At 53.3% G+C, this 142,458-nt stretch overlaps 1 protein-coding gene across 1 annotated transcript; it reads right to left on the bottom strand.

Annotated features, from left to right (window-relative positions):
- Positions 1 to 25,700: 25,700 nt before the first annotated feature.
- SEZ6L (seizure related 6 homolog like) lies at positions 25,701 to 91,084 on the bottom strand (the record flags this gene model as incomplete). Its single annotated transcript, XM_056116590.1, is given in 17 exon segments — positions 25,701 to 25,904; positions 26,177 to 26,279; positions 26,721 to 26,835; positions 28,848 to 28,880; positions 31,060 to 31,254; positions 39,715 to 39,906; positions 42,698 to 42,892; positions 51,201 to 51,397; positions 69,556 to 69,694; positions 72,641 to 72,835; positions 73,365 to 73,531; positions 76,021 to 76,186; positions 84,002 to 84,187; positions 87,266 to 87,458; positions 89,329 to 89,462; positions 90,816 to 91,065; positions 91,067 to 91,084. Coding segments are annotated over 17 exon segments (2,508 nt in total), but the record flags the coding sequence as incomplete, so codon positions are not given.
- Positions 91,085 to 142,458: the final 51,374 nt, after the last annotated feature.

A 142,458-nucleotide genomic window follows, 5' to 3' on the forward strand; every position in this document is an offset into this window, starting at 1 on the left:
TGTTAGAAAAGATGAAGTCACAAAATTTACATACAATTTGTACTGCATAAAGTATCATGCTAAGTGAAATGAGTCAGAAAGAGAGGGATAGACATAGAAAGATTGCATTCATCTGGGGAATATAAAGTCACAAATTGGGAGATTAACGTCCAAGAATAGCTGAGATAAGTACCAGGAGGTTCACTCCATGGCTTGGAGGCCAGCCGCACATGCTGGGGGAGAAGGCAGCTCAGATAGAGAGGGGAACACCAAGTCTCTAAGGGTATTGGGAGGATCCCCCCAGGATGAGAGATGCATGCTGAAAATAGACTATAGACTGAACATGATTGCCACACAATGCCTCTTTTGCAAACCACAGCACCCAAAAGGAGAGAGAGAACAAAAGGGAATGCCCTGCCACAGGGGTGGGGTGGGATGGGGGGTTGAGGGGGGTGGGAAGGATGCTGGGAGCATTGGAGGTGGGGAATGGGCACTGGTGGAGGGACGGGTACCCAGTCATTGTATAACTGAAACCCAAGCACAAAAATTTGTAAGTCTACAACTGTACCTCATGGTGTTTCACTAATAAAATTTTTTTTTTAAAAAGTACTCATTGTCACTTCTTAATCAGGGAAATGCAAATCAAAACAACCATGAGATGTCACCTCACACCAGTGAGAATGGCTGAAATCATGGGGAGTAACCAGTATAGGCAGGGATGCAGTGAAAAAGGAACCCTCAGTCCTTTTGGGAATGTTGTTTAGCCTCTGGAAAACAGTATTTTTTGAAAAATCAAAAATGGAACTCCCATATGACCCAGTGATTCCATTCCTTGGCAGTTATCCTAAGAACCAAAAAATAATAACTTCAAAAAGATGCATGCACATCTACCACTCATGCTGGTGCGAAGGTACAACAATCAAGATAGATATGGAAGCAAACCAAACTGCTCAATGACAGATGGATAAAGGTGTTTTGGTATGTGTACACAATGGAATACTATACAGCTGTAAGACACGATGAACTCTTAGGGATGAAGAGGCAGTACCTGCATTCAATTTCTTGCCTGGCATATGACTAACTCTGATTCAGTCCCTGGCAATGCATATGATCTCCTGACCACCACTTAGAGTGATCCCTAAGCACAGAGCCAGGAATAGCCCCTGGGCACTGCTGGTGGACTTGGCCCATTCTCTCCCTGCTCCCTTCTCCAAAAAGTAGCACTGTAACACTGTCCTCCCGTTGTTCATCGATTTGCTCGAGTGGGCGCAGTAACGTCTCCATTGTGAGACTTGCTGTTACTGTGTTTGGTATATCGAATACATCACGAGTAGCTTGCCAGGCTTTGCCGTGTGGGCGAGATATTCTCAGTAGCTTGCCGGGCTCTCTGAGAGGGGCAGAGGAATTGAACTCGGGTTGGCTGTGCTGTCCGCGCACAAGGCAAACGCCCTACCGCTGTGCTATCGCTCCAGCCCCCCAAAAAGTAAAAAAAAACCCTCATCTCTTTGTCTCAACATGAATGGAGCTAGTGGGGCGTCATATGAAGGGAAGTAAGTCAGAGGGAGAATAAATACCAGATGATCTCGCCCACCTGTGGTCTGTAGAGAGTCAAGACAAGGGCTGTCAGTATGGGATGATGACGAGTCTGGGGCTTGGGCACAAAACCCGGTTACGAAGTGGTGACAGGAGAATGTTGGGGCAAGAGATTAATCAGACTAAAGTGAACCGAGGACAATGGTTGAGATCTTGGGTACTTTGGTGGTGGTGGTGTACCTTTTTTTAATTTCGGGTTTTGGGTCACACCCGGTGATGCACAGGGGTTCCTCCTGGCTCTGCACTCAGGAATTACTCCTGGCGGTGCTCAGGGGACCATATGAGATGCTCGGAATTGAACCCTGGGTCGGCCTCATTTCATTTTTTTTTTTCATTTCATCATCCTGTTAATCGTCGATTGCCTCGAGCAGGCCCCAGTAACGTCTCTTTCATCCTAGCCCTGAGATTATATTCAGGGCTCTTTAGGAGAATGAGACCCATCATTGTTACTGGTATTTGGCATATTTGGTAGGCCACGGGGAGTTTGCCAGACTCTGCCCTGTGGGCAGGCTACATTCGACAGCCTGCAAGTTTGTCCAAAGTAGGAATGAGATAATAAGATGTCGCGCGGCCGCAAATGCGGCCGCGCGGTTCCAGGATCTGGATTTTATAGTCTCTGAGTCTTGGCCGCTGATGGGATTACACGGCGCCAGGGGGCCAGGTGGTGGGTGTGACCCCCGCCTACTGGAATTTGGAGGATCTGGGTGGAAGATGCTCGACTCCAATTCGAGTAGGCTTGGAGGTCTCGGCCCCGGAACCCGCGTGGCTTTGTCCCTCTGCCAGTACCTTCAGGTGTGCGGAGAGTGGTCTCAGCATGGTGGTGGCTGGTCCTGGAGGTCTCCGGCTGCCGTAGCCCTGGCCGGGGCGGGGAGGAAAGCTCAACCCGCTCCCCTCCAAGGGACTCCGGGAAGGGTCGGCCTCGTGCAAGGCAAATGCCCTACCCGCTGTGCTATCGCTCCAGCCCCCACTGTAGTACCTTTGACCAGAAAACCATTAACATTAACTCTGTTGGAACCATGTTACCTAAACTACAATGTGTTGTTTATTTTTTGTTTTTGGCTCTTTTTTTTTGGAGGGGGTCACACCTTTTGATGCTCAGGGGTTACTTCTGGCTCTGCACTCAGGAATTTCTCCTGGCTGTGCTTGGGGGAACCCTATGGGGTGTAACTGACCTGGGTTCAATCTATGTAACTGACGCACATGGCCCTGGAGCCCTCCCTGCCTGGAGTGATCCTTGAGTGCAGAGCCAGAAGTAACCTCTGAACACTGCTGGGTGGGGCCTGTGTGTGTGTGTGTGTGTGTGTGAGAGAGAGAGAGAGAGAGAGAGAGAGAGAGAGAGAGAGAGGCAGAGACAGAGACACAGAGACAGAGATCTCGTAGGTCAAGACTTGCTTCTATTTTCCGCTGTCCTCCTGAACTCAGCAGCCTGGGAGTGCAGTGCTGCCCGGGCCCTGTGGAGGTGGGGGCCACCAGGGCCACTCCCTACAGTGCTTGGGAGCTGTACAGTGCCAGGGATCTAACTTAGGTCCTCACACATGCAAGGTATGTGCTTTCAAGCTATCTCCCCAGCCCCTTGGTTTTTATTCTTTCTTTCTATCTGTCTGTCTGTCTGTCTGTCTGTCTTTTTCAGGCCACACCCAGTGGCTTACTCCTGGCTCCATGCTCAGAGATCACTCCTGGCAGGGTCGGGGGACCCTACGGAGTGCTGGGACTCGAATCTGGGTCCGCCTCCTTCGAGGCCAGCGCCTTATGTGCCCTACTATTGCTCCAGCTCCTTCCTGTCTCTATGGAGACAACATTAGTTTGCACAACTATGATGTTTAATGAGTGCGGGGTTGGGGGAAGAACCCAGGGTCTCACGCCTGGAAGCCCTGGCTGGCCTGCATGGTCTCGGTGCCGAGGGGCACCCAGAGAGACGGTAGGTACTTGGCTGTGAGAGCAAACGGGGGGGGGGGCTGGGCACACTTGCCCCCCACGTGTCCCCTCCAAAGTGTCGTGTTGGGCACTTGGAAATCTCCAGGACTCTGCTTTGCGCTTTGTCATTGCAGAGGCTGGACCTTAGAATTCGTACCTTTCACTGTCAGTGGGTGCTGCTGGTGACTGTGTGTGTGTGTGTGTGTGTGTGTGTGTGTGTGTGTGCATGCACGCGCATGTGTGCGTGTGTGCATGAGTGTGCACGTACGCATATCTGCCAGTAATCTCATCAAACAAACACATCTTTAGTTTGGGGGCCATCCCTGGCGGTGATCAGGGCTGACTCCGGGACTCAGGGTCCCTGTGTGGGGCCAAGTCGGCTGCGCGCAGGACCAACGCTCCCCCCCTGTACTGCCTCTCTGGCCCACTAGGCTCATCTTTTATTCAGATACGGACCGTTTCCCAGTCCTTCCCGCAATCACACGCCACACTCTGCCTCTTCCCTCTCCCTTGGCGGCGCCGCCCTTTCCCCAGAGCTCTTTGCTGGGAGACTAGAGCAAGAAAACTCACTCCTTGCTGTGCCCAGAGGATTCCACCACCGCTCTCTCCTGCCCCCTTCCCTCTGCTGCCCATCTGCATGACCCCCCGACCTGCACGACCCCACGGGCCCCAATTTACCCAACAGGTCCCTGATAGTTTATCCTTTCTCTAGCCACCCCCTGCTTCCAGAGACTCCCAATGCACCCGCTTTCCCTCCTTCTTTCCTTCCCCCCTTTCCTCCCTCCCTCCTTCCCTCCCTCCCCCCTCCTCCCTCCCTCCCTCCCTCCCTCCCTTCCTTCCTTCCTTCCTTCCTTCCTTCCTTCCTTCCTTCCTTCCTTCCTTCCTTCTTTCCTCCCTATATCCCTCTCTCTAACCCTCCCACCTCTCTCCCTCCAACCCTCCTTCCCTCCCTCCCTCCCTCCCTCCTACCCTCCTTCCCTCCCTTTCTCCTGTCCTCCCTCCCTCCCTCCCTCCTCCCTCTCTCCCTCCCTACTTCCTCCCTCCCTCCCTCCCTTCCTTCCTTCCTTCTTCCCTCCCTCCCTCCCTCCCTCCCTCCCTCCAACCCTCCTTCCCTCCCTTTCTCCTGTCCTCCCTTCCTCCTTCTTCCTCTTTCCCTCCCTCCCTCCTCCCTCTCTCCCTACCTACTTCCTCCCTCCCTTCCTTCCTTCCTTCCTTCCTTCTTCCCTCCCTCCCTCCCTCCCTCCCTCCTACCCTCCTTACCTCCCTTTCTCCTGTCCTCCCTTCCTCCTTCTTCCTCTTTCCTTCCCTCCCTCCTCCCTTTCTCCCTCCCTACTTCCTCCCTCCCTTCCTCCCTTCCTTCCTTCCTTCCTTCCTTCCTTCCTTCCTTCCTTCCTTCTTCCCTCTCTCCATTCCTCCCTCTCACACTTCCACCTCCCTACCTCCTTCCTTCTTTCTTTCCTCCCTCCATCTATCCCTCCACCCCTCCTTCTTCCCCCACCCCTCCTTCCCTTCCTCCTTCCTTCCTTCCTTCCTTCCTTCCTTCCTTCCTTCCTTTTTTCTTCCTTCTTCCCTCCCTCCCTTCCTCCATCTTTCTTTCCATTTCTCTCTTTCTCTCTCTCTCCTTCCTTCCTTCCTTCCTTCCTTTCCTTTCTCTCTCTCTCTCTCTCTCTCTCTCTCTCTCTCTCTCTCTCTCTCTCTCTATTTTTGGGCCACCCCTGGCAGTGCTCGGCCTCCTTTCTCCCGGCTCTGTGCTCAAAGATCACTCCTGACTGAGCTCAAGTGCAAGTCAGCCATGTGCAAGGCTAACCTCCGCCCGTCTCTCTGCCCCGCGTTAGGGGTTCATGTCTGGAGAGATCTGCAGGCCGTCCTACCCCGTAGGGTGCTCCGGGCACAGTGCTGGGGGTAAGACACAGAGAAATGTGTTCTCCAGGAGTTCTTTCTGACACAGCAGAACAGCGGAAGGTGGAGGTCGAGTAAAGCTGCTGGCTTCAGGCTTCATAATTCAGATCTCTGTGGGGTTACAGAGAAGGGTTGGGCCTGGGGGACCAGAAGGTGGGATCTGGGGACTGGGTGGCAGGAGATGATGGGGAGACTGTGGATCCAGACAGCTAGGGGAAGGGCAGAGCTGAAGAAGGGGTCAAGCCGGCACCGTCAGTTGCTCAACCATGTGGATTATCCCAGGAATGGGGAGCAGAGAGGACGGGCTGAGGGTTTCCTCTTCCTCCTGACTCCTTCCCTCCTGGGTCCTGGCCCCTCAGTGGGGAACGTCCACTCCATAGGCCAGCATGAGCCCACATCCCAGAGCCCCCTGGAGATGCTGCTGAGAGTCTGCCAGGGCAGGGGGTGTTAGGAAGTGATGCTTTTTTTTTTTCTTTTTGGGTCACACCGGCGATGCTCAGGGGTTACTCCTGGCTCTGCACTCAGGAATTACCCCTGGCGGTGCTCAGAGGACCATACAGGATGCTGGGAATTGAACCCGGGTCGTCCGCGTGCAAGGCAAATGCCCTACCCGTCGCACTATCGCTCCAGCTCCGGAAGTGATGCTTTGGCTACCCCGTGGGGCCGTGGATTGGTGTCCAGCAGAGGCTGTGCCTGACCACAGCCTTGCTCTGGGCTGGGGGAAGGGGAAGGAAGCCAGCCACGGGCCAGGTGACTTTGCCCTCCCCTTGATTTTTCAAGAGTTGATGGACCAAGTGACAAATGTCATGCACCCCTGGAGCTCCACAGAGAGACCCCTGCCTTTCCCAGGGGCCTTGCTTGCATGCTCTAACACAGACTATGATACCGGAAGTTCACTTCATCAAACACACGAAGACAAAGTTTCTGGCGGGTATGTGAGGAGGTTTTATTATCCACCGTGGGCTGAGTCCAGACAGCGGTGTCTGGGAACAGCAGCAGAGAGCATCGGGTTGATCTCCCAAGCCATTGGACAGGGCCTTTCTGCAAACTTGTCTCTGATTCACGCTCCGAGTGAATCGTTAGCAGTGCGGGGGCGCGCATCTCTCTGGCATGAAGCACATCAATGACACGGGGCCACAGAGTGGCAAGGACGTCGTAAGAGAAGGACTTACAAGTCAGGGTGACATCCAGGGAACTTGAACGAGGCCGTTTGCAGCAGGAGGATTAGGGAGTCTTGGAGTTAACAGCAGGTACCAGGGAGGTATGAGTCACACGCTACAAAGCGGGTGTACGGCCAGTAGATTGAACTGGGCCAAGTCCGGGATAGACATTGGCTGGCAGCCTCCTGCGATGGCTCCCACGGGATATCATCTTTTGGTTGGGCTTCTGAGCCACCCCCGAGTTGCTCAGGGATTCCTCCTGGCTCGGCACTCAGGACTCACTCCTGGCGGTGTGCTCAGAGGACCATCGGGGATGCAGGGGATCAAACCTGGGTGAGCCGCCGGTAAGATAAATGTCCTCCCTGATGCATTATCATCCCAGCCCTGATATCATCTTTTCCATGGTTTTGTTTGCGTTCATTTGATTGTTTGATTTGATTTCATTTGGGAGAGGTTCCTGAGCAGTGCCCAGGGGCCAGTCCTGCTGCTGCTTTGCCCAGGGCTACGGGGTTCAGTGATAGGGCTCGTGCTGTGTCTGTGTGCAGTGGTGCCGAGGGCCATTAGAGTCGCCCCTGGCGAGGCTCACGAGGCCCTGCAGCACAAGGGCTTGAACTTGGGTCCCTGTGCATTGCAGACACGTGCCCCTGACCCCTGAGTTGTCTCCCTGCCGTCGCCCCCTCCCTCGACCCCCTTAGGGAGCGTCTCAGGGTGTTGGCAGCCATGGGAAGAGGGAAAGGCTCCCATCAAGGGACCAGAGTGACGGCACAGCAGGTGTGACGTTTGCCTTGCCCCCAACCCCAAAATAAATCAATCAACAAAACAAGCCAGCCTTGAGATCTCCTCTGACGCTTGGCGTATTGGACAGTTGGTCCAGGGGACTCATTTTCTTGTATTTCCTAGCACCGCCGTGCAGATTGGATCTAGCGAGTGGAGATAATCATCCGAGGTGAGGCTCTTTTTTAGCTCCAAGAGTAGGAGGTTGATTGGCATGCGAGAGACTGGGGGTTCCCACAGCAAGGAGCCCGTGAGGAGTCATGCAAGGTTGAAGCTCGGTGAACAGCCAACGGGCTTGCTGGCCGTGACATGCCAACCCCGCGTCAGGAGCCCACGGCCCCGTGAATCTTCCTCCAGCATCTCCCTCGCGTTTATTTTCCAGGGGACACCATCCGAACCCCCAGTGCTGGGAGGTGGAGGTGGCGTCAAGCCCTCCCGACTCTCCTTTATCTGCCTGTGCTGAGTGGGGCGATTGTTTTTCTCGCCAGTGGGTCCGGGGAAGCGGGCGGCAGGGACAGCTTTGGACATCTTGCCTTGAAATTTCCAGCAGCTCCTCCAGTGAGTGCATTTGCGTTCCCATGGCAACCAGCCGTGTTGTGATGAGGCGGTGACAGGTTCTGTACACACCAGCTCCCGCGGGGAGCGCCTGTTGGTACTGCCGGGCGAAATCAAGTGCAAAATCACCACCTTCGGGGGCTTCTCTGACAAGGGCGAGGTGACCTTGGGAAGCGGCAGGAGTGTGCGGAAGAGGAAGGCGATTTCACCCTCCTCCCTCTCCCCCCTAGCCCCCATGAAGGGTTCGGGGAGGGAATCCTGGACCCCTCCACATGGCCGAGTCTTCCCCTCCCTCTGCCGATCCCCGGCAGAACAGCTGTGCCGCCTATCTGGGGGGGCTGCAATTGAGGGAGAGGTCACATGCCATCGTCATGTGAGGGGACCAGATGGCTCTGCAGAGGACACTTTCCTCACCCATTAGCTGTTATCTTCCTCCCTGTGGAATTTGTTCCCAGGAGGCCTTGCTGGTCCTTGTGTGGATATTTCAGGTCGGCTCGATTAGCTGAAGAATTCAGGCTTCTCAAAAATAAGTTTGTGGGGCTGGAGTGGTCGCACAGTCGGGAAGGCATTTGCCTTGCACGCGGCCGACCTGGGTTCGATTCCCAGCATCCCATAGGGTCCCCTGAGCTCCGCCAGGAGTAACTCCTGAGTGCAGAGCCAGGAGGAATTCCTGTGCATCGCCAGGTGTGACCCAAAAAGCAAAAAAAAATAAAATAATAAATGAGTAAAATAAAATAAAAATTAAGTTTGTGAGAGCGATAGTACAACGGGGAGGGCCTTTGCCTTGCGCGCAGCTAATCTGGGTTCAATGCCCGATGTCCCATAGGGTCCCCCGAGCACTGCCAGGAGGGATTCCTGAGTGCAGAACCAGGAGTGCCCCTGAGCATCGTCAGGTGTAGCCTAAAACCAAAACAATCACACAAACAAACAAAAATATGTATGTGAAATCTTCACTCTGTCTCCTAGCTTGACAGACAGATGGGTTCTGTACATCCCGTTTAGATGAAATAAAGTAGCATTTGACCTCCTGTGTCTGCTTCTCTCACTCAGGTCAGGAGCCAGAGGATAGTACAATGGGGAGGGCGTTTGCCTTGCATTACAGCAGATCTGGGTTCGATCCTCAGCATCCCCAGCACCCCCATCATCCCATACGGTCCCCCGAGCACTGCCAGGAGTGATTTCTGAGTGTAGAGTCAGGAGTAACTCCTGAACATCACTGGATGTGACACAAAGAGCAAAGTAATGAGAAGAATGAGAAGGAGGAGGAGGAGGAGAAGGAGGAGGAGGAGGAGGAGGAGGAGGAGGAGGAGGAGATTAAAAAATTACTAGTTCTCACTCAGGTCAGGAAGATGCTTTCATTGTTTGCTTTTGGTTGGATGTCACATCTTGTGGTGCTTGCAGACTATTTCTGGTGGTACTTGGGGGGCCGTGAAGTGCCAAGGCAGAGCCCAGGGCCCCTTGTACAAAGCATGCATTTGACCTGCTGCTCTATGACTCTGGACCCTCCAGACATGTTTTCAAGGGTCACCCATGGTGTAGTGCCCCCACATCTTTTTATACGAAGACTATGTGCCTTTCTATGGACATGCCACAATTTCCTTATTTGTCCTGGGCCAGACGTTTAGGCTGTTCCCACTACAGTGGAGGGTGCTGTTAGGAACAGCCACAGAGAGGGTTTGCCTGAGCGCCCGTGTTCAGTTCATCTGGGCTCATTTGCTGAGGAATTGTTGCATTAGTTGAGAATTCAGTGGTAAACCATTTATTTATTTATTTTTTCTTTTTGGGTCACACCTGATGATGCACAGGGGTTACTCCTGGCTTTGCACTCAGGAATTACTCCTGGTGGTGCTCGGGGGAATATATGGGATGCTGGGAATCGAACCCAGTTCAGCCACATGCAAAGCAAATGCCCTACCTGCTGTAACTATTGCTCCAGCCCCCTAGTGTTAAACCTTTTACTTTATTTATTTATTTTTGCTTTTTGGGTCACACCCGGCGATGCACAGGGGTTCCTCCTGGCTCTGCACTCAGGAGTTACTCCTGGTGGTGCTCAGGGGACCATATGGGATGCTGGGAATCGAACCCGGGTCAGCCGCGTGCAAGGCAAACGCCCTCCCCGCTGTGCTATCTCTCCAGCCCCAGACACCCCTGTTTTTAGAAACTCTCAAATGCGAGGAGAAAGAAATGTTTGACGACCCCCCTCCCCCGCCCCGATCCTCCCTGGAGAACAAACAGCCTTTGGGAAGAGCGGGATGCTGTTTCCTGGGCAGTGTGGCTTAACTCTCCACTCTCCCAGTCCTCTTTGGCCCTATCCGGTGGCCCAGAGACTGACATTGAGAGGCTGCCTGTGGGGAGGAAGTCCGGATGCTTAGGGAAGTGCCTCAATCTCTTCTTGAGCGACTGGGAATATTCTAGAGCCATTGAATCATTTTCCCTGACTACCAGGTGCTTTGGGTATCTGAGTTTGTGGGAACTGCTGAGACTCTATTCTGAGAAAGAGGGTAGGGGAGGATGCAACCCCGGTCCCAGGGGCTGGTCTGAGATGGTTATGTGGGCCCGTGTGGGTGTTCATTTCTGCAGTGATGCAGACACACTGTCCTGGATTTATCGGGTGGCTGTTGAAGTGTAACTATGGCATGCAAGGTTCAAAGAGGTGAGTGTCCCACCGTGAAATAAACAGCTCCACGACTGGTCCCCGAGAGCTGCCACAGCTGAGCCGACTTCGGTAGGTCCAGCATCTGGGACCAGAGCTCTAGAACCTTTTTGTGATGGGGGCAGGCCCAGTCCCCACCCAGTTGGTTCCACCCATACTTGACTTCCACCGCACGTAAATGACCCAGCTGGGGCGCCATGCTGCTGAATCACTCAGTAACACATTTCCAAATTTGCCGGTACTGCTGACAGCCCAGAGCACAGTAAATTAGATGAGCGTGTGTGTGTGTGTGTGGAACCCACTGAGCTCGATGAGCAAACACAGTAATGCAGAAGGCTCCACTAGCACCTAAGAACTCAGGAACCCTCCAACAGTGGCCTTAGTAAGACCATTAATGGATATTTGTTGTGACATGCCATATAGAATAAATTCTTCTGTGCCTGCCTTCGGGGCCAGCTGGGGCCAGCTGGGGGGAGGGGTGGCGGGTGGGTGGGTAACGGGGAACATTGGTGGAGGGAAGGTTACACTAGTGCTGGGGTTGGTGTTGGAACATCGACTATCTGAAATGGCTTTATTATGAACAACTTTGTAAATTACAGTGTTTCATAAAGTTTCAAAGAGCCAAAGTTGGGGGGTTGGAATGAGAGTACAGCGGGTAGGGCATTTACCTTGCATGTAGCTGACCCGAGTTCAACCCCCAGCGTTTCATATGGTCCCCCCTAGCACCGCCGGGGTAATTCCTGAGTGCAGAGTCAGGAGTAACCCCTGTGCATCTCTGGGTGTGACCCTAAAAGCCAAAATAAAGAAATAAACAAAAACCCAAAGTTGTGAATACAAACATCACAGATGAAAGAGACAAATAAGACACTGTGGTCTACATACAGTATGGAATACTATGCAGCTGTCAGAAAGGGCAAAAATTGTGCAGTTGTGCAGTGATGGATAGGAACCTAGAGGTGACTCCGTGTGGAGTGGAGTCTGTCAGAAAGAAAGGGATAGCCACAGAATGAGCTCTCTCAAGGTGGGCTTGAAGGACCAACAAGCAACCCATGGGGAAAGGCCACAGCACTGGAGAGTTGGTTGACAGAACAGAGCTGGGGGTGGGGGGGTGGGGAGGTGGGACCGAGGGGGTCTCCTTCGGGACCTTTGTGGAGGGAAGCGGGCACCAGATGGTGGGTGTGGTGTGGGAATGATGTTTGATGAAACCACCATTTACAGGATCATAAATCACAGCACATCAATAAAGATGTTTTAAAAAGCAGAACAGCAAAAGTCTCTTGAAAGTAGGAAGGACTCCTGCTTCGGGTGGGGATGAAGAGGAGAGAGCTGAAGGCCATTTCGGGGGCAGGGGTGGGGGAGGGGAACACAGAAGGCTCTAGAGGTGTCACGGGTAACATTCTTCCTCTTCTCCTCCTTCTTCTCCTCCTCTTTCTTCTTCCTCTTCCTCCTCCTCTTCCTCCTCTACCTCCTCCTTCTTCCTTCTGTTCCTCTTCTCTGCTGCTTCTGCTTCTTCTTCTGCTTCTTCTGCTCTGCTTCTTCTCCTGTTTTTGCTCCTTTTTCTCCTTCTTTGTTTATTTATTGTTTTTGGCTATGCTCACACTTGGTGATGCACAGGGTTACTCCTGGCTCTGCACTCAGGAATCACTCCTGGCAGTGCTCAGGGGACCATATGGGATGCTGGGAATCGAACCTGGGTCAGCTGCGTGCAAGGCAAACGTCCTCCCCGCTGTCCTAGCACTCCGGCCTCCTACATCTGCTGATAATTTCTCCCTATAGTCTCCCAGGTAGCCATTACCTGCTTCTCCACTGAGGTGCCTCTAAGTTCGGGCATTGAGGGATTTTGACCCGGCCTGGACTGAGAAAAAAACAAACACAAAGCTTTAAGAAACGAGATTTATTTCACCTTGGGGACCCAGACTGAGCTCCTGGGCCCCTGGTCAAGGACAAAGCAGAGATTTTATACTCTATGAGCCCTAGTTAGCGGGTGGGACGTTCCCTCTGAAATGCACGCAGACTTAAAAGCAGGAGACAAACGGTTCGGGCAGGACCAGGCTGGCGTTGAGGGACTCTGTAGGGGAATAGAGGGGAGGGGGGGAGGGACTCGGCAGCTAGGGAGGGAAACAAAGGCACGAACCGGGAGGGAATGTTCCAGAGAGCCTAGATAGGAGGTTCCCCCCAGGATGCCTCAGCAGAATGTCTGAGCCACCCAACTCCGACATCTCCAGAGAGGGTTTAAAAGCTATAATGTCTCACCTCTCATTAGCCCGGAATCCAGCGCTTGGCATTCTTGCACCTGATTGATGATAAGCCAAGGGCCTTGGGGATTTGCAGGCTCCACCAGTTCCAGGAGGAGCCTGGCTCCTGGGTAGGCAGAGAGGTGGATGTCAGAGAAGACTCGGACAAGGCCTGGAATAACGCATGCGAGCAAAGGGGAGATTAGCCGGCCAGGGAGGGCCACGGGACCATCCGGAGAAACGTGAGCTTTGCTGCTTCCGGTGGGGAGAAACTTCCATGACCAAGGTCCAAGGTGGAGGTCTCCCTGGGAGGTTCCAGGACCTCCACCCCAACAGTGCAACTCGCCCCCTACACACACACACACACACACACACACACACACACACGCATGCACATGCACACCCTAGGTCTCTAGGTTCCGGACTCAAATCAGGCTGTTTTGAAGAGGGACCAGGAGGCAGCTGTAAGCCATGCCGGGGACCCCTGTCCCTCGGAGCCTCAGTTTCCTTATCCAGACGGGCTCACCGTGGGCCAGAGCTCGGGGAGGCCGTGAGGCTTCCTCAGAGCAGGCTGCTGGAGGGGCTGTCGCCGCCCTGGGTTTTTTCCTGGCCCTTCCCAGGCTGGCCGGCTCCGTCCCGGATGTCTGGCTCGGCTGCTGTGTTCTTAACACCTCCCCAGATCTTCTCACGGCCTCCCCCTCTGCTTCCACACTCCTGTCAATCTCTTCCTCTCAGCAGCAACCGTGACAAAGGCGGGATGGGAGGCAAAAGGCTCCGCGGAAGCAGGAGCCCCCCCCTGTGCCCCCCGCAAATCACTGCAGGGCACATCTGCTTCAGAGACCCGGGGACTCCCCCGAAACGAATTGTCATCACTCACTTCTTCCATATTTATCCAAGAGCTGGGAAGGCATCACCCCAGACACCCCAACACACACACACACACACACACACACATCCCTGATCCACAGCTTTGGGCTATAAGTATCTTTCAAGAACACATACACACACACACACACACACACACACACACACATCCCTGATCCACAGCTTTGGGCTATAAGTATCTTTCAAGAACACACACACACACACACACACACACACACACATCCCTGATCCACAGCTTTGGGCTATAAGTATCTTTCAAAACACACACACATACACACACATACACACACGCACAAGCCTCAGAAGAAGGCTTTTTTTGTTGTTGTGCTCTCAGGCTGGCCTCCTGCTGCTCTGGCTGGCAGCTCAAAGGTCAGAAGAGTTTTCTTTTCTACAGAGGTGGACACGGGGAAGAATCCAGCCGCCAGGAGCAGGACGTGTGTGTCTGGCCGCCTGCCAGAACGTGAGTGGCCTGGCAATCAGCACCCTGGGCGAGGGAGCGGCTGCGGGGGTGGGGTGTGTATGGCGGCGAGGGGCGGGACGCAGGCAGAGACCCAGAGAGAAACGTGGGGCAGAGGGAACAGGGAGAGAGAAGAGAAGGGGTGCAGGGAGGCTGGGGGGCAGTGCAGGGGTTCGGGGGGGGCATTAAGTGCAGGGCTGAGGCATGCCCTGCATGCAGATGACCTGGGATGATGCCCCTTGGCGCCCCCCTTCCCCTCATTACAAGCCGGAGTCAGTCCCTAGCGCTGCAGGTTTAGATAACGCCAAGTCAGGCACACAGCGACGGAAAGACAGAGCGAGGAGAGGCAGAGATAAGGAGAAGGAGAGAGGGAGGGAGGAGGCAGAAAGGCAGAACAAACCCACAACAGGGACGGCAAGAAGGAGTTGCTCCGAGCCAGCACATCGCAGGGGCTGCACTAGCCGTTGGCTCCGGGAGAAAGACAGGAGAGTGGGAGGAACTGGAGGGCCAAGTGATGGGAGGGGAGATGCGAGGAGAGCAGAGATCTCTGTCTCGGCAGGGGGAGAAGAAGCTGCAGGCAAAGGCGGAGCAAGGACAAGGAGGGGAAGTCAAGGACGAGATGGGGCCCAGCCTGGTGCCCGGGCCCTGGACAGTCCGTCCCCCAGATGCCAGCGGGGTCCCCTGGTGACTTAGGTGAGGGGAGGGGGAGAGGCAGCAAACAGAAGGGAACCTGTCACGTTCTCTCTTTCCCCTTCGACAGCCCTGGGGCCGGCTGGGGAAACTGAGGCCTGCCAAGAGTCTGCTGTGAGCTTCGCTCTCTGCAGGGAAGGAAAAAGTCAGCCCTAGACCTCAGCCGGGCAGTTCGGGTCTTTACCTCTGCCGCGTAGAAAAGAATTTTAGGAGGAGCCGAGCGGTGAAGTAAAAACAGGCTTTCTTTGAAAGTTCCGAAGGGGTGTGTGTGTGTGTGTGTGTGTGTGTGTGTGTGTGTGTGTATGTGTGTCTGTGTGTGGCTTGTCCAGATTGGAGAGAGTCCCAGTACACATCCCAGCATTAAGTCATTGTGTGTGTGTGTGTGTGTGTGTGTGTGTGCTTTTTGGGTCACACCCGGCGATGCTCAGGGGTTCCTCCAGGCTCTGCACTCAGGAACCACCCCTGGCGGTGCTCGGGGGAACATATGGGATGCTGGGAATCGAACCCAGGTTGGCCACGTGCAAGGCAAATGCCCTCCCCGCTGTACTATCGCTCCAGCCCCAATTGTTTTTTGCTTCTTTTTTTAAGCCTTAAAATACACCTAAAATTACACTTAACATGAAATCTTGAAAATACACATCTCAAGAGGACAGATGCAGTCAGCATGTGTATGCAGGCACCACATACATGGGCTGGCGGCACACATGTGCTCTCCACTTTGTTTCACATTGGTTTTTATAAGTTTTTTTCCCAACCTGCCTGACCCCACCCCCCACCATGAGGCTTTCTACCTAGGTAAGAGTCTGTTGCTAGGGTGGTTGCCAAGTGGAAGAGTTGGGAGCAGTGGATGGTCTTCTTTTTTTTTTTTTTTTTTTTTGGGTCACACCCGGCGATGCTCAGGGGTTACTCCTGGCTCATGCACTCAGGAATTGCTCCTAGCGGTGCTCAGGGGACCATATGGGGTGCTGGGAATCGAACCTGTGTCGGTCATGTTGGCTGCGTGCAAGGCAAACGCCCTACCCGCTGTGCTATCACTCCAGCCCCTGGTCTTCTTTGACATTCTTTTCCTGGCCTTCGTTCCTGCTGGAGCTTCTCTGGAAGTGGGGTCCAGCCTTCTCCGGGTCGTGCTGGTGCCGGGTAAGGGTCTTATCGGGCCTTAGCTCCTACGCCCACCAGTTGGACCCTGGCAGCTTTAGGGCTCATTAGCTTTATGGGGTCAAGAGTTTGTTGCCATGGAGGCCTCTGTCCACATCTGCCCTCCTCACCCCACGTCTCTCCCACTGAAGGCCCATCAGTGAGTGGCCACTGGCCTGTGAGCACTCAGTCCTAGTGGCACCTTGACTGAGGCAGAGGCCGGGTCATCTTCCCCAGCAGTGTCAGCCCCCCAAGTAGACCCCTCTTCCAGGACACACCTGCACAGACCCCCAACAGCCCTGACCTGCAAGGTAGAACTGGCGCCAGTTTGGTGGGGCAAAAAGAAAATCCAGGGCTCTCGTTAAAAAATTGTTTAAGATTACCAAGGAGGGGACTGGAACTATAGCACAGGGGGGAGGGCGTTTGCCTTGCACGCGGCCGACCCGGGTTCGATTCCCAGCATCCCATATGGTCCCCCGAGCACCGCCAGGGGTGATTCCTGAGTGCAGAGCCAGGAGTGATCCCTGAGCATCGACGGGTGTGACCCAAAAAGAAAAAAAAGAAAAGATAACCAAGGAGACCTGGTGCTCTTTGACACACGGGGTACCTGTCACCCTCACCTAGACACTGTGGTGTGTGTGTGTGTGTGTGTGTGTGTGTGTGACTGTGTGTGTGGTGGGAGGGTGGGAGGGGGAGGGAGAACCCAGGTAAGGCAAGAGGCTAGAAACAATAATTCGACCTAAGTCTTTTCCCTCCCTCCCTCCCTCCCTCCCTCCCTCCCTCCCTTTCTCTCTCCTTCCCTCCTTCCTTCCCTCCTTCCTTCCTTCCCTCCTTCCTTCCTTCCTTCCTTCCTTCCTTCCTTCCTTCCTCCCTCCCTCCCTCCCTCCCTCCCTCTCTCCTCCGCATGTTTTTTTTTTTTTTTTGAGGAGAGCAAAATTTCTCCTGTTTTAGGAGCAAAGGAAATGGCGTAACAGGAGAGTCACGCTCAGCAAGGCCGTCTCAAGGGCGCGGGACCAGAGGGCACGAGAGAGGTCATCATGTTGCTTTCTCGCTCCGTGCCTTGTTGGCATCCTGACAATCAGCATCCGGCCATTTTACACGTGCGTCTTGCATTCCACACACACCAAAATGCAATGAGGGGACTCGCATGTGGGAGCCACCCCAGAATGTGAAGCTGGGCTTTCTGCTCCTTGGGCCTTCTGGGACCAAGGCGGGGCCGGCAGGCTGCGAGGTGGGGGTGTGAGGAAGCACACGTTGCTCTCACCGGAAGAAGGAGCTGGTGCTGGTGGACACAATTCGGGGTGAAATGTAAGTTCCTGGTCAAGGAGAATACGGAGCACCTAGATCCCACACGTCACACTTTCCCGTTGACTCAGTCGGGTCATGTGACTTCTGACCTGCCTGGCAGAGCCTCTGATTAGCCAGATAGTATATCCCGTGTGCCCCTGGCCTGTGCACCCTGTGTTCCGGGTGTATTTTTTTTTTTTCTTTTTTGGCAATGCACACTCGGCGATGCTCAGGGGTTGCTCCTGGCTCTGCGCTCAGGAATTACCTCTGGCGGTGCTCGGGGGACCATATGGGATGCTGGGAATCGAACCCGGGTCAGCCACATGCAAGGCAAATGCCCTACCCGCTGTGCTATTGCTCCAGCTCCCCGGGTGTATCCTTGAAGTCAGGCGCCCGTAGTCAGAATGCACAAATCTGCCAAGTCTTTTAAAATCAGATTTTCCTGTAGATGTGGGTGTCCTACCTTTCTGTTTTCTAAATGTCCGGAAGAGAAGAAAAGGAGGTGGAGCGGGGGAGGGGGTGGGAACCAGGGGCCTCAGCCTCGGTAGTGAGGGAACCCTGGCGTTTGAGCCGGGAGAGGAGTGGCCAGGACCCCGGGCGGTGAGGACACGGGCCCAGAAACGGGCACAGGGGATTTCTAAAAGTCATTACCATGTAATGAATAAACATGCTTTCACACGGACAAAATAAAAGAATGGGTCATCCCTCTGCGTCCTTTTCGTCTCCTCTCATTGCTCCTCTCATTGCTCCTCTCATTCCTCTCATGCTATAACTATATAGCATGTTTATCAGCTTTGTGTTTGATTCTATTTTATTTTGTAGGCTTTCACTTGGTGCCCCTACCCCTACCTGGCAGTGCTCAGGGCCTGCTTTGGGCTGTGAACTCAGGGACCACCCCGGGCAGGGCTGGGACTGGAGCTGACTCGGGCTGCATGCAAGGAAAGAGCCTTAATCCTGCACTGTCTCTCCTGCAGGGCTGCTGAAGTCTATTCTAAGTGCAGGCTTTGTCTGTAATTCGATGTATAAAATTCGGGAGGCAAATCATGAAATACTTTACACTAACAGGTTCCAAGGAAGTTAAAAAAAAAAAAAAAGATGACGGGCCTTGGGATTTTCCTTTTGGGCATTCCCTTTGGTTTTGTTTTTTATTTATTTGTTTTTTATTTTTGCAAGGCTGGAGCTATAACACAGCGGTAGGGCGTTTGCCTTGTATGCAGCCAATATAGCTGACCCGAGTTCGATTCCTCCGCCCCTCTCGGAGAGCCCGGCAAGCTACCGAGAGGATCTCGCCCACACGGCAGAGCCTGGCAAGCTCCCCGTGACGTATTCGATATGCCAAACACAGTAACAACAAAGTCTCCTGATGGAGACTGGGCCTGCTCGAGCAAATTGATGAACAACGGGAGGACCGTGACCGTGATCAGGGCCACACCCAGCGGTGCTCAGGGTTTCCTCCTGGCTCAGTGCTCAGGGCTCACTCCCTGATCAACCAGGGGTCACTGCGGGCAAGGCAAGTGCCTTCCCTGCTGTCCTATAGCTCCAGCCACTCATGCACTCCATTGGAGAGAATATCAGTTAGTGGAAGCGTCTTTGAAAATCTTGGGGCCCTTGGAACCACGTGCTCTGGGCACTGGGGCCTCTTCATGAGAACAACTCTCCTTTGTTCTCATGAACCTTGATGTGGCTTTCTCTTTTTCTGGCAAGCGTGAAGGGCAGCTGGCCGATCCGCTGCACTAAACTGTGTTGTATTAGAAACAATCCGTTTCATCGCTGGCTGTGTCCACAGAGCCCCACGGGGAGAGACCGAATGAGACTTGTTTTAGGAGGCCGGGACGACCCGGTAAACTGGGCCGACAGCGCCATCTGGTGGTCTGACAGGACCTAGCGGGCCAGGGACGCAGACAGGACCTGGGTGGACGTGATAGTGGGCTCACCGTTTCTCAGGGTCCTCCCGGCTGCTTGGTGTTCATGCCTTCGCCAAATTGTTGCGGGTCCTAGCAGGAGCCAGGCAACACCAGTAATAGTATCATTAATAGCCGCATTCTACAACGGGGAGTGCTGAGTTGAGTGCAACTAAAAACATGCTAGAAATTTATTTCACAAAATTCCGAAAATCATGGTGAAACTATGTTTTCTCTCTTCTGCTGTTTTGGGAAAGGATTAGTAGGTTTTGAGGTGAGGTGAAAAATGAATGATGGAGGAAGAGAGAGGGTGGAGGAAGGTGGGAGGGAGGGAGGGAGGGAAGAGAGAGAGAGAGAGAGAGAGAGAGAGAGAGAGAGAGAGAGAGAGAGAGAAATGGAAGGTGGGTGGGGCACAAGATCTGAAAAGTCTGTTGAACTTTCCAGAACATGACTTGCCTCTTTTTACTTTCTAAAAATATTTAGTATGATGATTTTGGTCTTTGGGCCACACCCAGCGATGCTCAGGGCTGCTCCTGGCTCTGCACTCAGGAATTACTCCTGGCGGTGCTCGGGGGACCGTTTGGGATGCCAAGGATCGAACCTGGGTCAGCCACACTCAAGGCAAACGCCCTCCCCGCTGTGCTATCCCTCCGGCCTCTCTCCCTTCTTTATAGATCGCACTCTGACGAGCTGTTTTCTCTGACTATTGCAGAACACGTAGAACCATCCCCTCGGGCTTGCCTGGTTTCGAGACTCCCATTGTCGGGTTCCTGTATTAGGTGGGAGTGGTCATTTCAGCAGACGCAGGGGCAGGAGCCCCAGCAGCTGAGGACCTCCGGAGCCAGCCATGACCATGCTGGGACCACTCTCCACACGTCCGGACGGGTCTCATGCATGAAAGAACTGGCAGAGGAACCCAGGCATGTGGGTCCTGGGGCTGAGCCCCCCCCCCCCAATCTTCCAGTAGGTAGGTGTCACACCCACCAGCTGCTGCCAGCACCAGGTTGGTCCCATCAACTGCCAAGACCCAAAGACTGTAAAACCCAGCTCCCGGAAGCGTGTGGCTGCATTTGCGGCCACGCGACATCTTATTTTTTTTCCTTTGGAGAACCTGGCAGGCTACCAAAAGTATCCTGCCCGCACGGCAGAGTCTGGCAAACTTCCCATGTCATACTCAATATGCCAAATACAGTAACAATGATGGGTCTCATTCTCCTAACCCTGAAAGAGCATTGAATATGGCTCTTTTAAAATCTCAGGGCTCGGAAGAAGGAGATGGTACTGGTGCCTGCTCGAGGAAATCGACGAACAACAGGATGATCGTGATCGTGATCGGTCATTTCAGCCAGAGTCTGCAGACGGCCCAGGCTATGCCCTGACCCCGCACGCTTGTGTGCCAGACAGCTGCTGTGCTCCCGCTAGGCTCAAGGTGAGGGGAGGCGGGGGCTATTGCCTGAGCGGCCACGTGTACCCCTCTAACGGGAAGGGAAGCACCTCCTCCCATCACACCGGGAAAATCTCCGCGGAGCCTCACAGACCCCACAGAGCTCAGGGGATCAAGGCTTGTGGCCAGGCCAGGGAGAAAAATGCATAACCCGGGAACCAGAATGACCTCAACCACGACCTAGTTTTGGGAAATGGGGCGAACGCTATTGCTCTGAAGGAAACTGGGGGTCTGCCAGCAAAGAGCAGGAAAACAATCCCAGAGAAACATACTTGAGCGTCACTCCCCGTCATCTACCCAGTGAGGGGATGACTCACCTCTGCTCCTCCTCCAAGAGGACAGAGAGGGCCCAGGTCAGGGGGCGGGGCACACCACCACAGCCAGCCCGGAATTCCTCTCCCCTGCCCCCGCACTGGGGCCTCGAACCTCCCCAGGCTGCTCAGCAGGGACCACAGCCTGAGCCTGGGGGCACAGCACGGGCCTTAGGTGTGTTCTGGTTTTTAGTGGGAGGCAGAGCGTGTGAGCGAGCCACAAAAATGGAGCATGGGGTGCTTCCCGGGGTGGGGGGCTCCCAGCAGCATCTCGGCCTTTCTCGGCCGCTCCTGGCTGAGTGGGGCAGAGAGATGCGTTGCCAAAGGAATTGGTCAGTTCACCATGTTGGGTTGGAACAGGGCGCTCAGGGTAGGAGGATCCCGTGACATCACTGCAAGTGTCTGCATTGGCTCTTTTTTTTTCTTTTTTGCTTTTTGGGTCAAACCTGGCGATACACAGGGGTTCCTCCTGGCTCTGTACTCAAAAGTTACTCCTGGCAGTGCTCAGGGGACCATATGGGATGCTGGGAACTGAACCCAGGTTGGCTGTGTGCAAGGCAAATGCCCTACCCACTGTGCTATTGCTCCAGCCCCCTGCATCAGCTCTTAAACCCAGGGGTTTCTTATTGCCCCCAGGGAATTTTTTTTTCACTCATGGAACTTTCTCGAAAGCCCTCCCCTGAACCTCTCACCCCCCACCCCCGACTTCCTGTCCTTCTCTGTGAACTCAATCCAAAATGCGACTTCACGCTCCTCTTCTTCAATAAACCCGTTTCGGACCGATTCTTCTCTGGGCTCTGCTTTTTTCTTTCTGAGAAACCTGAACCTTTCACGAACCTTTCAGGCAGCCCCAAGGACTCGAAGATTTGGAGACTCTCCAGTCTGTCTGTATCGTGTGGCCCGGGGCAACGGGATTTAGAGAGGACGAGGGTTAGGAGACCATCTGGGCCGGCCACTTGCCAACCTAGCGCCCTGCCCGCTCTACTGGGTCTCTGGTCTTTTTGCAAGATGAGTCTTGTTTTGCCCAGAACCAACGGTTTCCCAGAACCAAACGTTTCCCCCGGAACCATTGGTCTCATCCAGGCACACCGAGTGTCAGTGGGGCCCCCGTCCCCTTTCCCGGGTCCCCAAAACCGAGACAAGCCCATCCTGGAGAGCAGATGATGACATCAAAGAACAACCCTGCCACGCTGACTCTCTTTTTCATTTGTTTTATTAGCATCAATATATACAAAGTGGAAAATGACTTTGTTTCATCAGTTGAGCTTAGAAAGTTTGCTTTAGAGTCTGTCGGGGAACGAAAATGGATATGAAAATTTCCCAGGAGAAAGCTCACTTTTGGGGGTGCGGGACAGCTGGTGGCAGGGAGGGCGAGACCCGGAGCCTCTGAGGACGTGCCCACTGTCCCGGGGACAGAGGACGGTGGCTCTCGTGGAACTGAGGGCCCGGACGAGCGTGGCCTCAGCCTGATCCAGGATCTTACTTTAGACCCCTGTTGAGGAGGAAGCCACGCTTCACGCCCTCCCCCTCCGGGCAGTTTCCAAAGCTAACAGCACCCCAACAGTCCGGCTTCCAACATCCTACAGGGAAGCCCCTGGTGGATGAGGGCAGCCACCATGTGGCACCAGAATCCATCTGTTGGTTAAACAACCCTGCTGCCAGCCCGCTCCCTGCCAGGCCGCCACCACCACCAGAAGTACCAGCACAATGGGATGTGTCAAGCTCAGGGCAGACACCCATGGCCCGTTGGGGACTCACAGGAACCCCACAACCCCTCACAGCTTCTGGGACGGTAGAGATCTCGGTAAAAACCCCCAGTTTCCCAAACCAAGAGTTTCTTGGAGGAAAGGGACGGTCCATTTTCTGAATTTCTCGAGATCGTCTGTACACCCTTTTCAAAAACAGTGAGTCCCCATGGGCCTTTGCTAGTTCAGCATAGAAAAACAGCAGAAAGGAATGTTGGGGTTTTTTTTTTTTTGGCACTGTTATGATTCTTTCTTGACCTTTACAGATTACAAAATGCACATTCAGACATTCGAAAAGAAAAGGAAAAGAGACCCCACCCATCTTCGCCACCACACTGGACACCGTCACTCTGGAACAATCCATTTCTAGGCTAAAACAAACATGGGAAACATGGATACAGGCGCTGTGCTGCTAAGAGCCAAACTAAGACACAAGTAGCCCGGGAAAAGGAACGTGAAAAAGAAGACCTTTTCTAGCCCTACCGGAAAAGAGCCAATCAAAACGGTCTGGCCAGTCTCAGGGATTAATGGGGTTAGAAGAAAGATGTTTCTATTCGTCCGTCTTTAGACGAAAGGCAAATGTTTAGTTTTCAAACAACCACCGTCCGTCCTAAAATCAAATACCATGAATAGAATTTTTTTTTTCTCCAGATGGCTCTGGGGTTAGGGTTAGAACGAAGAATCGACTAGAAAGAAACGGAAGAGAAGTCTCTCTCCAAGCCCGTCTTCTCCCTGATCTGGCTGACTGATCTCTTCGTCTCTGTGCTCACCTGTTTCCACTCTGGAGGAGGCCCTGTTCTTCCATGATTATGGGTCTCCCCCTCTCTCTCCCCTCCCACCTTTCGAAGTCAGTTCCAATAAAATCTCCCTTGCTTCTCCCAAGAAAGAGGAAGAGACGCTCAGAGAAGCGTTAGCCTTTTTGCCAGAAAGGTGACCTAGTATTTGGGGCTCCTCTCGGAACTTGGCGACTGTGCTCACGGAGGGTCTGGGAATTTCGTCTCGCGGTCCCCAGCAGATCTGGGGCGGGAACTGGGGGGGGCAGAAGTCCCTTTAGTTATTTCTCAACTCTCAGGCCATGGGCACAGAGACAGGCTTTTCGGATGCCCAGGGTGAGCGTCAGGCTCCTGGTCTGGAGGGGAGAATGTGTGTAGGCCCCCCCTGCCCACTGCCCTGTCCTGCCCGGGAACTTCCTAGAAAAGCCCCCCCCCCCATCACCACTTGTGGCCTCTCAGCATTCGCCCCTACCCAGGGTGGGCGTGGAACAAAGGGTCTCTCCCGCTTTTCTTTGCTTCCAACCCAATGGACTGAAAAGGCAAAAATTCTAGAGAAAGCAAGAGGCTGCCAGAGGGTTTTGCAATCCACTGAGTTGAGCCTGGGGGTCTCTCTGAGCCATCGCCCCCCATCCCCACCCTGCCAGACTCCCTTCTCCCCCACTGCCCGCAGCTCCTGGCCCTCCAGACTCTTCTTTCTATCCCTATCGAGGAAAGAAAAGACTCTTCGAGAATGTCACACAGACTCCCGTCTCCTGGGGCCGGGTGAGAGAATCCTGGCAGAGTCCCGAATGACCCCGGTGACGGAGGAGGAGCCCCGAAATGGGGGCTGAGGCGGAGGCTCCTCCCTGTCTCGTCCCCGGAGTTTGGGGTCCATCCAGGAGTTGTGTTGGAGCTCCTGGGCATGGGCTGTGTCACCTTCACGCCACCACCACCACCACCTGGGCACACCCCGACCACGTTCTTCCTCCCAGGAGTTCCCTGCCGACCCAAACACTCGGTGGTCACTGGGGCTAAGAGAAAGCATGTCCTTAAATCCCCCAATTATTTTTTGCGGGGGGGGGGCAGGTTTCAGGCTTTTCAGTGCCCCAGGTAAAACACGGCTCACCCTTCTGGGTCAGACCACGGCACCTCCCTGGAACCGAGGAACACTTTCACCGCCCAAAGAGTGTGAGGGGAGGAGCACATTTTATTAGCGCGATTCCCTCCCTCCCTCCGTCCCTCCCTCCATTCTTCTCTCCCTCCCCCCCCCCCCCGTGCCCCACGCCTGCCCATGCCCCAGTTCTTCACTGCGACCCTTCCACGCAGCAAACACGCCTGTCTGCTCTGAAAGTGCTCAGGAGCTGTTGGCACCGTCCTTAGAAAGTGGGGGACTGGTTCATTCTCGCTCTGCAACTGTCAGGGGCAGGAAGGGTGCACCTTGGTGGCCCTCCCTCAGAGGCTCCCGGGTAGGTGGGTAAGGAGGAGGAGGAGGAGGAGGAGGAGGAGGAGGAGGAGGAGGAGGAGAAGGAGGAGGAGGAGGAAGAGGAGGAGGAGGAGGACGAGGAAGAGAAGGAGAAGAAGAAGAAGAAGGAGGATGAGGAGGAGGAGAAGAAGAAGAAGGAGGAGGAGGAGGATGAGGAGGAGGAGGAGAAGAAGGAGAAGGAGAAGAAGAGGAGGAGGAGGAGGAAGAGGAGGAGGAGGAGCAGAGGAGGAGGAGAAGAAGAAGAAGGAGAAGGAGAAGAAGAAGAAGAGGAGGAGGAAGAAGAAGAGAAGGAGGAGGTGGAGAAGGAGAAGAAGGAGTAGAAGAAGAAGAAGAAGAAGAAGAAGAAGAAGAAGAAGAAGAAGAAGAAGGAGAAGGAGAAGGAGAAGGAGAAGGAGAAGGAGAAGGAGGAGAAGGAGGAGAAGGAGAAGGAGAAGGAAAAGAAGAGGAGGAGGAGGAGGAAGAAGAGGAGGAGGAGGAGCGGAGGAGGAGGAGGAGGAGGAGGAGGAGGAGAAGGCGGTGCTGAGAACTCGGAGAAGCAGGGAGAGCTCAGAAGAGAGGGAGGATGCGGGCTGGTTTCGGGCGTGGGAGACCCCACTCAGTCCCCGCGCATCGCCACAACCCAAGTGAATCCGACAAGGGACGCCCCCGTGGGCAGCCTGAGCTCGGGACGCAGAGGGGCGCTGCGAGCAGCAAGGCGGGTGGGGAATCCGACACGCATGCAGAGGGCTGCAGCTGGCCATCTCCTGGTGGACGGGTCCACTCACCGCTGGTGTCCTCCCCCCCGGCTCTCGCGCATGGAGGCTGGGCCAAGCTGCACCACATCCGGCCAGACCGACGTCAATTTTTTTAAATATAATAAATACAGCAAAGAAAACAGGAAGTCATCGAGGAAGCGTGGAAGGAAAAGGCAGCTGACCCCCGGGGGCTCTCTGTCCGATGCCTGCCACGGGGTCTGTGCGTGAGGTTCTCAAGTGGTGGCCCCGGAGCTGCCCCCCCGGGAGGCCCCTTCTCCAGGGCAGTGGCCTTAGATGGAAACTTCATATTCTCTGGTTTCCTGAGAGGGGGAGAGAGAGAGAGAGAGAGAGAGAGAGAGAGAGAGAGAGAGAGAGAGAGAGAGAGAGAGAGAGAGAGAGAGAGATGCATGGGGCGGTCTGCAGGGCCGGAGGGTCTGGGTGGGGCCGAGACAGGACCCCTGCCTGGCCTTGTCTTTCTGCCGGTCACTAACACGAGCCACGGGAAAACTGGACATTCGGCCAGAAGGAGGGTGAGTTCAGAGCAGACGCAGGCGGGAGGCGCGCGGAGGGGCGGAGGGACGGACCCACTCACCCCTGTCTCGTAAATGGGGTTGTCGAACTCGGTTTCCACGGTGATCTGGCTGTAGGGGTGGGCGTACATCAGGGGCAGGCGCAGGTTGGAGTAGTAGCGACATCTGGAACAGAGGGCAGGGGGAGAGGGTCGGGACCGTTGGGAGGACTGCAGGTGCCAACTCTCGAAGACAAGGAGGAGGTGTGGGAGCTGCCCCCGAGAGCCGAGACAGCCAGGGGAGCTGCTCTGAGTCCAACCCAGGAAGCCCCAGGCTGCTGGGAGCAGCAATGGTAAGAGTGCGCATGTCTGAGCACCTACTGCATACCACATGGCCTCAACATAGTCTTCCCTGACCACCGGCTTCAAGGTAGCTCCTCTGTGCCCATGGCCAGTCCCCTTCCCCCTCATGCCCATTAGAAAGTCTCATCATTCTTTCTTCCCTGCACCCCAGGCTGGTCCGGGTCAGGTCCACTGAGCTGGTACCCCGCCTCTGCCACCCCACTGGGAGTACCGAGCCTCAAAGAGCAGAAGTTCATGGGACACAGGTGTCAGGCAGCGCCCCTACCTGGTGATGTAGATGTAGGCTCCGCCCAGCAGCAGCGACACGATGAGGACCGGGAGGAAGATGGCCAGTGCCATGTTTCCGCCTTCCAGAGACGTCTCTGCTGCCGCTTCTGCTACTGAACACACACGCCATGACGCCCTCCGTGCTCACACCTCCCCCCTCCCTGGGCCTCCCCAGCGGGGGGCGCAGAGCCAGGCCCTGGGGAGAGGAGCTGGCCTTCGTGGACACGGTGCCCACGTCCCCAAACCACCATCAGCCCCGGCCTTGGCGGGAAAGGGGCATCACCCGGGGACCCAGGAGTGCCCCTGTGCCAGCCCCCATCACGGCGTGCCCGTCTGGGGGGCGTGGGCATTGACTGCTCCGGATCCAAGGCCAGGGGAGATGGGTGCAGAGAAGAGAGAAGTGGGGTGTATAGGTGAGACCCAGCCCTGGGGGGCCGGCATGCTGCTTGAGTGCCTCCTACCGGGGGCAGATGTAAGGTTTTGTTTGGGGGCGACCTCAGGGCCTACTCCTGGCTCTGTGCTCGGGCATCACACCGGGTGGTGCTTGGGGGACCATATGAGGTGACGGGCATTGAATTTGGGTCTGCCACGTGCAAGGCAGGCGCCCTAGTCATGGTACCATCTCTCTGGCCCCCCACAGAGAATTTCCACACTGGGCGACTTCCCCGGGAAACAGTGGGGAGCTGGCGCCCCGTCCAGAGCTGGGCCATCAGGCCCTCCAGGAGAGAACCCCAGGGGTGCTGGGCCAATCCTTGAGCCGGCGCAGCCCTGGGACACCCCAAGTGCAGAGATGTTGTTTTGACTCTCACGCAGGCGCATTGCTGGGGTACTCCCCAGAGCCTCCCACTCCCCTCCCTCTGCTTGCAAACGTTGCGAGACCTGTCAGAGCTGCTCCACCCGTTTGCAGGCTCCGAGACCCCCAGGTCTTTCCTACCCTTCCTGCCTCCCGCTGGCCTCAGCATCTCCCCCGGCCACGTGGAACAGCGCTGGCCACGTGGAACAGCGCTGACGGGCACCTGCCCCTAAATCCCCGTCTCCTCCCAGTCCTCAGCAGAGGCCCACGCTCAGCAGGCAGCCCTGAGACCCCGGGCCCCCCGAGACGGTCCTGAGATGTGTCAGCAGAGACGGAGAAGGGGGGTCTCAACAGAGACAGACACCCGCCTCCCCAGTGCCCGATTCCCAGCCAGCACTGGCTCTGCTGGTGGGGCTGAATGTCCTTTGTGTCAGGGACGAGCCCAGAACAAGGGATGACTGGCCAGAGCAGAGTCTGAGCAGACAGAGTGTCTGGGAGATGCATCCGCTCGGGGACAAGAAGGAATATAGTCTGGACCAAGTGCTGAGATGAAAGCGGGGTGTTACATGTGTGTGTGAGTGTGTGTCTCTGTGTGTGTGAATGTGTGTGTATCTGCGTGTATGAGTGTGTGCCTATGTGTGTGTCTGTGTGAGTGTGTGTGTGGTTAATGTGTCTGTGTGTCTATGAGTCTGTTGAGTGTGTGAACGTGGTGTGAGTGTATGTCTGTGAGTGGTAGTGTGTATATGTGTCTGTGTGTGTCAGTGTGTGTCTGTGTTAGTGTGTATGTGTGTGTCAGTGTGTGTGTTTGTGTGTCAGTGTGAGCGTGTATGTGTATCTGTGTCTTTGTGTGTGTGAATGTGTGTGTATGTGTGAGTGTGTGAGTGTGTCTGTGTGTCTGTGTGTGTCTACACGCCTGCGAGAATCAAACAGGATGTGGGGTCTGCAGAGTGCGAATGGTTCACCAACAGGACAGGCTGGCGAACAACAAAACAAAATCCTGGAGAGCAGTAAGCATCTCTCCACTGTGATCAACCTCCCTCCGTAATTCAGAATAAAAGAACAGAGAAGGGGTTGGGTGGGGTGGGGGGGGCACAGGAGCAGGAAACAGCCCCTGTACCCCGAAGCCTGATCAGCACACGAGCCCTCGAATTCTCTCCCTCTCTGGTGTGCAGCCCCTGGCAGCTAGAGCTGGGACCCTAAGCCAATCCAATTATGTGTCTTTCCCGTGCTCTTTGGTTCATAATGACCCTGGCAGAAAGGTTTTTTTTTTTTTTTAAGCACTTGGAGATGCTCGATGTTGTGTGATGTTTTTTCATCATAGAAGGGACTCACCTTCTAAAGCGTGCTCAAAGCTGTCTTGATTCACTGGAAGAGAGATCAGGAACACGGGTCAGTGTCAAGTGAGCTCACTCGGTTGGCATGAAGTCAGAGAGAGAGAGGGAGAGAGGGAGAGAAAGAGCAGGAGAGGGAGGCAAGGCTCCAGCTATATTATATTTTATTGAATTTATTGCAGCGAGTGCTCCTTTAATCGATCCCGGGCACTTGGAGTTAGTGGAAATGTCGGCGCACAGTCCCTTCTTAAGTTCCCAGAAGAGAGACGCAGAAACGAGACAAGGGCAGCAAGACTCCGAGTGAATAACGACGGTCTCGCCTTGTGTCAGAGCCTGCTGGGAGTGGCCTGGCCACCAGCTCAACGAGTGAGGCCCTCCGTCTCACCAGCCTTGAGCATACATGTGTCGTAGTATCATGAATTGCACAGTTTCTGTTTGGGGGCTATACCCAGTGTTGTTCAGGGTTTCCTCCTGACTCTGCACTCAGGAAATCACTCCCGGTGCTGCTCAGGGGACCTTATGAGGTGTTGGACCTTATGAGGTGTTGGGGATTGAACTTGGTGTGGCCGCATGCCAGGCCAGTACCCTACCCACTGTATTATCTCCCAGATCGAACTGCACACTTGGAAGACTCAAATGAATGTATTCGAACTTAAATGTGTCCTAACTGAATTTCGATGACGTTTTTTTGTTTTTTTTTTTGGGGGGGGGAGGGTCACAGCTGGCGATGCTCAGGGGTTACTCCTGGTTCATGCATTCAGGAACTACTCCTGACTGTGCTCAGGGGACCATATGGGATGCTGGGGATCGAACCAGGGTCGGGCCGCGGGCAAGGCAAACGCTTGCTATCACTCCAGCCCCTCGATGATGTTTCTTTGACTTGCTTAATGTTCCCCTTTACCGATGGGAGCCTGTCCAGCAAATCAATGAGGTGCTATAATTTTTACCACCAGTGGGGGTGCTCGCAAGCCCGGTGGCACTGGTCCTGCCCAGCATCCGTTGTATCTGAAGAGTGGATGTGAGGATTTGGGGCGACCCCCAAAGCCAAAAGGGTGGGGTGGGAGATGGCCTGGGGGACATTCTTCACCCTTGAGAGCCCCGCGGGTGTAGGGAGGGGGGTGGGACTTGGGAAATGTCTAAGTTGTGCCGGGGCAGGAGTTTAAGCAGGAGGGCACTCCTGACTCTAAAATTTTTCAGCTTCCACATGCTCTCTGAGTCCGGGAAGGAAGGTGACCATGGCTGGCTTTGCACCATGTCCTTCCTTCTCGGCCGGCCTTGCTCCCAGAATAACGGAGGCAGCAGAGATCTCACAGAATGCAGGAGAGCGGCCCTGCAGGGGAGGCCGGAGTGCCCGCCCGTCGCCCTCCCCCCCCCCCGCCCCACGCTCATACCATTTCTTTTTTCTTTTTGGGTCACACCTGGCGATGTGCAGGGGTTACTCCTGACTCTGCACTCAGGAATTACTCCTGGCGGTACTTGGGGGACCATATGGGATGCTGGGAATCGAACCCAGGTCAGCTGCGTGCAAGGCAAACGCCCTCCCCGCTGTGCTAACACTCCTGCCCCTCTTTTTTGAATTCAAGGCTGTGACAGTAACAGAGACTGTTGATACCAATGGCCAAGCTGTGGAAGAAAAAGGGACAAATACTCTTCGATGCTGGGGCACGGGAAAGGAATCGCTGGCAAAATCTGAACTCCCCTTTCTTTCCATCATTGTTGTCTGCAAGTGGATGTCTTCTTCTGCTTCTGCTTCTGCTTCTGCTTCTTCTTCTTCTTCTTCTTCTTCTTCTTCTTCTTCTTCTTCTTCTTCTTCTTCTTCTTCTTCTTCTTCTCCTTCTCCTTCTCCTTCTCCTTCTCCTCCTCCTCCTCCTCCTCCTCCTCCTCCTCCTCCTCCTCCTCCTCCTCCTCCTCCTCCTCCTCCTCCTCCTTCTTCTCCTTCTTTATTCTCCTTCTCCTTCTCCTTCTCCTCCTCTTCCTCCTCCTCCTCCTCCTCCTCCTCCTCCTTCTTCTCTCTCTCTCTCCCTCTCCCTCTCTCTTCTCTTTTGGGCCACTCCCGGCGATGCACAGGGGTTACTCCTGGCTCTGCACTCAGGATTTACTCCTGGCGGTGCTCAGGGGACCATATGGGATACTGGGAATTGAACGCGGGTCGGCTGCATGCAAGGCAAACGCCCTCCCCGCTGGGTTATCGCTCCAGCCCCTCACTTCCGTACCTTTGCAGACGGGCAGGGGCCCGTTCCAGTGGGACGGCTGGCCCAGGATGCAGCGGATGGTCACTTCGCCCATGAGCTCGAAGCCTTCGTAGCACATGAAGGTGAGGGACTCTCCGGGCAGGTAGAGGCGCTTGTACAGGATCTGATACCCGTTCTCAGGCAGCCCCGGGTTGTCACAGGCCAGCGACTCCTCCGCTGAAGCGGGAGAGGAAAGGAAAAGGTGGCCCGATGTGGCCATATGCATTTCTGGGGGACCCCGTCCTCAGAGCCGGCCTCTCTCCCTGCTGCCCCATCTTGTGTAGGACTGTTTCCCCACCTCCCCCCACTCCCGGGGCTACCCCGGGGCCCTGTTCCTGTGAATCTGGCTCCTTCTTAGCTGTGTGACCTCCAGCTAAGACTGCACCCTCTCTGAGCCTCTGCTATTAGTTCCCCAGGAGATGGAACTAATAGTGCGAGGGGAAACTGAGGCCACGACAAGCTGTAGCTAACATGAAGTCTCAGCTAGGCCTCAGTTTCTGTTTCTCCAAAGCAAGACTTGCAGTTTCTGGTAAACTCCCACTTGAGTAATGTGCCGAGATAAGGAATTGGGCAGTTGGGTCTGGCCGGTCACGGCGGGTCACTGCACCCTCCTTAGAAACTGTTACTGACCACTGTCTAATTGCTGGCCACTGTTGTAATAGGGACAATGCTAAAGATAGACTAGTATATAAATTGCCTTTAACTCTGAACCCTACATAAACTGCTTGTGATTTGGAGTCGGGGTCCTTGTCAAGACTCTACTGCACTGGGTGAGACTTGGACCCAGAGAATAGCAACGGCTCGAGCTAGTGATGCAGTTCCTTTGCTTTTGCATTATTATCCTGTGTGGACTTGGTCTTTCCACATTTGGCTATCTAAAACCCGGGCGCAACAATCACGGTCACTGTCACTGTCCTCCCGTTGTTCATTGATTTGCTCGAGCGGGCCCAGTAACGTCTCCATTGTGAGACTTGTTACTGTGTTTGGCATATCGAATACGTCACGGGGAGCTTGCCAGGCTTTGCCGTTCGGGCGAGATACTCTCGGTAGCTTGCCAGGCTCTCCGAGAGGGGGCGGAGGAATCGAACTCGGGTCGACCATGTTGGCTGCGTGCAAGGCAAACGCCCTACCGCTGTGCTATCGCTCCAACCCCGGGCACAATAGTAGGATTATTAGTGGATGCATCAATAAGGGCGAAATGCTTAGGGCGCTCCTGGCCTGTCAGAGGAGACAGTGATGGGACGGTGATGCTCAATGACTCAATATTCTTCTGCTCTTCACTTGCCTGAACTTCACCTGCCTATCCCCAAGAAGTAGTGTGTTCCAATAGTCAGTCCTCATTTCTCCTCCCCCAGGAAGCCTTCCCTGATGCCTCCTCCTCCCCACCCCCATCTGAATCGAGGACCCTGTCTTTCCAGTTCTCCTCCCACCTAGGCGCTCCAGCCCTGCAGACCCAGGATTGCCAGTAGGAGTTATTTAGGACTAGTTTCCCTCATGGGAGAGGAGCCTTGGAAACTGAGGGCTGGGCAACGAGGAGCATCAGAAATGATCCAGCATCCCTCTGGGAAGCCCCTTCGGTTCACCGAGCCTATGAATGGAGCTTCGTCCGTGCTCCGTATGGTCACTGGCTTTGGTGGGTTAGCTCCTGCCTATAGCCCAAACCAGCTGGTCATTTCTTCTTCCTTCCTGGCTGGTCTTGGGGAGCACAGGCACCTCCAGGTCAGCCCGGCCGTCACTAATGGAAGCCGTCCGTCTTGCCCACAGCAGAGTGGGAGCCCGAGGAGGGCACAGCCCACAGCCCCTGGCCCACCCACCCATGAGCACTGAGATGAGCCCAAGGTCGGGGGTCTGCTGAATCCTGCCATTGTCATCACGGGCACAGATATTCTCCCTAACAGGTGCCCATGTTCATCGCCAAACTCCAAACCTAGGGTGATTTCTCTGGTCCTTACTTTGGGGCACAGACACCCCCTTTGGGTATCCATGCTTTGTGCCGGAGCCTTAGCACAGGGCTTAAGGCACTGACCCTGCACACAGCTGACCCAGATGCCCTGAGCCGCACCAGGAGTGATCCGTGAGCACAGAGCCAGGAGGAAGTCCTGAGCACCGCCAGGGGTGGGCCCCACACCAAAACAAAACAGCAAAAGAAAACGAAAGTCCTCTTGGATGTGAAACTGTGTTGCCCAGTTTTAATCGAACTGTCTGGTCTACTCACCTGGAAGTGACCCCTGGGTTTTGGAAGACACATCTTTTATTGGCCGTATTATTAAAAACGCTACATTGAGGGCTGGAGAGATAAGACTGTGAATAAGGTTTGCCTGATTCAACCCCTTCAAGCCTTCGCATCTCCCTTCTGGGAACCAGATCACCAGCCATGAGACCAAGCTCTGCCTGGGGCCACATAAGACATAAGAATCCTGACTCTTGACCCCATTCAACACCCTCCCCATCCCCTTCTGTTGAGATATTTAGGGAAGCAGCTCGAAACACAACTTGGTGACTCCCTTTTATCTGGGTACCCCCAAAGAGGAGAGCCCAGCAAGCGACCGAGAGTATCTCGCCCGCACGGCAAAGCCTGGCAAGCTCCCCGTGACGTATTTGATGTGCAAAAACAATAATAACAAGACTCACAATTTGTTGAGACGTTACTGGTGCCCGCTTGAGCAAATCGATGAACAACGGGAGGACAGTGACAGTGACAGTGACAATTCAACCCCAGCACCACAGATGGTGCCTGAGTCCCACCAGGAGTGATTCCTAAGCATAGCCAGGTATGTCCCTCATCCAAAAATATAAATAAAATGAAATAAATATCCAACTCTGCCTTGTCCAGCACCCGTTCCTGGGGAGTCCCTTGGGAGAGGAGATGGGTCCTGCTTTCTCTTTCCTCCAAAGGCCCCCTGGAACAGCAGAGGGGACACTGACCACTCGCCTGTGTCAGTCTCTGACTTATCACTCTCTTGGCGAGGCCATGTTCTTAGAGGACCACCCTCCCCCTGCCCAGCCTTCCTGTGAGCCCCAGCCCAGAGTCTATTTGGGGGGACACCCTTGATTTCACTGAGCACTATAACCAGTGGTGCTTGGGGCTTACCCCAGGTCCTGTGCTCAGGAATCACTCCTGGCAGGCTTGGGGGGGACCACCTGGGATGCCCCCGGCTGGCTGCATACAAAGAAAGTGCCTTAACCTTTGAGCTATCTCTCTGTTTTTGAGCTTTCTCCCTTGTTCTTCCTTTTATTTATTTATTTATTTAGTTAGTTATTTTTGGGTCACACCTGGTGATGCTCAGGGGTTACTCCTGGCTCATGCACTCAGGAATTGCTCCTGGCGGTGCTCGGGGGACCATATGGGATGCTGGGAATCGAACCCGGGTTGGCTGCGTGCAAGGCAAATGCCCTACCTGCTGTGCCATCGCTCCAGCCCCTATTCTTCCATTTTAATCATGCTATCATTTTGACTCACCCTCAATAATATTTCTGTAATCACAGTCACCTTTCATTTTCTTAGCAAAACCTCCAAAGGTTGATCTGAGACTGGAGAGCCTGCCCACCAGGCTAGAGGGTGTGATGGAAGGCAGGAGGCTTGGGTTCAATCCTCAGTATGGCATGATCCTCCCAACCACTGCTTGGAGCGACGCCCAAGTACTGCCAGGAGTGACCCACAAAGCCCCCCAACAAACATACCCACAAGGGCCTGGTCTACAGCCCCATGGGCACCACCAGCATATTTATATTACCGTGCAAAATGCAGCTCAATGCAATGAGCTTAAATAAGCTTAGAATAAAACAAAAACCAGGGGCTGGAGCGAGCGATAGCACAGCAGGTAGGGCATTTGCCTTGCACGCGGCTGACCTGGGTTCGATTCCCAGCATCCCATCTGGTCCCTGAGCACCGCCAGGAGTGATTCCTGAGTGCAGAGCCAGGAGTGACCCCTGAGCACTGCCGGATGTGACCCCCCCTCCAAAAGAGAATAAAACAAAACCCAGAGAACCTTACCCCCACCTCTTCCAAGTTCCATAGACCTCTCCCGCTTAACTCCGCCTTTTGTGCCAGGCTGGCAGCAGGGCTGGGAGAGACAGGGGAGCGAGGTTTCTTTTTCTCCAGGGTGCTCGTGGGGAGGGGGCAGCGGCCAGACCCCTGAATCCCGTGCCCTGAGCCGGGGAGAAACTGCCTCCACCCTGCCATGGGGGCTGAGGGGGGGCGGTCAGGGAAAGGTTGCAGGGAGAGCCCAGACTCCCAGTGCTCTTATGGGAGGGGATGGGTGGGGACTCGGCTTTAGGGATGCTGCTCTGATTTCAGTTGTTTTCCCTCTTCTGGAGCTGGTGCAGTGTCCTGCCAGTGTAGCAAAGTGGCCAGCAGGGGGCAGTGCTAACTCAGCTTTCCCCACCACCTTGGCGGGCAACTTCCTTCCATAAAATAACAGATGAAGGTGTACAACAAATATTTATCGAGTCCCTTTTCTGTGCCAGGTGGAGCTCTCAGCCCTGGGCATATGATGATGAAGAAGACAGATGCGGTGCCTGCGTGAACAGTCCAGCAGAGTTCCGCACACATTTCCTGGGGGTTAGCTGGAGGCCAAGGCACGGCCCTGATGCCGGAGACAGAGGTGAAAATCTTAGAGCAAAATCTAGAGGAAAATACTAAAATCACAGGAACTCATTGGGCTGGAGGGGTAGCACAGTGGGTAGGGCGTTTGCCTCACACCCAGCCGACCTGGGTTCAATCCCTGGAATCGCAGATGATCCTTCGAGTGAGTGGCACATATATGAAGCCTGGGGCTTGCTCTCTGGCCCCCCAGCCCTGAATGAATCGAGTAATTTCTAAAACAATAAAATTCAGGGGTTCTGTGTGTATGTTTTTGTTTCATTTGTTTTTCTGGTGGGAGGGGTTTTTGGGTCACGCCTGGTGATGCTCAGGGGTTACTCTCCTGGCTCTGCACTCAGGAATCACTCCTGGCGGTGCTCAGGGGACCATGTGGGATGCCGAGGATCGAACTTTGGCTGGTCACGTGCAAGGCAAACGCCCTCCCGCTGTACTATCACTCTGGCTTGTTTTGTTTTTTGATTATGATTTTTGGGTTAAACCCTGCGGTACTCAGGGCTTACTCCTGGCTCTGTGCTCGGGGATCACTCCTGCCGGTGCTTAGGGGTCTGTCTACAGTGCCAGCGATCAAACCTGATTTGTCCACGTGCAAGGCAAGTACCTTGGCCCCTGTGGTGCGTCTCTCTAGGCTACAGTTTTCAGTGTTTTCAAGGACGGTCTCACATTCAGCTTCGGGGGCGGCTGGCTCTCTGCAGCTTGAGTGATACAAGTGGCTTCTGAGCGTGTTTCTGGCCCCTTCTGGCTTCTAGAGTCCCCTGGCAGTTCTTGGAGCTCTGTTTTGTTGGGGATCAGAGCCTGGGGGCCACTTCTTTTTCTTTATTATTTTTTAATTTTTTAAATCAAAAAAATTTTTTTTGGGTCACACCTGGTGATGCTCGGGGGTTATTCCTGGCTCTGCACTCAGGAATTATTCCTGGCGGTGCCCAGGGGTTACTCCTGACTCTATACTCTGGAATGACTCCTGGCGGTACTCAGGGGACCATATGGGATGCTGGGGATCGAACCCAGGTTGGCTGTATGCAAGGCAAACACCCTCTCTGTTGTGCTATTGCTCCAGCCCCTGGGGGCCACTTCTTGACCAGCTGGGCTGTGTGGGCCAGTGCCTGAGCCCGAGGAAGTGGTGCTGCCCAGGCCTGCAGGCCAGGAGCCTCCAGGGAATGGTGCTGGGGCAGGATGGGGGTGGGGGTGGGGGGGAGAGGTGGACATGGCACCAGGGATCAAGCTTGGGCTTCACATATGCCCCTCTTGGGACTCCTTGTTTGCAGAAGCAGAAAACTCACCTCTGCCTCCTCCACCACATGACCTTCTCTGGGGCCTGCGTCTCTGGCAGTTCCCTCCTTTTTAATCCAAACAAACTCACTGCAATCAGGCCCCCTGGGTCCCTCCTGAGCTCAGTTTTATCTGCCAAGTTCCTACTTCCAAATGCAGTGCATGGTTCTGGCCAGTGGGAGGCGCTCACCAAGCAAAAACACTTCAACCCCAAACTAGAACCTACCAGAGTGACCTTGGGCCCAGGGTCTGGAGCCAGGGAGGGGGTGTGGGTTGGTGAAGGGGTCAGAGTGTGGTTCCGTGGGGGACCTGTGAGATCTGTGCGGGGCAGGGCGGGGGCAGACCAGTGGGACCCGTGCCCCAGCTCTGCCCACAAAGAAGCCTGTGGCCTCACCAGGTTTCTCTTCGGGCCCGTTTCCTTCCCACATGACAATGACTGTGGGTTGCCCCCACGTCCTGGTCCAGGCTCTGCACAGATTTGAATCAGGACATGCTGGTGTAGATCTGCACAGACCCCCTCTCCCCCCTTTCACTACTACATCACAATCGGGAGAGACTCCAAGGTCACGGGGCCGTGCCCTTGGCCAATCCCCAGGGTTGATTTTTCCTGCTCCGATTCCCGTTCCTCTTCCATTTCTCGGATTCTGACACATCCTAGAGGCAGCTGGGAAACCCAGGGCCCGTCACAAAGTCCCTCTCTTCCCGGGCGGAGGTGCTTGCTTCTTCTACTGTCCTATCTGTCTCTTCTTGTGTCTGTTGCTCTTCTCTCTCTCCTCCTGGGGCCTTCAGGGTCAAACCCGAGCAACCATGGTGGACAACAGAGCTTTCCCCTTGTCAGGATGGTTCTGATTAAATCCTTAATCTGTGGCGGATGATTCTTTTGGTTTTGTTTTATGGGCCACACCCAACAGTGCTTGGGCCTTACTCCCGGCTCTGTACCCAGCGATCACTCTTGGTGATGCTCAGGGGACCACGGGGGAGGGGGGCAGGGAATCGAACCTGGGTTGGCTGTGTACAAGGAAAGTGCCCTCCCCACTGTGCTATGACTCCAGTCTCATGGTAGCTGATTCTCGTAACTGAAGTAAGTGAAGTGTTCAAGGGAGATTCTCCACAAGAGGAAGAAAATCGGTAACAGCGGAGTGAACAGTTTTGGGCCATTAATCTCAAAAAGCTTTCATTTCCAAAAGTCACAAAAGGAATTCCTCTGTGGTAGTGGCCCCCAGTAAAAGAATCCAATTAAAGAACAAAAGAACTTGAATACCTGGTTTCTCCAAACACTTGCAAATGTGCATCTGGTACACCTAAAGGTGGGAAATGTGAGCCCCAGGCATGGGGGACCCCTCACCCCAGTAGACCAGGGCAGGCTCCCAAGTGCTGGAAGGACGCAGAGCCGCGGAAACTGTGGGCAGGACGACAGAACGGTGCAGTCGCCGTCAGGAGCCTGGCAGTGCCGTGAACAATGAAGATTCCCAACAAGCTTCCTTCTGGAGATCTACCCCAAAGCTTAGATTTTGTCTTAGTTAATTTTGCTTTGAGGGCCCACCCAGCAGTGCTAGGCTTATTTCTGGCTCTGTGCTCAGGGATCACTCTTGATGGGGGAACTTAAATAGCGCTGGGAAAAAATCGGGCTGGGTGCAAGGAAAGGGCCTTCAGTAACCCCTGTACAGTCTGGCCCTTGGAGTCCAGATTAAAAAAAAATGCTCCCAGAGAATGCTCCAGGTCCCAAACAGAGCTGAGATCACCGGGAAGTCCCAGATGGGGTAGGTGCTGCATCCCGCCTTCTCCAGGTGGAACCTTGGTGACCATGAGCCTCTACAAGTGTAGTTCGGGCATGCGGGAACCAGGACTTTTATTCCAAACTGCCGGGACTGCCCTGGCTCCCAGGTAAACTCTGATTCCAGAAGGCACGCCCACAACCCGCTCCCCAGCGCCATCTTTACAGCACACAGCAACAAAGAAGAAAATCCGCTGGGAGGCTCCACAGCTCCCGGATCTGTCCCTCACTGTCCCCATAGCACATCACTACCTGGTGTCTTGCATGAAAACCTTAGTGACCAGCTTCTAGATTTGTCATCACTGGATACTGCCCTCTTGTGCTTTGTGTTCTTCTTTTTTTGTTTCTTTGGGCCGTACTCAGCGCTTACTCTTGGTTCTGCACTCAGGAATCCCTCCTGGTCGGGATCAGGGAACCACGGGGGGTGGTCCACTTCTTTGCACATAGCTATGTGCTCATAACTCTTTGCTAAATGCAAATAAGCATCCTACCTGCTATACTCTTCCCAGCCCAGTATTTTTTATTATTTCTTTGTGCGGGGGCCACACCTGGCAACGCTCAGGGCTTTCTCCTGACTCCGCACTCAGAGATCACTCTTGGCAGGCTTGGGGGACTATATGGGGCACTAGGGATTGAACCCAGGTCAGCCTCGTGCAAGGCAAGCACCTCCCTGCTGTACTAAGACTCTGGCCTCCCAGTACCTTTTGAAAGTGGGGACTATTCTGATCTGCACCCAAGGTTGCCTGCAGGGGAGCAGGCCAGGGACGCTGGTGGATCGAGTTGTTGGGGGTAGTAAATGTCTCTCTACAGGAAATCTAAATTGTAAATTTACCGTAAATGTCCGAGTACCGCCGCCCTTACTCTGTGCTAGCTATTGTCATGAGGAATCATAGCCAACGCTCCCGTCCCCTCACTACCCACCATGCAGAAACGGATGGGGACCCCTGACCACCGTCTGGGGGCTCCCTTTGGTCCGGGATGAAACGGGACTCACAGACACAGTGAGGCAGGCGGGATGTCCAGATGGGCGTGCCCGTCTCACGGCTATAGCAGGTCAGTAGCGAGCTCCCCTCCAGCACGAAGCCGGGGTTGCAGGTGTACTGGATGGTGGTGCCCACCAGCAGAACCGGGTCCGAAATGAGGCGTGTGGAGTGGTCCACTTCTCCGGGGTCGGTGCAGTACATGACTAGGGAAGCAGAGCAAGGGGGCGTGAGGGCTCGGAGGGTCACAGGTTGGCTGGGAATGACAGAACCATCGGGGCTGGAGCGATAGCACAGCAGGTAGGACATTTGCCTTGCATGTGACTGACCTGGGTTCGATTCCCAGCATTCCATATGGTCCCCCAAGCACTGCCAGGAGTAATTCCTGAGTGCAGAGCCAGGAGGAACCCCTGTGCATTGCTGGGTGTGACCCCAAAAGCAATTAAATAAATAAATAAATAAATAAACTTCAAAACTTAAAAAAAAATGAAGTTTGACTCTCTCCGGTCTGCTCATCAGGGGAAGTTGGAGGAGAATAAGGCATGACAGAAGAGACTTGGGGGTTGGAGCAATAGCACAGCGGGTAGGGCATTTGCCTTGCACTAGGCCGACCCGAGTTCAATTCCCAGCATCCCATATGGTCCCCCAAGCACCGCCAGGAGTGATTCCTGAAGCTAGGAGTAACCCCTGAGCATCGCTGGGTGTGACCCAAAAAAGCAAAAAAAAAAAAAAAAAAAAGAAGAGACTTGGATTAACTCCCCTTGGGGGAACCAGCCCAAAGGAATGTTTTGCGTTGGGGCCAGACGGCCACGGCAGGCTGGATGCTGGGCAGAGCTAGGGCCCGTCCTGGAGCGCTGTCTCCCAGGAGCCACCAGGGCTACTTACTTCGCAGTGCTTGAACACAGTCAAACAAGCATTCGTGACTGCTTCACGAAACAAAAAATCAATATTGGGGGAAAAAAAGGAAAACAATAAACCAATTTAGAAAGAACACGGCAGATAATGTGCGTGATGAGAAAAGGGACCGTGCTTGAGGCGAATTCCAAGCTACAGCGAGGTGGTTTGCATACGCGGCTCCCCGCCAGGAGAGTGCTCTGCCTGGTGCAAGCTCTCGCTGTCTGTCTGCGTCTATCTGCGTGCACGATACAGACGCCCGCGTGTCTGCTTACACGGCTGACACCGCGCACGGCTGGCGCCGTGGAACCCTTTCCAGAGGAGTGTCACCCTCACAGACTAAGACAGTAGAGAATTCTCTCTCTACTACATGGTTTTGTTTTGTTTTTAGTTTTTATGTGTGTGTGTGTGTGTGTGTGTATGTGTGTGTGTGTGTGTGTGTGATATTTTGAGTCACACTCAGTGACACCTGGGGGTTCCTTCTGGCTCTGAGCTTGGGGATCGTTCCCAGCAGTTCTCAGGGGACCACATGATTCAGGGGGTTGAACGAAGATTGGTCCCATGCCAGGCTAATGTCTTCCTCCCCGTACTCTCTCTCTCTGATCCCTGTCATAACTGTCTGGCTGTATGGGTAGTAGAGGCGAGCCTTTGTTACCTGTGTGATTTTAAAATATTGTCATTTACTCACAATGGAGATGTTAGTGGGCCCTCTCAAGAAAATTGATGAACAACGGGAGGACAGTGACAGTGACAGTGACAGCAAGCCAGAGACACAGCATGAGGGTGAGACATCTATCTTGCACAAGACTAACCCAGGTTCAATCCTTGGCTTCCCATGTGGTTCCCTGAGCTCTGCCAGGAGTGATCCCTGAGCACAGACCCAGGGGTAATCCCTGAGCAGAGCTGAGGGTGGTCCCCCCAAGAGCCCATTTTGATTATTTTGCTGGACTATTGTATTTCACTGCGTAATTGCCGGAGATTTAAAGATAAACAAGAAGAAAAGAAAGAAAAAAAATTGTCACATATTTTATGCCTGTAGAGAAGACTCCCATAATGGTTTCACCCCCTACTTTTCTAATATATATATATATATATATATTATATAGTGGGTCAATGTCACTGTCACTGTCCTCCCGTTGTTCATCGATTTTTGCTCAAGCGGGCCCAGTAACATTGTGAGATTTGTTACTGTGTTTGGCATATCGAATATGTCATGGGTAGCTTGCCAGGCTTTGCCGTACGGGTGAGAGACTCTCAGTAGCTTGCCAGGCTCTCCGAGAGGGGCAGAGGAATCGAACTCGGGTTGGCCATGTTGGCTGTGTGCAAGGCAAACGCCCTACCCGCTGTGCTATTGCTTCAGCCCAGTATATAACATATTATTATGTGTCTAGCAGAAAAAGTAGGGTAGACTCATTATGGAAAGTTTTTAAAAATTTTATATATATATGTATATTTTTCTTGGTTGCATCCTTTGTGCTCAAGGCTTACTCCTGGCTCTGCACTCAGGGATCACTCCTGGTAGGTTCGAGGGACCATTTGGGATGCTGGTGGTTGAGCCTGGGTCTACTGCATACAAGACCTTATTCACTGTACTATCATTCTGGCGCCACAGGAAACATTGAAAAAATGCATATAAACCAATTTTTGGACTGGAAAGAAAAACAGGTGATTCTGCTGTAGTGACAATTCTGCAGTGCATTTCATCTTGTGGGTATTTTATTTTACTTTATTTTATTTTTTGGGTCACAATCAGCGATGCACAGAGGTTAGATATGGGATGCTGGGAATCGAACCCCGGTCAGTCTCGTGCAAGGAAACACCCTACCCACTGTGCTAGGGCTCCAGTCCCCTTCTGGCTATTTAAAGGACCTGCATTTGAACAGGTGCAGAAGCTCCCCTTCTCCACCGTCCACACCACTCCCTGCTGTCTCACACCAGCCTCGGTTACTCTGGAGCCCTCTGTGCCCCTGATGGGCCCTGAGCCCCAGCCGCCACCCAGGAGCGGGCTGAGCAGGAGGTAGGTCCGTTCCACTGGAAGTAACCGGCTCCCTGCCAACAAGGCCCCCCACCCCCCCATGGTGTGGCGGGAGAAAGCAGACTCACTCTTCTCGCAGAACGGGGGGTCGCTGCTCCAGCTGAGGTCCCACTGGCAGGTGAGGGTGTCGCTCCCCACGATGTCATAGCCAGGATCGCACTGGTAGGTGATGCGGGCTCCCCGCACCAGCTCTGTGTGGGACGTGGTCTTCCACCCGTTCTGGATCTCGGGCAGATCCGAGCAGGAGTCGTTCCTTGACACCTCTTTAAGACAAAAGCAGCATCCTTAGCGGGGGCAGGGGGAGACAGCACTCGGGTTGGGGGTGTCAGAGCCTGCAGAGCGGAAAGGTCTCTGGAGACGATGGGAAGAAGCGTCTCCTCCCTTCCTGCATGACTGTGGCAGCCCCGACTGAATGAGGGAGAAAAGCAACAAGGACGGAACCAGAGAAAACAAACAAAAAACAGAAGTCGTAGCCCTGTTCCCTTCGGCCCCTTAAACCTCAACAATTCTTCCCAAGTGACGTTGCACAATCATTTCTTCGAATGGGCCACTTGGTCTCCCAGACGTTCTCGTTGTCGGGCGCTGGAGGACTTTGAGTCAGCTCGAACCCTAGCTCTGCCTCTCACTAACCCACAGACCCGGGGACAGACACTTCTTCGCCGGGTCTCAGGTCTGCTCACTGTCCAGGCAGGCTCAGAGCGTTGGCTCGCATACAGCCAGCAGGCAACTGCAGAGGTGTCCGGGGGCGGGCAGGGTGCTTGCCTGGCACGCAGCCAACCCATACCTAGCATCCCCTCTGGGTCCCCGAGCAGCACCAGGAGTGATTCCTGAGTGCAGAGCCAGCGGTGAGACCTGAGCGCCACCTGCCACCTGGTGTGACCTCCAAACAAAAAGGAAACAGAAAATAACAACAAAAGAAGGGAAGGTGGGTGGGAGAAGCGTGCTGAAAGTAGACTATAGACCAAACATGGTTGTCACCCATTGCCTCTTTTGCAGACCACAACACCCAATAAGAGAGAGAAACAAAAGGGAATGCCCTGCCACAGAGGCAGGGGGGATGGGGGGATGGGGGTAGGAGGGATACTGGGACCCGTGGTGGTGGAGAATGGGCACTGGTGGAGGGATGGGTACTTGATCATTGTATAACTGAAACCCAAGCACAAAAATTTGTAAGTCTACAACTGTACCTCATGATATCTCACTAATTAAAATTAAAGAAAAAAAGGATGACAGAAATGTGTAAATCTGAACAGATGTTATTTTTACCAGATTATCTATCTAATTGCATGGAATTACGTATATACATGCATGGATATGTATATATAATAATATATAATAAATATATACATACATATAAAAGGTAAAGGTAAAGGTAAAGGCCCTCCCGTTGATCGTCGATTTGCTTGAGCGGGCCCAGTAACGTCTCCATTGGAGACTTTATTGTTACTGTGTCTGGCATATCGAATACTCTCGGTAGCTTGCCGGGCTCTCCGAGAGGGGCGGAGGAATCGAACTCGGGTCGGCCATGTTGGCCACGTGTAAGGCGAACGCCCTACCGGCTGTGCTATCGCTCCAGCCCCATAAAAGAATGGAAAACTTTTATTGATGGCAGTTTTTATTATAGAACAATCAGTAATACAAAATAAATTTTGGCTTAAATAGGGTTCAATTTTGGCTTAAATAAAGTAATCACTAAGTTGCTTAAAAAAAAAAAGAGGAAGGGAAGGTGTGTGATACCCAAGATCAGGTTTCCAAGGTCGCTGGGATACTCTGTTTCCTCTCCTGGCTTCCTCTCCCAGATTCTGCTCCACCCCCCCTTCAACCCCCACCCCCAAGGATTTTTGGGTCATACCAGCGATGCTCAGGGTTCCTCTGGGCTCTGCACTCAGGAATTACTCCTGGCGGTGCTCGGGGGACCATATGGGATGCTGGTGATCGAACCCGGCTTGGCCGTGTCAAACACAAACGCCCTCTCTGCTGGACTATCACCCTGGTCTCTCTACACTTTTTAATTGCTAATTTTTTGTGGGTGGTGGTGGTGGGGGGGGATGCCCAGTGGTGCTGGGGGTTTATTCCCGAGAGTGCTTGGTGGGAGGGGGGTCCATGTGGAACTGGGGATCAAAACCAAGGCTCCCCCATGAAAGCTTGTGCTCTGGCCCTTTGAGTCATCTGCTATTTAATTTATTTGCTTTTTTGAGGCGGGGCAGGGGGTGGTGGTTACGTTTGTTAGGTCACCATAGCTAACAAATACACTCAGCTTCATATTTTTGTTGTTGTTGTTGTTGTTTTTGGGGGCACACACGGCGATGCTCAGGGGCTACTCCTGGCTCTGCACTCAGGAATCACGCCTGGTGGTGCTTGGAGGACTATAAGGGATGCAATGCCAGGGATCGAACTCAGGTCGGCCTCGTGCAAAGCAGACATCCTGCCCATTGTACCATCGCTCCGGCAGCTTCATCTTAAGACTGTCTACTAAACCTGTGGGTTTGAGGAATCTGTATTTTTATTTTTTGCTTTTTGGGTCACACCCAGCGAAGCACAGGGGTTCCTCCTGGCTCTGCACTCAGGAATTACTCCCGGCGGTGCTCAGGGGACCCTATGGGATGCTGGGAATCGAACCCTGGTTGGCTGCATGCAAGGCAAACGCCCTACCCGCTGTGCTATCACTCCAGCCCCGGAATCTGTATTTTTATATGAAGATATTTAAGTATTAGGATAAAAATAGACATCGGTGCATTCTTCAAGTCACATGGTGGATCATGGGTGAGCTTGCACCGAAGCCCAGGAAACACTCCAGGAGCTGATGAAGGCAGAAGTGCAGTCTGCAGTGTCCTTATCCTCGGTCCTAAGCAGAAATCAGAATAACTCCAATTTCCACCCACAGGCCCCCATGACACAGGTAGCAATTACTATAGCCTGCTTGGACCATTCCTGCCTCTTAGTGTCCAGTGCCCAGAGTTTGAGCAGGAACCTAATTATGCTGTGTAATTAATTTGTAGCTCTTTGGAGCTTCTGGGAAAGCCGAGCACCTCCACTGTCTTCGGGGAAGTGGTTCTGAGAAAGAAGTCATGGCTGTTCCTGGGATTTCATCATGATTTGATTTGGGGAGAGATCTCAAGGGGGGCCTGTGAGAAGAAGGGAGGGGGAAACGGCCTCTCGAAATCACCTGGAGGGGACTGAGAGCCGCGATTTTTAGGCCTTGGAAAAATCCACCGAGCCCCTCGGTTTGGGACAAAGTGACCAATGTTCAGCTCGTGGACCAGATGCGGGAGCGGGAGGACACGCGGGTGTGTGGTCTGCCGAGAGGGTTTGGCTCATTTGACATCCGGGGATGGAGTCCACATGATTTTCCCTCTGGGGCACCCTCAGGCTCTGCTGTCCACGTGTTTGTGATCATTCAATTGCTGCCACCCTAAGGTGCAATAGGGCTCAAATCTCAGCGCTATTGTTTTGTGAACTGATGTCACTTCACCATCCCTGTTCTTTTGTCCCTAGATCCATTCATGCCCTAGGAGGAGGTTCTGGAAGGATCTGTCTGCACGGCCCTCCCTCGAGTTTGCTGAGGGTAAGAGACTGACCTAGCCAGGGGGCTTTTCCCCAGCTCTTTCTTCTGTTTTTTTTTTTTTTTTTTTTTTTTTTGCCTTTGGGTCACACCCAGCGGTGCTCAGGGCTGACTCCTGGCTCTGTGCTCAGGAATCACTCCTGGCGGGGCTCAGGGGACCATATGGGGTGCTGGGGATGGAACTGGGTCTGTAAACGCCCTACCCACTGAACTATCTCTCCAGTCCTTTCTTCGAGAGGGGCTGTGACTCCAGCCCTGTCCGCAAACACCTCTGGGTCTCCTTATCCTCGGTCCTAAAGCAGAGACGGGAGGCAGGAGCCCGCTGTCCTCGGATCAGCTGCAGAGAGGAAAGAGACATGGACTAGGATTTGGGAGGACTCGGCCTCCAGGCGTGAGCTATCCGGGAATCAGGAAGCAGGTTTTAGTCGGATGGGCCGAAATTAGCAGCACCCCAAAGCACCGTCTGCCGGCCGCCTTCCACCCAGGCCTGCTCAGCACAGAGATTCCTGGTCACAGCAATCTCTTCCTTTACATCCAGCTGGAAGTTCCCGGCCGTCCCCACAGTGCAACCCTGTCATTTAATTGGAGTTGACTGGTCCTCTGGAGTTTATCTCTTATGCTGGGATTAGAGGGAGAAACAAACACGCCCATGGCCAAAGCTCCTTTGAAGCACACTGTTTCCACATCTCTGCTTTTTTTTTTTTTTAAACTCCCATGTTCTCTCTCTTATTGGGTGTTGTGGTTTGCAAAAGAGGCAATGGGTGACAATCATGTTCGGTCTATAGTCTACTTTCAGCATGCTTCTCCCATCCTGGGAGGATCCTCCCAACACCCTTTACTTGGTGCTCCCTTCTCTATCTGAGCTCCCTTTTCCCCTAGCATGTTAGCGGGACTATGCCCTGCCACAGAGGCAGGGTGGGATGGGGGGATGGGAGGTGTCAGGGATACTGGGATCCGTGGTGGTGGGAAATGGGCACTGGTGGAGGGATGGGTATTTGATCATTGTATAACTGAAACCCAAGCACAAAATTTGTAAGTCTACAACTGTACCTCATGGTGTCTCACTAATAAAAAAAAAATTCCCATGCAATTAGCAGTCAACCCTGGTGAAGCATCAGAAACAGCGAGGGAAATGGGGGGTGGGCGGTGGGTGGGAGGCTTTGCTTCTTTATGTGTTGAGTGGATTGTGGGGGGGTCACACCCAAGTAGGCTGCACTCACTAGTGACCCTGACCTTCCAAGGGAGGGTCCCAGAGCCTGGGGTACCTCCTAGAGTTGCGTTTAGGTCACAGTCCATGCTGGAGCTCAAGAATTTGCCAGATGACCTCCTGGACCTATCATTGGTTCACCCCACCCCCAGCTCCCCAGGCCTTGTTGATGCCAGCTGCTTCAGGCTCTGGTTGAATCTAGGCCCTGTCTGGGTTTGATCCCCGTCACCCCAAGTTGGCCCTGCTAGGAGAGTGACCCCAGAGTGCAGAACCGGGAGTGAGCCCTGAGCATGGCCATGTGTGGCCAAAACAACAACAGCAACAACAACAAAACAATTCAAAAAGAACCAAAACCAAACAAGTGAAACAAATCTACACCCTGGAGAGCAAAGCCCCCTTGGACGCCAGTTACCGTGGCAGGCACTGGGCATCAGTGGGGCCATTCTTCCTCACTGACTTGGGTCACATCCTCCTCTGAAGTCTTTGCATGGGGCCTTTGTTTCCCCTTTTTGGGTCACACCCAGCGATGCACAGGGATTACTCCTGGCTCTGCACTCAGGAATCACTCCTGACTGTGCTTGGGGGACCATATGGGAAGCCGGGGATCGAACCTGGGTCAGCGTGTGCAAGTTCTTCCCACTGCACTATGGCTCCGGCCCTCCATGGGGCCTTTCGACAGAGGAAGCCACCGGCCGTTGGCTGGCATCACAGTTAAATACAGAGACTTGTTTGCCTTTCAGCAAGACCAGCCATGCATCAATCAAAGGGAAGGAAGAACAGAAGCTAGAGTGATAAGACAGCAGGTGAGGGGGTGAGGTGCTTGCCTTGCACATGGCTGACCCTGGGTTCAATCCCTGCACAGAGAGAGAGAGAGAGAGAGAGAGAGAGAGAGAGAGGGGCAAATAGACAGATGAACAAAAGGAACCGAACCCTCTTTTTTGGGGGGCTTCTTATCTTCTTATCACACCAGTGATGCTCAGGGGTTAGTTCTGGCTCTGCTCTCAGGAATTACTCCTGGTGGTGCTCAAGAGACCATATATACGGGATGTCAGGGATCAAATCTGGGTCAGCTGTGCTCAAGGCAAACACCCTCTCACACTGTACTATTGCTCCTGTCCCATGACGCTCTTGAGTCAACCACATGGTCAGGACAGATGTCCCTCAGGGACCACCTCTATGAGTTGAGCTGCTTTCGACATCAGCTCAGGGCCCTGATATTGTCATCCACCCATTCCACTCGCTGGCTCGAGGCCAAGGGAGAATTTTATTTCTTCCTTTATTCTAGGGCAGGATCTCAGACATCAAGGAGTGCAAAGAGATTTTTGGGGCACCATAGTCTGGAACATGGGGGAAACTTGTGTAAGGATGGCACCCAGTGACTTGTGTAAGGATGGCACTCAGTGATCCACCTCAGAGGTCCTGCCCCCTTGAAATAGCTTCCTGGGTCGGACAGAGTGTCAGGTTGGGAGATCAAGAGAACCTTCTCTTTACGACTTGCCAACCTCCTGGACTTGCTGGTTCAGCTTCGCGCTTGAGAGTGGGATTCCTGCCGAGGAGCTGAAGACAGGACGGGAAAGTCTGTTTCGGGCACCAGATGACAGTAAGGAGCTAACCTGTGAGCTCATCCTGAGGCAGGGATGGAGGGCATCTCTAAGGACTGAGGCCAAAGCACCAGTAAGCGTCCCTCCAACGGCAGTTGAGCGTGTCTGGAGACATAGCACAGGTGGTAGGGCGCTTACTAAGCATGGGGCCGACCCCAGCTTTATCCCCTGCACAGTCTGATCCCCAAGCACCGCAAGGGGTCACTCTTGAGCACAAAGCTAGGAAGACCTCCTGAGCACCACTGTAAGCGGCGTGGCCCCCAAACCAACCAACCAAATCAACCAACCCGACAAAGACAAAAGGAACAAAGGCACTGAGGGTTGGGGACATCTCACGGAGCAGCCACCGGGAGCCACGTGCCCCCCTGCCCCGCCAAGGCTAGACCAGGGAACCTGTGGAAGCAGCCAGGAGAACACGCTGAAAACATTTAGCAGCACGATCCAGGGTAAAAAGGCCCCTGAGAAACATAAAAGAAATCAACACTTGTGTTCGCCTCTCTGGCAGAGGTGAGAAATGCCCACCAGCTGGAAATAAAAACAAACAAATAAGGGATTTATTATCACGAGCTACAGGCTCTGCGAGGCAGCGGATGGCCAGGGGAGAGACTTGTACGTTAGAGGCAGGAGGAAGACAGGAGGAGAGTGGGAAGGAGAAGTGCAAAGTTCCAAACTGGGGAGGAGAGAAGGGCAGAGGGATTTAGCCGCACAGGGTGGGCTGATGGGGGGAGGGGTAATGGGGAGGGTTATCAGCTGTGCCCACCCCCTTTCCTGTTCCACCAAACTCAGGCCTGGGAGCTACAAGCATACTCCTCCCTCCCTGATGGAGGCTGCATTGTGCTCTGGAATACTCGGGGTGCAGTGAACTGCCCCGCTGGGGATGGGATCAAGGGGACGTCACAGTGGCCAGAGCTCCTGACTCTGTGTGAGAAGCAGCCCCGAGCTAAGAATGGTGGAGGGAAGCTTTCGGGATTGAGACCGACCATGGAAATCAAGGCCGGGAGCTGTCCTCAAGAGGGGCAAGCAGCCGTGAGACCCTAGAATAGAGGATGCAGCTATGGAAGGGATGGGCGCAGAGGGTATTGGTGGCCTGGAGGAAGCCAATAGAGCCACCAATGAGGTGCATAGGGGAGGGGTGAGCAGGGAGCCATCTGGAACTTACTGGTGAGGTCAAGGTTGGAGGAATTAACTGGGGATTTGTGCATTCGTTTATGGGGGAATTTGTGGATTTGTGAATGGGGATTCATGGATTTGTGGATGGGGATTTGTGGATGGGGATTTGTGGATTCGTGGATGGGAATTTGTGGATTCGTGGATAGGGATTTGTGGATTTGTGGATGGGAATTTGTGGATTTGTGGATTTGTGGATGGAGATTCCTGGATGGGGATTTGTGGATTCGTGGATGGGAATTTGTGGATTCGTGGGTGGGGATGTGTGGATTTGTGGATGGAGATTCGTGGGTTTGTGGATGGAGATTTGTGGATTCGTGGGTGGGGATTCATGGATCAGCACTTCTGATGTGCTATGGGTAAAAGAGACTGGTGTAAAAGAGGAAGTAAGAGGTGCCGGGATGAAGGTGAGTTACTGGAGAGAGAAGAGGGAAGGGTGTGAAGAGATGGAACCTCTAGAAGGGGCAGTGGATGATCCTGAGCACTTAGCTTGACTTAGGAGTGCGTTAGTTTTCTGCGATAGTAAGATGCAGGGAAAGAAACGGCGATGCTGAAGATCAAGGAGATTAGAGGAGTCTGGGTAGGTCTGACAGTGGGTGGGGTGGAGAGAAAGGCTGTTTCTGTGCCTTGGGGTGGGGGCAGAGGAGGCCTGTGGGGTGAGTTGAGCTCCAGGCCAGGCCAGACAGTGGACCTCAGGCTTTGGAGACTCACTGTGATTTGGGGGAATCAGGGAGGTAATAACCCCAGCTGACACTGAACCAAATGCGATGAAAGAAACACGATGCCTTATGGAGTGTGAAAGCTGCCCCAGGACAACTCCTGTTGTCCACCTTGTGGGGTGGTCAGAGGACAGAGGACACAAAGGGGCTCAGAGAGGAGCAGCGAGTTCCCCAAGGTTGCATGCACGCACACACACAGAGTATATGGTATTTCCCACACAGCGTTAAATACCCCCTCCCTCCAACACTATGCAGAAGAAATCACCGTCACCTGCATCTACGCACGTACAGAGTGATGCTCTGAGAAACACCCACCTATGTAGTTCATGATGAATCCCTGCCCCTTCCCAAAGATGAGGCCGGCGGGGTCCGAGTGGAACTGGATGGTCAGGTCCGGGGTGGAGGAGTACAGCTTCTGGGGGCCGCTGTTGCCAAGATACTGGCCCAGGATGTGGGGCATGAGCTCGTCTCCGTCATAGATGGTCAGGATGTCGCTGTTACTCAGGTTCAGGCTAGAAGAGGGGCAGAGAGAAGAGCGGGTGGGCTGAGGCAAAGCCACAAGCATTTCACCAGTCTTTGATTTTTTTTCAGGCATCACACACGTTTTTCCTTCTCTTCTCCCTGGTGTTGGGGCAACACCCAGTTGTTTTCAGACTATTCCTGGCTCTGTGCTCACGAGTGACCACTGGTGCTGCTCGGGGGACCATAGGTGGTGCTGACGATGTGCTCAGGGTAGGACGGCTGCAAGTCTAGTGGCATCACCCCTGGACTGTGTCTCCGGCCCATATGTACCACACACTTTCTGGAGACAGACTGTGTGCCTGCTCCCAAGAGGGCAATGGGTCAGAAAGCAGGTTGGCATGGACTGCAAAGGAGAACCGGACAGGCTCACCCTGGCAGCAAGCCTGACACACAGACTGATGAAAGTTTGGCTTCATCTGGAAAATGGGCTTCCCTACGCAGAGTCTCTGGCAGAGGTGGATGTTTAGAAGTAGAATCACCTCCCCCGTTCATCCAGTTCAGCATCCATGATCGTTTCCTTTTTTTCTCTTTTACTTTTTCTCTTTATTTTACACAGCTTACCCACGGTCATGGTCACGGTCCTCCTGTTGTTCATCTATTTGCTCGAGCGGGCCCAGTAACGTCTCCATCATGAGACTTGTTGTTACTGTGTTTGGCATATCGAATACATCACGGGCAGCTTGCCAGGCTCTGCCGTGCGGGCGAGATACTCTCGGTAGCTTGCTGGGCTCTCTGAGAGGGGCGGAGGAATCGAACTTGGGTCGGCCATCTTGGCTGCTTTTAAGGCAAATGCCCTACCGCTGTGCTATCGCTCCAGCCCACAGCTTACCCAAAACTTTAAAATATCTTTTTATTATGCTGCATAATTGCTCAAAAGTCATTATATGATAAGCTTATATTAATCTTCTTGCCCTTATCTGTTCTATTTAAACCAGTAGAAATGTGGGATAGTACAATTGTTCTTCCAGTTAATGACAAAAAAATAATAATAAAGTTTAGTGCAGGAGTGATAGCACAGTGGGTGCTTGCCTTGCTGGTGTTGACCTGAATTCGACGCCCAGTACCACATATGGTCTCCCTAACACTGCCGGAAGTAATCCTTGATCAGAACCAGGAGTGAGTATCTATGACCATTTCATGGTGGAGGCAGACCGGGTGCTGGGTCCTGGGCTGACGACAGGGACCAGGGATGCTTCTTCTACTCTCCGATCCAGAACTTGGGGGCCCAGAGCAATGGTACAGTGGGGAGGGCACTTGCTTTACATACAGCACATCTGTGTTTAATCCCTGGCACCCCAGGTAGTCTCCTGAGCCCCACCAGGAGTGAGCCCTGAGCACGGAGGCAGGAGGAAGCTCCGAGCAGTCAGCTTGCTAACCAAACAGGCATCTTCAGGGAAGGGGAGAGGCTGGTTCCATCCACTGTGTGGCCAATTCCTCAAAACCTATTGATGATGGTCAGGGATGTGAGACAGAGAGCGAGGCAGGAAAGATGCTCCGACCTGTCCCCACACTTCCGAGCACTAAAGGATCACACTCTTTTCAAAGACTGAAATGCAGGACAGGACCTGAACACTGAAAACCAGGGCTGCAATGGACAGTTAATAATCCAGGAAGAAGCTAGGATTAATTAATTAATAATAATCCAGGATCAGCGGTAGAGTCAGGGATGCTGGGCACAGCAGATCTCGGATGGAAAGTATTCGGGACAGGTTGGGTCTGAGAAGGGCTCAGGCCTCTCTCCTTCCTTCCCCTCTCACTTCCTGATCCCTGTCCTTCCCGGTCCTTTGCTTATGCCCCTTGACCTAGAGTTTCTGAGCATCTCCTGTGTGCCAGCCACAGTGCTGTGCTCAGAGAAGCAAGAAGAGTCCCTGAAAGGTGGCAGGGAGGGTGACCGAGATGATGATGATGATGACTGTGAGCGTAGAGGAAGGCATGGAATTCAGATGGGGGCCAACATGGAGGCCTCCCTGGTGGAGGTAATATTTATACCTGCTCAACCAGAAAGTAGGAGAACGAGAGGGAGATGAGCGGGAGGTGGGGAGAAGAAGACCAAGTGAGAAGCAGAGGGCGGGACAGCGACTGGTCACTGACCCAGGATCACAGTGTCCAGAATGTAGACACAGTCCCGAAGCCTGAAGAGTTTTGCAGGAGGCAAAGAACCAAGTCGGCCTGTGGGGGTCGGGAAGATAAGGAAGCGCTTTGGACAGAAGGGACCGGAGGAAGTGAGTCTCCAGGAGAAGCTTCCCAGAAAATGGCCCTGAGAGCATTTCTGGAACTGACCCGGGTGACATCAGCTCTCCTCTGCCCTGTCTGTCCAGGACAGGGTCCCCTACCAAAGCGGGGCGGTGCCTGCTGCCAGCCTGGGATGGGAGTGGGAGGAGGGGGTGTGTCTGTGTTGGTGCTTCCAGCAGAAGAACAAAACAGGAGGACTCAAGGCCCATGATTTCTGGACATGGGGGCGTGTCTCGCTCACCAGCCAACTCCCTATGTAAGGTGGTCCCAGGGAGTGGCTTAGAGAGACCTTTTTTGTTTTTGACTTTTTGGGTCACACCTGGCAATACACAGGGCTCACTCCTGGCTCTGCACTCAGGAATTACTCCTGGTGGTGCTGGGGGGACCCTATGGGGTGATGGGAATTGAACCTGGGTCAGCCACGTGCAAGGCAAACACCCTACCTGTTGTGCTATCACTCCAGCCCTGACCCACTGGGATTTTAATGGCCTTCCAAAGTCTCCAACCAACTGGTTCCTCCCTGTAGGACCTACCGAGCCTCCTCCCCTCATAGAAGTTGTCTGCCTGCTTTAAACCCAGGGCTTTAATAAAGGCAGAGCTCCCAGACCACCCCAGACTCTCCCCAGTTTCCGGGGAGGGGGCAACCGTGAGGCCCTAGTCACTGAGCATCTGGGGTGTGCACTGTTTCCTTTCCTTCCTTCAGCTGCGGGAGCCCCATGAGAGACAGGGGAAGAAAGAAACAGCCTACACAATCTTTTTCTGCTTTTGTTTCCAGGTCACACCTGGCTGGGTTTTGGGACAACTCCCAGTTCTGTCTGCAGGACTTGCTCCAGGTGGTGCTCAGGGGAGCCCACACTGCTGGGGGTCCGTCCAACCTCCCACATGCAAAGCACATGCTCAACCCTCTGGGAGCTCTCTCACAGTGGGGTGGATGTGAGCTCTTGTTTCACGTTACATTTATTTATTTATTTACTTATTGCTTTTTGGGTCACACCCGGGGATGCACAGGGCCTACTGCTGGCTCTGCACTTAGGAATCACTCCTGGCGGTGCTTGGGGGACCATATGGGATGCTGAGAATCGAACCCAGGTTGGCCGTGTGCAAGGCAAATGCACTACCAGCTGTGCTATCACTCCAGCCTCTCATCTCACGTTAGGGAAAAGCCTCTCGATTTATAAATAATTTTTTAAATTTTTTGCTTAAGAAAGTGCTGGGTGCGCCATCTTTACAGCACACAGTCACAGAGAAGAAAGTCTGCGGGGGGGCCTCCACAGCTACCGAGAATACTCCTGGTCCCGAAGAGAGCCGAGATCACCGGGAAGTCCCAGATGGGGTAGGTGCCGCATCCCGCCTCCTCCAGAGGGAACCCCAGTGACCATGAGCCTCTACAAGCATAGCTCGGGCATGCGGGAACCAGGACTCTTACTCCAAACCACGCGGCCGCCTAGGCGGCCAAGTGACATCTTCTCATATATAAAGTGGTCAATGGAAAGTTAATTCTCCAACGTTTCTCCCTGAAAATCAGGCTTAACTCTTTCACAAAGCCAACACCGAATAGGACAGAGAGAACAAAAGGGAGTGCCCTGCCACAGAGGCAGGGTGGGATGGGGATGGAATGGGGGGTGGGAGGGTTACTGGGATCCGTGGTGGTGGGAAATGGGCACTGGTGGAGGGATGGGTATTCAAAATAAATAAATAAATTTAATTAAAAAAAAGAAAAAAAGAAAGTGCTGGATGAGGCTGGTGAGAGGCCCCGGAGAGGGAAGATCTTTTTTATTCCTTGAGACAATTTCACAGCAAATCTGTGGTCACAGGGTGTTCCAGAGCGCGTGCAGCTTAGCTCTGCACAATCTCGCATGGCAGTGAGCTAAAGGTGGGAGACGCATCTTCAAGGGTGCAAATAGCTTTCCCTTCAAGGTCCCGGCACGGCTCTCTGTTCTCTGTGAAATAGTGTGCTGGGAAGTAGCGAACCTTGCTTGGATTCCTGGTTCTGCCACTTTCCCGGAGGGAAAGTTGGATGTGACGTCATGTTGCAGGGTCCTTAGGGGCATGATAAGCGCCGCCGTCATCATCAACGTCCCCCCAGCTACCGTCATGACACCGATCCTGCTGTCATCATCCCCTCCCCCATCATGATTACCGCCATACCACTTCTGCCACCATCACTAGTACCAACATCACCACTACCACCATCATTGTCACTGTCACAACCACCATCATTGCCCCAGAATCATCAGTACCACCATGGTGGTCATCATCATATAACTTCATACCATGTCCTTCATGACTATGATGACCAGTATCACCACAACTGCCAGCACCATTGTTAGTGTATCCATCACCACCATCACACCTCCACCAACAGATCACCACCACCACCACCCTTTCCACCACCATCATCACTGCCAGACCACCACCATCTCTCATACCACCACTGTCACCACGATCATTATCATCATCACCTCCATTATTGTTGTCCTCATGGTTACTGCCGTGCCATCTACACCATCATGACTACCAATATCACCGCCACCATTGTCGGCATCCGTACCACCATCTATGATCATAACCATCACACTGCCTCCTCTGCCACCACTGCTACCTTCAATATCACCATCTGGGCTATAAAAAAAGTAGGATGAGACTAATATCCAAGGCCAGGAGAACTGGTCAATGGTTGAAAGCTTGCCAGAGTGTGTGAGGGGCAAAGGGCAGTGAGAGAAGGGACCAGTATGACAATAACGGGTAGGAACGACCACTCTGAACAAGAACTGAGTGTTGAAAGCAGGTAAAAGGATATACCCATACCCGATAACCTTTCAGTATCTGTATTGTCAACCGTATGCCCAAAAGGTGGGGTGGGGAGAGAGAGGGAGAAACAGAGACAGAAACAGAGAGATAAAGAGAGAGACAGACAGAGACAGAGACAGAGAGAAGAAAAGTGTCTGCCACAGATGCAGGCTGGGGCGGGCGGTGGTGGGAGGGAAGAACTGGGGACATTGGTGGTGGGAAATGTGTATGGTGGAGGCATTGGTATTGGAACATGGTGTGGCTGAAACTCCATCATGAACAACTTTGGAACTGTGCATCTCATGGTGACTCAATCACTGTCACTGTCCTCCCATTGTTCGTCGATTTGCTCGAGCGGGCACAGTAACGTCTCCATTGGAGACTTTGTTGTTACTGTGTTTGGCATATCGAATACATCACGGGGAGCTTGCCAGGCTCTGCCTTGCAGGCGAGATACTCTCGGTAGCTTGCCGGGCTCTCCGAGAGGGGCGGAGAAATCGAACTCGGGTCGGTCATGTTGGCTGCGTGCAAGGCAAACGCCCTACCGCTGTGCTATCGCTCCAGCCCATGGTGATTCAACAACAACAACAAAAAAATTAAAAAATATTGCTATCTCTGCCAGCAGCCCCATCGCTGTCATCACCATCCCCATTGTCACTCCCACCATCATCATCCTCCCAACTCTGGACTGCTGTTTACACTCACTGCCATCAGGGATGGGGTAGCCCTGTAGCACTGTCCTCCCATTGTTCATTGATTTGCTCGAGCGGGCACCAGTAACGTCTCCACTGTGAGACTTGTTACTGTGTTTGACATATCGAATATGCCACGGGGAGCTTGCCAGGCTCTGCTGTGCGGGAGATACTCTTGGTAGCTGGCCAGGCTCTCCAAGAGGGACGGAGGAATCGAACCCAATGCCACATGCAAGGCAAATGCCCTACCCGTTGTGGTATCACTCCAGTCCAGGGATGGGGTACAGCTTTATTTTTTTAATTTTATCTTTAAAATTTATTTTTGCCGTGTGGGCGAGATATGGCAAAAATAAATAAGTTTTAAAAATAAAATAAAAAAAAACTGTACCTCATCCCTGGACTGGAGCGATATAGCACAGCAAGCCACCCGTGACGTATTCGATATGCCAAACACAGTAACAACCAGTCTCACAATGGAGATGTTACTGGGTCCGCTCAAGCAAATCGATGAACAACGGGAGGACAATGCTACGGTGCAGTGCTATTTATTTTTGCTTTTTTGGATCATTTCCAGTGGTGCTCAGGGGTTACTCCTGGCTTTTTACTCAGGAATTACTCCTGGTGGTGCTTGGGAGACCATATGGGATGCCGGGGACCGAACCGGGGTACAAGTTTTTTTTTTGGGGGGAGGGAGGTCACATTCAGAGGTCACACTCAGGGATTGACTCCAGGGCCCCTGCATGCAAAGCCCGTAATCCAGCCCTTTGAGACATTTCCTGGGGGGGGGGCTTGTGGATGTTTTATTTTTTGTGTGGGGGTTGTTTGGGTCACACCCAGTGATGTTCAAGCATTACTCCTGGCTCTACACTCAGGAATCACTCCCTCCCTCAGGGGACCACATGGGATGCCGGGGATTGAACTGGAGTTGGCTGCGTGCAAGGCAAACGCCCTATTGGCATACCAGATGGTATTTAGTGTACCTATTAGTCGGAGCTGCCACCATCCCCACCGGTATGGTTGTCATCACTATTTCTGCTGTACCACCTACGACCATGATCACCACCTTCTCACTGTCACCACCATCACCACTGCTATCCTATCATCATTACCACCAAACCACCTCCGCCACCATCACAACTACCTTCAAGATAACCGGAAGACGGATGAGCCTGAGTGTTCATCCCGAGAAGGGCCTCAAGAGGACCCGGCAGAGAGGGGCGGTGGGGAGAGAAGAAAGTGAGCCGGGTGGGCTACAGTCCTGGGGTCCCTCCCTGCCAACTCCCCAGCTCCAAGTACATCAATGCTGGCGGTGAACTCCCAGCCTGTGTCCCCCTCTCTGGGGGTTGGCATCGTCCCTTCCCTGCCCCTCCCAGATGCCATGAACGTGCAGAGGGTGGCTGGCTTGCCCAGCTGCCCAGCTGTCCTGTCACATCAGACCCCGATGAGTCTGAGCAGCGGAGAGCGTGACCACAGGGCAGGCTGGGCTCCCTGTTGCGGGGTCACGTGAGCTTCCGGATTCTGTCTGGAGAGACCCTGGAGACACGCCTGTCACTAGGACTCTGGCGGGGAGGTGATGGCAGGCAGGTGGGTTTGATCTGATGGGATTGGGAGTGGCAGGATGTTCCCAGGGGGAGAAATCCACAGAAAAGCCCGCAATGCTGCCTAGGGCCAGCCCCGGCCTGCCCCAGTCAGTTCAGCTGCCGGGAGGAATTTTCCCCAGCTCAGAACTCGACTCCCACTGGTCAGATTTCTGCAAACGTCTCTCTTAGGGTTTCTCATCCTCCACCCACCTGCTGGACACTTCCTGTTCCATTGGTTGCTGTCTCTCCCTCCCACTCATCCTGGTCCTTCGCCCCTAGTGGTGCCAGAGATCCAACCCGGGTCCACAGCATGGATGGCAAGGACCTTACCCACTGTCTTTTATTTTATCTTTGGTTTTTGGGCCACATCCAGCAAGGCTCAGGGACTGCTCAGGGATCAATCCTGGTGATACTCAAGGGTGATGTAGGCAGGCAGGCAGATAGGGAAGGCCCCCTCCCCAGACGATGGCAGTAAATTTCCTAGGAAGTAATAGCTCTGAAGTTGTGGAAGCCAACCTTGCAGAAAACAGAAACTAAGGCTTGATAAGATCCTCATTTTGCGCCAGCAACAGACCCTGAGGAGATTGGACACCTACCCACGAAGGAGATTCCTCGAATATCCTCGGCCCTCTCCCTAAATCCAATTCACTTTAGTTATTCAGGCCAGAGAAGACTTCAGAACATTCCAGATCAAGTCATCCTGAGAAGATACTCGATCAAAGCCGCCTTGTATAAAAAGCCACACACATATGCTGCCTGAGCCCATGTGCTGGTTGCGCCCACATGGCCGAGCAGATGTTATGCCCAAGCACATGTGTCGCCCGCATCTCCCCTCTTGAGATGTGGACTTTCATGTCTCATGCTGGGATGTGTGTAGGGGCTCTCTCTGCCCTTGGAGAAGCCCACGTTCTCTCTTGAGTGCATTACTGTCTTACACACACTCTCTCTCTCTCTCTCTCTCTCTCTCTCCCCCTCCACACCTTCAAAACCCCTTCAAATAAAATCTATTTTCTTCACTGCTGTCAACTCCTGAAATTCCTTTCTGCTAGGCGAGACAAGAACCCAGCAACCCTGGGTCCAGGGTAGCAGAGGTGGATAGGGAGAAAGTGACTGTCTTTCTCTTCCCTGCTTCACAAAAGTCACCCGTGAGGCCCACCGACATCAGGAGGATCCTAGGGAAGGCCAAGGATCCAACCTGAGCCGGCTGCATGCCAGGCAAACACCCTCCCCACTGTACTATCGCTCTGACCCTCTTACCCACTATTGTAGCTCTCCTGTCCCCCTGGCACTGTGTAACCCCATCAACGACCAAGACTCAGAGACTATAAAACCCAGCTCCCGGAAGCATGCGGCTGCATTTGCGGCCACGTGATATCTCATCATCTCATTCCTACTTTGGACAAACTGGCAGGCTACCGAATGTAACCTGCCCACACGGCAGAGTCTGGCAAACTCCCCGTGGTGTACCCAATATGCCCAATACCAGTAACAATGAATGGTCTCATTCTCCTAACTGAAAGAGCCTTGAATATGGCACTTTTTAAAAAATCTCAGGGCTAGGACGAAGGAGACGTTACTGGGGCCTGCTCGAGGCAATCGATGGATAACAGGATGGTTGTGATTGTTGTAACTGTCCCTTCATTTAGCTTCTGAGTGACCAGAACAATGCCAAGTGAGGACAACGCTTCCCGGCAGCAAACACACCAAACCAGAATGTGCTTTTATCCGCCATGCCTGGAAAACACCAGATAAACATCCACTTCCTTATCCTTACCAGCCCGTACCAAAAAAAAAAAAATAATAAAGTCTGCCTTGGTTCAGTCTTGTATCCCACAGAATGAACAGCAACAAATGACAGAGAAAACCTGCAGGGAGCTCTGTCCCCTCTCGCAGCCCCCTCGTCCCGTCTCTCTTGTTTCTTGTGACATTACAGATCAAGTTCATCGGATTAGACCCATGATTTCCGGCCCCTGATATGTGTCTCCTACCGAGGTTACATTTCTTCTCTTGCTAGAGTCCCAGCCTAAAAGGATTTCGTCTCCTAAACCCTTTACATGTCGTGGTAACGTTGCTGCCGCCTCGGATGGTGAAGAACAAGGCAGGTGATGAGATCAGTGTTAAACCGGTTACGTGGGCAGGGTGGCGGCTTCGCAGAGAGGCGCTTCCCGGGACTCTTCCCGCGCTATCGAAAAGGGTTCTGGGAAGGACAAAGAAGGAACTAGCTGTGCTGGAGGCCCAAAGGGAGGGAAGGAGGGAGAGAGGGAGGGGATGGGAGAAAGCACACGTTTTCTGGAGGAGGGGGAAGGGGGAAGCTTAATTTTCACAGTAGACCCTCTTGTATCTTTGAATTTTGAATCATGTAAATGTATTACCTCTTCAAAACGGATAAAAACAGCCAGAGGGGTCCTCATTATTGCTTTCACTGGGGTCTAGAGAAGCAAGGAGATGAGGCTGGAATGCAAATGCGGCTTTGACAGAGATTAGCAAAACCGGCTCGGCGAGGCGATTCCCTGCCTGGGCAGCAGAGGGCAGCATACGCCCAAGCATCGGTGCGGGCGGCTCCCGCCACCCAACATCGCGCCCTCCCTTTCCAAAGGAGGCGGGTGGCAGGTGATTCTATGGGGCTGGGGTTTATCTGCAACACAGAGTGAAGAGAGAAACTACGACCGAGCCATCTTGCTTTCTCTGTCTGCCTTTCTCTCTCTACCTTTTGGGGCCCCCACCTGAGACTTGCTTGGAAATCCAGTCGTTGGAAGCTTTTCCTGAGTGCTGTTCACAAGATGATTTTAAGGAGACAGACGCTAAGGTGCCCTGTGATTAGGTGCATATTTCAAAGTGCGTTAGAAAAGAGAAAGAGACGCTTCTCACAGTCAGCTTCTTGTTTCCTGGATGCTATTTTGCAAGAGCAAAAGAGAAAGTTTGGGCGTTGTGGGGAGGGGGCGTACCTGGCAATAGAAATTGGGCTGCGGAAGTGGAGACCACTAACCCACGGAATCAAGTCCTTCCAGGGGCTCCAAGGGGACCCCACGGCTGTCCTTGCCCACACCATTCACTCGATCTGAATGGTGGGGGGATACCTCTCCTTAGGGCTCAGCTTAAAGTTTTATTTTTTTATTTTTTTGCTTTTTGGGTCACACCCGGCAGCACAGGGGTTCCTCCTGCCTCTGCACTCAGGAATTACTCCTGGCGATGCTCAGGGGACCATAAGGGATGCTGGGAATTGAACCCGGGGGGCCGCGTGCAAGGCAAACGCCCTCCCCGCTGTGCTATCACTCCAGCCCCTCAGCTTGACGTTTTAGCAATTCTTTTTTTTTTTTTAAATTTTATTAGTGAAACACCATGGGGTACAGTTGTAGACTTACAAATTTTTGTGCTTGGGTTTCAGTTATACAATGATCCACCACCAGTGCCCATTTTCCACCACCACGGGTCCCAGTATCCCTCCCATCCCCCCCCCATCCTACCCCGCCTAGTGGCAAGGTATTCCCTTTTGTTCTCTCTCTCTCTCTCTCTCTCTCTCTCTCTCTCTCTCTCTCTCTCTCTCTCTCTCTCCTTTTGGGTGTTGTGGTTTGCAAAAGAGGCACTGAGTGGCAATCATGTAGCACTTCTCCGTGGGTCTCTGCCAAGCCGCCACCACCCTGTTCTGACTTATACCCCTTAGAGGGTGTGAGGACCATTTCTCCATCCAGCCCACTAAGGTGAAGGGTGCAAGACAGGGAGGGGCCTGAGTCTTTGTTTTTGGTTTTGAGCCACCTTAGCAGTGCTCTGGGCTTCCCCCTGGCTCTGTGCTCAGGGATCACTCCTGGCAGGCCGGGGGGAATTCTATGTGGTGCCAGGGATCAGACCCAGGTTGGCCACATGCAAGGCAAGCGCCTTAACCCCCGGACTATCTCTCCGACCCCTTTCAAGAGTCTCTTTGGCTTCCCAGCGTGCAGGAGTGATGCTGACACAGTCCCGTGGTCTGTGCCATGTGCAGCAGGCAGCCAAAGGGACACCAAACTCTGGGACAGAGGAGGGCACTTGCCTTGCATGTGGCTGACTTGGGTTCGATCCCCGGCATCCCACCGGGTGGTCTCCTAAGTACCACCAGGAGTGATCCCTGAGTACAGAGCCAGGAGTGACCCTTAAGGATTGGTGGGTATGGGTCACCCCCCCCCCCAAAAAAAAAACAAAAACAAACAAGAAAAAAAAGACAGAAACCTTAGCTTCAACATACTCTAGCTCAGCTGGCAGAGAACATGCCACGCATGCACATGTGTGAGGTCTTGAGTTGGATTCCTGGCATTCCTGGGCGCGGCCCTGGCACTCCCCATTCCCCTCCCCAGCACGAACACTGCACCTGTTAGCCTGGCAGCGCCCACAGAGCCTCATGGAGAGGCCCCACCCTAGCGCCGCTGACAGAACCACCTGATGTCCAGGGAGGTGCAACGACACCCCAGCCCTCCCGCCCTCTCGGCTCCCTGCAGACCGGAGCTGCTCCTTGCCCTTGGCCGAATCCTGACGCACTGCTTGCCTCAGACCCATTTCCCAGAGGAGCAAAGCCGGAAGCCACAGCAGGTGCTCAGGGTCCAAGCCTCTGACTGCTATAACTGGGATGGGAGCGCGGTGAACCCGGGTGTCCCGGGGTAGAAGGGCGAACTCACATCCAGGAAAGCATGGGAGGAGGTGATAGATTGGAGGAAGTGTGCAAGGGAAGCTCGGCCAAGCCAGCCCTGCCTTGGGGACTACCACCGCCTCAAGGGAGGTTCCAAGCCTGGGGCTGGGTGCGGCAAAAGCTGATTCCTTCCGGTCCCCCAGGTGTGAGCGAGGGGGTAAATTCACCCCAGACAGACCAATCCGGAGCCCCCAGCTTGCATGATTGGCATAACTTGTTATGCAGTGGCTAAGAGGTCTGGCTGTGGCGGTCCCTGGGCCTTACTTATAATATGAGGAACCCTGGTCTCTAGGAATCTCACCCAGCTGGAATCTCACATTCCAGCTCCTGGGAAATCCCATCTCCTTCCCCTCCTAGAACCAAGGGCTTGGGTCAGGCCAGTTTATTTCTGCCATCTGCTTCTCTCACAGTTTCCACAGATATCTGGAAATCCTGGGGTCAGAGTCGTCTGGATTCTCAGCTTTCCCCGTCCTGCCAGCCCCTTGAGCTGAATGGCAGGCTGCGGGAAGCTTCCCGAGCCTCTGTTGGAACCACCGAAGCTCCTTTGGACAAAACACTTTACTCTTTTTTTTTTTTTTTTTTTTTTTTTTTTTTTTTTTTTTTTTTTTTTGCTTTTTGGGTCACACCCGGCGATGCTCAGGGGTTACTCCTGGCTCATGCACTCAGGAATTGCCCCTGGCGGTGCTCAGGGGACCATATGGGGTGCTGGGAATTGAACCTGTGTCGGTCATGTTGGCTGCGTGCAAGGCAAACGCCCTACCCGCTGTGCTATTGCTCCAGCCCCAACACTTTACTCTTAGGGCTTGGAATGAACTTGGCACAGGGTGGACCTGGAAGAGGCAGCCCACAACCTGTAGTGCTACCTCACGGGGGCTTTGGTATTTTAATACTTTAAGAGCTGGTTGGAGACCATGCTGGGCTTGTAAGCAGGGGAAGGAGCTGGGCTGGAGTGATAGCACAGCAGGGAGGGTGTTCGCCTTGCACGTGGCCGACCCGGGTTCGAGTCCCAGCATCCCATATGGTCCCCTGAGCACCGCCAGGAGTGATTCCTGAGTGCATGAGCCAGGAGTAACCCCTGAGCATCGCTGGGTGTGACCCCCAAAAGCAAAATAATAATAATAATAAAACAACAACAACAACAACAGGGGAAGGCCCTGGGCTGGGCTCACGGAGATGCCAGAGGAGAGGGGGCTGGAGCTGGCCTGAAACATTTCCTTCGAGAGCCATGTCAAACGGTGCTTAAGAGCTGCTCCTGGCTCGGTGCTCAGAGCTTGCTGGGGATTGAGTCTGGGCTTCCTGCACGTGAAACTTGTGTTGTCGAGCATTAAACTGTCTCCCTGTCCCCTGGAAACTTCCTTCTCCCTTTTTATGGGCCACAATTCCTTGTGGTGCTCAAGACTTACTCCTGGAGGGACTCGGGGGACCATATATGGTGCCGGGGATCGAACCTGGGTCAGCCTTGTGCAAGGCAAGCGTCCTGCCCGCTGCACTATCACTCTTGCCCCCAAACTTATTTTTTCCTTTTGGAGAGAAGGGTGCGTAGCAGGGAGGCACCCAGGAAATGGGAGCCCTGAGCTGCCGCTTCCTCTTCCTGAAGATGGGGCTGGTGTTTCTCCTCCAAGGAGCCTCTTACCACCCATGGTTCTGTGTCTGTGACACTGGCTTTGACAGGTGGCAGTTCCCGCTAGAGCTGGAGTGGGAGGGCTGCAGGAGCGGTCAGAGAACAAGACTTTGGGGTGCTGAAGGAGGTTTAGCTTGGGGGTGCCTGGCTTCTTTTGTGATCAAGCGCTCCTTCCGTCTTACCCCAGGTGTGTCAGCAACGCAAGGCGGGTGGTTGTTTCTCTGCAAAGGCACGTTCTGAATGAGCCTTTGGTGCCCAACGGACGCTGCCCCCCAGAGTCCTTTGCTCACACACATAGGTCGTCTCTCCTCTCTATCCCTCATAGCTTCATTATGATTGATGGACTGTAGCACTGTAGCACTGTCCTTCCGTTGTTCATCGATTTGCTCGAGTGGGCACCAGTAACATCTCCATTGTGAGACTTGTCGTTACTGTATTTGGCATATCGAATACGTCACGGGGAGCTTGCCAGGCTTTGCTGTGCAGGTGCGATATTCTCGGTAGCTTGCTGGGCTCTCCGAGAGGGGCGGAGGAATCAAACCCAGGTTGGCTGGCTATGCTATCGCTCCAGCCCAATTGATGGACATTCTTTTTTTTTTTTTAGTGAATCACCTTGAGACACAGTTACAGACTTACAAACCTTCATGATTACGTTTCAGTCATACAGTGATCGAGTACCCATCCCTCCACCAGTGCCCATTCTCCACCACCAAAGTTTCCCTCCTGCCATCCCCACCCCACCTTCCCCTCCCACCCCGCCTCTGTGTCAGGCACATTCCCTTTTACTCTCTGTCTCTCCTTTTGGGTGTGATGGTTTGCAATATCGGTACTAAGTGGCCATCATATCTGGCCCATAGTCTACTTCCAGCACGCATCTCCCATCCCGAGCGATCCCTCTAGATATCATTTACTTAGTGGTCCCTTCTCTGTCCCAGCTGCCATTTCCCCCAGCATGTGAGGTCCGCTTCCAAGCCGTGGAGCGATCCTCCTGGCCCTTATTTCTACTATCCTTGGGTGCTGATCTCATATTATGTTACTTTATATTCCACAAATGAGTGCAATCCTTCTATGTCTATCCCTCTCTCTCTCTGACTCTTCTTTTAAAACTTTTTATTAGTGAGACATCATGAGGTACAGTTGTAGACTTACAAATTTTTGTGCTTGGGTTTCAATTATACAATGATCAAACACCCATCCCTCCACCAGTGCCCATTTCCTACCACCACGGGTCCCAGTATCCATCCCACCCCCCATCCCCCTCATCCCACCCTGCCTCTGTGGCAGGGCATTCCCCTTTGTTCTCTCTCTCCTCTTGGGTGTTGTGGTTTGCAAGAGAGGCATTGAGTGGCAATCATGTTTGGTCTATAGTCTACTTTCAGCATGCTTCTCCCATCCTGGGAGGATCCTCCCAACACCTTTATTTGGTGCTCCCCTCTCTATCTGAGCTGCCTTTTCCCCTAGCATGTGTGGCTGGCCTCCAAGCCATGGAGTAAAATTCCTGGTACTAATCTCTGCCATTCTTGGGTGTTAGTCTCCCATTTTGTTACTTTATGTTCCCCAGATGAATGCAGTCTTTCTGTGTCTATCTCTTTCTTTCTAAGTCATTTCTCTGACTCATTTCACTTAGCAAGATACTCTTCATGTCCATCCACTTATAAGCAAATTTCATGATTTCATCTTTTCTAACAACTGCGTAGTATTCCACTGTGTACCAAAGTTTCTTTAGCCAGTCATCTGTTCTCGGGCACTCGGGATATTTCCAGATTCTGGCTATTGTAAACAGTGCTGCAATGAACATACAAGTGCAGATGTCATTTCTACTGTATTTTTTGCATTTCCGGGATATATTCCCAGAAGTGGTACTGCTGGGTCAAATGGGAGCTCAATTTCTAGTTTTTTGAGAAATGTCCATACTGTTTTGATGGACATTCTTGAAGCTTCTGAGGGTCCATCCCAATCTGGGGCTTCTCCACATCTGTAAAGAAGTGCCCAGGCACCCAGCAACCCTGGACTCCACTGGGTACCACCTTGGCTAAGGCGGGAGCCCACGGTCTCACTTTTCCTCTGCAGTTTCAGTCCTGAAGAGTCTGGGCGCCTTCAAGCCTCCCTGCAGAGATAGAGTCAGGTGACACCTGGGCTGTTGGAGCCCTGAGAAGTGGAGGGCTCACTCCCCTCTGTCCCCTTCCAATCCCTGCAGCCAGGCGCTGCCTCCGACGGTCCCAGGCCAGGATGCTCCCATTTAAGCTGCGTCAGCTCCCGCTTCTCTTGCCTTTGTTCTAATTTGGATAATTAGCCCTCGGCAAGGATTTCTCCTCCATTGTCTCTAATTCATGTCATTATTATTTCTACACAATGAGGCTCAGGAGAGCTCACGGCCTGACCGGCAGAAGTGTGTACCTCGCAGACCCCACTATCTGGGGGACAGAGCATGGGGTTGAAGGCGCTTGCACATGGCTGACCTTCCTGCCAAATCTGAGCATCGCCGGGGGGAGCACTGAGCACAGAGCCAGGAGGAAGCTCTGAACACCACCAGGCATGGCGCAAAACAAAACCAGAGAAGAATCTTTGTCTGAAAGGCCCGGGCACTGGCAGACCCTCCAGGTGAGGGGCTTCAGCTCCCACTCCCCACCTTATGTGGCCTGTGACCTCCAGCTGGGCTGCCAGATGCCTCCTGAGTGCCCCCTGCCTGCCCGCCTCAGCCTGAGGTGTCAGCTCCGCCCCCCTCACCGTGCCATAAACAACAATCACAAACACTTAGGCGGGTGTGGAGGGGCCCCGAGGATGGAATTATTTTTACTATCAGATCCAAATTGGTTTACTAAAACTGTCAGCGGAAACCAAGCAAGATAAATTAAAGTCAGCAGCTCCCGGGCCTTGTGTAACCCTCGCTGGTGAGATGCTATTTTCACTTCCTCTGGGGGGGTGAAGGAGGTGCCAAGTCCAGATGCCATTTGGCCAAGTGAGTGCCAGGGTCTGCCGGGGAGCGGAGATCAAGCCTCCGGCTGGTGCCTACAGTAACGGGGCGGGGGGACTCTGGATCCTCCTGCAAAACTTTAACCCTGCGACCGGCTTAAGCCCTCCCCCTGCTGCCCCATGAGGTGCGGCCGCTCTGGCTGAGGTCCCTGCCGCCTGCGGGCCGTCCTTCCCGCTGCCACCTTGCCTGCACTGCCAGCTCCATCACGGGCCCCTCCCAACTCCTTTTGGAACGCAGCTGAGGATCCCACACTCTAAAGATGTGGCCAGCAGGGTTCGAAGTCTCATGCTGACAGCTCCCTGACATGCGGTTACTCGCCCTACTTTCCCTGCCTCAGTTTAGTCATCTGTAAAATGGAACCAGCAGAGACTGCTATGCTGGTGTCACTGGGGAGTATCCTGGCTTTTGGCTGTTTTTATTTTGGGGAGGGGAGTACCAACGGCATCACAAGTCATCAAGGTTGTGGGCAAACAAGACAAGAATAATGGGGGGTGGGTACTGGAGAGACAGGATAGGGGTTAAGGTGCAGGCCTGCCCTATGGCCCACCCCAGTTTGACCCTGGACACCCAGAGTCCTCTGAGCACTGTTGGGTGCAGTCCTGGGTCTCTGAGCACCATGGAGTGGTCTGGGTCATCCCTGGTACCAGATGGTCCTGATTCTCATTTCTGGGCCTTAGCACCTGCTGTTCCTTCAGGCTGGACACAGTTCCCTGCCCTCTCTGCCCAGCTTCTGTCCGTTCTCCCAGTCTCCCCCAGCCCCAGGCTCTCCTCTTGGGGAGGGGCCACCATGGACATTACAGGCTGCCCCCTGGATGTGAGGCCACCAAATGCGAGAGCCAGAAACACCTCCGACGGCGCCCGCATGCCCTGCAGGAACTCCTCCTGCGGGAGTCAGGTGTGGAGGGCACGTCCTGGGGGAGTGCAGCCCCGTGGCTCTCTGCTTCCTGCCAGGCTGTTTGCCTGTGGCAGGATTCCCGGGCAGGGTCCTGGGTGCTGCCTGTGTGTTGCTCCCGCAGGAAGCCAGCCAGAGGGACCCCCTGGCTCCGTAAGCATCGAAGCACCCCTCCCAGCTCACGGATAAAACCCTTTTATGTTTTGTTTTGTTTGCAGGGGTGCTGGGGGGCCTCTGCTCTGGGCTCCATGCTCAGGGGTCCATGCGGTGCAGAGGATGAGCTGGGGGGGGGGCAAGGTGAGCACCTCAAGCCCTGGGTTATGTCTTTGATCCTCACTGTTCGCAATAATCCTGAGGTGACTGCATGGAGGCGGAATCGATTTGCAAGACCCTTTGTGCCAGTGGCTCCAGGGTGATGCTGGTCTCCTGCTCCATGGGGGGTGTTGGAACCAGTAGGGGGCTGGAGGGAACAACCGTAATTCCAGCTTATCCCACACAAGCAGACACCTATCGACTTCACTGTGGCTTAGATCAGGTGCCTGGATCAGCAGGAAGAGCAATCAGCCCCCACCCCAGGGGGGGCATTCTTGGCACAGCCCCTAACACACAGTGGGAACTTAATGAGGAAAGGCTGAAAGAACATCACAGGAATCATGCCCCCTTCCCTTCCTTTCCCCATCCGGCAGGATGGGGTTCCCGCCAAGAATACTCACAACTGGATGTCCAAGAAGATCCGTTTCTCCACCCCCACGTGGATCTTCCAGACACAATCTTCACCTTCCACATAAGGCTCAGGCCAGTTTGGGGACAGCACCACCCCGGCCACTGCAGTAAGCTCCCCTCCGCACATGGCTGAAGGGACAAAAACAGAGGGGGGGGGGCTTTCAGCGATCAGGAGAGACTGTCCTGGCTAGAGGCTTTGTGGACAGGTGCTGTCACCTCTAGGGGTCAGCGCGTGTGTGAGGCTGGCCATCTGCCTCTGTGAGCTGAGGCTTGAGCCAGGGGCCGAGGACTCTCTGCAAACACGAACAGGATGGTGGTGGGTTTTTTAAATTTTAAAAAATTTTTTACTAGTGGAACACCATGAGGCACAGTTGTAGACTTACAAATTTTTGTGCTTGGGTTTCAGTTATACAATGATCAAGTACTCATCCCTCCACCAGTGTTCATTCTCCACCACCATGGGTCCCAGCATCCCTCCCACCCCCCATCCCTCCCATCCCACTCTGCCTCTGTGGCAGGGCATTCCCTTTTGTTCTCTCTCTCTCTCTCTCTCTCTCTCTCTCTCTCTCTCTCTCTCCTTTTGGGTCCTGTGTTTTGCAAGAGAGGCATTGAGTGGCAATCCTGTTTGGTCTATAGTCTACTTTCAGCATGCTTCTCTCACCCTGGGAGGATCCTCCCAACACCCTTTATTTGGTGCTCCTTTCTCTATCTGAGCTCCCTTTTCCCCTAGCACGTGTGGCTGGTCTCCAAGCCATGGAGCAAAATTCCTGGTACTAATCTCGGCCACTCCTGGGTGTTAGTCTTCCATTTTGTTACTTTATGTTCCCCAGATGAATGCAATCTTTCTGTGTCTATCCCATTCTTTCTGACTCATTTCGCTTAACATGATACTTTCCATGTAGTACCACTTGTACGTAAGTTTCATGACTTCATCTTTTCTAACAGCTACATAGTACTCCATTGTGTAAATGTACCAGAGTTTCTTTAACCAGTCATCTGTTCTTGGGCACTCAGGTTTTTTGATGGTGGTGTACTTTGAGGCAGGAGTCATTAGACAATTCTGCTGTTTTGGAAGTGACATAAGGACGTGAGGTCAGACTCGATGGCCAACTCCTGGTCTCTAGGGTGTAGCCACTGGGGCCACCAGGCTCCATGTTACTCATCAAGAAATGAAAAGTGAAGTGACTTGAAGGGTGTGTGTGTGTGTGTGTGTGTGTGTGTGTGTGTGTGTGTGTTTGGGGGGAGGTGTTGACCAGTCTCTTTCAGCACCACGGACAGAGACTAGGGTGCGATCAAGTCTCCAAAGTCTCCTGTCGGGCTGACAGCACATTCAAGACAGGTGAATGGGCGTCGACTGTCTTTGCCACAACAAGCTCTGTGACAAGGTTAGATCTTTGGAGACGCCTCCACTTCCTTCCACGACAAAGCCAGGCAGCCCTGCCACAGACCTGGGCTTATTCAGAAGCTCAAGACTTCCAGCCTGACACTGAACTTGGCATGGTTGTGTACCTGATGTTTCTCAGTTCAGGGGGTAGTCAAAGACCACCCGCCCTGTCCCACCCCACAGCCCCAGAGAGGAAGTGAGGAGGAAGCTGCGCCTGGCCCTTTAAATTCCACTCTGTGTTTATTGCTTTGGAAAGTTCTCAAAGTGGCAGAGGCCAAAGCACCAATAAATTCCGCTCTGTTAAACCAGCACATTTAATATAGGGATCAATCTCTCACCACGGCAGGGCTGGGGTTTCAAGCCAACTACCATGGCCATGGCAGGAGAGAGGGAGCTCTTCCTGACTCTCCCGGCTCCCCGTGGGTCCTGGCTTGGGGTGACTTTGATAACGGGGTGCTGGGGAGTGTGGGCCTCTGGAAGCCCAAGTAGGGGAGGGTCTTACCCAGCTGACACAGCCCAGAGGCTCTCAGAGCACGTGTCTCCGGGAACAGAGACGTGGGCTCCACCGCGGCCTCTGCCAATGACCTCCCACCTATTCTCAGGGCCGTCATCCCACGGTTCCATTTCCTGCTCTGTAACTGGGGTGAGTGACGATAGGGAGCTCACGGGGAGGTGGTAAAGGTTAAATCAGATGATGCTCACGCAGAAAGCTGGCAACACGACTTCGGTGCTCCTACTCACCCCCACAATTGCCATTAACACCACACTCATTCATTAGAATCAGGGCTGGCCTCTGGGTAGGAGGGTGATGGGAGTGGGGGGTTACCCTGGCACGCAGAGCAGAGGGGAATTGTAGGAGCTCAAACCCTGGCAGCAATCTGCCCCCACCCCTGATGTCCCAAGCTGTGCACTAGGATATGAGGGCCTGAGGGAAGGAAACCCATTTAATTTTATTATTTTTATTTTTTACTTTTTGCTTTGTGGGTCACACCCAGTGATGCACAGGGGTTCCTCCCGGCTCTAAACTCAGTAATTACTCCTGGCGGTGCTCGGGGAACCATATGGGATGCTGCGGATTGAACCTGGGTCGGCTGCATGCAAGGCAAATGCCCTACCCGCTGTGCTATCACTCCAGCCCCAGGAAACCCGTTTTAAAACGAATCAATCTGGGGGCCAAAAAGACAGCACAAGGGTTAATGGGCTAACCCTTGTTCAATCTCTGGCACTGTAGATGGTTTCCTTCATCTTCCTTCCCTACCAGGAGTGATTCCTGAGCACAGAGTCAGGAGTAAACCCTGGGCACTGCTAGGAGTGGCCCCCAAACAACACAACAACAACAATAGCCACAAATAGAATTATTGAATTATTTCAATAGACTGCATCAGGTCTGCATGCAAGAGGTCCAGGCTCAACCGTCAGCACTGCATGGTCCCCTGAGCACTGCTGGAAGTGGGACCAGAGTGCTGGGCTGGGAGCAGCTTCGAGGAGTGGCCCCCAGACCAAATAAGCATGTGAACAAGGAGTGTTGATTTTGCGACTTCTCTCAGGACTGGAAGCACTCCAAAGGAGTGTGATCCAAAGGACAGTGAGACATTCCAGTCCCAGACCCGGCCCAGAAATAGGGGATATGCCTGTTTTGCTGGGGGGCCTTGGTCCTTCCCACCCCTCCCGCAGGGCCCTAGGCCCCTCACCTCTGCAGAGAGGCTCCGTGTCATTCCAGTAGGGGTCCCGCATGTTGATACACTCGATGATGGCCGGGCCCTGCTCCAGAGAGTGGCCGGGATCACAGGTGAACTGCACCACCGTGCCGATGTTGTACGTGGGATCCGAGGTGGTGAAGTTACCATTCTGGATGTAGGGCTCATAGCAGTGGCCCTTCTCAAAGGCTAGGGAGTGGAGATAAGAGAGGGGCAGTGCCCATGTGAGTCAGGGAAAGGGCCCTGCATCTGAGCCCCAGCCACCAGCGTGAAAGTTGGGGACCGTCACCCTTGGTTTCTGGAGTTCTCTCTCTCTCTGTCTCTCTCTGTCTCTCTGTCTCTCTCTGTCTCTGTCTCTCTCTCTCTCTCTCTCTCTCTCTCTCTCCCCCCTCTCTTTTGCTTAGGGGGCCACACCTGGAAATGCTCAGGGGTTACTCCTGGCTCTGCACTCAGGAATCACCCCTGGCAGTGCTCAGGGGACCACATGGGATGCTGAGATTAGAACCCGGGTCAGCCGCGTGCAAGGCAAATGCCCTCCCGGCTGTGCTATCGTTCCAGCCCCAGAGTTCTTTTTTTCTTGACAGCTGAAATGGGAGCCAAACCCACCAGGTCCACCTCATCCTCAGGGAGCCTCGGTCACATACGCCCCGCCACACGTCTCCTTCCTTCCATGCCCACTGGGGACCCCAGGAGGGAGGGAGGCCCCAGGGACCCTCACCCTCGAACCGGATGTTGAAGGCAGAGGCAGCCCGCGCCTGGTCAGATGTGAACTCGATGCGGATGGCACTGCCCTCACTCAGCAGTCCCTCGAACGGCACATTCTGGGTTCGCAGGGAGTCGTATAGGGGGGCCGAGCTGTTGGTCAGCCCGCTGTAGACCCTCATCCTGGTGGTGGGAAAGGGGTGGTCACAGCCTGGCCATGCGCAGTTATGGGATGTCAAGTCCTGCCTCTGAGGCTGGGACTCAGCACCCTCCCCCCCCATGTCTACCTTTCCCAGCACAAGCCTGGGCATGACTGCTGGGACTTCTGGAACGTTCCCTCTGTCTAGAATCCTTGTGGACTGATCTGAGGTCTTTGTGTGTGTGTGTGTGTGTGTGTGTGTGTGTGTGTGTGTGTGTACGCACACGTGTGCGTGTGTGTTGAACTTCTACCGTGCTGACCTACTGGAAACTATTTATTTTCTTTTAACCCCAGAGATGCTCAGGGTTTCCTCCTGGCTCTGCACTCAGGAATTCCTCCTGGCAGTGCTCGGGGCACCATATGGGATGCTGGGAATCGAACCTGGGTCAGCTGCGTGCAAGGCAAACGCCCTACCTGCTGTGCTATCTCTCCAGCCCCTACTGGAAACTATTTCATTTGTTTTTTTGGGCCACACCTGCCTGCAGGTGCTCAGGGCTTGCTCCTGGCTCTGCATTCAGGCATCACCCTTGGCAGGGCTTGAGGGATTCTATGGGATGCCGGGGATCAAACCTGGCTCAGCTGTGTGCATGGCAAAGCCCACTGTCTAGCACTCGAACCCCTGGAAACCTCATCCTCTGTTTCTGCACTCAGGAATCACTCCTTGTGGTGCTTGGGGGACTACATGGGATCAAACCAGTGTCTGCCATGTGCAAGGCAAATGCTCTACCCACTGTACTATTGCTCCAGCCCCTCATCAGGGACTTCAATAAGCTTCAAGAGGGACCCATGTTGGTCTACTTTCTCTTTCTACTCCATCTGGTTGTGTTTTATAAACTTGCATAAACTTGTGGGTTTTTTTTTTTTTGCTTTTTGGGTCACACCCAGCGATGCACAGGGGTTACTCCTGGCTCTGCACTCAGGAATCACTTCTGCTGGTGCTCAGGGGACCATATGGGATGCTGGGAATCGAACCCAGGTCCTCTGCGTGCAAGGCAAATGCCCCACCCAATCTGCTATCACTCCAGCCCCAAACTTGTTTTTTTTTTGAGGGGGGTAGTTTCCTTGAGCCATTGAGGGGAGGCTGAACTGAGGTCAGGTTTTGGCAAGTACCCTTTCTCAGGTTTTAGGGGTGGTGGGGGAGCTTGGTCTAGAAGACTGCAGAGAAGCTGTGCTTTGGGGCTGCACTCCTACAGCGGCCGTTTGAAAACAGTGAATTATTGCAGATTTTTTTCAGGACGAAGCTAGTCTGCTTGGAAGGGCTCTGGATTCCAGAGTGGGAGGAATTGTTCAGCTGTGTTCTGTAGGAACCCATTCCTGCTTAAAGAGGTTCCCGGCCATGCTTTGAAACTTTAAAGCATCTGTCTCTAAGAGAACTGGGTTCTGAAATTCTTGGGGTCTGTCCCGCAAAGATCTTGCTTTTACATTTCTGCTGCCTTACTCGGCTCTCTCAGAGGGTGGCATCCAGTGTTGGGGGGGTGTGGTCGAGAATATTCCTTGTCCTTCAATAGGTGGATAAATAATCCAGCTACTCACTTCCTCCTGGGACCATTCAACTCTGTGCTCAATGCAGGTTTCTAGGGTCCCCAGAGAGTAGGGGTCCAGGCACCCCCTGGTCACTTGTATGTTAAACCAGAGTTTACTGATTCCATCCCTTCCTACATACTTTGTCTTTGCCTTTACCTGTGTTCTCTCTCTCTCTTTCCCTTTCTTTCTCTTTCTTGCTTTTTGGGTCACACCCAGTGATGCACGGGGTTTACTCCTGGCTCTGTACTCAGGAATTACTCCTGGAGGGGCTCAGGGGACCACTGGGGGTGCTGGGGATTGAACTCGGGTTGGCCGCTGTGCAAGGCAAATGCCCTACCCTCTATTCTCTGTACTATTGCTCCAGCCCCTACCCATACTTTCTTGAAGGGCACCCCCCTCCCCCGCCCGTGAACATTCTAGAACATTCCCACGCAAGCTCTTAGAATAGTCACATTTTAAGATACTGATTCTCTGCAGCAGGCACAGAGTTTATAGACATGCTCTGGCTTTGAAGCAAGACTTCCCCGGTAGCTTCTCCCTCTTTCCTAAGCATACGTTTGCACACTGACCCCCATCCACTCCCTCTAATACCAGAGAACAATGTTCTAGACTCGTCCACAGCTGAGCGCAGAGCAGGTCTCAATAGATGCTCCTCTCAATTCAAACAGGACATGAAGGAGAACAAAGGGGACAATGTGGGTGACCTCAATCCCATCTTGACCCCCCCATGCCGTGTACCCCTCCCTCGCTTCCTTCTCTGTGAATGAAAGGGGTCAAAGCTGGTGGTCTCCAAGGATCTTGCCTCCTCCACAACTCCCCCTTCCTTGCCTGCCCGGAGTGACATCTCAGCCAAGACTCCACCTGCCTCCTCTCCATCTGACTAACCCTTTGGGGAGGAAGCAGGCTGCGGGGGTTTGGGGGGGGGGAGAGAGACTCTCAGTGGATCTACCTGTCCTTCTCATGCAGCGCCAATCTCTCAAAATGCAGGTGTAGTTTCTGGCCTTCTGGAGCTTCGATGGTCCACACACAGAACTGACTCCCGTTGGCACTTCCAGAATAACTTGGAGACAGGACGCGGCCAATGGTGGCATTGCGGATCACCCCTCCACAGGGTGCTGAGGCCAGAATGGGGGTGGCCATAAGAGGAGAGTTGGGCAGAGAGAGAGTGAGAGAGAGAAAGAGAGAGAGATAGAGTATTTTTGTCATTTTGTCTCTCCTTGATCCCTGACCTGTAGCAGAAGGAAACAAGATGGGAACAGAAGAGCACAAACCAGCCCCCCCGCCCCACCTCGGGACCCCACCTTCATGCCCAGGGATGTCCTTGCCTGAACAGAGCCCTCACCATCTGTGTTCCCCGGAGGGAGTGAACAATTACGATTTAAGAATTTTTCCAGAGCGCTGGCTGCATCCTGTTTTCTAGCTGTAAAACAGCAATCAAGAAGGACATAACTCGGGAGTTCACAAAAAGAAGAAATGAACATTTAGTACTTGGCACTACAAAAATTCAGCCTCACTCCTAATAAAAAAATGCAAATCTGAACTCGCTTTCATTTTCATCCACTTAATTGGCCAAGATAAAAAGCAGCCATAAAGCCGGGCCCAGGAAAGGTGACGCCGAGCTGGGAAGTCTCATTTGTGACTGGTTAGCGTGGGGAGTGCTCTGACCTTTTGGGAGGATAATTTGGCGAAAAGTTTAGAAAGTGTGTTCTTGACCTCGTAATTGAGACTCTGCGGATTTCATCCGCAGAAACCGGCTTTAGAGGTTTTCACAAAGGTTTACGAGCAGGGCTGCTCCGTGATCAGTTATTTTTAAGAGCAAGAAATGAGACGTGACACGCATGTCCACTCACACTTGCCGAAGGAAATAAATACGTCTATTCATGTAACCATGAAATGCATGTTCTCAAAGAAGGCTTGAGAATACAGAGAAATGCTCACGACATCTTGGGTTAGAAAATGGCCTGCCCTATCTATTTCTCTTATAGTTTAGGTGACATGGTGACCTAACACTGTTACGACAATGAATGGCATCGGTACCTGTGATTTTGATACATGAAGTTACTGCTCTGTGCCCCAAAACCATTGTCTTTTTTTTTAACTTTTTGTGCCACACCCGGTGATGCTCAGGGGTTCCCCCTGACTCTGCACTCAGGAATTTCTCCTGGTGGTACTCCAAGGACCCATAGGGATGCTGGAGATAGAACCTGGGTCAACCACGTGGAGAGCAAATGCCCTACCTGCTGTATTATCTATCTCCCTGGCCCCACTGTGTCTTTAAATCACTTCTAACTCAAGCTTTTCCTTTATTCTTACGCCCTTCCTCCACTGCTGGGCACTCTCAGTTTTGTGATTTAAGGACAAGGAGTTGCCATCACTTGATACCGTCTATTCCCTTGTTTACTTGTTCTGTATACCACAGCCGGGTGAGATCACCTGATACTTGCCTTCCTCCTTCTGACCTATTCTGCCTAACGTGATGTCCTCCTGTTCCACCCAAGTCACAGCAGACTGCCAGATTCCAACTTCTCTGGCTGCAGTATGGGACGCCATCATGTCTGATACACCACGACTTCTCTGTTCACCCCACTGTCATTGGACATTGAGGCTGTTTCTGATTCTATAGCCCTGACCATTTCAATGAACTATTTGCCAAGATCACTTGAAACAGGAATATGAAAGTGATTTGTTTCTATCTTCTACATTTTTTTTCTTTTTTGGGTCACACCCGACAATGATCAGGGGTTAAGTCCTGGCTCTGCACTCAGGAATTACTCCTGGCAGTGCTTGGGGGACCAAATGGGATGCCAGGGATCAAACCCAGGTCTGCCACATGCAAGGCAAACTCCCTACCCGCTATACTATCACTCCAGCCCCTCTTCTACACATTTTTATTTCTATTTGAGAGGGGAGTTACATTCACATGTTACCTTTTTTTCCATGAAATTTAATAAGTCCAGGAAGGTGAATTTTGAACCGGAGCTAAGCATTTGTTGAAGGACCACATGATTGACTCGGACTGGTATTAGGAAGGAACGGTACATGGTTCTCTGCTCTGCTCTGCACTTCCTGGGAACTTAACAGTGTAGAAACTTCCAAGAAGCTCTGCAGAGTGAGCTCTCATCGAACATGGACAATTGGTTCTTAGAAGCTACAACTTGGAGCACCAGGATGCATAACTGAACAAATCTTGCCATAGGCTAATTGATATAGAGTTACATTTCTGATGACAAACTATCACCAGAATTCTGTACTATTAAGGAATAATTTGTATTCATTCATTTTCCAGCCCACATTTCCAATTTAGCTTTGAAGGGACTCAGAGAACTAGCCCATGCCAACTCAGGGTTCAAGTTAGGAATTGATTCTGGACAGTCTGACCTCCCAACAGAGGCTCACCTTCCCTCTCTCTCACACTCACACACATGCACGCACACTCACTCAGACTGGGACAGTTGAGACTCACCAATTAACACACAAAAGCTAACACCCAACAATGGACACACATTAACTTGCACAGCTTTGAGATGTGGGAGCAAATCCAGGGACGTGGATTTTCACACAAACACGAGAGGATGTGAAAAATGCAACAGACAGTGGGTCCCGCCAAAAATCATCCTCCCAATCAATATTCCAGCAGGTTCTAGAACATTCCAGAAGAACCAGCTCTCTTTCTCTCAGCGCCACAGACAGCACACAGGGGAGAGGGGGGTTTCCTTCCTCTAGGTGGCCTTGCAGTAATCATGTAAATTAGGACCTAATGTGCTACTCTGCACTGCAACTCTGCAGTGGATCTAGAATGAGTCACTAAAGCACGTTGAGCCTTGAATTTACTTACTGCAAAATGAGGCTAAGTCCCCCTTCAGTCTAGGACTATGGGGAGCAATCGATGAAGTATTTAGAGAGCTAGACCCAGTCCCTGGCATGGACCGGAACTCAAGGCCTTGGGCAGGATGTGGGAACCCTGAGGACAGGGGGACACGATCCGTCCGTGCTGGGGCCCCCAACCACCTGTGTTCTGCAGCTCTGCTCATTGTTGCCTCTCGACTCCCCTTCCTTGCCTTATTAGAACAAGTGATTACTCTGTCTGGCTTCAATTTGCCCGCGTGGTCCCCCATCCATCTTTCTTAGCACAAACTGAGGCTCAATTTGTCTCTGATTTTATACGTAGATAAAAATTAACGTGCGAGAGGTGCAGAGACCAACTGGCCCCTGCTTCGGGTTTTTTTCCTTGTTCAAAAGATGACATTTCTAAAGGGCCGGGGGAACAATACCCCCACAATCGGGCCTCTGACTTTAAGCTGTCAGTTGCTTTTTTGGACTCCACCGACTGTGAATGCTGAGAGGACGGGAATTATGCCCTATTATTCCGAAATTATTCCTAATATTCTCCTTGTACGTGGTTCACAGCGCGGCATATGGTCTGTGCTCAGTTAAGACACACAGCTTTCTCCCCCCACCACCACCCCCACCCCTCCACCCCATCAGGATTCTCTGGAGCTTAAACTAGGGCTTTGCTTTCTTGATTGATGAGGCTGGTCAAGGTGATGCAGGGCCAGTGTGGGACAGTCTGGTGCCTCTCAAACACTCACAGACCTCCTGACACACGAGGGACATGATAATAAGCAAATTTTCAAGTATGGCTTTGCACAGGGTCTGGTATATATATATTTTTCTTTTTTTTGCTTTTTGGGTCACACTCAGCAATGCTCAGGGGTTACTCCTGGCTCATGGCCTCAGGAATTACTCCTGGTGGTGCTCGGGGGATCATATGGGATGCTGGGAATTGAACCCAGGTCAGTCGCGTGTAGGGCAAACATCCTACCCGCTGTACTATCGCTCAGCCCCACAGGGCTTGGTATTGTGCAGTTCCAGTAACTCACTGGTCTGCAGTATGAGGGCTGGAGTGATAGCACAGTGGTAGGGCGTTTGCCTTGCAAGCGGCCAACATGGCCGACCTGAGTTCGATTCTTCTGCCCCTCTCGGAGAGTCCAGCAAGCTACCGAGAGTAACTCGCCCGCACGGCAAAGCCTGGCAAGCTCCCCGTGGAGTATTCTATATGCCAAACACAGTAACAAGAAGTCTCAAGATGGAGATGTTACTGGGCCCACTCGAGCAGATCAATGAACAATGGGAGGACCGTGACTGCAATATGAGAGGAAGAGCTCAGGAAAGGGGGCTTCAGAATTCAGGTGTGCCCCTGGATGGCTTCTCTCTAACGTCACTCTCTACATGCATGTGAAGAATCATACTCCTCTGCACTCTCACGTGAAGGACAGCATGCAGTTCTTGCTGGGCTAACTCACCACTGTGGACTCTGGTCACCCTCAACCACCTTTCTTCGCTGCGGAGAGGTCAGAGTGATTTGGAGGGTAAAGGTCACCCCCAATGCAGATCTCCTTCCCAGTGCCTCCTGCCGGGCCCCCCAAGTCTCTTGGTCTAAAGCCCTTGACTGATGTAACCGCTGACCACACCCCCTGGCTCACGCCCCACCGTTCTTCTCTGTGGTCCAACAGGATGAATCTTCTCTTATGTTTCTTCCAACTCATTGAGTCCCTTCTTATCTCTGAACTCTGGCCTATGGTAGTTCCTGTGTCAAGAACGGCCTTGGGGGGCTGGAGCAATAGCATAGTGGGTAGGACGTTTGTCTTGCATGCGGCCAACCCAAGTTCAATCCCCAGCATCCCATATGGTCCCCTGAGTACCGCCAAAAGTAATTCCTGAGTGCAGAGCCAGGAGTAACCCCAGAGAATCACTGTGTGTGACTCTCCAAACAAAACAAAACAAAACAAAACAAAAAGAACATTTTTCTTTCCTTTTGGGTCATACCCGGTGATGCTCAGGGGTTACTCCTGGCTCATGGCCTCAGGAATTACTCCTGGCGGTGCTCGGGGGACCATATGGGATGCTGGGAATTGAACCCAGGTTGGCCATGTTGGCTGCGTGCAAGGCAAACGCCCTACCCGTCGTGCTATCACTCCAGCCCCCAAAAAGAACGATTTTGTCTTTTTTCTCCACTCAGCTCCGCTCAACGTTCAGATCCGGGTCCGCCACCCCCTGCCCCAGGGCTGGGTTCCCTTCACATCCTCACCTCCCTGCACACCTTTCCTTGCCCATGCCAGCCCCCTACCTCGAGGACTAAGATGGGGATTTCCTCTGCCTACTCATGCACTGGGATTTGGGGCATTTCCTTCCGGGTAATCAGAGCCATCAGGAAACCATCCTGTGAGCTCACTTCCTTGTTGCTTTACCCCTTGCACTAGACTAGAGGCTCCTTTGGAGCAGGCCTGGATCTGAAGCAGCTTTATTGCCACGTACAGTAGCACCTGGTGGGCCTGGGGTGGGGGTATTTCTTGAACGGTCACATACAAAGAGCCACATAAAAGGTAAAGGTAAAGGCCCTCCCGTTGATCGTCGATTTGCTCGAGCAGGCCCAGTAACGTCTCCATTGGAGACTTTGTTGTTACTGTGTCTGGCATATCGAATACTCTCGGTAGCTTGCCGGGCTCTCCGAGAGGGGCGGAGGAATCGAACTCGGGTCGGCCGTGTTGGCCGCTTGTAAGGCGAACGCCCTAGAGCCACATAGGCCACTTGAAATGGACCAATATTCTACGTCAATTATACACCAACAGAAAAAAATAAATCCTACAAGTGTCCTGAAGAGTTTTTTTTTCCTTTGAAGCAAGTCGTTTTTGTTGAAACTTATTTAAAATGATATGAAGAGAGAGAGAGAGAGGGAGGGAAGGACGTGCTTGAGAGAGAAGACAGGCTTCTCCTGGCAGAGATGAACAAGTGGAGAATCAGAGAGACCAGCCAGTGAGAAACACGTGCAATGCGAACACGAACTTGAAGAGCAAATCTGAAGAGTTTGCCTGTCTTTAAGCCTGTAAGTCTCAGATCTTTCTGCAGGCTTAGAAGGTCCAGTCTGGCTGGCATATCTGGTCAGCTTCCAGAATTTCTACCTGGTGGCTTTGAGCAAGTGATTTTTTTTTTACACCACGAGCCTCAGTTTCCTCATCTGTAAAATGGGGACACTGACTTCAACCATGTAGGATTACTGTGCAAATTTCCTGCATCCTCGGTGTGGTTCCCACACACACACATTAGGGTCCAATCATGGGAGCAGTAGCACCCAAAACACCAGCCACTGATGACAAAACAGGCAGCTTAGACCTGATGGGAGTTAAACGCTCTTGGCACCAAAGGACATTATGAAGTTGCTAAGAGACAACCCATAGACAGGGAGAAAATGTTGGCAAACCAGGTGTCTGATAAGGGTCTCAGTATCCAAATATGTAAAAAACTCTTATCACACAACAATGAAAAGACAACCAAAAGTCTGGATGTGGGGCACACCCAACAGTGCTCAGGGAGTCCCCCATGCTTCTCATCACTCCAGGTCCCGGAAGAATATATGGGGTGCTGGGAAGTGAACCTGGGTCAGCCACATGCAAGGTTAAGTGCCTTCCTCACTCTTTCATCTGACTCCCAAAAGACAACCCTTTGTTAAAAATGTTGGAAGCATTGACATATCTCCAAGACAAATAGATGGCCAATAAGAACACAGGCAGTGGCTCCATGCTTCTGATGACCAGCTCTTAGGGAATTTGCCGCACACTGAATAGGATGGCTACTCTGAGTAAGAGGGAAAAAATAGGGAAAGGAGAAAGTCCTGACACAGATGTAGAGGCATTGGAAAGGAACACAGTGTAGCGTCTGTGGAAAGTAGTTTGACAGAACCTTAAACAGGTTCGATACGGAATTACCGTATCATCCAGTGATTCAACTTCTGGGCCGTACACCCAAGAGAAATGAAAACCTCTGTCTGCCCCAAAGTTTATAGGCAGATGGTCATAGCAGTCTTATTTGGAACAGCCCAAAGCAGAATCAAGGATAACAGCCATCCATGAATGAACAGCTAAACTGAGACAAAGCCCCACACCAGACTATTATTTCGCCAGAAAAGGACAGGAAGTTCTGACGCTTGCTACCATGTGGACAAACCTTGACATCATTAGGAAAACCTGAACTGCGTGAAGGAAACCAGCTAGAAAGGTCCCAGGATTCCATTTCGATGAAAATGGCCCCAATAGACAAATCCAATGAGACTGAAAACACACTTGTGGTTGCCCATGGTTGGCAGCTAGGGAGAGAAGAGGAGGCATGTTGTCATGGGAGTGATTTGGGGGTGATGAAGATATTTTGGAGTGATCATGATCATACCATGCTGAAAATGTCCAAAATGTCATAGATGGACACTAGGTAAAGGTAAGGTAAAGGCCCTCCCGTTGATCGTCGATTTGCTTGAGCGGGCCCAGTAATGTCTCCATTGGAGACTTTGTTGTTACTGTGTCTGGCATATCGAATACGTCACGGGGAGCTTGCCAGGCTCTGCCGTGCGGGCGAGATCCTCTCAGTAGCTTGCCGGGCTCTCCGAGAGGGGCGGAGGAATCGAACTCGGGTCGGCCATGTTGGCCACTTGTAAGGCGAACGCCCTACCGCTGTGCTATCGCTCCAGCCGATGGACACTATGCTTGGTGAATTTTACCATAATGAAGGTGATAAATATTTTGATGCCAGGAGTTGCCTGTATCTGAAGAGCTCTCTCTCTCTCTCTCTCTCTCTCTCTCTCTCTCTCTCTCTCTTTCTCTCTTTTGCTTTTTGGGTGATACCCGGTGATGCACAGGGGTTACTCCTGGTTCTGCACTCAAGAATCATTCCTGGCGGTGCTCAGGGGACCATATGGGATGCTGGGAATCGAACCTGGGTCAGCCATGTGCAAGGCAAACACCCTCCCCACTGTGCTACCATTCCAGTACCTCCCCCCTCTCTCTTGCCTTGGGCTAAGACCTTGTCATGAAGCGCAGTCTCAGTGCTTTTGGGGGTGCACGTTTGTGGACCCTCTGGTTGATGGGGGCAGGGCTGGCATGTACCTGAGCAGACGGGCTCGTGGCTGCTCCAGTGTGGCTTGGAGGCATTGATGCAGGTCAGTGTCCTGGCGCCCTGGAGCTCATAGCCCAGGTGGCAGTGGAAGTGGGCCAGCCCGCCCGAGTGCAGGTCCATCACAGTGACGTCCCCGAAGTCGGGCCGGCGGGGGAAGGTGCAGCTCAGCATGAAGGCTGGGGAAACGCAGAGACACCGTGTCAGAGAGGGGTGGGCGAGGAATGGGGAGAGAGAGGAAGGCCTCAGGGGACTCCAGAGGGTGGGGGGAGAGGGGACTCCGGAGGGTCACAGGACAAGGAGAGAGCAGGACAGCACTTCCCTTAGGCTAGAGGCTCTCAGTGCTTCACACTGAGACAGTGGGGGAGGGGAAACACACTGGCTGTACAGGGCTGACTCCTGGCTCTGTGCTCAGGGGTCCCTCCTGGTGGGGCTCTGGTGACAGTCTGTGGTACCAGGATCAAATCAGTCGCATGCAGGACAAACAGCCTGTCCTATCACTCAAGGTCCCCACTGGTTTTGTGGTTGCCTTTTGGGCTTTAAGGTCACACATGGCCATGCTCAGGGGTGATCCTGGCTCTGTGCTCAGGGGCTCCCTCCTGGCGGTGCTCAAGGGATCATATGAAGTGCTGGGGACTGAACCCAAGGGCGGGCTGCATGCCTTCCTGCATGCAGGAAGGCTGCCAGGAAGGCTGCAAGCGGCTTCCTGCCGGCCCACTCCTTGCTGGCCTGCTGAGACTGTGGGTTCGGGATGGGGCACGCCTTCCCCTCTCTCACTGTGAGGGCTGCTCAGACAAAACGCAACCAGAACCACATGGCAACCGGCTGATGAGACAGCAACATCCCGGTATCAGGGATCACCCTGTCCCCAGCGAGGGAAACAGGACTGATGGCCTAGCTGGTGACAGGAAGCCACAAGGTTGCATCCCATGCTTCCTCACATCCATCCCCCACAGATGACAGGCCAGACCGAGCACCAGTTCCACTGGCCGTTGTTCCCTGCTCCCCTTTTCCCGCCCAAGACAAGCCTGGACTCCATCCCTCAAAGACTTAGAAATGGCACCACCTGAGGACACTTGGACTGCCTGAAGGCCACCCTGACCCTACCAGTGGGGTTGGGACATAGGTTCCTCCCCCCCACCCCACCTGCCTGACCCCCCATGTGGAGGCGACCCAAGGTCACGGGGAAGGTGGTGTCCAGTAAGGATTCAAGGAACTGGGCGAGATCTGGCCCCACCCCTTATACAGAACCCAGTCAGCACTTCCTGTACAGGGGTGGGGAAAAGGGGGTATGAGCTTCTCACTGCTGCTAAGAGGATGTTAACTACTTCCTAGCTCCATGCCCTGGTGATGACCGACAACGTCTTTGACAGGAGACGGCAATCCCAATGGAATTAGGTCAGACACGAGCAGACCCCAGCCAACGTCTTTTTTTTTTAAAGTAGGAGTAATACTATTTATTCAGCCATTGATTAAGCTGACTGAATTGGGCATGAACTCACATTACTTTAAAAAATATTTTTTTTCTTTTTGGAGACCCTCTGGGATGCTGGGAATCGAACCCGGGTTGGCCACGTGCAAGGCAAATGCCCTACCCACTATGCTATCGCTCCAGCCCCCTAAAATTTTTTTAAATTGGATATTTGTGAGACAGACCATACAAACCTGTTCATAATTGGGTTTCAGTCATACAGTGATCCAGCACCCATCCTTCACCAGTGCACAGTTCCACCACCAGTGGCCCCCGTTTTCCCACCATCATCCCCCAAAACCTCCACCATCTACCCCCAGCCTCCCTCTATGGGAGGCACTTTCCTTCTTGCTCTCTCTCTCTCCTTTTCCTTTTGTGCATTATGGTCTGCAAGACAGGTGCTAAGAGGTCCTGGTGTTTGTTCCAGGCATTTGGTATTTTTTATCAGGATGGTAAGCCCAGCCGGAAGTCTTGATGGGTGCTGAGCAGGTAAGGAGACCCCCCGAAACAGCCACCTGGTCGTCTCAGAAACACCCGGGAGCAACTGACACAGGGACGGGGTTTCCAGATATCTGGTCAGTCTGGTGTGGACGTTTAGACAGGTGTGTGCATATGTGTGGGGGCTGGGGGCGATTCAGCTTTCTAGGCTGAGGTTCCAGACGGGGCCAGGACACAGGGAGCCCCTCCTCACTTCCAGGGAAAGCGACCCCAGGTCAAGGGGGGAAGGTGGTGGGAACTGTTGTGGGGGGGGTACTGGGATGAGGAGGGGGAGGGCAAGTGGGGCTGAGGGGGATGGGAAGAGATGCAGGGAGAGAGGCAGAGAGGTGGAGGGCAGGAAGGGCACATCTGGGAGAAGGGCAGAGCAGAGAGACGGGGGAGCTGGTCCCGGAGCCCTTTGATCTGAGTTGCATGGTCGGCCCTGCAAGTCTGCTTCCCGTGAGGTCAGCCCAGACTGGACCGTGCTTTCTCTCCACCAGCACCGCGGGCAGGACCTGGGACTCTGCCTCCAGAAAATCCCAGATCTCTCCTCACCGAATACCCAGCTTGAAAGGCTTTTCACACTCCTCAGTGCTTTGAAATCACAGTGATTATGGGAGTCATTGGGAGATAGTGTTGTTTGTTTGTTTTGGTGTTTTAGGGTCACACCTGGTGATGCACAGGGGTTACTCCTGGCTCTGCATTCAGGAATCACTCCTGGCAGTGCTGGGGTGTTGGGGGGGGGGGGGGCTATGGAATGCCAAGGATCAAACCTGTCAGCCACATGCAAGGCAAATGCCATCCCATTGTGCTATCGCTCTGGCCCCAAGACTGTGTTATGTGTCAATAAAGAAACTGTCGATATTTTCATCAACAAGCAATATCTTGGTAACTGAAATCCAGTTAGGACTGACTTCCTTTTCAAGTGTTTTACATATAGTATATGTTTAGATACTGTGTATGTAGTTTTATTTTGTTCTGGGGCCACACTGGCAATGCTCAGGGTGTACTCCTGTCTCTGCTCTCAGGGATCATTCCTGGCAGGGTCTGGGGGACCACATGGGATGCCGGGGATCAAATCTGGGCCAGTGCGTGTAAGGCAAGCACCCTGCCTGCTGTACGACTCTCTGGCTCTGAGTGGTCGGAAACATTTATTGGACGCTTTGGAAAACATTGATCTGAGAAGGAGGTCCCTAAGTCATGGTCCCTAAGCCAAAGGAGTGTCTGAGACAAACATTTTCAGCATCCCTGGCACTGGAGGAAAACTGAGGCAGGCCAGTCACCTACCCCACTGTGCGCCCCTTCTTACCCTGGTAGTGCAGCTGGAAGGTGCCCAGACCGTCCTCCTGGAAGGTGCGGAAGTAGACGGAGATGGTGTTGGTGGGGCTCCGGATGACCTGGCCCTCCACCAGGAGTGTCTGGTTGGCCAGCACGGTCAGCGTGGGGCCGTCCACAGCGCGGATGGACAGCAGCTCCCCTTCGGACAGGTTCACGCTCTTCACCTAGCAGGGGCAGGTGAAGAGTTGGGCAGGAGACAAGACTAACAGCCCGACAGCTTCCGGGATGGCCACTCTGCTCCCCAACCAGCGCATCCCTGGATGGACCCCCCAAGTCAACAGGGCAGATCTCGAGACCAGCCCTTGGCATATTTGGGGACCTGGGAACATCTAGTGCCCCCTGTGTGAGGACGAAATTGATGCCACGACAAGCTGCAGCTAACACTAAGTCTCAATGAGGCCTCAGTTTCTCTTTCCCCAAAGCAGGACTTGCAGTTTCTGGTAAACTCCCAATTGAGCAATTCATCTGGATCACAAACTGGGCAGTTGGATCTGGCCAGTCCTGAGGGGTCGCCTCAGCCTTCTTGGAAAGAACCCCAAACTGTGACTGGTACCGGCTATCTAATTGCTGACCACTGATGTCATAAGGCCAATGCTGAAACCGCTCTGAACTCTAAACCCTATATAAACTGCTTGTGATTTGGAATCAGAATCCTTGTCAAGACTTCACTGCATTGGATGAGACCTGGACTCTAGCTCGAGCTAGCCAATAAAGACCCTTTGCTTATTGCATTGCAACTTGTCTTCGTGTGATTCCTCTGGGGAGATCTCCGTCCAGTTTCGCACCTAGATTTCAGATGTGAGTATGTGCCCCCACCCCATCCCCAAAGGCTGAGGGAACTGAGGGAAATGAGTCTTCGGGGCAGCACACGTGAAGCTGGGTTGGGCCAAGAAGCTTCTGGAGGCCGGCAGTGGAGAGAGGGGTGTTGGTGGGGCAGGGCACAGGGGTCCTTGTCATGGAGTAGAGAAAGGGCTCACCCAATGCCCGAGTTGGAGGGACTGCGTTCACCTCTACTTGAACTCCATGAACATGAACTCAAACCTACTCAGGGTCACAAGCCCCAGAGCTGAGAGGAGGCTGTGGGTGCCACGGAGGGTCCTGGAGGGGGTGGGGCTGCCTGAATCCTAAGCAAGCCAGAAAGCCCTTCCGGGAGCAAAGGTCTGTTTAGGGCAGAAGGTCAACTCAGCGCAGAAACGTCTGGTGGCTCTTGACCAGAGAGAGGCTCATTCCCAGCCTCTGGCCTCGCCCCAGGAGGGTCTGCCACCAGCAGCGTGAGAGAATTTATAGCCCATCCCATCTGCCCCATCTGCAGGACAGTGCATGTCACCTGCCCGTGGTCCCTCATGCATCATAGAAAGGACAGCCGAAGCTGGGAACTCGGTTGGGGAAGGCCTGGTGGGGGGTGCGCATAGGAAACAGGCCCTGAATTCTGCGTCTGTCTGTCTCTGTCTGTCTGTCTCTGCTGGGTTCTGGAAAAATGCCTTCCCCAGGTTCTCTTGTTTGTTTTTTTTTTCTTCTTCTTCTTGAAACTCAGTAAAGCAGCAACATTTCTATTTTGCTGATGGACAGTTTGAGGCTGAGAGAGATTTTTTGGCTCCTGTCCAAGATCAATGTTACCTCACAGAGCAGGAGTGACACCCAGGCTTGAGAGCACTATGCCTCCTGCTAGTCCATTCTTAGTTCACAGGCAAACGTTTATGACTCAACTGATGCAGGCGGAGATTCCCTGAGTGGAGGGGTATGTGTGTGTGCGTGTGCGTGCGTGTGCGTGCGTGTGTGTGTGTGTGTGTGTGTGTACGTATATGCACATGCATGTATTAAGTGGGGTATGAGAAAACTTACTTTCTGAGTACTAGGGCTCAGGGTTTATCCACAGGACCCCTCCCTTCCCTTCCACATATGTCAAGCTCTTTCCTCTTTCCCAGATTGGGAACTCCTATTCATCCACCAAAGCCCAGCCCAAAGTGCCCCAAAAACAGCAAGCCTGATTAAACACTCAGGAAAAGACCCCCTTTGGGCCCTCGCTGGGGTTACCTGGAGCTCTACCCCATAGCCAGTGTAGACGGTCACGTTGTAGGTGCACTCCAGGAAGTTGGTGAGGGGCAGGGGTGGGGCGTCATTGGAGTCGATGTAGCCTTCGGGCTCAGAGAAGCTCAGGCTGCAGAAAGCTGGAGGGAAGGCTGGAGTGAGGACACAGAGGGCGCCGCCTCCCACTACCCCCACCCCCCCCACCCCGGGGGGGACAGGGCGTAGCAGGAGCCAGGACTCCCCCTGAAGAGTCATCCCTTTCCTCCCCTTCCTGGTGTTCCCCCTCTGCTCCCCAACCAGCAGCGCCCTCACCTTGTCACAGCTGACCTGGGATGATCACAAGCTGCTTGGGACCCTCCTCCCAGTCTAGGGGGTGACCCCAAGACCGTCCTTGGGGGCTGACTACACAGCCCTAGTGGGTGGGCGTCTCAGCCAGGCTCACGGGTCAGGCGGGATTCAAAGCCTGACTTCCCGGGGCCTGGCCTCTGGGGCAGCGTGCGAGCTGTGACGTGAAGGGGGAGATTTGCAGGGCACGAGGGTGGTTGGATGAACCAACACCGGAAGTGAGTTGTAGTAAGTCTGGCCAAGCTCTGGGCCTGCACCACCGCCTTTAAGACAAGCGAAGGAGTCTGTTTCTGGATGGAAAGGCTTTACTTTGTATTTTATTGATTGATTTGGGGTGGCGGTGGCGGGGGGCTCACAGCCAGTGATGCTCAGGGCTGACTGCTGACTCTGTGCTCACTCAGAGGGATCACTCCTGGCGGGCTCAGGGAACCAACTCGATGGGGTTCAGCAGCTGAAACAGCACTTGGCAGTGTGCAAGGGGAGTGCTCTAGCCACTGGCTGTACTGTCCCTTCGGTCCCTGGAATGGAAACATTCTTTATGGCAGAGGGTGGGGAGGGGTCACACCTGGCAGTACTCAGGGCTTAGACCTGACTGTGCTCAGGGATCACTCTTGGTAGTACTCAGGGGACCAAAGAGGGTGCTGGGGATCGAACCGGGATTGACGGAGTGCAAGGTAAGTACCCTCCCCGCCGCGCTGTCTTTCTGGCCCCTGGAACGGAAAGATTTAAAATCTCCCTCTTGAGGGGCTGGAGTGGTAGCACAGCGGGTAGGGTGTTTGCCCTGTACGCAGCAGACCCGGGTTCGATTCCCAGCATCCCAGAGGGTCTCGTGAGCTCCGCCAGGGGTAATTCCTGAGAGCAGAGCCAGGAGTGACCCCTGTGCTCGCCGGGTGTGACCCCCAAAACAAAACAAAAGGAAAAAATCTCCCTCTTGAGGGGCCAGCGGGCCCTGGGTGAGAAGTTTGGGCTGTTGGGGTCTCAGTTACCCTGCCTTAGAATCAGGAATATGAACTCTGAGGCCCGGAAGTAGCTCCTAACCAGGTCTCCGCAGATGGTACCCAAGGGTGGGGGCCCCCCAGACCGCCTTCTCCCCAGCCCTCCTCCAGGGGGGCTTCCAGGGCGTGGGCAGCTGGAAGGGTGGGCCCTACCTGGGGCCTGCTCGGTGGTGATGACCGTGGTGGTGATGATCGTGGACGTGGTGGTCTCCTGGCTCTCCTCGGACGCAGACCCGGTCAGTTCGTTCTCTCCCTTGTCCAGCAAGGCCAGGGGGCTGGCGTCCTCCAGGGCCGTGTCCGGGGCCTCCTCGGGCCCCGCGGGCTCCCCGGAGCCGGGCCTCTGGGGCAGCGTCTGGGCCGGGAGGGGCTGCGACGTGAAGGGGGAGACCCGCGGGGGCGCGGGGGGTGGTGGGGGCCGCCCCCTCCCTCCCGCGCGGCCAGCGGGGCTCCCCCGAGGAGGGCGGCAGCGGCGCGGGGTCCGCGGCGGGGGGCTCGCTGGGGGTCCCGGGCCTCTGGGAGGCGGGGGCGAGGGGCTCCGAGGGGGCCGGCTGGGAGGCCTGGGGCCGCGGCTGCTTGCGGGCCGAGTTGCCCAGCTTGAGCGGCCGCTGCTTCGGGGCAGGGGGCGTGGACGGCAGGGCAGCGGCCCGGGGCTCCGACGGGGCTGGGCCGCCCGGCGCCTCCCCGGACTGCGCGGGACTCGGAGGCGCAGTGCTCGCCGCGTCCTCTGGGCTCTCTGCGCCCGCCAGGCTGCCCGGCAGTGCCCCCGGGGGCAGGAGGTAAGTGTCGGTGAGGCCGGTGCCCTCCAGTCCTGGGGCGTCTGCGGAGGAAGAGGGAAGGCGCCAGTCAGAGTGGACCCCGAGGGGCCTCCCAGGTCCGGTCCTCCCCTCTCCTTTCTCTCCCCGCTCCCCTGCTTTCCCCCTCCCTTACCTCCCCTCCCTTCCCCTGCTTTCCCTCTCCTCCCCTCCCCTCCCCTCCCCTCCCCTCTCCTCTCCTCTCCTCTCCTCTCCTCTCCTCTCCTCTCCTCTCCTCTCCTCTCCTCTCCTCTCCTCTCCTTCCTTTCCTCCCTCCTCCCTTCCCTCCTCCTCTCCTCTCTTCTCCCCTCCCCTCCCCTCCCCTCCTCTTCTCCCTACTCCTCTCCCTCCTCTTCTCTCCCTCCTGTCTTCCCCTCCTCCCCTCCTCTCCTCTCCCCTCCTCTCCCCTGCTTCCCCTCCCTTCCCCTTTCCTTCCCTCCTCTACTTTCCTCTCTCCTGCTCTCCCCTCCCCTCCCCTCCTCCCTTCTCCTTCCTTCCTCCTTTCCTTTCTTCCCTTCCATCCTCCCCTCCCCTCCCCTCCTCCTTCCTTCCTTCCTTTCCTCCGCCTTGCGCCAAGCCCTAGGGCTGGTAGTTCCCATCCCGCGCGAAGCATCACAGCTCTGGAAACCAAGTGCACAAGCGCCTCGCAGTCTCGGCGAGTAACCGAACCAGACGAGGAAACGGGGAGAGACCCTCTTTGACGTGACAGATGCTGGTGAAGGGAAAATCTACCACGGCAACGCGAGCGAGGACCAGCCCCTGACCACCACGAATGGCTGGGTGGGCGTTGCCCTGCCCAGGGAGCATCCACGGCGAGGCCACGAGGGGGCCGGGACCAGACCACAGTCTCCTCCCAGGCCGCGTGCCTGGCTCAGGGCTCGGAGGTCCCGGGGCCCATAAAGAGGCTGTGAAACGTGACCTCGGAGGAGACCCGAGCAGATACAAGGGTTCAGAATCCCGAGTCAGGGTCAGAGCAGGGGGTGTGGGCTGAGCCATGCCAGGAGGCGGGGCCACAGAGGCAGAGGGTGGGGGCGTTAGAGAAAAAGTTGGCCTTGTGGGCACAGTCATGCAGGGAGCAGTTTTAGCCGGGACTCAGTTTTGCCAATGACAAGGCTTTGCCTTTCTCGAGCCTCCGCTTCCCCCGCTGCGAAGTGGGGTCTTCCCCTTTAGTTTGTACCGTCCGGGGGGTGCGTGTGGATGGGAGCAGGTGTACAAGGACACCTGGTGCCTGACACGCCGAGTGACCACACTGTCAGCCGCGGCTGTGGCGTTCGTTCCTGTCTCTGTCCTCATGCCCCTCGGCAGCCAGCTAGGCCGTCAGGATTCCCGAGGAGCACCTCGAGATGGAGAGGGACTCAATCCCGGCCACCAAGGCCTGCGGACCGACAGCTTCCTATGCCAGTTTTCTGCAGTGAGACATTTACTCCGCTCTGGTCCCCGGGCCCTTCCGTGCTGTCATTTAAATGGATCCCCACAGCCCTTGGAAAAGGCTCATTAACCTCGCTGGGTGGCAGCCCTGGCCTCATCACTTCAGATGACAAGGGCTTGCCACGAGCATCTACCAAAATTTCTGCCACGCCACGTGGATCGTCCCCCAGGCTGCATTCCTGGAGGTACCACCTGGAGAGGAGAAGTTGTGGACGTGACCTGAGGGGGAGTTGAGGTGTTTGGGGGTCAGTTCCCGTCAGCTCCCCCTGGTCCCAGGAGGGAAGCTCGGGAGTCAGCGCTGGCTTGCAGTCCTGCCTGGCTCCCGGCGTGGGGGCCTGACTGATTGGCCCATGCAGCTGGTGGACACTGCTCCCACGTCCTGTGATTCGATCCAACTCGGGGGTTGGCGCATCTCTTGTGCTCAGTTTGTCCGGTCCATGGACTGTTGGGGACAGATCTCTGCAGATCGTGGAGTGAGAAAAGGCAAAGGAGACAGGATGCTGAGGGACCGGTCACAATTCCTGACCCCCGAGGGCCACATGTAGACCTGCACCAGGCTTCAATCCAGAGGGCATGAGGGCTGGGGCCAGGGTCCGGCAAGGGCAGGCCTGTCCTGGCCGCTGTGCAGTTTTTTGGCGCCTGTGTGGTTGGGGTTTCTTCTCTTCTCAGATGGTTCCTTCTGAGCCCAGGAGAAAGTTGGCGGTCCAGGCTGTGGTTCTGATGTTGGCAGAGAGACAGGGAAACGCCCTCAGCAATGAAACTTAGGTCAACAAAACTTAGGTTGATCCACCCTGTGCTTACAGATCACGATCACGATCACAATCCTGTTGTTCGTCGATTGCCTCGAGCAGGCACCAGTAACGTCTTCTTCACCCTAGCCCTGAGTTTTTTAAAAAATGCCATATTCAAGGCTCTTACAGGGTTAGGAGAATGAGACCCACCATTGTTACTGGTATTTGGCATATTGGGTACGCCACGGGGAGTTTGCCAGACTCTGCCGTGTGGGCAGGTTACATTCGGTAGCCTGCCAGGTTGTCCAAAGTAAGAATGAGATAATAAGATCTCATTCCCAGCTTCCGGGAGCTGGGTTTTATAGTCTCTGGGTCTTGGCCGTTGATGGGATTACACGGCACAGGGGGCCAGTTGGTGGGTGTGACCCCGGCCTGCTGGAAGATGGAGGATCTGGGTGGAGGATGCTCAGCCCTGATCCGAGCAGGCTTGGAGATCTCAGCCCAAAGGACCCACATGCCTTGGATACAGAAAACAGACCAAACCAGACCCTCACCTATTTACAGCAACACACCCAGAGAAGCTCCTGCAGAAAGAAAAGGCCAGGAAAGGAATTTCAAAGAAGACCATCACCACTCCTAATCTGCTTGGCAACCTCCTTAGCAACGGACTTGGACCTATGTAGAAGCCACATGTGGGGGCAGGTTGGAGAAACCCTATAAAGGCCACCTTGAACAAAGGAAGGGCGAGCATATGCTGCCCTAGCCCTTGTGCTGCTTGCGCCCACGTGGCCTGAACACATGTGTCGCCCACGTCTCCCCTCTTGAGATGTGGACTTCCATGCTTTCCTGTCTAATGCTGGGGTGTGCGTAGGGGCTCTCTCCGCCCTTGGAGAAGCCCGGGCTCTCTCTTGAGTGCTTTTCTCTCTCTCTCTCTCTCTCTCTCTCTCTCTCTCTCTCTCTCTCTCTCTCTCTCTCCCCTCTCTCTCTCATTCTCTCTCCCTCCACACCTTCAAAACCTCCAAATGAAAACTAATTTCACTGCTCGTCTACTCCTGAAATTCCTTTCTGCGAGGCGAGACAAGAACCCATTAACTCTGGGTCCCGGATAGCAGGTGCGGATCGGAAGAAAGTGACCATCTTTCCCCTCCTCACTTCACATAAGTCACCCGTGGGGCCCACCAACACCAGTTCATGAAGATGAGGGGAGATAGACGGGCATGAACAGCCAATTCGGGTATTCTGTAGTAAACGCAGACTTCTGGGCTCCTCGAAGTAACACAAACACCTAAGAAGCATTTGTTCAGCCCCCCCATGCAGAGGCTGGCAAGCTACCCGAGATGTATTCGATATGCCAGACACAGTAACAACAAAGTCTCCAATGGAGACGTTACTGGGCCCGCTCGAGCAAATCGATGAACAACGGGAGGACAGTGACAGTGACAGCCCCCCATGTCAGGGGAGGGAGCCCCCCAACCTATCCTCCTTTTCCTAACTTTTTTTTTTTGCCACACTCATCAGTGCCTTGGGGCTAGTTCTGGCTCTGTGCCCAGGGTTCCACCTGGCAGTGCTGGAGTTGGGGTGTTCAGGATTGAACCGGGGCTGACCGCCGGCAAGGGAAGCAGCTGAGTCCCTGTACCATATCTCCAGTCCTATTTTAAAAATAGGATCTGAATGAAAGAAAAAAACAAAGTTTTTGGTGCTCAGGCCATTCCCGGATCCTTGGGCTGGAGGTTCATGGGGCTGCTCAGGCTTTGCAAATCTGGGGATACTCAGGTCACCCTGGCAGTGCCAGGACCCTCCAGGGCTGCAGCCAGAGATGTTCGGGGGTCCATGTGATATCAGGAGTGGGACTCAAGCCCTGCACACCCTGGGCGTGCGCGATAGCGCCTCCTTGGGGTCTTTGCAGAGATGTGCAGAGCAGTTTCCACAGTGAAGTGGTTCCGGAGAGTTGGGGTTCAAGTGGCCCGTGGTGCTTTGGGGTGCGTTGTTGGGGCAGCAGATCTCCCGGTGATTGGCCCCGAGCTGCTGGGAAACTCCTCCCTCTCTGTTCACCGTGGGTGCCCCAAGGGGCCTCTCAAACAGCGCTGGGGTGGGCATCTAGGAGCTATTTCTGGAGCCACTGGGCCAACCCCGACCGCAAGGCTGGGACCAGGGGATGAGCAACTCTTGAGAATCAGGGCCATACAATGGGGTGCTGGGGACCTCCAGGGCTCTTTTCCAACAGTGCTCAGGAGGCCCTGTGGGCTGAGCTTCAAACCCAGGTCCTGGTGTGTCCACAGCAGGTGCCCTGACCTTTGAAATGGGCACCTCTGGTAGGCATTGCTGGAATAGGCTTCAGGCTGTACTGTAATAAGTGGTTGTTGTTTGTCTCTATTCTGGTTGTTGTTTGTTTTGTTTTTGCTTTTTGGGTCACACGCAGTGATGCTCAGGGGTTACTCCTGGCTCTGCATTCAGGAATTACTCCTGGGGGTGCTCAGGGGACCATATGTGGTGCTTGGGGTTGAACCTGGGTCTGTCGCTTTGCAAGGCAAATGCCCCACCTGTTGGACCCTTGTTCAGGCCCACCAGGGGCTTCCCTTAACCTTGATCATGAGATCAAAGCTTTTTAATGGTCTAGAACAAGCATTAGCGGGCCTTTTTTTTTTTAATTGAATCTCCACGAGATACACAGTTGCAAAGTTGTTCACGATCAGGTTTCAGTCACACAATGTTCCACCAACCATTCCTCCACCAGCGCACGTTTCCCACCACCAATGTCCTCAGTTTCCCTCCTGCCCACTTCACCCCACCCCACCCCCACAACCTGCCTCTATGGCAAGTACTTTTCTTCTCTCTGTGTCTGTCTGTCTGTCTGTCTGTCTGTCTGTCTCTCTCTCTCTCTCTCTTCCTCTCTCTCTTCTTTTGGGCATTGCGGTTTGCAATGCTGTTACTGTGAACCATCATGCATATTCCTGTACCTCCTTTCAGCATGCAGTTCCTGTTCAGAATGATCACTCCCAACTATCATTGTCATAGTGGTCCCTTCTTTGTCCTAACTGCCCTCCCCTTCCCCCTGCACCCCTGGGGGCACCCCAAGTCTGCTACATAAACAGGGGTAGGGAGTTCAGGACATTCAAAGGCGCAGCAGGTGTTCCAAGAACCAGCTTGTACAGAGGAGAAAAGGCTCCGTGTCTTGAGCTGGGAGAGTAATTACCCAGTAATTGTCCTCCTAAGCCCCACTTTCTCCTCCTGCAATGGGTCTTCTTTGTCATTCGTGTTGAGATCAGCAAGCCTTGGTCATTTTTTCCCCCCTGTCCAGTTAGGTCTCAGCCCAGTGCTGGCTGTGCGGGGCATCTGTCTTCCTGCTGTGAATGGGCCCCGATAGTTGCTGGCAAGGGTGTGAGGCTGCCTTTGTATCTTTAACAATCTGATTAACTGCCACGGAGGGGGTGCCAGCTGATTAGCATTTAAACACTCTCCTCCCTCCCTTCTCCACCCCCTGCCACTTCGTCTGTAGCTCTTAGCCAGTTGCAGGTAGTGATGGGGAGAGGACACTGGTGATTTAGTTGAGGGAGCCTGCAAGTCCTTGATGGGGGCCTGGGAGACAGCTCTAAGAACCAGCCCTGGCCGGGGAAATCGATGCCGGTCCGCTCACACCGACCAATACTCGAGAATGAATCCAGAGCGTCTGCCGGGGACTTTCAAAGATGACACGAAGTGAGTTTACAACCTCGCTTCACACTTGGGTGAGAATCTGGAGGCACTGGACATCCCCCAGCATTGCAGGGGGGGAGAAGAGGTGGCAAGGAGGTGACCTGGTTTTGCTACCAAATAGTTCTGGCATGAGGACACACCCCTTGGGTCCCAGCCCAGGCTTCTTGCTTTGGAGAGCTAAGCCAGTCTTGTCCATCTCGGCCCGGACAACCTTCACGAAACAGAGCTGGGGCCAGGAAGGGGTGTTGCGTGTCTGATTGAGCTTCCAGCCGCCTCAAGCTCTTTCCCCCACTGCTGGGCACTGCAGCAAAGCAGGACAGCTCTGGCTTTGCTGGCTGAGTCCAATCGAACCTCTCATCCTTTGCTTGTGGCATGGAAATGCTCCCCCCTCCCCCACCCCACAAGCGCCATTTTTGGAGACCTTGGCCTTGTTCCCTTGATCTTTTTGGGTCACACCCGGCATTGCACAGGGATTACTCCTAGCTCTGCACTCAGGAATTACTCCTGGCAGTGCTTGGGGAACCATATGGGATGCTGGGAATCGAACCCGGGTTGGCCGGCCGCATGCAAGGCAAATGCCCTACCCTCTGTGCTATCGCTTCAGCCCCTCCCTTGATCTTTTAAAAATGGACGCGAATTGGTCAGCAGCCAAGCCGAGATCCATCCCACGGTGCTGGGCTCTCAGACCCCCGTTCCAAGGGGGAGGCAGGGACGCACTTATTCCTGGTCCCTCAAACACCGCCTGCACGCTGGCCTCCGTGCTTTCGGAGTGAATGCCCAGGGCTCCCTCTAGCAGTCAAATGGACACAGAACCAGCCCCAGCTAAGAGGTTCCCCCAGGGACCCCTCAGGATAGGAGGCCTGGGGGCAAAAGGTTGAAAGAGGAGGCCTCAGTTTATCCTTGCCAGCTGCTCGGAGCAGTCCCATTTCTTGGCTGGCCCATCCTGCATTTTTGACTTCCTACAAATTCCTGTTTTATTTTTCCTCTGATAGACAGGAGTTAGCAATTGTTCATCATAAAATTTTGCATCAGAGCTTAGGCTCACCGGGAGACTAAGGTAATGGACAATTCCTGAGGCAGATCAATAGAAGACTCCAACCAGCCTGACCACCCTGGGGATTATCTGCATTCTCTGTAACATAAAGACCGGGCTTTCCTATAAATATCTCACGGAAAGAGCCATAGTTAACTTAGCCCTATATTAAGTTCCTCCCCAGTTGGGGAGCTCCTTTTCTTTTCTACTTTCCTATTTTTAATTTTTTAATTATATATATATTTTTTATTTTCCTATAAACTTTTCTATTTTCCAACTCTGAGTCCGAACATCTTTATTATTCAGTATTTTCATTCTTGAAAATATTGAAGCATCTGGGAATCGTGAATGAACACAGGGACCCGCCACCACTGCTTCTGACTCACTGACTCACTTGCATCAAGGTGACACTAGCTACCCCCCCATGGAGAGCACAAGGCCAGGAGCTTGTCCCAAGGACTGACCTGTTGGAATGGGGTTGGGTGGGGAGCACTGGTGCAGGGGCACCCCCACCAGGGTGGGGGAGCCGGCAACCGTACAGATCAGGGGAGAAGGGACGTTCTGGAAGGATATATGCAATGCAACACTCTATAGCTATAAGAGAAGATGAAATCACACAGGTTTGTAGCAGTTGGATAGGATTGGAGGGCACTGGGTTTACATGAAGGAAGTCAGAGGGAGAAGGACAGACATTGGGGCCTCCCACTCCTAGTGGACCAGAGAAAGTCAGAGTAAGGGAGAGGACAGTCCGGAGAAATTACGAGCCCTGCATATAAGATTCAGAAGGAGGGGAGTGAAGACCAAACCGGAAGAGACTCAGGGGCAGGGGCTGTCATGGAGGGGTGTGGGTACTTTGGTGGCGGCGGCGGTGGTGGTGATGTGTATGTGTGGGGAGTGTAGTGATTTTGTGAACGAATGCCATGTGTCGTAACTTCTGAAACTATTATAAAAGCAAAGAGACAAAAAGCCGGACATAGAGGCTCAAGTGAATTCCCTGAATCTGTCCCAGACTCGCCCTGACGTGGCACTTGCCTTTGCTGAGTTTTGGTAAACCAGAACGCGGTAGGGTGGTTTGTCTGAGTTCCACGAGTGGGTTTGGTTCATTTTTTTGAACCCGATGTGGTCTCGGAGACATTGTACTAAAGTCAATAAGATAAAATGGGATTGTCCCTGAATCAGGGGACCCCTGGACCAGTGAGGCCTTGAGAATGGTCCCTTAAGTTTCCCTCTTCCTTGAGCCTCCTGTGATGAAGATGATGCTGATGGTGGTGATGATGGAGATAAAGACGGTAAGAGCTCATTCCGTGGCAGGTCCTGCAGTCCCTGAATTCACGTGGATAATTTAATTTACTTTTCTTAATCGCCCGGGAGGGAGGTTGATAGTATGAGCACATTGATGCTGGTGCATACCACTCTTGAGTGTGGCTTCATTAACACAACTTGTAGTCTTGGTGTCCATGTGTTAGCCCAGTTTTATAGATGAAGAAGAGCGACGCAAGGAAACTTGGTCACTTGCTCAAAGCAACACACCCAGTACCTGGTGAGGTTGGGAGTTGGGCAGATTTTGTAAAGCACCAGAAAAACCGATTATACCTCTGTGATATGATGATTTCTTGCAGAAAGAGCTTATTTTTGGTTCATACCCAAAGTGATCCTAAGGGACATTCTTCTCTGATGTGTCCAGGACTGAGAATTCCTGGGCTTGGAGGAAGAATTCATTTTACTTTTCTCACCCAGGGGTGGTCTAGTGATTAGGATTTGGCCCCCTCATTTCAGCGTCTCCTCCACCCACTCCTTTGCCTCAGATGATTTCATCCACCTTTGAGGTCAGTGTCACTGGATTTGGGGCTGGAATAGAGTCCTTCCATTTTCTTAGACTCTTTGTCTTCCAATCTGTTGTGTCTCATGTCATTCCATTCCATTCCATTCCATCCTATCCATATTATATCATCCTGTGTAATCCTCCTTCATCCTACATCCATCTCGACCAAACCCATCCTGTCCTAGCTCATCCCATCCTATATAATAGCCCAATTCCATTCCCTGACATCCATTGATTCTATTCCAATTCATCCCATCTTATCCACCATCTATCCATCCATCTATTCATCCATCATCCATCCTACCCCATCTCAACCCATCCCATCTTTTTTTTAAAATTTTTTTTAACCCATCCCATCTTTCCCATCTCAAGCCAACCCATTGAATTTTTGGACCATACTCAATGGCAGAGTGTCCTGCCCCTGCACCTGGCTGTCCTCACCAGGGCCCTTTGGAGGGGGGCAGGTTGAGTTTCCCTCTCTACCCTGAGCAGAGCCCCGGCAGCTGAAGACCTCTGGGACCCAGTCATAGCCATGCTGAGACCACTCTCCACACGTTAGGACAGCCTCACGCATGAAGGAACTGGCAGAGGAGCCCAGGTATGTGGGACCCGGGGCTGAGATCTCCAAGCCTGCTTGGTTTGGGACTGGGCTTCCTCCACCCAGATCCCATCTTCCAGTAGCTAGATAGTTACACCCACCAATTGCTGTGTATCCCCATCAATGGCCAAGATCCAGAAACTATAAAACCAAGCTCCCAGAATGCGGCCGCGCGATCTCTTATTATCTAGTTCTTACTCTCAGAGAACCCGACAGGCTACCGAGAGTATCCTGCCCGCATATATGCATCACTGGGATCACCTGTAAAGGTGATTAGAGGCCAAAAGCCTCAAGCCCTCTCAGAGAGCCCGGCAAGCTACCGAGTGTATCCTGCCCACACGGCAGAGCCTGGCAAGTTACCCGTGGCATACTCAATATGCCAAAAACAGTAACAATGATGGTCCCCATTCCTCTGACCCTGAAAGAGTCCTCAATATGTCATCGAGCTACACTAGCATGTGACAGGGATGAACAGAGACGTTACTGGCACCCTCTTGAGCAAATTGATGAACAACAGGGTGTTAGTGATAGTGACTCAATGGAGTAAGCTCAAGGCTTCCTCCTGGATCTGCACTCATGTATGACTTCTGGCGGGTCTCATGGGACCACATGGTGGGCTTGGGATCAAACCCGAGTAAGTCATGTGCAAGGAGAGCATCCTATCTGCTCCACTACCGCTCCAGCCTCGCCGTGCCAACCCATTCTCTCTCTCTCCATCTGCAGCCAACCCCACCCCAGACTCCCGCATTTGGTCTCCTCTCATCCCATAACCGTATGTGGAGCACATGCTCAGTGCTGGGAGGACACAGGATGCAGGACCCGTGGTCTCTGCCTTCCGCCTCGGCGGGCTGAGGCTCTCCCCAGGGACAGGAGCCAAGAACATCCTGGGGAGCGTGCTGGCAGCAGCAACACCCAGCCCCAGGCTTCTCCATTCCCTAGCTCCTGGGCCTTGATGTCTGCCTCCGGGAGGCCAGCCAGCCTCTGCTCGGAGCCTGCTGAGCGAGCACTCACAGTCCACAGTACAGTGCCGTGGATGTGCGGACGTGTGGGTGCCTCAGACAGAGGCACACACAGCTTTCCTTCACCCCCTGGCCCGCCCAGAGGGCAGGTGGTGGGGCTGGGGCTGGGGAGGGGGATGCTCTGGAGGAGGTGGGTTGGACCGTTCTCAGAGTGGCCACTGTCAGCCCCCCAACTCAGCAGAGACCACACAGAGAGCTTCAGTGTCCTCGCACCCACCTGGCCCTGTCACGGGCAGGGTGCCCGCACACGCTGGCAAGGGGCCGCGGGTGAAGGAAAGATGTCCTTTCATTCACTCGGCAGCTGACCCTGCCAAGGTTGGCACTGCCCATATGGAGAGAGAGGAGGGAGGGGGGAGAGAGAGGGAGAGGGAGAAGAGAGAGAGAGAGAAAGAGAGAGGGGTGCCATTTTTTTTCTTTGGAACCATCCTACAAATGGTTTTCGCAGAATGACAACCGCCACTGCTTTTTCGAATCTGATGCTATGCCAAGTGCTTTGCAAGCATCGGCTCGTTGAATCCTCAGAACTACTCTGTGTTGTCAGGGGCAGTTACATTTTGCAGGTGGGGAAAACCGAGGCACAGAGAGGGCAAGCCACTGGCCCAAGAACACACTGGGAGAAGGGAGTAGGGGTGGAACTGTGTGTCTGGCCCTGCTGACTGCTAAGCCTGTGTCTGGTGTAGTTTGCTCTGTTCCACGAGCTGCACAGAATGGAAGCCGTACTCTGATTTTTTGTTGTTGTTGCTCCAATTTGCTCTTTTGTCCCTTGTGCAGTCATTCAACAAACACTGCGAACTCCCCTGGGGGTCTGGCTCCAGGCAAAGCAATATGGCGGAAGGCACAGAGCATCCTGGGAACAGTCCCTGGGCTCAGACTCGGGTGGGAATGAGAAGGAGGGCAGAGAAGCTCGGAACCCCCAGTTTTCTCCCCAAACATGCACACCTGAGGCTGAGAGTCGGGAGGGCCAGGGCTTCCTGAGGTCTGCCCTGGCCTCTTGCCTGGGAAGCTGAAGCCTGTCCCTTCGCAGAAACTGGCCAGGGGGATCTCGGCTTTGCGACGAGGCTATGGGGTGAGGACATGGGCCCCACGAGCATGTGATCGCACGGAAGAGCCTCGAAATCCCAAACAGATGGTTCAATGGTCTTCATCCCTTTTGCATTGCCCATCCCCCCTCCCCACCCCCGACCCCCATACCCAGAGGCCAATTCACTCACTCACTGAACGTTCTCAAGCTGGACACACATATCTAACAAGCAACCGGCATGGGAGAACAAACATGGTCAGGGGCCATACTGTCAGCTACTCATCCCGCCCTAGAGGGGGTCCTTCCTCTGTCCTTAATCGTTGGGGATAGTTCTTGCCATTTATGAAACCATAGCAGCATCTTCCTTTGTCTCCAGCTTTGTTCATCCCTTATGTTTGTGAGCTGTGGCTTGTTGCAAGAAGTTCAGTTTCCCTCTTTGGGCAGGGAGAGGCACATTCCGGCAGGGCTAGGGGACCCCTGGGACACTAGGGACTGACCCCAGGGCTCCCACTCGCAAAGCATGCACTCTAGCCCTTTGGGTCACCTTCCTGGCCCTCACTCCCTTTTCATTGCAGTGTAATACTCTATTTTAAGGTATACCGCAGTTAAACTGTTCTATTGCCAATGTGTGACTCTTTTTTTTTCCCCATGAGTCATTGTTTTTCTCTGAAAAGGGGCTGGCAGTTCAAATTAGTTTGGAATTCTCTGTTTGAATCTTTCAAAGACTTGGGGGGAGGGTAAAGACACCTGCTAAACACCAAAATGGATATAGTTTGGGCAAAACGCCCAGACCGAAGGAACATTCAAGGAGGCCAATCAGACATGATTCCAATTCCGGCTTCTGTTTTCCAAGGCTGCCTGGTCAGCTTCTGCCTCGCTCTGGCATGTGGGTCAGGAGTGGACATTTTAGGGTCCTCTCAAACGGGGATATTATTTGCAGTTCACCCGTGGACAAAATGTGTGAGGAGCGCAGTGACTGGCCTCATCCCCAGCTCAGGGCCAAGAAGTTGGGAAGGCCGGAATGGGGGCCACCTATGCGCCGGTGAGGGGTGTGAGGGAACAGTCCACTTCCACACGTGGGCTCAGCTGTAGCCGCATGTGCCCAGGGCGCTCTCCTGGCTGAGGAAGGAGTGAAGAGGGAGGAGAGGAAACTTGGACATTCTCTAGCCCTTTAGAATGGAAATCCTGGGGCTGGAGCAATAGCACAGCAGGTAGGGCGTTTGCCCTGCAGGCAGCCGACCCAGGTTCAATTCCTGCACCCCATATGGTCCCCTGAGCACCGCCAGGAGTAACTCCTGAATGCAGAGCCAGGAGAAGCCCCTGTGCATCGCCAGGTGTGACCCAAAAAGAAAAAAAATGGTAAGTCGGGGCTGGAGAGATAGCACAGTGGGAAGGGTGTTTGCCTTGCACGCGGCCGACCCAGGTTCGATTCCTGGCATCCCATATGGTCCCCCAAGCACTGCCAGGAGTAGTTCCTGAGTGCATGAGCCAGGAGTGACCCCTGTGCATCGCCGGGTGTGACCCAAACAAACAAACAAAAAAAATAGAATTGAAATCCTGAGATGGAGCCACTGTTTCATTCATTTTTTTTGGGGGGGGGGAGGCACTTTACACCTGGATGTATTCAGGGCTTACTCCTGGCTCTGTGCTCAGGGGTCACTCTGGTGTTGCTTGGGAGAGACCCAGTGGGATGGTGGGGATCGAACCTGGGTCGTTCGCACGCGAGGCAAGTGCCCTCCCCTCTGTCCTCTTGCTTTAGCCCTTGGTCCACTTCCTGAGCCCTTGGCTCTGACGGCTGTTCCGGGGATCTTCTCCTTCTTGGGTGGCTCCTCTCTCCTCTCCCTGTTCCGCTTCCTCTGGACACGGGTCTTGCTGCTCCAGAATGACGACTCGCTGCCCCCGCCACAGCAGCACGGGGGCAGGGGAGCCCAGATAATGCGATATTGATCCTCCTTCCAGACTCTTCCTTGCGCAGCAGTGGATGCGGGCCCCTGGCGGGAGCAGCGGCATCTGTAAGGCGGCTGCCGTGACAGGGGGGATAACACGCTTTATTAGCCTCCTGACAGGACGATGCTTCAGCATCATTTTTGATCAGAGGTGGGCGATGTTAGCATCAGAGTGTGTTTGGGAAGCAGTCGCGCCCTGGAAGATGTACGTGGAAACTCGCCGGAGGTGGGGTTGGAGGTGGGGGTGGCTTAGGGTGGGGTTAGCCTCTGTTTTCCAAAGAAACCCCCAAGCGCAGCAAGGATCAGACCTCTAAACTCCAGGCTGATTCAAAAACTGTGGTGGCGGCAATGTCCACCTGCCTTGGCTCTATTGGGGAATCTGTTTCCTTCCTTCCTTCCTTCCTTCCTTCCTTCCTTCCTTCCTTCCTTCCTTCTTTCCTTCCTTCTTTCCTTCCTTCCTTCCTTGCTTCCTTCCTTCTTTCCTTCCTTCTTTCCTCCCTCCCTCCCTCTCTTCCTTTATCCATCCCTCCCTTCTTTCCTTCCTTCCTTCCTTCCTTCCTTCCTTCCTTCCCGCCCTCCCTCTTTCTCTCTCTCTCTCTCTCTCTCTCTCTCTCTCTCTCTCTCTCTCTCTTTGCTTTTTTTGGTTACACCAGTGAGGCTCAGAGGTTACTCCTGGTTCTGCACTCAGGAATTAGTCCTGCCGATGCTCGGGGGGACCACATGGGATTCCGGAAATTGAACCCGGGTCGGTCACTTGCAAGGCAAATGCCCTCCCCGCTGTACTATCACTCTGGTCCCTCTGTCTTATTCCTGACATGTAGCCAGGGAGCCTGAGAGAATCACCAAGCAGGGGTGGTCGGGGCCCTAAGGCCTGTGTTTCTACCACTTACAGTGGAAGTTTTCCATGCTGATCTTGATTTTCAAACATATATTCATTAGTTGTGGTGGAGGGAGGGGCGTTTAGGGCCATACCTGACAGTGCTCAGGGGCTACTCCTGGCGGTGCCCAGGGAACCATGTGCAGTGCCAAAGACTGGACCAAGTTTGGCTTACCCCCTGTACTATGTCGCTGGCCCCTGGGCTGGGTTTTAAATTGAGCATTTTGGGGGCCACACCCTTGGTGCTTCATTCCTGGCCTGTGGGTCCTTGAACATCATCAGGAGAGATCAATGAACACAGAGCTGGGAGTGAGCCCTGAGCACCACCAGGTGTGACCCCAAAACAAAAGCAAGAACAATATTGTACGTAGTAGTGGCTTTATCCCTGATGCCGTATACGGTCCCCAGTCCTTGCCACAAGTGATCCCTGAGCACAGATCCAGGAGTAAGCCCTGAGCACTTCTGGGTGTGGCCTCCATACAGCAATAGAAAGAATGATCTTTAAAAAATGGTTTTTGGGGGCTGGAGCGATAGCACAGCGGGTAGGCGTTTGCCTTGCACGCAGCCAACATGGCCGACACAGGTTCGATTCCCAGCATCCCATATGGTCCCCCGAGCACCGCCAGGAGTGATTCCTGAGTGCATGAGCCAGGAGGAACCCCTGAGCATCGCCGGGTGTGACCCAAAAAGCAAAAAAAAAAAAAAAAGATTTTTGGTCCCCAGTGGGGCTAGGGGGACCATACAGGGTTCTTTTGAATCTACAATTCAAGGCCGAGGCACCTCTCAGCTCAAAACACTCTTATTTTGCAGGTGACAGAACCATAGCACTGTAGCACTGTCATCCCGTTATTCGTTGATTTCCTCGAGTGGGCACCAGTAACGTCTCCATTTATCCCTGTTGCACGCTAGTATAGCCCAATGGCGTCTGCTCACTCCAGGAACACGGAGTGAGACTTGTTGTTACTGTTTTTGGCATATCGAATACGCCATGGGTAGCTTACCAGGCTCTGCCATGCGGGCGGAATACTCTTGGTAGCTTGCCGGGGTCTTCGAGAGGGATGGAGGAATTGAACCCAGGTCGGATGCAGGCAAGGCAAACGCCCTACCCACTATGCTATTGCTCCAGCCTAAAACCATAGAGAGTAAAAACAAAGATGGTTTCCAACTGGACCCAAAGATACATCAAAACCTACTGCTGTGATTGAAGTGCACTTGTGGATAGAAAGTTCTAGATAAACAGTCCTGATCATCAGTTTCAGCTACACGGGTTCAAAAGCACTTAGTGGGCTGTGGGAAGCTGGTCTGGGTGTCCCCCAAAGCTGAAACCAACTCTGTAGGGGGCTGCACCCCACAAAGAGCTGGGAAACCCCCAAGTCTTCGTACCTGTGCCGTGATTGTGGGCAAGTGAATGCAAGACAGGAAAACTTCAGGGGGCTCCCTTTGTCTGTGGGGGTCTGGGAACAGATGGGAACATACTGGGGAGGGGGGCCCAGGCTTAAAGGAAACGGGGCCAGTGAACAGCGTTGGCAGGGTATGAGCCCCTGCAAGCTTGGCCCCAGCATGGACAGTGCTCCCTGCCCTGCCCCAGATCCTCTGGTGACCCCCTTCCCCACTGGTGACTCCCTTTCCCGCATCCTACATACTGGTGCTGAATCGGGACTGGGCAGGTGCCTCCCCCAACACACACCCCCTGGGCTTTGACCTTTCCCATTTTCTTGAGGAGGAAACTGAGGCTCAGAGAGGCAGAGGCTGAGTCAAGGGTCTCCCACCCCGCATTCGAGGCAGGACTTTCCCCAGGCTCATGCCTCTCCCACCGCCAGGGCGTAAGGAGTGACGTCTGCGGATTGTCTGGGCTGGGGAGCACGGCTGGCATCTCATGGGAAGAGACCAGAGGCGCCACTGAAGTCCCAAACAATGCAGAGCCCAGCCCATCACGAACGGGCACCCAGGCTCAGCGTGCTGAGTGCCACGTGGGGCATCAGCTCTGTAGCACCTCCCTCTCTGGCACCTGGATTCTGGGGACCGCCCCCCAGGTTGGGCTGGTCAGGGCAGGAGAGTTCTTGTTTGGTATTTAGGCACAAGTGGCTCTAGGGCTGGATGGAGGTTCGGATTCTCTAGTTGCAGACGTGCACGGACGGAGGGCTGGAGCGATAGCACAGTGGCCGACCCGGGTTCGATCCCCAGCATCCCATATGGTCCCCCAAGCACTGCCAGGAGTAATTCCTGAGTACATGAGCCAAGAGTAAGCCCTGTGCATCGCTGGGTGTGACCCCCAAAACAAACGAACAAAGAAGTTCATAGACAGGATGGAAGGAGTGAATGTGGGGAGGTCCACCGAGGTCCCTCGAGGTCCATGGAGGAGGTCCAATTCCTTGCGGTGTGACCTGGAACACCCCGTCTCCCCGGGGTCTCTGTATGGGTCGAGGAAGGTTCCTGCGGTCTAGCTAACTAGGACCCTGCCGTCTTCCAGTCCTTCTCGGCTCTCATTGTATGGACTTTTGTGGGTGTGGGGTGACCCCGTCCTTGGGAAGGTGAGATGAGATGGGGGAGCTGGTGTGGCAAAAGGCCAGGGCACCCCCACACGCTGGCTCCCGCTGAAAGGACGAGGGCGCTTCGGAAGGAAACGAGGCTGGAGGGTCACAGCTGGACTCGGCCCCGTGCCACGGCCAAGCGGTCACCCTGAAAGCTAGCCAGCGCCTCTCACAGTAGCCACCAGGCTCCTTGGCTGGGACCCTGCTTCCCTCCCACGGGACTCTCCAGAGCCCGCCTGTCTCTCTGATGCTGCCCGCGGGTGGCCTTGACGAGCCCCCCGCAGCCAGACGGAGGGTCCTGAGCCCGCTCAGCACCCCCAAGCCTGTCCTGCCTCTTGATCTCTCGGTGACTTTGCCTGAAGCACTGGATGTCCCCAGCTCCTCTGTCCCTGGTGTCCCCTTCCTCCCTGGGGGGTTCAAGTCCAGCAGGTGTGAGGCCTTGAGTTTGATCCCTTGCTATATATGCACCCCTGAACAATGCCTGGCATCACCATGGTGGCCCCCAAGTATGGCACCTTTGAGCCAGGCCTGAGAGTGGGCCCCTATTATACATACATACACGCATTTACATACACATGCACATGTGTTCACAGCTTACATATCCAATACACACACATAAACACACATACACAAACGTACATCACACACACACACACACACACACACACACACACGCACGCACACCCCATTAAATGGCCCTGACAAGGTCTGCAATGAAAGCACTCATATTCAGTTCCGTTTAGACCCCATTTGCCAAATCAGTTGCATTTGCATCTGAAACACCCGCATTCTCCTCAACCCACCTTCACTTACTACTCTGTGCAACAATTTCCAGAGTTGTTGTTTGTTTGTTCCCCCCGCCCCCCCCACCCCCGGGGTGGGAGGCATGGATCTGGGGCTGGTCCACTGCTGTCCAGATGTTTTAGCCTGACATTCACAGCAGTCCAGGGGAAGGCCCGTCGCCGCATCCCAGCCCCTGGCTCTCTCTTCCTGCATCTGCACCAACCGCTCCCAAATGCCCTTGTTAGAAGGGCAGGCGGGAAAACTCACCTAGTCCCAGACCCTACGGGAACCCCCTCTGCTACTTCCGGGAATGGGTTGGAAAAGCCCCTCTGGCCTCAGTCCCTCACCTGTGGCCACCCCCAACTCCCTGCTAGCTGTGGGAGCCCGGGAGCAGGTATGTGCCGAGAGTCCCCAGGCCAGCCGTCCTCCGTCCTCCATCCGTGCTGCCTCCTGATTACATATTATTGGGACTCAGGGACTCACTTCCCTGCTCTTGGCTGTGGCCACACTGGAATGGCTGGAATGGCTCATCCCTGACGTCGTTTCTGTGGAGAGGCAACTTCGGCTTCGCAGGCTGTTGGAGGAGCTGCATGGGCCCCACCCCACCCGGGGGCGTCTTTTCCTCCTTTCGCTCCTCCATCTTCCCTCCTCCCTCCCTTCCTCCTCCCATCCTTCAGCCCTCTTTCCATCCTTCCTCTCTTCTTCCTATCTTCCTCCCTCCCTCCATTTCCTTCCTCCCCTTCCTACCTCCCTCCTTCCCTCCTTCCTTCCCTCTCTCCCTCTTCCCTCTCTCTCCTTCCCTTCTTCCTTCCTTTCTTCCTTCCTTCTTCCCTCCCACCCGCCCTCCCTCCCTCCCTCCCCCTTCCTCCCTCCCCTTTCCTCCCTCCCCCCCTTCCTCCCTCCCCTTTCCTCCCTTCTTCCTTCCTTCTTTCCTTCCTTCCTTCCTTCCTTCCTTCCTCCCTCCCTCCCTCCCTCCCTCCTTCCTTCCTTCCTTCCTTCCTTCCTTCCTCCCTCCCTCCTTCCCTCCCTTCCTTCCTTCCTTCCTTTCTTCCTTCCCTTCTTCCTTTCTTCCTTCTTCCCTCCCTCCCCCCTTCTTCCCTCCCCTTTCCTCCCTCCCCCTCCCTCCCTCCCTCCTTCCTTCCTTCCTTCCTTCCTTCCTTCCTTCCTTCCTTCCTTCTTTCCTTCCTTCCTCCCTCCTTCCCTCCCTCCCTCCCTCCCTCCCTTCCTTCCTTCATTCCCTTCTTCCTCTCTCCCTTCTCTCCCTCCCCTCCCTCCCTCCCTCCCTCCCTCCCTCCCTCCCTCCCTCCCTCCCTGCCTTCCTTCCTTCTTTTCTCCCTCCCTCTCTCCTTCCCTCCCTCCCTTCCTTCCTTCATTCCCTTCTTCCTTTCTTCCTTCTTCCTTCCCTCCCTCCCTCCCTCCCTCCCTCCCTTCCTTCCTTCCTTCCTTCCTTCCTTCCTTCCCTTCTTCCTTCTTCCCTCCCTCCCTCCCTCTCTCCTTCTTCCTCTCTCCCTTCTCTCTTCCCCTCCCTCCCTCCCTTCCTCCCTTCCTCCCTTCCTTCCTTCATTCCCTTCTTCCTCTCTCCCTTCTCTCCTCCCCTCCCTCCCTCCCTCCCTTCCTTCCTTCCTTCCTTCCTTCCTTCCTTCCTTCCTTCCTTCCTCTCTCTCCCCCCTTCCTTCCCTTCTCTTCTGGCACCACCCGATGCTCTTCTGATCACTGGGAATAGGGTGGACACAGGACTGACTCGGTCTCTGACCTCCAGTTGCTGGTCTAGAGACAAAAGCGGCTGGAAACCCCGATCTTCCGAGAATGCACCCAGACCCCTCCCCAGGGCCTGCTTCTCGGCTGGCACTCGCACTGCATGTGAATAACTTCCCTCTGGCCCATCCCTCACACGGAGCCTGATCTCCCCAAAGGGAACCCCAGTGGGTGCCTGGGGCCCAGAAGACAGGCCCAGAGAGCTTACTGAACCGAAGAAGAACCGAAGAACCGGGAAGCATCAAAGTGGGGGTGTGGCCCTCCTCCCCCTGCTCCCTTTCAACACAACTGCCAGCTCTCAGGATATGGGCCACTTGCAACGGGCCACAAATCAGGGGAGACACAATGGCCTGCTTTATTCAACTGGAAGAACGCAGAGTTCCCAGCGCCCCGGGTGCTGCTCAGAGCTCTGTCCCCCACCCCCTCTTGACTGAAGAGACTGAAGCAGGTTAGTGCTGAGGAAGATGAAAAGGGGTGGGGGCAGGGGACCAGCCCTCCCGGGGGCTCCCTCCTCTGTTCCAGGGAGAGGGAGCGAGAAAAGACGGGGCTTCTTCAAATAGTGCTTCTCTTTTGGGGGAATGTGTAATTGCCTCAATGAAAACCCAGACCAGAATATTTAATGGCACGGAAATGGATTTGGATGCTATTTAAATAATGTCTCCCCTGGAGAGAACGGGCTTTACTTGGCCTCGTTTGGTGGTAGCTTCCCTTGCCTCGCCCGCAAAGAACTGGCAGGTACCAGGTTCTTTTCCTATCAGGCAGCTCAGAATTCGAGTCCAACTCGGAGCACTTTTTCTAGGCGACTGAAAGGAGAAGGAGCCGGTGCCAATGAGCTGGTGCCTCATTGGCAATCAGGTCAACGAAAGAGGCCTGAGAAAATTGGCCTTCGAGACCCCCATCCTCTGAGATGTCCCTTTGAGTTTTATTTCTGGGCTTCCCATTGGGTGGGGCTGGTATCCTACAGCAAGGTCCTGAGGCTAGTGAGAGTGGGGGTGGGTGCAAATATAAGGCCCTGGGTTCAATCCCTGGCACTGCAAGTTATGGTTAGAGAAAAATAAAAAAGCATTTTGGGAAGGGCCGAGAATGTAGCTCAGTGGTGAGCGCTTTTTTTTTTTTGCACAACCCCCTGCTGAGCACCACCGGAAGTGATCCCTGAGCACAGAATCAGGAGTAGCTCCTGGTGTGGCCCCCCACCTTCCCCCCAAAAGGAGCAGATGCGGGTGTGTGTTTAACATGGGGACAAAGGTGGCATAACCAGATCACTGTACTTTCTGGCTGGAGTTTGGCAAAGGGGAACCCAAAAAGAGCAATCCAGGCGGCAGAGGACAGGGCGTGGCCAGCAGGGGGCTCCAAGGTGGGTGATTTCGGACAGAGGAATCAGGAGGAATGTGGCTGGCTATGCAGTGGCCAGGTTGAAAGAGGGGAAGGAATGAAGACGGATTCCCTGGGCCTTCAGCATTCCTGTTCAGCGTGGAGATGCTTCCGGGCAGAGAAATGCTGAACCAGGGCTAGTTGTGGAGGGTGGATTCGATTCATCTCTGAGCTGATTGCAGAAGCGCAACACTGGCCATGGCAGGGCCACCAGGGAGATTAGGGGAGGCACCTGAGCAGAGCTGAGTGTGCCTGTAACCAGTGTTCTTTTACTATTACCATCATCATCCAGGAGTCTCCTGCCCCCGCGCCTGGCTGTCCTCACCGGGGCCCCTTGGTGGGGAGCGGGTTGAGTTTTCCTCCCCGCCCTGACCAGGGCTCCAGCAGCCGAAGACCTCCAGGACCAGCCACCACCATGCTGAGACCACTCTCCACACGCATGAAGGTACCAGCAGAGGAACAAAGGCAGCGAGTCCCAGGGCTGAGATCTCCAAGCCTGCTCAGATTGGGGCTGAGCATCCTCCGCCCAGATCCTCCAAATTCCAGTAGGCGGGGGTCACACCCACCAACTGGTCCCCTGGCGCTGTGTAATCCCATCAGCAGCCAAGACTCAGAGACTATGAAAACCAGCTCCCCGTGGCGTACCCAATATGCCAAATACCAGTAACAATGAAGGGTCTCATTCTCCTAACTCTGAAAGAGCCTTGAATAAGGCACTTTTTTAAAAATCTCAGGGCTAGGACGAAGGAGACGTTACTGGGGCTTGCTCGAGGCAATCGACGAATAACAGGATGGTTGTGATTGATTGTGATCATCATCCATCATCATCATCATTATAAAGGTAAAGGTAAAGGCCCTCCCGTTGATCGTCGATTTGCTCGAGCGGGCCCAGTAACGTCTCCATTGGAGACTTTGTTGTTACTGTGTCTGGCATATCGAATACTCTCGGTAGCTTGCCGGGCTCTCCGAGAGGGGCGGAGGAATCGAACTCGGGTCGGCCATGTTGGCCGCTTGTAAGGCGAACGCCCTACCCGCTGTGCTATCGCTCCAGCCCATCATCATCATTAAATAACTATAATTTATGAACTCATTGATAGTTGAGTTTTACAGATATAATAGTTCAACATCAATCCCACTACCAGTGTCAACTTCCCTCCTCTGATGTTCCCGTCTTTCCTCCCCACCCCACGCCCTGCCCCATCCCCGCCTGTCAACTCGACGGGCCCATTACAAAGTTCCCCTGGTTGCAGCTCAGGTCTTTTCTGTGTTGTTTTCACAGTTTTTTTCTGTTGTTTTCTGTGTTGTTTTCACAGTTGTTTTCTGTGTTGTTGAGTCTGTGTTTTGGAGCCATGGCTCTCCCCTCCTCCCATATCCCCTGGATAACGGACGCCCCGATGCCCGCTCCCCGGTTACTGCCCATTCTCTTCTCCCTCCCTTGATTCCTTTCCTTCTCTGTCCTCCTCTCTGAGAACTGTAACCGGTGTAAGTGCATGATTGAAATATTTAAAGGCTCATGAGACAGCATAGGGGCTAAGGCATTTGCCTTGCATGTGGCCGACACTAGTTTGGTATCTCACACCTCAATATGCTCCTTTGGGCACCCCCAGGGGTAATCTCTGAGCACAGAACCAGGAGCAAGCCCTGAGGACCGCTAGATGGGATGCTCCCAGCCCCCAACAACAGCTACACACACACACACACACACGCGCACACACACAAATCATCCCCCCTTAGTTGTTTTGATTGCTTTGAGATTCTCGGGGTCACATGATCTCTTGGGACAGGGTCTGCTAAGTTGCCTTATGACAGACGTTTGGGGCTCTTGTGCCCTGGGCCTTGCGTGGCTCTACCCACGCTGGTCCTCCTCGTCCCCATTGGCTTCCCTCCCTCTCTCAGAATTCGGGTTCTTTGCTTAAACCTCACCTCTGCCGCTTTCTAGAATAGTCCAGATGAGGCCAGTCCCCATTACAAGCTCCCTGAACGCTTCGTGCTTCTAATTACTTTCTCGGCATCCATCCACGGGACCCCCCCAGGAGAGATCTCCGAGAATGGGAACGGGATCTATTTTTGCAAGACGAGAGTCCCCGAGGTGCTCAGCACCTGCAAAGGGCTAGAGGACCCGGATGAATGTCTGAGTGGGCAATAGCCCATCCCTGCTCCTTGCCACATCCAAGTCTCCCCTCTCTCTCGCCCCGGAATTTCTGTCGATTGGCATGAGGGCGTGTGCGGTGAATCTCAGCCCTGCACAGAGCACTCTCCCCACCACCCCTACAGGACTGTGGGTTTTTCTTGCATCCTCTGCCTTTCTGTGGCGCGCCTGCCCTTCCCCCGCAGCCATGTTACTCAGTTCCCCCTTCCACCACGTTTACTCAGTTCCCCTTTCCTCCCAGTGCCACCCCTCCTCACTGTGGAGCAAACCCCACTGGGCTGGGCTAACACCCTTGCCCCGCCTACCCCCAGTCTCAGCTTCTTCTGGCTCCTGGTCCCTCAGGCCCCCTCATTCCGGACCTGATGCCTCAAACAAAGGAAGGCTAAGCTCCCCTCTGCGGGTTCATTCTTCTCACTCCTGTTTTCCATCTCCCCAGCCTGCCCCATTCTCCTAAAAGACCCACCTCCTTGTGCTCCAGACCCCCCACACCCTGTCTGGTTCCTTGGACCCTGCCTTATCTGTGCCAATGCCCCCAGATCTGTCCTTTGAGAGGGTCCCAGTCAGCACTGGGGAAGAATTCGCCATCGGCTGCATCGAGGCTTGACCCCAGTGTCTCCCGTCATTCAAAAGGACCCAGCCAGGGCCTGAGTGAGATATAGCGCCTGAGGTCCGGGTTCAATTGCCCACACTGCAGGGTCCCTGGGCGCCATGAGGAGAAACACCTGCGCACAGAGCTGGGAGGAGCCCTGAGCACCGCTGAGCGGGTCTCCAAAACAAAACAAATCAAAAAGGCGCGAAGAGGGGCTGGAGTGATAGCACAGCGGAAAGAGCGTCTGCCTTGCACGTGGTCGATCCTGGTTCGAGTCCCAGCATCCCAAATGGTCCCCCGAGCACCACCAGGAGTAATTCCTGAGTGCATGAGCCAGGAGGAACCCCTGTGCAATGCCAGGTGTGACCCGAAAAGAAAAAAAAAAGGAGCGAAGAGCCAGGTCACCTGTGGTTTGACGAACCCTGGGCGCTTTCTTTGTCACCTGGCTAAACCACTCACCCCGAGTGCAGACAGCAGCTCTTTCTGCTGGTGTAAAGACTCTGTGACCCGCTTCCCCTCTCCCACTGCCCGGGGGTCCTGGGTGTGTCCGACCCAGGTCCTCTGATTCAGGCCTGCATCTCCCCTTGCTCTGGGCTCGAGGGCTGACCTGGTGCCTGGCGTCAGAGAGGGGCGCTCCCCAGGGAAGCCCCTCCGCTGGGTGAATGTCCGGGAAAGATCTGAAGCCCCCCACAACCCCCCGGGGGGAGCCAGTGTGTGGATTTCAAAGGTAGCAGCAGAGCCTCGTCTTCCGGTTGTACCCTCCTCCCGCCTGCCCAAGGCTCTTCCCCACCCAGAGCAGGCGGAGTGGAGAAGGATCACAAAAAGACATTTCAGCCGGGCAGAATTGGCAATGACAGGCTCATTCCCGGAGCCTTGCCTGGCCATCTTGATGGAGGCAGAGGGCGGCCGGCTGGCAGGTGCATTCCGATAAAGCCGGCCCGAGTTGGTATAAGCCATTTATTCTGTTGAAAGAACTCGAGCTAATCTTTCGCGAGCAGTCTGGTCGGATTCTTGTTTCTAATACAGATGCTATCGGGCTCTTAGATGTGATAAACTCCCTGGGGTTTCTCCACGACTCTCAACGCAGCGCCCGCTCTCCTCCGACTCCCAGTGACTCCCTCTTGCTCAGTGCACCTGCCTCAGCGCGCTGGGTGACCCTGCCTATGAGGGGGGCGGGGGTGGGGGGTGGGGGACCCTCTGCCCTTCCCAGCCCCCGCTCCCCCAGCTTCAGACCTTCAGGTCTCCGCCCAGCCGCCAGCTCTTCCCCTGCAGTTTTTCTTTCTTTCTTTTCTTTCTTTCTTTCTTTCTTTCTTTCTTTCTTTCTTTCTTTCTTTCTTTCTTTCCTTCCTTCCTTCCTTCCTTTCTCTTTCCATTTTTCTTTCTCTCTCCATCTCTCTTTCCATCTCTCTCTTCCTCTCCTTCCTCCCTTCCTCTCTCCCTTCCTTCTCCTTTCTATCTCTCTCCTTTCTTTCTTTCTCTCCTTCTATCCTTCCTTTCTATCTCTCTTTCTCTCCTTTCTTTCTCTCCTTCCTTCCTTCCTTCCTTCCTTCCTTTTCTTCCTTCCTTTCTCTCTCTTTCTCTCCTTTCTATCTCTCTCTTCTTTCTTTCTTTCTTTCTTTCTCTTTCCATCTTTCTCTCTTTCTCTTTCCATCTTTTTTCTCTTTCCTTCTTTCTTTCTTTCTTTCTTTCTTTCTCTTTCCATCTTTCTCTCTTTCTCTTTCCATCTTTTTTCTCTTTCTTTCTTTCTTTCTTTCTTTCTTTCTTTCTTTCTTTCTTTCTTTTGTCACACCTGGTGATGCACAGGGGTTACTCCTGCTTCTGCACTCAGGAATTACTCTTGGCAGTGCTCAGGGGGAGCATATGGGATGCTGGGAACAGAACCCAGGTCGGCAAACACCCTATGCGCTGTACTATCGCTCCAGCCCCCTGAAGTCTTCCTAAGGTTCTATCTTGGGTACCAAGGAACTCCAAGGCAGCAATCGTCTCTGATCTCCCATCCTGCCCACAGAGCTACCTCAGTGCCTCGTACCTTCCCAGCTGCTCCCCGTTTGCAAAATGAATGTGCGTCTAGGAGCAGAGTTGAGGGACACCGTGGGGCGCCATCTCCTTCTCTGGTCTCTGGTCCTGTCCTGGGAGCTGGGAAGGGGTCTTCAAAGGCTTCCTCGGGGTCTTTGTCAAGGGACTTTACAGACAGGATCGGCTGCCACCGCCTTCCTTCCTTCCTTCCTTCCTTCCTTCCTTCCTTCCTTCCTTCCTTCCTTCCTTCCTTCCTTCTCTCCTGCCACTGCTATGTAAAGCCTAAACAATCAGCTCCATGCACACACCACTCTCTACCATGGAATCTATCTCCCGCAGAGATGCCCTGGAATGAAATCCTTTGGTCACAGGGAGGTTCAGAGCTCTCTTAGAAGTTTGCTTAGGGCTCCTGGGTACCAGCAGGAAGCTCACCCATGAGGCAGGGACCTCGCCAGGCCCCAGGGTTTGAAGTGAATTGAGTCAGGGCTGTGTCCCTCAAGGGCACTTTGCGGTGCAGGCGCTCAACCTCTGTGGCCTCTGCCACAGAGAGAGTTTTCCCATGGGCCTCCCACGGCCGGGAAATTGTTTAATGGAGCATTCCGACTACTTGCAGCTCGTGGTCCAGATTTATAAAAATGATGACGAAGAATGGATTAAAATCTGTGTTTATCAAATCTTTGGTCTTTTATCATCACCCGCCTGGCAGTCTCTTTAGAGAATTTTCCTGCGAGGATTTAATACTGCACAGGATCTGTGTATAAACCAACTGTATACCTGTCTGTAGAGCCGGGCTTTAGGCCTAGAAGAATACCAAGCACTGAGATTCACCCCCCTGGGGCAGCTCTGACCTTGTTGAGAATGTACACCATAAATGAAGTTTAATTAAACAGTTCAACTCTAATGATCCCTGAGCACAGGACCGGAGTAAGCCCTGAGAACCGCCTGGCGTGGCCTCCAAACCGACCACAAGCAACATCATAAATCAACCAGCAAAATAAACTAAATTCAACGCTCTTTTTAGGGCACCCCCTGAATGGTGCTGAAGGTCATCAGGGCGACACTTGGAGGTGCCTGGGTGCCCGTGTGGTGCTGGGGCCCCAAGTTGGAGCTTTGGGCTTGCAGGAGCCAGAAGGATTTCTTCCATGCCCTGGCTGATGTCTGCCCATTTCCCTTCCCATCCGGGCATTGAAGCCTCATATTCTGGTCAATTCTCCCCCCCCTCCCCCGTCCCCTCCCAGTTCCTCACACACAACCTGCTTCGTATCTCTGTCCCCTCACATGGCCTTCCCAGAGGTCCCTGATCTCACAGGGTTTCATTTGAGCCCGTCACACCTGCAAACACCCTGTTTCCACCAAAGGTCCCGGTTGGAGGTTCTGGGTCAGCCTGAAAGTGGGACATGGTGACTACAGGAAAGAGAAGTGACAGGTCTGAGGATGTGGCAGACGTGACTTGGCCTCCATAAAGCTGATCTGTCTGCTACTAGAAACTACTAAAACCTTCTAAAGGACACATTCATCTCACACAGGGGGCCTGAGTGCCTGGACCCGGCCAAGGACATATAGGAAATTATCTCCTAGGGGATGGGAACCTCGGGTCTTCCCTACCGACACCATAGAGATAGTGCCAACCCCCCAATCAACACAGAGCCCAGACCACCTCCCCAAATAGAGCTGGGACCACCTAACCCATAGCCTGGACCAACTTCCAACCAACCACAGAGCTGGGACCACTCCCACCTGATCACAGAGACGGGACCACCCACCTCCCACCCAACCACACACCAGGCCCGCCTCCCCACTGCTGCAGACAAGAGCACCCTTGATGCCTGCCAAGTTCAGGCGAAGTCCAACCACTCCCAGTGACATTCCTCACAGTGTCACGTGCTTTGCCTGTCACCTCCGATTTGTCTGACGGGGAAACGGAGACCCAGATGTTGCCGCCGGGCAATGCATTGGGAAATGAGTTGGACGTTCCGGAGCACTGTGCTGATGAAGGAGATTATTAATCACTCTAATTAAGAGCGGCAACACCACGCTAATAGTCATTCCCCATTACAGATTCAATTCTGGGCAATAAACACTTCCAGGCGCAGTGCTAAGGACTCAGCAAATATTATCTCATTTAATTCAATTAACGATGACAACCCAGGAGAGATGGCATGGGATTAATGGACTGTTGAGAGGAGGAGCACCAACAGGCGGGAGATAGGAATGCTCTGGCTTAGGAACTTGGACGTTTTCCTTCCGTCACATGCTGGTGAGTGCACAGGGAGAGAGACAGCCTGGGGCGAGAGGTAGGGGGATAGAGGGGCTGCTCTACAGGAGAGAGGAGGGGTGCTCTGTGCCTACCATCTTCTCTAGAAAGCCACTGGCCCTCTCTTCCTTTCCTCGATGTAAGATCGACTCAGAGGAGAAGGGGTGCAAATATACCCAGGTGAGGTCAGGGTTAGGAACCGGGTAAGCTGAGCTTCTGCCAGGCCCAGGGGCCTTCTATAGGAGGGTGGTTGTGTCCCACGTGAATCCGAACTCGAGGTTTTCAACTGAACTCAGTTTAGGGGCCGTGGAGATGGTGCAGTGGGTAGGACGCTTGTCTTGCATGCAGCCAAGACCCAAGCACGATCCCCAGCACCCCAGATGGGATCCCCGTATGGCATCACCAGGAGTGACCCCTAAACACAGAGCCAGGAGTAAGCTCTGAGTACGACTGGGTGTGGCTCAACCCTCCACCCCAATAAGCAAACTTTAGGGTCATCTGTGATGAGGATCCTTAAACGTTTTTCACTTGCCATCTCTTTTTTGCACAAGAAGAGAAACATGGGTGAGTGTGGTCAGAAACATCTGAGATTCACAATGTGGTTGATTTTGGATTAATTTTCTGTTCTTGGGTTTAGAGACTTTTCACTGCTCTCAATTTTTTTTCTCTTTTGCAGCCCTCCCCCCTCCCCCATTCAGTGTGTGTGTGTGTGTGTGTGTGTGTGTGTGTGTGTGTGGAAGGGGGAGCCTCCCTGGGGTTGTGACTTATGGCTTTGAAAAGCTAGATTCTAGCCTGCACACTCAGAGCAATCCTGTCTTGCGGTATCATATTGCCTTCTGTTTCCATTAAGAATTTTCCTATAACTGTGTCAGGAAGGGAAGATGGAAGGGGGTTGCATCGTCTGCTTGGGGACCATCGTTTCCCATTCACAGCCGAGCACAATGTTCGCAGGACTCATCATTTTTGCCCTGGGTGGCAGCGATCGATGGGGCAGGGATTATAATAATGGTCTTAATCCTGGCAATAATATCAGCAACAACAGCCTAATGGGGGCAGAGCGCGGCGGTGCGCGGGGGAAGGAACGTGCCTACCCAGCAAGACCCAGTGCCCAGCGGGGAGGCGGGTGTCTCCCTGGGTCACAGAGGCTGGTCTAGGAGGAGAACCAGGTGCCCCGGCAGCCAGGCCAGCATCCTTTAATAACATTCTCTCATAACAAAGAGAACAATAACCGTCCGCCTGTTCCTCTGCTCCCCGAGCTGGGCACTGTGGAGAGAGCTTGGCCAACCGAATAGCCAGGCGCCCGAAGGTTCCAGGAGGAGTCAAGAGACTGAGGCTGAGACTTGAAAAGGAAGCCAGAGCAGGTTTATTGGGGGTGCTCCCGGGTCTCCAAGGAGGCCAGTGAAGTCACCCCCACCCCCACCACTCCCAATGACATGGGACTGCTTGGGGATCTTACAGGGCAAGTTGCAGCACGGGGGAAGGGGTGGAGTGGAATGAGGGAGTCGGAGCGACTGCGCAAGCTGTTGCCAGACAGAAGCAGCTTCTGTGCAAGTCCCCGGACAGGAGTTTCTGTGCAGGCTCCGGGAATTCCGATGGGATGAAAAAAAAAAAATCTCCGGGTGTTTCATGAGCCCCACCAGCGGTGCTCAAGATTCCTTCTGCCCTGAGCGCCCTGGGCCCACCTAACAGTCACCACACGAACCCGGAACACTGTCAGGCCGTTTCCAGACAGTCCACGCCCTGATGGTGGTGGATGGAAGCGGGCTGGGGAGTGGGGAAGAGGGAAGAGAAGCCTGCAGAGGAGATGGAGCATGGAGCGTGCTTGCCTGCAGCCTCTCCTGCAAGCTGCCTGACCACGCCCTCTTCCTGACCACGCCCCTTCCCCGACCACGCCCCTCGCCTGACCACGCCCCTCCCGTCTGACCACGCCCCTCCCGTCTGACCACGCCCCTCCCGTTTGACCATGCTCCCTCTCATCCGACCTTGCCCTAGCCCATATGACCACGCCCCCTCAATCTGACCACGCCCTCTCCCATCTGGCCACGCCCTCCATCACTTGACCACACCCCTCTCCCGATTCGCCACGCCCCCTCTCTACTTTGACCACGCCCCCGTCTTTCTATTGGCTTTCAGCAGCCAGCAAGACTGGCTTGGAGGTGGTGGGGAAAACAGTTCCTGGGGAATTTGCAGAGCTACCTTGGGCGAGCAGAGGTTGCCATAGAAACCTTCATCCCTTCCCAGACTTGTAGCAGCCTGTCCTCCCTCCCTCCCCTGACGCTTGCTCCCTCCTCCACCTCCCCCCCGCCCCCCCAGGGCCAGAGCAAGGCCAGGTACTGCTTGAGGTCTGTTTGCCTTCTGGTTTCTATTTTTGCCACACCCGGCGATGCTCAGGGGTTACTCCTGGCTCTGAACTCAGAAAGTCACTCCTGATGGTGCTAAGGGGACCCTGTGGGATTCTGGGACAGTCGAGTCCTACTTGTGGCCGGGCTCCATCTCGACAACACTTTCTGCTTTCTTGCTTCCCTGGTGCTCCACACAGCGCCTGGATCCCCGTGGGCAGAGGAGCAAAGCATGCCATGTGCTAAATTCCCTGAATTCTGCCTTCAGCCCACCCTCTGCTTTGGTTGTCTAAGAGACAAATTAGAGGCTAAATCCTTCTTCTTTTGAGGCCAGGCAGGTCTAGACTACAGCCCCTGAGACCTTAATCCTCCTCATCCTTAGATGGTCAACTTGGCAACCAGTTCCTCCAGGAAGACCTCCTTGGTTCCCCACTTAGAACAGACTCCTCCTGGTCCTCAAGCTCCTGGTGGCAGAAGTGTGTGCAGCATCAAGTGTTCTCCTCTCTCCTCTGAACTCATTTCTGAGACCTGCATTCTTCATCTCTGGGCCACTTTGCCTGATAATTTGCAGGGAAGTTGAAGAGCAGAATGATCACGATCACTTGGGACAAGAACTGAGTGCAGGACAGGGATATACATGACAACCTTTCAGTACCTGTGAACCATAATGTTCAAAAGGGGGGGAGGGGTGGGGAGAGAGAGAGAGAGAGAGAGAGAGAGAGACACTCACATGCAGAGAGAGAGCACCCATGTGTGCAAGAGAAGAAAACGTGTCTGCTGTAGAGGCAGGTTGGGCACGGAGTGGTGGCAGCAGGGAAACTGGGGACAATAATGGTGGAAAATGGGAAATGTACCCTAGTGAAGGGACAGTGTTGGAACATTGACTGAAACTCAATCAGGAACCACTTTGTGACTGTGTATCTCATGGTGATTTAATAAAAAACAAAACAAACCCCCTAAGGCCCTGTACTATCCTCCATCACAATCCAGGTAAAGGAAACCATGTTCTTCCCCCCCATTGGGTTTGGCCGTATTACATCTTGCTGCTCCTACAAATTTTTGTGAGCGCTGCTTGGTCTATTCGGTGAAATCAGGCCATTTGGTACGTCCTCAGTGCTGGGCCCGCACTCCACCCTGTGCACCAAGACGGAGTGAGTATGAGGGGCTGTCTGCTGGGAGAGCCATGCAATTTAGGGACGTGGCTTCTGGCCTCCGAGTTCCAGAGACATTTAAAAATTTTTTTTATTATTTTTTTAATTGAATCATCGTGAGATACAGTTATGAAGCTTTCATGTTTGAGTTTCAGTCATATAAAGATCGAATACCCATCCCTCCACCAGTGCACATTTTCCACCACCAAATGTCCCCAGTATCCCCCCATCCCCCCCACCCCAACCCTCCCCCTGCCTCTATGGCAGACAACTTCCCCCATAGTCTCTCTCTACTTTTGGGCATTTGGGTTTGCAATACAGATCTTGAGGGGCTATCACGTTTGGTCCTTTATCTACTTTCAGCACACATCTCCCACCCCGAACAATTCCTCCAACATTCATTGACTGAGTGATCCCTTCTCTATCCCAGTTGCCTTCTCCCCCAGCTCATGAGGCAGGCTTCCAACCATGAAGCAGTATTTCTGGCCCTTGTGTCTACTGTCCTTGGGTGTCAGTCTTTCCAGAGACATCTCTGAAGTCCTCCCTCACCAGCCTGGCCCTGACTGAGAAGTCAGTTTCTGTTTTGGGGAGCTCTCAAGTGGGGCCTCCTAGGGACTGGAGTTTTGCAATCAACTGGGCCTGATTTGTAGTGCAATCAATGCAAGGGCCTGCGGGGTGTGGTACTGCTCTGGCCCCAGATACCTCGGTGAGGCACTGGGGGTCTTGTGTGCCCTAACTCTGGGGCTGGGACTAGTTCCCGGTCCCCAAAGATAAGATCTTTTGAAGAGCTTCTCGAAACTGAGGTTGTCATGCATAACCTCCAAGTTCCTTAAGTCACCATTCACTACCTTATGTTGGTCTGTAACCCCCCCCTCCCCACACACACACACAGCACACACACACACTTAGGTTGGGAGTTCCAAGTGAATGGCACTCAGGACCTCATCCATGGGCGGTAGCAGTTCAACCACTGGGTCATCCCTGCTAACCTCTCCTTCCTTCTGCTTTTCTCTTCCAGTAACCTGAAAGAGACTGGTCCTGCCTCTTGTGTCCATGGATACGAGTTGCAGGAGTCTGTGATGCCCCGTTGCCATCCCCAGCCTGTGGCATGAGGCCCAGCGGTGCTTCCTCTACTAAGACAGAAGCCCGGGACACCCAAAAACCTATTTTTACCAATGCTCTGCAAAGTGTTTGTAAAGTAGCATGAAATGGTTATTACCAACACCACCCCCAGCCCCCCCTTTCTGTCTTCCCAAACAGGTGCAGAGATTAGTGGTAATTTACAAAGCAGGATTGCCTCTGTGTCAATTTCCTGCTAATGAGCAAAACACAAGTAATTGCTATGTATAGAGGGAGGCAACAATGCATTTTCCCAGGCTGCTTAATATGCTGGGGTTCAGCACAGCTGAGCAGATGTTCCGAGACTCGCTTTCCAAGACCAAGATGCAAGCCCCGAACAGGAAGGTGCTGTTTCCTTGCCTCTCTCCTCCGTCCGTCCGTCTGTCCGTCCATCCATCCATCCATCCATCCATCCATCCATCCATCCATCAATCCCCTGGAAGGTGCAAGGCAAAGGTGTGGGCAGGTGACAACTCCGTGCTAGATTCTTGGAGGCAGAGCGACAGGAGGCCACGGGAAGGGAGTGAGGATCAGAGCAGTGGCTTGAGATTCTACCTGGACTCCCAGTGGATCAGTGAGCACCCCAGCTAGCTCTGCAGTTTGAGCCTGGGACTCTGAGTGACCGTCAGCCTCAGCCCCCTCACCTGGGGGATAATAGTCCCAATGGAGCTCAAGGGGATGGAATGAAAGCACTGCACAGCCCACGTCCTCCCCAGGTGTGCTTGGACACTGGATCACCTTGCTGTGTCTGCAGTGCAGGCCCTTTGCTGGGAACTGATGGTTGGGGATGTCACCCTCTCCTGACACCTTTCAGATGTTCCCCCCATGAGTGTGAGGGTCACTGTGGATGGTCTGTATTTTCCTGCCACGGATGAATCCCAAGAGCCATGCCTGGCACCTAGAAGATGCTCCGGCAAGGTTGAATAGACATGGGAAAATGGGAGGTAGGAATTGGAAACTTAGAGGCAGGATCTCAGGGTGACCCATCCTAGAAGCGGGTCACTTCTAGAATGAATCGGTCATAAATCACAACGGAAGGGCAAGAGTAAGGGAGCAAGTCTGGGCAGGTCCCTTGAGCAGCCACAGAACAGGGGCACAGAAACAGCTACATGAACAACCGTTGTGTGGGTTAGATGAAAAAAATGTTCCCCTAGAAATGATGTCACCTGTCTCTTGCCTATAGAAGCTCTCTGTGAACCGTATGCAAGGCTCAACCCATTTGTGGTGAGAGCCAGGTTGAGTCCAGGATTAGCTTTCTGAGACCAGGACACAAGCCCTGCATGGGCAGATGATGTCTCCTTTCCTTCTCTTTTATCCATCCATATCTTGGAAGGTGCCAGGAAAAGTCTGGGCAGCTGCTAGATTCTTAGAGGCATAAACTCTTCCATGCTGGGAGCAGCAAAGCCACCTGAGCTGTACTAAGGGGCCTGCCCGACACTGGGAATCAACCCATAATTGCCTTTAGTCCCGTGCTCTCTCCCCTGGGTTTGCAGAGGAGAACCTGATTATGGGTGATAAAACAGGGCTGTCTTCCTCATGCTTCTTGGGTACCAATTGTTTCCTGGTCAGATTTTAAAAATTTGGCTTTTTGAGACACACCCAGCAATGCTCAGAGGTTCCTCCTGGTTCTGCACTCAGGAATTCCTCCTGGACCGTTTGGGGCAACCACATGGGATGCCAGAGATTGAACCCAGGTCAGCCTCTTGCAAGACAAATGCCCTTTCCACTGGTCTATCGTGGTCAGAGTTCTTCAACACAGTGAGTGAAGGCCCCAAATAAGGCCGGTGCTGTCCTGACCCGCCTCACGGGGTGGGGAGCAGCAAGAAGGGCTGGAACCTTGTCTTCCTTCCACCCTGCTCGGGCTCAGTCCAGGGGCCACCATTGCAACGTGCTTCCGGTTCTCCCTCTGCAAACCCAGGGCAAAACCAGGGTTCCCTCGGGGCTGGGGAGAGAGTGCAGGGACTAAGGGCCACCGTGGGTGGATCCCCCATGCCACACAGGGCCCTGAGCACGACTGGGGTGGCCCTGCTGCACCCAAACACCAAAGGGGTCTGTGCACCCTTGGTATCGCTGGGAGTGACCATGACCTCCCCCGACCCCCAACCCCCAAACAGGGCCCACTTCTCAGCACCGTTGTGAGAACTGAAGGAAAAGGCTTTTGAAACATTTTTTAAAAAGCCTTTCATTTCATTTCATTTAAAACGGCTTTTTAAAAATTTATTTTTTATTGAATCACTCGGAGATACACTTGTAAAACCGTCATGATTGAGTTTCAGTCATAAAATGATCCAACACCCATCCCGCCACCAGTGTCCGTTTTCTACCACCAACTTCCCCAGTATCCCTCCTCTCTCTCTCTCTCTCTCTCTCTCTCTCTCTCTCTCTCTCTCTCTCTCTCTCTTCCTCTCCCTTTGGGCATTATGGTTTGCAGTACAGACACTGAGAGGCCATCATGTTTGGTCCTTTATCTACTTTAAGCACATATCCCAAGGGATCCCTCCAACCCTCCAACCATTATTGACTTAGTGATCCTGCAAAAGGTTTTTTTTTTGTGTGTGTGTGCAGGCCAGTTCCTGGTGGTGCCTGGGAAGCTGCCTGTGTGACTATTCTCACTGTTCATTTGGACACGCGCCCTGAATGCTTTTCCCTCCCAGAGGGGGCAGGAAGCCCACTTGATGCCTTTTGGGCATCCGCAGGTCTTCGGAACCCTGCCTGGCTCATCCTGGGGGGCTGACCTAAAGTTTTCAGGTAAGGCAAGTGTCGAGTGGACGCAGTCTTCTCATCCCCGCCCCTCCAACTTCCACTTGTTCCACAGGGAACTTGTACTTTTTGGGGGAGTGGGGTGGGGTGGAGGGAGTCCTCCCTCGCAGTGCCCGGGGAAAGCACACCAGGCCGTGCTTAGCTTAAGTTTGTCACGTCTGTGTTCTAGCTGGAGAATTGGGGAATGCACTCGGAGCCCCAGACACATGCTTCAGCCCTGCGAACCGTTTCTCCTGCCCTGTCATTTTCGGTGTCATTTCCTGTCTGTGTTTTGCTTGAGAGACCTTCCCTGCCCTGGCCCCACCCCCGCAGCTCATCATAGGTGCTCATGAAACCTGGGAGGAAGTGCTTGGGTGTTCATTGTGGGTAAATTTCACTGAGAATGAACTTTTATGTGTTTGTTTTGAGTCCACGACCAAGTGGTACTCAGGTATCACTCTGGGCTAACTCTGGGCTCTGTGCTCAGGGATCACTCCTGATGGTGCTCAGGGACCGACTAGGGTGCCTGGGATCAAACCCGTGTGCAAGGTTTGATCAGCTGTGTGCTGGGCCAGGTCCTACCCACGTGCCATCTCTCCAAGGATCAAGAGGGTGTTCTGCCACTTTCAGCCTGCCACCCAATGAGTGACCCGTCCTCTTAACGGACCTGACCTATCCCACGTCCCACCTCCATCCTGTATCCTGTCTTTCAGCTTTTGGACTTTCTCCCCCACCCCTGCCCGGCTGCTGGGGCTTCTCTATCTGGAGGGATCCCCGCCTGCAGGTCTGAGAGTGGGGAATGAATATTCTGGCCGCCTTTTCATTCCAGATTGATCAGGGACAGGTGGGAAGCCAGCCCCCTCGCACCAATCATCGGGGGCAGTCGGCTGTAACTAGGTATACACTCAAACAGCCGGTGAGTGAAACAGCGTGCCGCGCTCTGCTGATTAAAAGAAAAATCCCAAATTATGACTCCCCGGCCCCCTCCCCTGGCACTGGCGTGGGTGGGGTGAGGAGGAGGCAGTGCGGCTGCCCCAGTGCCCACGTCCACCTCATTAATGCCGCCCCCCCCCCCCCACTGGGGAATGTTCTATGCCTTCTGTATGGCATCGGTGAAATAATCATTTCATTTCCTAATTTTATTTATTTATTTATTTATTTTGCTTTTTGGGTCATACCCGGCGATGCACAGGGGTTACTCCTGGCTCATGCACTCAGGAATTACTCCTGGCGATGCCCGGGGGACCATATGGGATGCTGGGAATTGAACCCGGGTTGGCCGCATGCAAGGCAAACGCCCTACCTGCTGTGCTATCACACCAGCCCCCTCCTAATTTTATTTTTGGTTTTGTTTTTGGACTGTGCCTGGTGGTGCTATGGGCTGATTTCTGGCTCTCAGGGATCACTCCTGGCAGGACTTGGGGAACCATATGGGATGCCGGGATGGAACTGAGGTTGAACTTGTGCAAAGTTCAACACCCACTGTCCCATCACTACAGCCCCTCAGCTAATATTCTCATCTAGATGATCCTAGGGATTGGGGCTGGAGCGATAGCACAGAGGGTTGGGCATTTGCCTTGCACGTGTCCAACTTGGGTTCAATTCCCAGCATCCCATATGGTCCTCTGAGCACCGCCAGGAGTGATTCCTGCATGCAGAGCCAGGAGTAACCCCTGTGCATTGCTGGGTGTGACCCAAAAAGAAAAAAAAAAGAAGTAGATGATCCTAGGGATAAGCCAGAGCCACAAGCCTTTACAACATTCATAGTATTTGATTCTTGAGGTAACGCTAAGGGGCAGGATGGTGGTCATGCTTGGGGACCACCTGGGAAGACTGAGACTTGGGGAGGTGAAGTTTGGTCTCCAGGGGCTGAGCTGGTCTCTCCCCAGAGGAGGGAACCCCTGGGCACGCAGAGAGAGGGGAAGAGCGAGGAATCTCAGCCAAAAAGTGTTCAATCTGAGACTCGCAGTACCGTGCCCTCTGGAGTAGCTGGGAGGATAGAGTAGGGTGAGCTGACCCCCACCACACTCTGTGTGTGTGTGTGTGTGTGTGCGCGTGCACGTGCACGTGCACGTGTGTGAGTTGTGCCTCCCTTTGTCTCTCTTTGTCTCTCTCTCCTTTTCTCTGTCTTTCTCTTTCCCTCTCTCTCTCCCTCCTTCCTTTCACATTTATGTCCATTGATTTGCTCGTTTGCTGATGTGCTGGCTGGGAATATCTTGCTCTTTGACTTGGCAATAAGTTCGACAACAAAGGACCTGACATCCCAGGACAGTCCTCCTCCTCCTCCTCCTCCTCCTCCTCCTCCTCCTCCTCCTCCTCTTCTTCCTCCTCCTCCTCCTCCTCCTCCTCCTCCTCCTCCTCTTCCTCCTCCTCCTCCCCGGGGCTTTAAGGCCATGCAGGCCTGGATTCTGCCACTTAGTCATCTTATTTCTCTTGGCTCAGTTTCTCCACAGCGAGGATTATAATTTTTGAGCAGCTGGCATTTTACTTTTTGTAGGGGTGGGGTGGGATGGGGTTTGGGTTGTAGCTGGCAGTGCTCAGGGGTCACTCCTGGCTCTGTGCTCAGGGGTGAATGTGGGGTGCTGGGGATCAAACTGGGGTGGGCTGTTTGCAAGGCCAGAGCCTTAACCCCTAGACCCTATCTGCAAGTTTGGGAAGTTCTGCGGCCTTCCCTACCCCACTGCCCCACATGTCCCCTATCAGACACGGCACCAGCGTCTGGTGCTTCGTTCCGAGGGTTGGTGGGTTGTCTGCTCGTTCAAAGGTGCCTCCCCCTGTAATTTCTGGCTCCAACAACAGCCCCAGCCCATTATCCATCAGTGTTCTTCAACCTTTAGAAAACACCTGTCTCCCCCTTCCTCTCCTCCTGCAAATGGAGCACCCAGCATCCCTCCTTGGACCCAGCCAACCCTCCCTCCGTACAGATGAGGAAACTAAGGCCTGGGGAGGGCCGAGCGCTTGGCGGGGCCTCGGGGAGGAGGCGCACCGGCGCCGGGTCTGCACCTCCCCACAGTGCGCTGTGTTTCTCCTTCACAGTAATAACGGCAGCTGCTGCTGTTTGTTAAGAATGCACTAATGTGCCAGACACCGCGTTTCCTTAACACCCCGCGAGGCAAAAAACAAAACGCACCGAAGGCGAGCCTGATCAATGGAACCGCATTAGCCCAGGGAGCGTCTGCTTGGCGGAAGGCGCAGGACGGAGAATGAAGACACGCCACTGATGGGAGGAACGTGTTGTGAATCTCATCTTGGACCCGTGTGCCCGGCGTAGACTTTACTCTGAAGGGTCCACGGCAGAGGCCAGCGGTGAAGTGTTGGAGCAGGGCGACACCCCGAGCTCTATGGGTGAGCCAGAGATTCACACAGTGATGATCGATCTCATGGGTGGCGAGAAAGTGCAAATAAATCATTGGGAAAGACCCCAACTCACGGATTGGAAGGTGACGGGAAGGGCCTGGCCACAGGAAGTGTGGGCAGAGACAGAGGGTCCTAGGGGTCCCGCCTTCAGGCTCATTCTTTTTTTTTTCAATTTTTTTTTCTTAATGGGTCACACTTGGCAATGCACAAGGATTACTCCTGGCTCTGCACTCAGGAATTACTCCTGGCGGTGTTCAGGGGACCATATGGGATGCTGGGGATCGAACCTGGTTCGGCCATGTGCAAGGCAAATGCCCTCCCCGCTGTACTATCGCTCCAGCCCCCCCAGGCTCATTCTTCAAGCCCATTTCTCCCTTGAACACGTATCTCGCTTTTTTGGTTTTTTGGTCTTGGCTTCTAGGTGGGATGAACTGGCTTAGAGCGGAGGGGCGGGTGGGGGGGGGAGAGGAGTGGGGCATTAAAACATTGGTGGCAAGGGGACCTTGCACCCGCCCCCTTTGCTTCGTGCCTGCCTGCAGGGCTGCTGGGAGCCCCAGCCTTCCTTCTCTCTGCAGGCTCCTGCAGCCTTGGCAGATGTGGAGGCTCAGAGAGGTTCAGTGACCCATGCAGAGGCTCAGAGAAGCAGTCAGTTCCAGGGTGGTGGAGCCCGGATGCAGACAGTGCGGGCCCCGGAGCGTGCCATGTGGACAGGCAGTGGCGCGCACCGTTCCTCCCCATGCCTGTGACTTCCCAGACCGGCTCCCCCCGGGGACTCCCGTCTCCCAGGCCCCTCCATGCAGAGGAGGGCTGAGCCAAATCCGAGTCAATCCAGAATCAGTGACTGGGTGCTTAAGGAGCAGAGCAAGAAGGAGGCGGAAGAGACGTCATTCTCTTACCCTGAGGGTGAAGAAGTCCAATTTGGGGATTGAGGATCATTCTTTTTCTTTTTTTTGGTTTTGGGGCTACTCCTGGCAGTACTCAGAGTTTACTCCTGGCTTTGTGCTCAGGGATCACTCCTGGAGGGCTGGGGAGATCATCTGGGGTGCCGGGGATCAAACCCGGGTTCACGGTGTGCAAGGAGAGTGATTTATCCAGCGGATCCAGGATGCAGTCCCCATGGGTCCTGGAGCTTGCTGTGTGCACACAGCGGCAGACATCTCTTTAGCCCAAAGGCCATTCTTTTATTTTTAATCAAAATTTAATTTAATTTAATTTTTTTTTTTTGCTTTTTGGGTCACACCCAGCAATGCTCAGGGGTTACTCCTGGATTTTCACTCAGAAATTACTCCTGGCATTGCTTGGGGGACCATATGGGATGCTGGGGATCGAACCCGGGTCGGCTGCGTGCTAGGCAAATGCCCTACCTGCTATGCTATCACTCGGGCCCCTAATTTATTTTTTTAAAGGAATCACTGTGAGATACAGTTACAAACTAGCAGACTTCCATGATTATGCTTCAGTCATACAATGATTGAGTACTCATCCCTCCACCGGTGCCCATTCTCCACCACCAATGTTCCCAGTGTCCCTCCTGCCATGTTCCCCATCCTCCACCCCCAGTCCCCGGCCTCTGTGGCAGGCACATTCCCTTTTACTCTCTCTATACTTTTGGGTGTTATGGTTTGCAATACGGGTATGAAGCGGCCATCATGTTCAGTCCACAGTCTACTTTCAGCACACATCTCCCATCCCGAGTGAGCCCTCTAAGCATCATTTACTTGGTGGTCCCTTCTCTATCTCAGCTGACAAAGGCCATTCTTTTGCTTTTTTGGTTCACATCGGGCGATGCACAGGAGTTACTCCTGGTTCATGCACTCAGGAATTACTCCTGGCGGTGCTCGGTGGGCCATATGGGGTGCTGGGAATCGAACCTAGGTTGGCTGCGTGCAAGGCAAATGCCCTACCCGCTGTGCTATTGCTCCAGCCCCAACAAAGGCCATTCTTGAGTGGAGTAGGAACAGCAACCTCCCCCAGGGCTTGTCAGGTGGAGGGGTCTTATCACAGGCACCTTTAACTGACCCCCTCACCACCCCCCCACCAGTTCTCTGTGCTCCATTAAATGCCCCCGACACCCTGCTCAGTTTCCCCTGGACATTGCCACATACATTCTTCTTTCCCTGCCGCCTCCCAGTTCCCCCAAACACCCTCAATGTTCCCCCCTCCTTATCTTTGAGTGCCCCTCCCTCCAGTTCCTTCAGCGCCCCCTCCCCCTCCCCTTATTCAGGGCTCTGCTTAGGTGCCCCTCCTGGAGAGAGAGCACTTTAAGTGATGCTTGGGAGGGAACCCAGGGCTCCTTCATGTAAAGCAAGCCCTCTAGCCTCTGGCCTCTCTCTCCAATCCAAGGCTGTGGGTCCATCCAGGGGAGAGGACACTGTATGCCGGATGTCCAGGCCAGAGCCCAGCAGAATCAGAGAGGGCCAAGTTTAGCAAAGCCATTGGACTTTCATCCTTTGGCACATTGGGAGAGCTCGACTTGCCTCTTGGGGCCAAGTAGGGGACATCACTGCCATGCCCATGGTTCTGTACACCTCAGCCTGGGTTCCGTGAGAGGGCTGGCTTGCCCTGTGGTTCTCAGCCCCGGCTGCACAGCTCAATCACCTGTGGAACTCCCCTGGGCCCTCGAGCACCCCACCCCACTGGCATAGATTAGGCCTCACCAGTCTGGGTGGCACCCAGGCCTGTGGGGGTGGGGTCGAAGTCAAAGTTGCCCGGGTGGTACAATGGTGTCCCCTCCAGGTGTGGACCTCAGGGGACATGATTACGGGCTGCAGAGTTAGTGCCACCTTTAGGACATCTGTGGAACCACAGGCCACTGGGCACCCTTCACCCACATCTTCCGGTTTAGGAGTCCTGTGAGCAGAGCCTGGGCTTCAAGAGTCTTGGTACTGGAGTCATAGTATGGTGGGAAGGACACGTGGCTTGATGGACCCGGGTTCAATGTTCTATCTCTGGCACCCGATAGAGTTTGTCGAGTCCCACCATGAGTGATACCTGAGTGCAGAGCCGGGGTGAGCATCACCAAGTGTGGCCCCCAAACAAACAACCTCTCCGACATATATGTCTATATAAACACATACACATATACACTGGAAAAGAAAGCTGGTCAAAAGTGGATTTCAGCTGTCTAAGAAATGTTCTCTGTGAGGGAGATGGGGTCAACCCAGGTTCATACTTGAAAGCACTGGGCTCAGAGAGGCCAAGAGGTCACATGGCCTCTGCAGTGGAGCTCAGCCTGTAGACTGGGGTTACTCTCAGAGAGCCGACCCCACCCTCTCACTCTGTGAATGGTTTTGGGGGCTAATGTACTAGTCACTGCGGTTGGTAGGCATGGGGAGTTCACAAGGGACCACCAAATAAATGATGCTTGGAGAGCTTGCTCAGGATGGGAGATGAGTGCAGAAAGTAGACTATGGACTGAACATGATGGCCACTTAGTACCCGTATTGTGAACCATAACACCCAAAATAAGAGAGAGAGAGAGTAAAAGGGAATGTGCCTGCCACAGAGGCAGGGGGAGGGGGGTGTGACATGAGGGATGCTGGGAACATTGGTGGTGGAGAATAGGCACTGGTGGAGGGAGGGGTACTCGATTATTGTATGACTGAAACGCAATCACAGTGACACTGATCAAACTCTTCTGAAAAGTGTATCACGGAATCTTCTGAGTAAGATCCAAGTCCAGTGGGAATTGTAGAGCATGGCAACAGGCACCAGAGCAGATAAGACCTGTCCCTGCATAGCACCCAGTAGGGAGTACTGGGTGCATCTGACAAGCACCAGGTATCTGGCTCTGAGTTTCACCCAACCCCCCAAGAATTGTCACCTACATTTAGAGAGTCATTCGTAACTGCAGTATCTAGCCCTAATTGGGATTGGGCCAGGGCAAAGAGGAGTTGGAAAGGTGATAGGTCAGTAATGCTAAACTTTATATGATTATATGATTATATGATAAACTTTATATGATTATATGACCATCCTCTTTAGCCGAGACTGTCTATAAAATATGTCTGTATTTGGCAATAAAGTGAATGGACATCAGCTCTCTCCCAGAGTGGTTTCTCCATGTGCCTGTCATCCTTTGACCCACATCTACCTGGACCCGGTGCTCAACGTGTCTGGGTGCATTGGGGAAAAACTGTTCTCCAACAAGGAATGGCCACAGGACCCAGCTCTTTCTTTCCTGCCCTTCCTTCCTTATTGAATTGTTTGGCTCCTCCTTATGGAAGGACAACTTCATCACCCCTGCATGTCAGAGTGGAACAGAGGGAAGGGCAAGAGCCAAGGTCATCCCCGGGGAAACAGGTCCTCTTGCATGTTATTGGCCAGCTGATGTCACATGACCATTCATAGCTGCAAGGAGACTGGGCATTTGACCACCGCAGAGAAAGGTTAGAAAGGACCCCGTAGGCTGGGTGTTCTGTAAACTCACCTACTATTTCAGCTCACACGGACACAGAGTTTAATCAAATACAGTTATATATTTAAAAAAATTGTTTTTAAAGTTTTTGGGCCACACCAGTGATGCTCAGGGGTCACTCCTGGCTCTGCACTCAGGAATCACTCCTGGCGGTGCTCAGGGGACTATGGGATGCCAGAAATTGACTCAGGTCAGTGGTTTGCAAAGCATTATACTGCCATTTCCACCCTGAGTCACACGTTATTATTATTATTATTTTTTTTAAATTTATTTTTTTATTAGTGAAACACCACGAGGTACAGTTATAGACTTACAAATTTTTGTGCTTGGGTTTCAGTTATGCAATGATCAAGTGCCCATCTCTCCACCAGCGCCCATCCTCCACTACCACGGGTCCCAGCATCCCTCCCACCCCCCATCCCCCTCATCCCACCCTGCCTCTGTGGCAGGGCATTCCCTTTTGTTCTCTCTCTCCTTTTGGGTGTTGTGGCTTGCAAGAGATGCATTGGGTGGCAATCATGTTCGGTCTATAGTCTGCTTTCAGCATGCTTCTTCCATCCTGGGAGGATCCTCCCAACACCCTATATTTGGTGCTCCCTTCTCTATCTGAGCGAGTCACACATTATTTTTGTTTGTTTTAGATGACACCCACAAGTGCTCAGGGATAATTCCTGGAGGCGCTTAGGAGAACCCCATGTGGTGCCAGAGATAGAACCTGGGTCTCCTACATGCAAAGCAGAGGCTCCAGTCCACTGTGTTATCTGTCCAGTCGATCCCCACACCTTTTAGGTGAAGGGGCTACTTTATGAGAAATAACCATTAGATGACTGGGTTGTGTGGTGGTCAGAGTATCTAGCACACTCAGAAGGTACGTTCGGCGGCAGGGAGAGTCTATTCAGAACCAATGTCTTCTCCCGAGGCCCTGCCATGACGCAAGCTCCTTACTCAACTTGTGACCTTAATCACAGAACAATAAAGGCACATTTACCAGCTGAGATAAAGACTCGAAAGGGAATAGGATTCTTTCATCATTGAAGCTTCTCAGATGGATCGAGGACTGTGGGCAGTGGACAGCGGCCCACTGAATGATGCCGGGGCTGGAATTGATGCTGGAGAATTCTCAGAATTGATGTTGGAGCTGGCATTGGGAGAATGCCCAGGGAGGCCAGGGGAAATTGGGGGAAAGTCCGTCTCAGGCTGCTGGAACAGATTGTGTCATGGCAAGAGGTGGGGAGGAAGGCACACCCTGCTACAACAGTGGATCCTGATCCAAATTTTACCTTTATTGGGGATGGGAGCGGGGCAAGGGCCATGCTTGGCTTTGTTTGAGGGCTCACTCTTGACTCTGTGCTCAGGGATCACTACTGGCAGGGCTCAGTGGACTGAGTGGGATTGCCGGGGATCAAAGCCAGGTTGGGCAGGTGCAAGGCAAGCACCCTACCCACTGCGCCACCTTTCCGGCCCCTGATCCTTCACCAGAGACAGAACACCAGGATGCCGGAAAGGGTTTGAGTGCTCCTGGGAGGGGGCACTGGCAAATCCAAGTTTTGGCAGGAGGATGACCATGGTGGCGAGGAAGGATGGGAAGGGGGAGCTGGCACCCACAAGAGTCAGCTGGACAAGCGGGAACTGAGGGAGAAAGGCCCGAGGGGCAGGGTGGGTAGCCAGGATGGAGAAAAGAAATCTCTAGGTGGTAAACGGAAGAGGACCCGGAAATGGCCTGAATAAAGGGGACGGAGGGAGGGGACGCAAGCAGAAAGTACAGAGGATTGTGGGTCTTTGTCCTGGTAGTGTCAGCACATTCCCAGCAAGCACAGAACCAAGCAGATGTGACTGGTGAGACCCGCGAGCTGCCCACATGGGGTGCTGGAGCCCCTCTCTCCTCTGCAACCCCCTCACCTGGCTCCCCACCGCAGTGGCTTCTGTGCTCCCAGCGAGTCCCATTTACTTATTTCCGGTCCAGATTGCAAATTGCCATTGGAGACGGTGACAATTTTCCTCAAGCGCATCCCTAATCCCTCTTTCTCCGTGGGAGGCATGATGCATTAGTCCTGACAGAGCTAAGGCCATCATCTCTTCGCTTTTCTTCCTTCTTTTTGAGTCATTTAATTCCACTGCCAAGGGTGCTGGCCCAGGGCCACTGTCTTTTTTTTTTTTTAAAAAACCATATGATTTTACCAATATGTGGTATACAGAGGGAAAAAAGGATAACTAAATAAAACCAAAAAGAATATCATTTGGACTTTAAGACCAAGTAGTGGTTACCAGAAGGGTAGGGGGAAGCAGGTTGAATAAAGAGAGAATGGGGACACATTTATGGTAAAGAATTAAAGGATGGAATTTGCTGCAAAAATAAAATTAAAGACTACTAAAACATAAAGGATAGAATTAAGCTTTTTATTAGTCATTTTGTTGTTGTTGTTTTTACAACACATCTGGTGGTGCTCAAAGATTACTCCTGGCTCTGTGCTCAGGAATTACTCCTGGAAGTGCTTGAGGGACTGTATAGGATGCTGGGGATTGAACCTGGGTCGGCCGCGTGCTAGGCAAGAGTCCTATCCACTGTACTACCTCTCCGATTCCCTTTAAGCAGTCTATTTATTTATTTTTTTTTAACGTAGAAGTACTGCTATTTATTCAGCCACCGATTAGCTGATTGAATTGTGCATGAACTCCATCTTACTTTTTTTTTCATTTTTTATATTGAATCACCATGAGAGCAGTTACAAAGCTTTCGGGTCTAAGTCTTGGTCATACAATGAAACACCCATACCTTCACCAGTGCCCATTCTCCACCACCAAAAACCCCAGTATACCCCCATCCCACACCCTCTCCCTACCTGTGGGGCAGATGATTCCACATTACTCTCTCTCTACTTTGATCACATTGAATATTTCGACACCAGACCCACCATTATTTGTGCAAACTCACACAAACGGGGGGCACGCAGCACTCACACAGCGGCAGTGGCTGTGTCTCTCCTGCCGCCCACGTTCCGTAGTCTCACCCTTCCCCCACCCCAGAGAGGTCGATGGCGATGGTCAGGCAGAGGAAGGAACGAGGGCCAGGCTGGTTGGTATTAGTTGTAGTTTATTCTGATTCTCTCTTCATCTGTAACTGCCCCCTTCTCCTTCTGTCTCTGCTCCTGTCTCTCTCTGTCTCTCCTCCTGTCTCTGTTCCCCTCTCTGCCCAATCTACAGTCTCATTATATCTCTCTCCAAGAGGAATTGGGGAAACAATTACACATAGGTGCGGTCACAATCAATAGGGGTGGAGATCAATAGGGGTAGAAATCTTAGCCTCAGGGAAGGCCGCTCCTAGGACAGATCCTCTCTCAGCAGGAGGACCCACCCTAGAGCAGAATCCCATGGGTGTGCCTCTCCTCTCCTTGTCCGACAAGCATATAAGACTATAATATAAATCATTTTGTATGGATACAGTAAGAAATATCTTAAACTTATAGAATTGCTCTCCTAGGGCCATCTCGATCTCAGACTATGGTGCTCAGGCCAGATAGTCTTTCCCACCCCTAGCAGGATCCTAGTCTCGTCGTTACCTTTGGATCATGACAGCATTTGTCTATGATCAAACTCTTAACTTATAGTTAAGAATCGTGGCACTTTGGCTTGGCCCATTTCGCTGCCAGGGTAGCACACCGCTTGCCCTGGGTCCATTCAGTCCCTCGTCGGGACCCTGCTTTTGGGGTGTTAGGAACTAAGGGCAACTGAGGCTTAAGTCGAGAAAGCAGATGCCCGGGAGTGAATAATATTCAAAGCCAATCAAATCCTAAGTTACAAAGCATAATGTTAACGGTCTTCCTGTATCTATACAAAAAGGATATTACTTTAAGGTAAACTGTTCATAAGGCATAAGGAGAGGAGAAAGGCAGTATTTCACTCATACATATAAAATCATAGATTTCTGGGACTGATCTTACAAATTAACAAAGTCTGATTAAGGGGAAAGCTGATTAACTCGGTGGGAAGGAGAGCATAGGGAAGACTGTTTACAGATAAACACAATGGAAGTGGAAGTGCTTCAGGAGCACTGTGATGGGTGTAACCAGATTGATGGGTGTAACCAGATAAACCTAAGCTTCTTGTGGAAGGACAAAGCAATGTTACCCAACAATTATTATTTGAGATTTTACCTCAACACTCAGATCTCAAGCAGTCAATTTAATGTAGAATGTACAATCCACATGCTACACCTGAAACTTAGTCACAGTGCAATGCCACTTCAATAAAAACACAAAATTATACCTTACTAGGAATTAAACTCTACCCTTTATTTGACTTTTGCCACTTCTCTCTCTCTAATGTCCTTTTCCTGTCCCAGGGCTATGCCCAGAACACCACATTATGTTTAATCAGCAAATGTCCTTAGTTCTTGATGGTCTGTAACAGTTTCTCCCAGACTACCTTTTTATTTGATTTATTATTATTATTATTATTATTATTATTATTATTATTAGTTTGGTTTGGGGGGGCCACACCCTCAGTGCTCAGGGTCTACTCCCGGTTCTGCTCAAGGACCAGGGCCACCAACTTATTGATCTAATTTTCCTCCTTCTTCTTTGTGTGATGCATGTCCTTGTGGAAAAAAAAAAAGGACCCTCCTTCTCCGAATAAGTCAGGCCTCGAGCCTAATGGCTTCTGACAGACTGAATGATCCCGCTGCTTGAAACCAGTCTGGAGGAGCAGGCCTTGGCTTGGAGGCGGTGGTGATTCTGCATGTTGTGTGGCTGGCATTGATTAGGGCGAGCCCAGCCAATCTCTCTGACTAAGTCAGCTTCCCCACCGGTGACGTGCTTATCCTGTGCTCAGTGTGCTAAGTTATCTACCCGACAAAGTTCTTGTGGGCTGCTGTTCAGAAACCTGGAATTGCCTGAACCTGGCCTCTCCCTGGGGTGGACTCCCCTCTCTCTGCTCCCCAAGGGTGAGACAGGTGGGACCAGGCGCTTCTGGCGACTTCAGCCTCCAGTGATCTTTCAAACCCCTGGTGTGCTTGTCAGCTTGCTTTAGCGTAGCTTATTTGTGGGCGGAATGTCCCCCTCCCACTTGGATTGCAGTCCAGCATACCCATTGCAGAACTTTGGTAATGAGAGCAAAAGACGCATCTAAAGCAGACTTCCTCCTTTGAGCCGGGTGCAACTGGGACTGCAGGTTCGAGCTGCTGCCCTTCTAAGTCCCCAAACCTGGGGGTGGTTGTTAGGCAGCATTCTGGATACAGTGATGGACAGATAAAGTTATGGACATCCACCTGGAGCTAAGGGTCAGGCCCGGGGAGGCAAACCCAATGGTCTCCTTCCCCCGTGTATATATGGCGATACACATCCCCATGTGTATGTGGATATATACATCCATATGGTTTTATTTTATTTTTTAAAAAATTTTATTTATTTATTTTTATTTTGAATACCCATCCCTCCGCCAGTTACCATTTCCCATCACCACGGATCCCAGTATCCCTCCCACCCCCCACCCACCCATCCCACCCTGCCTCTGTGGCAGGGCATTCCCTTTTGCTCTCTCTCTCCTATTGGGTGTTGTCGTTTGTAAGAGTTAAGCCTGATTTTTCAGGGAGAAACGTTGGATGATTTACTTTCCATTGATCACTTTGTATACAAGGAGATGGTTTGGAATAAAAGTCCTGGTTCCCGCATGCCCGAGCTATGCTTGTAGAGGCTCATGGTCACCGGGGTTCCATCTGGAGAAGGCGTACATCCATATGATTTTATTTCCCATAATTTCCCCCTCGCTCTACATGTCTACAGCCATTAGCAACTCTCACCAATTTGACCTTCAGAGCATGCCTGGTATATACATATTCTCTTATTTATTTTTTTAGGGCACACCTGGCAGTGCTCAGAGGTTACTCCTGCCACTTACTCAGGAATTACTCCTGGTGGTGCACAGAGGGACTATATAAGATGCCAAGGATTGGACCTTGGTGGGTTGTGTGCAAGGCAAACATCTTCCCTGCTTTACTATCTCTCCAGCCCCACGTCCACTCTCTTCATCACCGCAGCCACCACCCAACTCCCACAACTGATTTATTGGAAACTTCCATCAGAGACCACAATAATATCCTCACCCCACCCCACCCATCTCCCATCACTTCATCCTTATGCAATCCCATCTACAGCCAATGGTCAGAGTGGGTTTTAAATAATTGTATTCAGTCTCCCTCTGACTGTCTCCCCACCTCGTGCCAGCTCTGCTTGAAGCCAGCAGAAACTTCCATTTTCATTTAGAAGAAACCCAAACCCTTGGCCATGATCTTCAGGGCCTACAGTGGACGAAGTCCCTGCCCTACTCTGTGAGCCCTCCCATTTATTTTCCTTTTTGGGTCACACCCAGTGATGCTCGGGGGTTACTCCTGGCTCATGCACTCAGGAATTATTCCTGGTGGTGCTCGGGGGGAAAATGTGGGATGCTGGGAATCGAACCTGGATTGGCCACGGGCAAGGCAAACGCCCTACCCGCTGTGCTATTGCTTCAGCCCCCTGCCCTCCCATTTCTTTCTCTCCATGCTTCCATGGGTGGTTAAAGCCACATGAACTAGCTGGGGCGCCACCTTTCAATTGTCCATCTAGATTTTTAGTTCCATAGTATGATTCCTCTTTGAGGTAACAGATGTCTCAAATCTCCTAACCCTCGTAGCGACAGAACTGCTCAAGCGAACTAGGAGACGTTGAACTCTTCCTCATTTCTCCTCACACATTCTGCTTCAAGAGCGTTCTTATGATCTACAGCCTCCTTAGATTAATTGTCAACAGCAGTCACTGTTATTTGGACTTTTCCAATTGGATTCAAGATGGTGCATTCATTAAGCTTCTTCTTGAAAAAAAAAAACTAATTGATGAGAATCCACTGAGTCTGCCATTGATCTCCCAGGGCTTAATAACAAAACCACTTTCATAGTAATTAATTCCAATATGGGATGTATTTTCATTAAAAGCAGAAATGACAGGTCAGATTTAGTAGGCAATAAATTATCAGACGCAGATTTGTACCAGCTTTGCTTTCAAATACCAAATATTCTCCAGACTCTCAATTCCCCAGGCTCTCCCTATTCTAGCGCCTTAATTACAACAACAGTAAAGACAATAATGATGATGATTATTATTATTAACAATATCTATGGATAATTTTCCATGTACCAGACATGAGGCTCAGGGCTTTAACCCTCACTAGGTGAGTTAAAATCAACAAGCCTATCTACAGGTGGGTTTTATGGTTATACCCACATTGTGGCCGCAGGACCTCTTATAGCCTAGCCCACTGATGTACCTAAAGCAGCACACATGTGTTTGGTTTTAACATACCTGCTTGTATTCTCTTATATACATTCTCCGTCCCTCTCAGAGAGCCCGGCAAGCTACCAAGAGTATCCTGCCCATGCCAAAAACAGAAACAATAACGGGTCTCATTCCCCTGACCCTGAAAGAGCCTCCAATACGGCACCATTGGCAAGGACAAGTAAGGAGAGGCTGCTAAAATCTCAGGGCTGGGATGAATGGAGACCTTACTGGCACCTGCTTGAGCAAATCGATGAACAACGGGAGGACAGTGATACAGTGATACCCACATTGCAGGTAAAGAAACAGATAAAATGTTTCCCAGGACCACACAGCCAACAACTGATGAAGCCAGAATTCAAAACTCAGAATGACCGCAATCACCCGCCTTTTCCAACCCTCAGTGATATTTCTGCCCTTGGAGGGAAAGACCAGATATTCTTTGGTCCCAGGTGCATGCTTGAGAATAAACTTGGGAGACTCAATTGACTCTACAATGAAATTAAAAAGAGATTGTATTTGATGCAAGACAGTTTAATCACATTTAACCCAGGCTTCTGTTTTAAGAGCTCCGTTCCTGATGACTTCATCTGCAAGGCAAGGAGATGCTCTTGAAGTGCCATTGGCCCTAGAAAAATCAAGGTCTAGCTTCCTAGCTGATGCATGATCTCTGGCAGCAGACATGTTTTTATGACACCCCTTTGCTTCATAATCAGCCCTTGCCCATGCTATGGAAGAAAGATGATAGGAGTAGAGGAAATGACAGGGGACTACCTCTTCCGGTTATCAGCGAGAGCTCTATACTGCCTCCTTGAGACGGACCTCGCAAATGACATGAAAATAGAGTTGACTTCCCATCTGACCCATGATGCTTTCTCAAACGCTGCTGATAATTTACGCCAAATTTTTTTTTGGGGGGTTTGGGGAGCTTATCCTCTGCATTATGGAATGTTTTGGCCCCTA

The sequence above is a fragment of the Sorex fumeus genome, unplaced genomic scaffold (assembly GCF_029834395.1).
Source record: "Sorex fumeus unplaced genomic scaffold, SorFum_2.1 ptg000032l, whole genome shotgun sequence".
NCBI lineage: Eukaryota > Metazoa > Chordata > Mammalia > Eulipotyphla > Soricidae > Sorex > Sorex fumeus.